Source organism: Condylura cristata, unplaced genomic scaffold, assembly GCF_000260355.1.
Source record: "Condylura cristata isolate star-nosed mole 26May11 unplaced genomic scaffold, ConCri1.0 scaffold00018, whole genome shotgun sequence".
Taxonomy (NCBI): domain Eukaryota; kingdom Metazoa; phylum Chordata; class Mammalia; order Eulipotyphla; family Talpidae; genus Condylura; species Condylura cristata.
Window position 1 is genome coordinate 11,101,974 of NW_004567119.1, and position 144,179 is coordinate 11,246,152.

The 144,179-nt window shown below is 46.1% G+C and overlaps 2 protein-coding genes across 2 annotated transcripts in view; one reads left to right on the forward strand and one right to left on the reverse strand.

The window, feature by feature from the left end:
• Positions 1 to 4,738, forward strand: part of FAM160A1 (family with sequence similarity 160, member A1) — a 68,900-nt gene extending 64,162 nt beyond the window's left edge. The window contains exon 12 of the mRNA XM_004685323.2: positions 4,474 to 4,738. Within this exon, the coding sequence (XP_004685380.1) occupies positions 4,474 to 4,724 (251 nt within the window). The 3' untranslated portion in view covers positions 4,725 to 4,738. The remainder of the gene's footprint in view (positions 1 to 4,473) is intronic.
• A 5,751-nt stretch (positions 4,739 to 10,489) lies between these two features.
• On the reverse strand, positions 10,490 to 68,835 carry GATB (glutamyl-tRNA(Gln) amidotransferase, subunit B). The gene is made up of 13 exons (XM_004685204.2): positions 68,660 to 68,835; positions 66,748 to 66,898; positions 45,193 to 45,306; positions 42,608 to 42,806; positions 42,056 to 42,178; positions 36,378 to 36,491; positions 35,965 to 36,049; positions 35,231 to 35,275; positions 33,126 to 33,315; positions 23,297 to 23,430; positions 19,781 to 19,859; positions 13,784 to 13,918; positions 10,490 to 11,997 (listed from the first exon to the last, which is right to left on the reverse strand). Exons 1-13 carry the CDS (start codon positions 68,833 to 68,835, stop codon positions 11,854 to 11,856), a joined length of 1,689 nt encoding a protein of 562 aa, XP_004685261.1. The 3' UTR covers positions 10,490 to 11,853.
• Between the last annotated feature and the right edge of the window lie 75,344 nt (positions 68,836 to 144,179).

Genomic DNA, 144,179 nt, shown 5'->3' on the forward strand with positions numbered 1-144,179 from the left:
TGAGCTGAGACTTTGTCTTTGGTGGGTGCCAGCTAGGCAAGGCAAGGCCTTGTCACTCTGGCTTTCCCTCATCTCGTAGACAGTGAGGCTTCTTTCTGACAGGTGAGCAGTGCAGGCGGGGCTCTGAGTCTTCAGCTAATACATACAGGTCTGTGATCAGAGACAGGGCTGACAGCCAGAGGCAGAAATGTGACTGAGGGCAACCTTTAAGTCTTTAAAGGAAGCTGCGAAGACCCCAGAGCCACCAACGCCTGCCCTTGCCTCTGTATGGCGACTTGATCTTGGTCACGAGGCCTCACTGGGCCTCACGTTCCCTAACTCTGAAATGAAGGGTTCTTTTACTTTTTCTTTCTTTTTTAAAGATTTATTTATTTGTGCGTACAGAACTGGGGTACAGGCTCAGGGGCGGCAAGAGGCTTCACCAGAGACAGAATGGGGAACAGAACAGGCAGATCTACAAAGTACACTGCTGAGGGGAGCAGCGGGCGGGTCAGGAGAGGTCTGCTGCGCCATGTGGTCACCTCCGGGGCAGGCGGGAATCGAACTCATGCGGAAGCGGCTTTAGCTTCTCAGTGCTGTGCTTTAACCCACTGCGCCACCCAAGAGGGCTGAAGGGTTTGTTTTTCATCTCTCAATCCTTTCTGGCCTTAGGACTGTGGGTGTGAAAAACCTTCAGCCACTGCAAGGCAGCGTTTGGGAAAAGGTGCTGCTTTGCTGGCAGATGAGGGCTAGGTGCGAGCACTGGCCCTTGGGAAGTGCCATCCAAGCCATTTGTGGAAGAAGGTGGACGGTGGGTCCACAGGGCCTCCTCCACGAGGACACGGGCAGTGGCCAGTTCCTCCTGACAGGAGCGTGCCGCGAGGGAGGGTGCGCCAGTTCGCAGGACCAGCCAGCGCAAACCCCGTCTTCGCTGGAAGCCATCTAGGAGCGCTCGCCTGGCGCTGGCTGAGCTGGGGGCTGGGCGACTGGTCTTGGCTGGACTCACCAGTGAGTTGCCATCAGCCAGAGGTTGATGCCTGGGCTACCTCCCTCATATCAGTGGGGCAGTAGGGGTCTGCATCTCTCAGCCCTGCCTGTCAGCATCACAGCTGCAGGCTGGGCAGGTGTGAGAGCAGGAACATCCAAAATCTATTGAGGCTCTAGCTTGGGAGGCCAGTTCTGCGCACCCATTGGCCAGAGCAGGTCACCGACTGGAGAAGTTGGGAACCAAGCAAGTGTCCCTGTTGCGCAGAGCAGGGCCGTGTCTGCAGCCCTCCAGAGGTGACTTCAGTCTCCCAACGTGGCACCGTGGATCTATCTTTGTTTATATTTCATAGTTTGCAAAGTGCTTTCCCAGCCAGGTTTTATGAAGTTACACAGAAGGCAACTTCATTTTCACATGAGGAACTAGAGGCCTGAGTCAGCCAGGATCACAGAGCTCCAGAGCCCATGGGGGCAGGTACATTCCCCGGCCCACATCCGAGGCCCTCCTTGGTGAGGGGCCTCTTAACCACAGGTGGGGGGGTGGAGTGGAGTGCTGGGGCCCCTCCGGCCTTGTGCTCTGTCCTGGCTGCCAGGTGTGAGCCCAGGGGACCTGGTTCCCACTGCGTGTGGTTGTCTAGGTACCCAGCTGTGGTTGAGGCTTTCAGACATCTGTGACCTGCAGGGACGCTGACTTGCAGGACATGTCTCACTCCCTTAGGGAGTGTTTCAGGGGGCCGTTCTGACGTCTCCCTGGGTAGCAAAATGACACCCTCCCTACACGTAAGACAGCTCTAAACTCACAGAGTGAGTGGGGTGCGTGCCCCTCACAGCGCTGAGAAGCCACGTGTGCAATGTGGTAGCCCGAGAAGAAGAATTGCTTTCCCCGAGAACTTGGGCGCTTGGCCAAATAGCCTCCCGTGTCTGTGTGCCATTCATTTTGCTCACTCTGCCTCCGTCTGGCAAGGTGGTGAGTGAGTGGGCTGTGGGCCTCTCTGCTCACTTCTGAAGTCTTCCCAGCACCCATCTTGAAAACCTTCCCCGCATCTTTCGAGGGCCACTCCTGCACGCTCCTGCGCAGTGTCTGCCGTCTGGCGCTTGCTCCCCTTTTACAGCCCCTAACACTGGCTCCTGAGCCCCTGCTCATGGCGCAGGCACTACACTTCCTGGACTCCTGGCAGCCTGGCTGAAAACGGGGTCTCCCCACTAAGGCTTCTGACAGAAACAGGTGCTGGGTGGTCGCTGTGCCGAGGCGGGAGCTTCTAGTCAGCCACCTCTTCAGATCCTGGAGGCTGTTCGACTGAGGCTCCACCACTTGACAGGCTCCTTGCTTTCCCCCTCCACTGCTTTTTAAACCAGAGGTTGTGTTTCTTTATTTTACATTCAGTCTTTTAACTGCTCTAGCCCTAGAAGGGAGGAAACTTTCAGGAAAGGAAACTGAGGCATGGTAAGCTGGCCTCCAGGTGAGGACCATCACTTGGCTGCCTCACTCTGCGTGTGCAGCAGATTGGTGCTTTGTGACCGGACATGCTCCCCTCTGCAGCAGACACTGAAGGGTGGGGCAGGCCTCCTCCCTCCCTGGGTCTGGTCCTGCCTTTCTTAGTGAAACAGCTTTAATTGTTGGATTCCAGCTGGGTAAATGAGGCTCAGCAACTCCTGGACTGCTAGATAAATGAGGCATAAAAGCCCTTTGAGGGGTGGGGTGAGGAAAAAGTGAATTTGAAAGAGAAAGATGGAGAGGAGGAGCTGAACTGGCTCCAGACAGGCAGGTGTAGGCAAGGCCTGGCTGGGCCGGTTCCTCCCTCCCCATTTCGTTCGGCAAATGTTGATTAGTTTCTGAGACTGAGGGAGTGTTGGAGGGCCGAGCGCTCCAAGTCTCAAAGCTAGTAGGAGTGAAAAGCATAACTAGCAAGGCAAGGCTAAAGGGCAGAGAAGCTTTAGTTGGTAATTAGAGTGGGGTGAAAGGCGAGACAGGGTTACTTCTAGCGGCAGGAAGAAGGAAGTGCTCTGTGCAGCCTGCGGAACGCTGCATCGACAAGGCTGGCTTGCCCCCCCCAACCCCCACCCCCCCGCTCACCGGGCGGCCTGTGCTGTGCCTTGCACCTATGGATGCATGTGACTCTCATGGGTGCTCTCGGGGCTTTTGACAGGCGGGACACGAGAGTCCAGAGAGGCGCAGTGACGGGTCCCACCTCACCAGCCGGTGAGGGGCCGAGTCTGTGCTCGCACCCTGGTGCCCCTTAGGCCCGGTGGGCAGAGATGGGGCCCGGGCACCCCAGGGTGGGAGCAGTGGGACCAGGCGGTGCTTGGGCTGGGATTTATGCCTGGTCCCCACTGGCATCCAGACCAGCTTCCATCATGAGCTGCAGGGCTGGAGAGTTCGGTGGGGTGCGAGGGGGACTCTAAGCTGGCGCGGCTCCGTGATGGGAGCTTCAGTCCACAGCCTGTCATCACATGAGTGAGCTTCCTCTGAAAGGTGGTAGCAGTTGAGAGTCCCAACTTCTCCACTTCTTCATGGCACGAGCTGTGATAAGCTTTCATCTAGGATATTTAAAGCAGTAAAGTGGAGGATTTTTTTTTTTAACACTAAAGACTATAGTAGTGAGATGTGGAAAGTACTATAAATGTCAAGAATTTTTAGTGCTGTAGTTAAGCAACACTCTAAGGAGAGCGTTGAAAAATGGGATTGAATTCTAAATAGCAGCCAAAATAACGAAGGGCTTGAATATGATGATTTATAAGGAGTAATGAGATGGTTTGAGTAGAGGATAGAAGAAGGCATACATAATTCCTATAAATGTATGAAGGTTAGCGATATCCAGGGCTTGAATAGTCAGGGAAGTCAAACCTTTAAATTAATAAAACTGATTTGCTATGAAAATGCAAATCTCTTGACTTTGTTACAAAGTTTGGGCTCATAGACAGATGTCCGTGGAGCTGACACTGAACCCCGGAATCGTTCCTTGAATTTTGGAAGGCAGCATCTGGCACTGGTTCTCTCCAGCCTTGGAAAGTCTCTTCCATTCAGTTTCCCACAGGGGGTGGGATGTCTGAATAGGAGATTTGGGAGGATGTCCAGGGACCCCCAGAGGCTGGAGCAGGAGTTGCAGGGAGTGTGGAGTGACTGGTTACCCCAGCCTCCCTGTGGCGCTGCACAGCGTGCACCCCAACTCTGGAGGCTGAGGCGGTGGGCACGCCCCTCAGTAACTGAGTGACAGAGCTGCCTCCTCCATCGTGTCCTTCCCGTCCTGTCCTGGCCCGGCCCTGGAAGCATCTCGATAACCCTAGACTTTCACCACAGTTTCTGCACACACAGCCTTCCGCAGGCTTTCAGGTGCGACCTGCTCCCATGCCGGAGGCATCTGTGGCAGCTCTGTGTGCTCCGGCTGTGCCTGAGGCCATCACAGGGGCCTGAGCCCTGCCCGATGATGGCATCGCCAGCAGCACCTCACCCAAGAGGTGGGGTGTGAGGGGCCCTGGCGGGTCACGTGACGGTCTCCTTTCTGGTTCCAGATGCCATTCAGGAGGCGTCCAGGACTGGAAGCAGCAAGAACCTTTTGGACGGTCCCCCAAGAGTGCTCCAGCCCTTCCTGACAAACAGAGCCAAGGTGGTGGGGGCGCCCCCCAGCCTGCCCCTGCCCGTGCGCAACACCATGCTGGCCGCTGCCCTCTTCCCGGAGTTCCTGAAGGAGCTGGCCGCCCTGGCCCAGGAACACTCCATTCTGTGCTGCAAGATCCTGGGGGACCTGGAGGACTGCTGCTAGATGCTTGTTTTTGAATAGCGGGTCCTGTTTTTTAAGGGTTTAGTATCTTGACTGAATGTTAAATGCAAAGCTGCTTACAAAAATTTCTACTTTGATATTTCCTGAAAATACTTGATTTGTGGGGAGGGGCTTTTCTGCCTACCCCCTCTCTCTTCTCTGGCCGGGTCTTTCCACCTTAAGTTGTGTAGAATGTAAGTCTCGTAAGCTGGTTGCTCCTTTGCAGGTGTTCTTTGCTCAGTTTTCCTCCCTCCTGTTTTTGGGTTGTTCCTCCCCCATGTGAGTCACTCATCTCGCAGCCTAGCTCACGCCATGCGAGTACTGGGGTTCAGCGCTTACTGAAGTGCCCCCCGAGGCTGGCTCTTCAGTAGCACAGGAAGGACATGCATCTGCCCCTGCTGCCTTCTGCAGCTTGGGTCCCCTGGCACGGAGGGGAGCGTGAAGGCGAGTGGAGCCCAGCTGTGTGCTCCTTTGGATTCCCTCCCTGAGACTTGGTTCTGCGTGGCCTTAAGTGCAGGCAAGTCCACCGCTCCCAGCTGCCGCCTGTGAGTCACCTAGAGCCGCCAGAATCTGGAACGCAGGGAGAGTTTCTGGTTGCTTAAGAGCTTTCTTCAATCAGTGTATCACTACTGAAACACTACAAATGGCCTTATTTTAGTAAGACTTGCCCCCAAATGAAATAGACCTATGCAGTTTTTTTTTTTTTTAGTTTGAGCAGATCAATACAGCCTGGTATCATAGAACTTGTGTAAGAAGACAACCATCATTATTTTTTGAGATGCTCTTTGGGAAACAGATTAATTGGTGAAGCTGTTTCATAGTGGGTTTTCTATGGGGTAATATGGAGTGTGGGAGGAACAGGATAAAAGCAAACTAAATGCAACTTGTAAAAACACCGGCAGTTCCTTTCTATGTGTTTCCCTTGTCTGATATGTTACACTGTGTAGAGAAACCAGGAGGTGTCAGCCTGGGAGCCAGGAAGGTGCAGACGGCCACAGGGCGTGGACCCTGCACAGCCCAGCACCTGCTGGTGACGGTCTGCGCCGAAACCCCGCCTTCTGAGTAATGGGGTTCAGTAGAAGGCCTCATGTGATGTGTTAGCCCCTCTGCAGCTTTTCAGCCGGCTCCGAGAGGTACAGTCACACCGAGGGCTGTGTCCTCAGTTCAACACCCAGCCAGCTGTCCACTGGGTGGCCATCCCGCAGGGCCGGCGCATCGCAGGTTGGCTGTGCCTGAGTGCTGACTAGGGGGCTTCAGCTGTGTCCCCAGCACAGGTGGGGCGTGGAGGAAAGGATCTCACCTGAGACCCTGAGAGCAGAGGCTGACCCTTTGTGTCCCAGGCGTCTTGGAACACCCTCATGGAAACAGCCAGGGTGGAGTGGAGACCCCAGGAGACGCGGCCTGGGCGGTGTGACCCTCAGGGGCCAGCTTTACGGCGCCTCCGAGTTGTGCAGGAAGCCAAAGATGCCGTCTCCATTTCTGATTCCACAGTCACCAGTTCTTAAAAACTGGTTTGCTCAGCTGCCTTGCAGCAGGTAGCATGGGTGTGGCCCAACAGCCTGGCTTCTCCACCTGGGTCGGCGCCACCCATGAGTCTCTCTGAGCTAAGCAGACGGCTTCAGGTAAAGAGAACGAGAAAGGGGGCAGAGAGATGGAAGGTTGTAACTTACCTTCCAGCATTGTTTGCACAAGTATGTGTCTTCCAGTTCTGACTTAAACATGTATTTACGTAAACCATGCATGAATGTAAAATGCTGAAGTCACATCTGGAAAAGGTGTTATTCTCTAGCTTTTCGGTTTGATTTGCACTTCTCTCCATTGTCCGGTGATGGTGTTGAGTCTCCCTGAGTCCATGTTGCTTTATTACAGAGCATCAGAGCATCACAGTCCTCTGTGAAAGGTACCCAGGGAAAGAGGTTGATTTGGAGGAAAATTCTTGGTGCATTTTGCAATAGGTGCTGCGGTAGACTGACTTTAAAGAAGACCGAGATGACCAGTGTTTGGGGTGAGAGGCAGGGAAGTTTCACCCCGGGGTGGGGTGCTGGGAGCGAACTCACATGAGGGACAATCAATGGATCATCTCCCTAATGCCCTGTTAGGAAGTGGAAGTGGCTCATGTTTCTGAATCCATCACAGCTGCCTCCTTAGAGCCTCAAGTCCAGGGTTTTTCAGTATGAAATCAGAAAACTGACCTGGAAATACATTATAGAGAATCAGCAAACCCTGGTGGCTGAATGACATTGCAGGTGGACTGGGCGAAGAGGCTCAGGGCAGGGGGAAATACGCCAGCAAAGAGTGGCAGAGATCTGGGAGGAGAAGACGGACCCTGAGGGCTGGGGGCACTGGTCTGGGCGGACAGGAAGGGGCTGTACAGCAGGTGACTGCCACACACGGGGCTCCTTGGTGGGAAAACAGCTCCTGGTGACGAGGCAGAATATTCCAGCCATAAAGTAACAGGCGAGCCCCGTACAAACACCACTTGTGATGTGCTGGGGGACGATGCGGAGCTATCCGGCCCGCCTGCAAATACGCATGCAGAAGCTGCCAGGGGACAAGTCCATACTTGTGGGACAACGGTGGACCTAACCCTTTCTGGCTCTGTCCCCAGGGGGACACTGCTGTGTCTCCACCCTCAATGGCCAGGGCAGGAGGGCGCGTCAGGGCCTCCTGGAATGCCACAGCATCGACCTCGATTCCTAAGACTGAGTTTGCACTTCCGAGGGATATTTGATAGTGAGTTTTGGAGGTGGCCAAGTGAATGTCTTTAAGATGTTAAAGTATTGGTTGAATTTAGTCTAAAATACAACTTCATGGGGTAAATGAACAATTTCCCTGCTCTGACATGGGACGGTGGCGTGGAAAGTAGGCATGTGAACTCAGCAGTGGTGCGCTCTTCCCCGCATTCAGACAATCACGAGGCGCTCCCCACTTTCCTTAGGACTCTTCAGAAAATACTGTGATGCGCCGGGTAGGAACTGAGGTCTCCATCACGTGCAGGAAGGGAGCCCTCAGTTCAGGGGGCCTGCAGGCCCGACCCTTACACATGGCGCTTATTTAGGTCAGATGTGGTGCTCTGCAGCCCCAGAAACCATCACGAGGCCTGGTGGCGTCGGGGAAGCGTCCCCTTGGGACGTGATGGGAGAAGTTAATACTGCGGGTTGGCAGCTGCCCGATGTCCCCAGGCCAGCTTGACAGCGGATCGCCAGGCCCCCTGAGACAGAGGTCTGGGGTTGTGGAGGGGCTGCCGCTGAATCTGGGCAGTGTGCCCGGCTTGCTTTGGGGGTGTGCTGCCCCGAGGGTGGGGGTGCGGTGGTGTGAAGCTGCCGTGAGCAGCGTTGGCGCTGATTCTCACTCCAGGCCAGTTCAGGTTAATTGCTGACCACCAGCCCCACGGTCCTGCGGTGGCTGTCCTCTGGCCATTTCATGAAACCCTCTCTGGTAGGACGGCTGTTAGTGCACGTGCTTCGCCGAGTCGCTGACCGGGCTGCTGTAATTTGTGACTTGGCCTGAGTCGGGGCCAGCTTTGCCTTCTACTCTTCCTGGAAACAAGGTCTGCTGGTAGCTGAGGCCCCACCCGCCCGGAGTCATTAGGAAGATAGTCTGGGCCCCTTCTCGCCTCCACTGGCAGAGTGTAAATCACACAGCACTAATATCCTAACAAGTAACAGCTCAGAACCGAGCACCGTCAGGCCAGTTTAACTCCATTCTTGAGTCATGTCGCTGAGGAGTTGACTCCCCCCCCCCCCCCCTTCTGAGTGACCATCATAAGCCTCAAGCCTTAGAAAGCGCTCTTGAAAGACTTAAGAATTGTTTTTAGGATAATTTTGCCTCTGGATACCCTCTCCATTCAGGCAGTTACTAGGCCATTACTTCTTTGGGGCACAGATGATCCTGGCAGGGCTTGAGTGAAAAGAGTTGGGGGCAAGTTCTGTGGGGTAAAGGTCAGAGGCCAGGCTGGGGAGCCCTCTGTTCTTTGGCTCTTGCATCAAGCGGATGCTGCTTTTGCTAACTGACCCTTCCTGTCCCAAAGGGTCACTGTGAATTTTTTTTCCTTTCTTATGCGTAACGCTAACTTACTGTCACCCACAAGAGTAACAAGCCTGTCAGCATGAAGTCGACAGGAATTCCAGGCATCTTGTGGGGAGCTTCCCATTACATGTCATTTCAGAACCTGACCAGGCAGTGGGAAGCTCTTTGGCCTGATGGAGATTTCTTGGAGCTGCAACTGCAGGCATCTCTGCTTTTCAGCCCGCCTGTGGCTTTTCACTGGGCAAAGTGTACAAACAGCTTACCTTCCATAACAGGAGCGGTTTTTGCCCTGCAGGTATTTTAAAAGAAGCAACTTGGTGATGATTTTACTTACATGGTCACAAGGTAGGGTCAGCTTTGTTCACAAATAATCTGAAAGTGCATTTGTCTAAAATCTGCCGAAAAAAGCTGGCAGCCTTGCATGGTGCTTTTGGTAATACTTATTATGTAGAATCCTGGAAACGGAGCAGCTAAATTCAACTAAAATGAAAAATGTAAATTGTGGGTCATAGCCATGAACTATATAATTGAATCAGCTAACTCCAAGTTCTAGGAGTGTGTCCACATTCAAAATTGTGTAGCCTTCTTCCAGATTAGCAGTGAACACAAACAAGGGAGGGGCTTAGCTAAAACATCTGTAATTTGGTGGGAATAGTGGTCCAAGTTCTTTTTCCTGGGCCATGTACACCTTGAAAGGTAGGCACACGAGTTCCCCAAGAAGCCCCTTCCCAGACCCGGCCTCTGGAATCTGGCAACACCAGCCTCCATGCAAACAGGCCCCACAAAAGCCTGCCCTTAATTCTGCTTCACAAGCCTAACTGCTGCTGAACCGTCACGCCGTGCCAGGTAGCTCGCTGAGGGGTGTCTGGCTCTGTGTAGGAAGCAGCCAACACCCTCGGCGCCAGAGCTGTGTGGGGTCAGAGGACCAGGTGGGGCCAGCTTCCAGCCAGTGCCACCCCCACGCCCGGCCCAGGGCCTCACCTGTGGTGCCCACAGCTCTTTTGATGAGATTTCCCCCAAACAGCAAAGAACCAGGCTACCTTCACAAGCATGCAACAATATATTTAAACTTGTATTTCACCAAGCGGAGCCCTACTCTGTGAATTTCTTAGGGCGTCATATAAACATTTTCAAATATCTAGTCAGGTTCCAAGTAAAATACCTCAGCTGTGCTTTGATTTTTTTATTTTTCGGTCCTGATAGCAGTTTTAACAGCCTGTCTGATTTGTGGTTTCTGAGTGGCCTTCAAGACGCCTTCAAGAGTGGTGTAGCTGGACGCCAGTGTCGTAGAGCCCGAGGGTTCCAGCAGTGGCAGTTTTTTCGCAACATGCTCACTCCATGCTAGTTTACACTTGCTGTGACAGTCCTACTGTCTTTCTGGCTGTCCCTAACTCCCCCCCCCCCCCCTTACAGGTATACTCTTGATTTGAAATGCTCTAGTAAGATCTTTCCATGCTTTCTGTAAAGTTGAATAAGAAGCCAAACCTTTGGTGAAAGTGGGGTTGGTAAAACTCAACATTATTATTTTTTTAAGATTTATTTATTTGTGCATACAGAACTAGGGTACAGGCCAGAGGCTCAGGGGCGGCGAGAGGCTTCACCAGAGACAGAGCAGGGAGCAGAACAGGCAGACAGACGAAGTACACTGCTGAGGGGAGCAGCGGGCGGGTCAGGAGAGGTCTGCCACGCCATGTGGTCACCTCCGGGGCAGGCGGGAATTGAACTCATGAGGAAGCGGCTTTAGATTCTCAGGGCTGTGCTTTAACCCGCTGCGCCACCAGGGAGGGCCAACATTATTATTTCTTAAGAAATAATGGTCCCCCCAGAATCCAGTCTAAGACTGCCTTTGCCTGTTTGTAATTCAGACTTTGAGCGTGAGGAGAGAGGGTTTAATGGAAATCTGCTACTTTTAGGCCCTACAGTTTTTAGTATTGCAGCTGATTTCAGGGAACATGGTTTCATGGGTGATGCTACTCTCTTAGAATTCAGTCACTCACTTCACAAAGTTCATCTTTCTTTCCTCTCAGCCAGCTGGCTTCTCCTCTGATCCTTGTGCTTTGGCAGGGACAGGACACACTTCTGTCATTGTCTTAGGGACGTTCCCAGCAACTGGCTACAACCCGGGACGCAGCAGTTGCTGAGTGGGTGGGGGGGGGGGCATCTCCTCATGTCCCAGCTGCCAGGAAGCCCCATTCATGATGGAGCTGCCTTCGTCTTTGGAGGGTTCAGGGCAAAATCAGGGCCTCAAAGCTTTGGGTTCCTTGCTATGTCACCATTTGAGATGTGCTTCTTTTAAAAACAATCTTTGTGAAACCGGTCCTTGAGCACTGTGGGTCAGAGGTCACAGCGGCGATGAGCAGCAAGGGCACCCATGTGGCGGAGGAGCAGTATTACTGACATGAGACGGGCGAAGGCCACCAGCCGTCAGGGAGACCGTGGCCGGCACCGCAGTTACTGTTAAAGGTCAACACTTGGATCTACTAGTTTATAATCTCATTTTTCCAGGCAAAACAAATCAATTTAATGTTACAGCTTTTCTCTTTTTATCTTTTTTTGACCTGAGGATGGGGTGGGGGAGTTGTCAACTGCACAATCTTTGAAGTGTAAGTTAATTTTTTATGTGATATTCAGTATATATTTTATTCATTAAATTTATTTGAAAACTTTGTCTTTTTCCACACCACAAAAATTTTATCATCAGACTTAGCTTTCTTGGGATCCCGAGGCAGCTGAATGGACTCCTCCTCGCAGGGGGTGGTCAACACCAGCCCCTCCCACCCTCTCCAACAAGTGTGCTTCCCCGCGTCAGTTTGTCCTGCGCTTTCATCCGAAGGAACCTGCGTCGGGCCTGGCCACTGCGGTCTCAGTCCGGCTCAGACGCGGCACCTCAGGCGCAGACCCGGCGTCTAGAACAGAGCTGGCTGCTGGCGCGTGCTCACAACCGCTGTGGAGGAAGCCAGGGGCAGCGCTTGCTGAGGGGTGGGAGGGGGGTGCCCAGTGTTCTGCTCTGAGCTACTGAGCGCCCAAGGTGCCTCCTCAGGAACCATCCGGGTGGCAGTGGGCTCGGGCTGGGGCTCCGCTCCCGCCCTGCTGCGCTGTCCCGTTACGCCGTGGTGTCCCCTGACGACAGCAGCTTTTCCAGGGTCTCCTTGATCACCCGCGGGTCTGCTCGGTTGAGCGTGGCTTTTCGCACCAACCCAATCAATTTGTTTATAGCTCGGGGGTTTCCCTTCTTTACGTCCGTTACCTTTAAAGACGATTTAGAGGAGAAAACAAGAGGCTCAAACCTCAAGATCCTAAATGAAGATTTACATTGACTTAAATTTCTTTTCTTTTTCCATTAGAAATAAAGTGAGAAAAAGAAAAGGGGTAGGGTGCGCCTCGGAGGAGGTTGTGAGGCTCCTGTCAGGAGCTGTGTCTGCGCTGCCGCTTGATTAAAATGGACAAGGGGAGCTGGCGAGCGTCCGGCCTGAGTGCTGCAGCGAGGCTGGCCCCGTGGCACGGGACACGGCGTGGCACGGGACACGGCGCCGCGAATGAGGGGCCCCTCCCGCTCCCAGGAGTATCAGGCCTGCACTCAGTGAAGGGGTGCTCAGCAGGCCCTGAGCCCCGTGATTTCCGTCCCCACTCCCTGCCCAGGAGAAGCCTTCACTAGCAAGCGAGCCGGCAAAGCGGCCTCTCCAGCACACGGGCGGGCGTGGGGGCCGGCGCTGGGCGCCCTTCGCGCGTGCACTGTTGGGGCCACCGGCCCAGGCCCCTTTGCCGCGTCCTGGCGGGCAACAGCAGCTGTGAGAGTCAGGGCTCGGCAGCACGGAACACGTCGAAACTGAGCGTGTCTTTGTCACTCACACCGGTGAAGCCGCGGTGGGAGCCTGCGAGACCCCGCCAGCCGTTCTCCTTATCGGGACTCGTTACGGGCACTTAGTGTCCCGCAAGTGGAGGGTGGGTGGGTATTATTCTGAAAGTGATGCAGGCGATTTTTTTCCTTGCTGGAACATCTCTCTAGACAATATGATGAGACACGGGGACAGACTTATTTAGCTTTTCTATTTGTTCCATGTTTGGAACACAAAATGACTTGGTTTTCAGCTGTGCCCTTGTCAAGCATTTTCTCCATAATTTACAAATAATTCTCCTTCCTGCTTTTCCTCTCACTTCTTAAAAGACATGAAGCTAAAGTGTCTCCTTTCCCCTCTGTGCAGTCAGGCCTGGTGGCTTTCTGGGGAGAGGGCCCCGACAAAGTCGCGCGCCCCCCAGGTAGCCCTGGCCCTGGAGAGGCGCTGCCTGAGGTCGGAACCTCGCCGCGGGGGGCCTGGGGCTGGCACGGGGGTCTGGGGTGGGTCCTAGGGAAAGCTGATCTTTGCAACGTTCCTGTTTCCTTCCGTAACCTTACCTGAAAACTGGCCAAAAAGGCTGGGGAATTACTGATAAACTGGCCAGCCATTATTATCACTCTCAGGTGAGTGGGGGCAGTGGAGGCTCTGGGAGGTCTGGCTGGCCTGCAGGCTGCTCCTGACCGGCTGCCCTGAGTCTTGCCCTGGCTGTAGGGAAAGGGGGTGCTCAGGCTTTTTGCACCGCTAGCCTCTGTGGCTATCACCTGCGGCCTGGATTGTGCTAATGCAGAAGGCGCGTGGGCACACGTGCCTGATCGTGAACACCTGGAGTATGGCGCGGGCGTGCATAAGTGTGCACCTGAGCCCAGAGGCCAGGGCTGTAGGGCTGGCCCTGCTCAGAGACGGAGGACCGCTACGAGAGGCTGTGTGGTTACAGAGGGGAGCCCCCGAGAGGACACCAGAGAGCCCAGAGAAAGCGCAGTGGTGGCGGAGGGCGGGGAGGCTCAGCTGCCCGCCTGCCTCCAGCCCCGTCCAGCCTGTGCCTGCCTCCTTGCAAGCCAGCTTCCCTCCCTGCCTGGTTCCGAGAGCACAAAAGCCTGAAAAATCTGCCGAGGGCTCCTGGACTCTCGCTTTCCACCTGCCCGGACTGACAGTGACCCTGCCCCGGGGTGCGTGCACGACACAGGCCTGTGACATCACCGTTTGAGGATGGCTGTCCAGCGTGCTGCGGCAGAGTTGCTCCAGGGCCTCCTCATCCTGCATCAGCTCAAGCTGCTTTTCTGAAACAATCTGCGCCGGCGTCTTCCCTTCATTCTGCCACAATTCCTCAAACACCTACAGCCAGAGGGGAGAGGGACAGAAATCAGGATGGGCTCTTGAGCCAGCTCCACATGCTCCTGCAAGAGCAGCAAGTGAGTTCCCAGCTGGGAGGGCCTGCCCAGAGCACTGCCTCTCTGGGAGCATCCAGAATAAGCTGTTCTGGAGGGCTCCAGACGCACCCAGCCTCCCTGTGCTGAGCTACTCCCTCACAACACAAGCCTTGACTTGGAAGATGGAGGGGTCTCCCTGCCCCTCCGAACCCTTGAGGCCCAGAGGCATTGGGGAGGCCCCTGCCGACAGGAGTCATGGCTAAGTAGGCCTTGTCTGGAGAGCTCATGAACTGAGGTGACATTCTGGTGAAACACAGGGCCACACACCCTGCAGGAGTAGCCACTGCTCTAAGCTGAGGTCCAGAAACGGGTCCTGTAGGGGAACATGGCTTCAGGGAGGCAAGAAAATGACTGTGGTGAAAATACCAAAAGGAAAACAACCAAAAATGCAAATCCCTGTGCTCAGGAGCCCTGGCCGACCTGTATCCCCTACAGCTGGGGAGGAAGCCAGGTCTGGACCCAGCTAGGATAATTAAGTTAATAGTGTGTGTATGTTTCTACTCAAAAGATGAAGACAGTGCTCCAAACTTACCAAACTTGGGGAAAAAAATTTTCAAAGCCGTGTTTCCTGGGGGGCGGGGTGGTTCTCCCTGTTCCCCGTCATTCCAGCGCGCACTAGGAGGGGCTTCTGTCTGTCAGCCCCTCCTCGGCTCGCTCTGCCTGGGCCTGAGCCCTGAACTCTTGGAGATGGCCGCCCCGCCCACACGGCCGCCAGGTGCCCTTCCTCTGGGAGGAACAGCTGGACCACGCCAAGCACACGGCAAAGCCATGAAGAGGCGGATGCCGGCAGCCTTGCCCGTCTGGATCCACACTGCAGGTGTCGTCCCCAGAGGCCTTGAGCCTCCTCCAGTCGGCGGTGGCCGCAGGCCATGGCTTGGTGGCCGCAGGATTTGGCAGGAGCTTGCGTTGGGGCCTCCTGGGAGCCCTCAGGCTGCCAATGCACGGCCCTGGCTGCTTGGGGAAGCCTGTCCCTCTGCTCTTAGAAACAGAGGCGCCCACATGCCTCCGCCTCAGCCCCTCAAACAGTTATTCCGCGGGACAGTGAGTAAGGCCTCGGAGAGGGGCAGAGGCAGGTGAGAACTCCCTGCCCGCCACACACTTCCACGGGGTGTCTGCCGCGCAGAAACCGTAGGGCAGAACACCCAGTCGTGCATGTGGTGCTTGGGGGCCGCCAGAGCGAGGCTGACGTTTCTCTGCCCCTTTCTCTGAATTTCCGCTGAAAATGTTACAAAACTTTGTAAGGCAAAAGGTTAATACTGGACGTTCACTGCACAAAACAAAGATCTGTAACAGGGTAAGCAGCAGCCACCTGGACTCCCTTCTCTCAAGACAGCCAAGGTGAGTAACTTGCTGTTGTTCCTTCCGTTTTCTAACATTTGCGATCATGACATATATTTGTTCCTGCTTTTGTTCCACTTACTGCAAAAGTGCCTTCTTACAGGAATTAAATAACCCTAAGAGCCATTAAAATATACTTATCGGAATTTAGTTTGATCCCCTCGCTGTGGGCATTCTGACTCTGACCAGCGTTTGCTCATCTGTATAGTCTCCTGTGGAAGGTCCTAGCTGCACATGTCTAACTTTCAGGACCAGAGTGGAGCGCTCGAGAAATCAGCTCTCTGGTTCAAAACAGAAAGGACTAGCTCATAAAGAATCCACATAGTGACTCCACAGGAACCACGGGGCTCACGGCCAGGGCTCGGCTGCAGCACAGGGCACACCTGGGTGGCCTGTCCCTGGCACTCGGCAGCTGGGACCCGCAGGCACAAAGGAGGTTTGCTTCCTCCAGTGACCCGGACACTGGCATGTCAGAGGGCCAGGGATTCCAGCCAAACCGCAATGCTCAAGAGACTCAACACAAAGCTAGGAGGGATGCTCTGAAATGCGGGGAGGGGCGGCTGGATGCTCCCTGAGAAAGTGGGCAGAGAGTTAGGGGTGCATAGTGTGAATTTCTGAAGCCAGCAGCTGTAGTGTTCTCTGTTCTCGAATTAGAACCCAGTTAGCCGTGGCCGGGTAGTTCTCCCGGGCAGCACTGCAGACTCCAGTTTTCCAACCTTCTGTCCCCTCCTGTTGAGGACACCCTGTGCCTCCTAGCTCCGTCCCTGCAGGACGGAGTTGCTGAGGGGGGAGCCGGCTCCAGGTGGGCTCCGGGGGCTCCCCGGCCCTCAATGCAAACATCACGGCCTCTGTGCCTGCAGTTTCCTTGCAGCACAAATACTCAGCTTTTGTCTGTGTTTAACTGTGCAACTGTTTCCGGCTGGCAGGGTGGCGCTCCTGGGCTCTGCTGTACCCTCACCCCCCACGCACAACAGGGGACTCTCGTGCAAGGTTGGTCCTCCATGTTCGTAAGTGGCCACTCGAATTGTATGGTCACGCAAGCTGGAGGCCCTCAACCACACACTGGCCTCTAGCTACCGCTAACACATGGCGCCCGGCACAGACCCTTCAGCTGCCACCCAACTATTTCTCTAGCTAAAACCATTTTTAAAGTATCTGGAAGGAAGAGGGCAGGGAGGGAGAAGAGAGGCGGTTCCCTCCCCGGTCACTGCCTGTCCTGGCTGTTCAAGGTCAGCGTGTGGAGGAAAGACCAGTTCACAGGAGATGGCAGGCGGGAGCTGTGATGGTTACAGAGTGGGGAGGCTCCTCTGGTCAAAGGCAAATACTGTGAAAGGTGGTTCTAGAAAGCACAGACATCGACACCCAGCCCTCAGGGAAGCAGGGCACAGCAAAACGTGCAAAGAACAACAGCAGTGCAGTGGGTAAAAGGATCAAGTATCATTCGTGACACAGTTTCACGGCGACATACAACATTTTCCACATTAAGTGATTTCGGTCTAAAGCAGACTCCAGAGTAGGCCAGAGGAAATTGGCTGGGTGGCGCGCTGCGTGGGAAATGTGATTGCCCAGTCTGGCCCTGGGCAATGAGAACAGCCCAACCGGAAGAGCGGCTCTCCCGTTCTGCACCATCCCCTCAGTCACAGGGGTCCGGGCTGTCAGCTGCAGGGGCGCCGTGACTGACCCTGGGAGTCTGGTGGCCCTGGGGAGGGGCAGGTTCTCGCTGCTACTTGGGCCAACAGAACTGGGCCTGGTGAGAGGAGCGCGATGTCCTGTCTTCTGCTGTCTAAGTGACCCAGAATCTGTGGATTCTTCCTGTGTTTCTGAAAAAGAGCTGCTTCATGGCAGCTTTGAATTCCCCTGGGCCCTGGGGTGGTGAAGGGGGGAGGCTGTCCACCTCAGAAGCTGCGGGACACCTGGGGGAAGGCGCAGGGAGATGGGTGACTGGTGGGCTGTGGAGAGACGGCTCAAGGGCGAACGGGAGTAGAGAGACATTCTTTGGAATTCTGAATGTCCTCGGACGGGATAATTCTTCCCTCTTGCTTGTCTTCCTGAGGGTCAGTTACTGGCTGACTTTCCTGCCCACCCTCCGGTCATCCATCTCTACGGTTCTGCCAGAGGTGTCGGTGTCCCTTCAGCCCTGGAGTCTCTTTTCTGTCTGCGACCCTCTGGCTTTCCATCGGGGAGACTAAAACCCAAGGGCTAATCGGGTGCTTCTATTAAATTCAGTAGACATGAATCCTAATGCATTTTTCCTTAAAAAAAAAAACAACACTATAAAAATTAAGACGCAGATGCTCAATGTAATTAGTCATTAGGAAAATGCAAATAAAATCCACAGCGAGATAGCACTTTATACCTACTAGGATGCTGACAGTAAAAAACACGAACAAGACAAGTGCTGGAGGGTGTGGAGGCCGCGGAACCTCAGGGATTGTAAAATGGTGCTGTCTGGCAGTTCCTCGAAATGTTAAATTAAAATTACCGTAGGATCCAGGAACTCCATTTTTATATCCAGGAAATGTGAAAAAACACATAAAAGCCTGGACACAAATGTTCAAAGCAGCATGATTCATAATAGCCCACGTTGGAAACACCTCACATGTTCCTTTGCCGATGAGTGCACAGACGAAAGGTGGTGTGTGCCCACACGATGGAATGTTCTCCAGCCATAAAGGGAATGAAATGCCAGCACAGCTCCCATCAGGGATGGACTTCGAAAACCTTCCGCCGAGTGAGGGACGGCAGACGCAAAGGCCCCCGGCGGTCTGAGGCCTGGGATGGGAAGAGTCCGGAGCGGGCACATCCAGAGAGTGGAATGGTGGCTGCTGGGGCACAGAGCTAATGGGGGGTGCCTGCTAAGGGGTGGGGAGTTTGTTTTTGGGGTGCTGAAAGTGTTCTGGAGTAAGACAGTGGTGATGCTGAAAACACTGTAAACACATGAAGAACCAGGGAGCCGTACACTTGGCAAAAACAAAAGCCCACTCTAGACAAGTATTTGTCTTCTCACCTGCCCACCCCCAGGCCCTCGTGCTGGGGGCGGGCAGCTGTGGCTGCCTGGAATGCTCATCCAACAGTAACGGTGGTTTATTAAGGTGGTGGAATTCAGAAATCCTTCTGTTTTTCTGCATTACTAAATTATTTATAATGAACAAATGTAATTTTTTTTAAACCAGAAAGCCAGTAAGTGATTTTCTTAGAGAAGCAGAGAGGCAAGAGCCCCGAGGCGGAGGTGAGCACAGGCCCCCTGCGCAGCACGGGCCTTGGTCTCCTTTCGAACCAGACTGTTATTTTAGCGGCGGCCCGCGACAGGATTCGCCTGGCAGGTGACAGAATCCAAAAGTGTCTTTATCTGATCTGAACCAGCTGCCAGCACCTCCCAGCGGTCTCCATCTCTGCCTTCCACTGAAGCCATCAGAGCACTGCACTAGGATTTTTTTCCCCTCTTTCTGGTGGGGTAGGATGAGTGGGAGGAGGGAAGATTTTTTCCCTTTCATTTCAACTGCTACAGTTCATCTGCTCTTACCTACACATATATAGTTTTTCCTGCCCTCAGGCCAGCCAATCTTCCTGCTATTGCTGAGCATTGTCATAAACATTTGTATTCCTCTGACATGCAGGCAGCGGTCCCTGTAGGTGACAGCCGCACTTGGTGGTGGGTAAACAGAGCCCTTATTACTCGTCTCCAGTCTCACTGCACCGAGCGGCGCTTGCTCCAGGTTGTCTCATAATTAGCCACCAGCACTCACTTCTCCAAAGCCTCACTTTGTAACCTGCCACTGCTGTCGATGTGTATAAATATTAAATGCAAAAGGCACCATTAAAATAACATTAGAGTTTCTGGCTGAAGCCTTGACAGCTGCAGTAGCTGAATCAGATCAGGTGGGTCCTTGGGGGTCTTCCTCTTTCTGGGAGCTGGTTCGGAAGAGTTTACTCAACCCCAGGGATCTCTCAGCCCCCTAAGACTGTCAGGTGGGGGCAGAGGCTTCTTCTCTGAGTTTCACCCACTGGGCATGTGTGTAGTGCCGTCTGCTGAGCCGCTTCACTCGCCTTGCCAGCTCCACAGGACAAACAGGCGCTGGGCGGTGGCTGGGGCTGTGGAGGTGGCGCCGGAGGGTAGGGGGCACAAGGGGACCTAAGCACTCTGAGGTGGGTAGCAGTGCCCCTGTCTTTTACATAAACAAATGTTCGGGAAACATTTCGGCAAAGCCAAACAGAAAGCACCCCCCTGGCTAGCCGAGAAAGAAGCTGCTACCTGCACTGCACTTGGGCTTCGTTTCACTTGCTGAAGACATGCTTCTACCTCTCAGTATAGGCGCGGCATTTACAAGCGTGCAATACGTCAGTGTGGCGTCCACTGAGGGACAGCGCTGAGTGTCACACAGGCTGCGGGCTGAGAGCAGAGCAGAAGCTTCAGGAAGCACGGACATACCTGTCTGGCGGCCGCCGAAGAGATGGTTTTCCCGTCCAGCAGGTCCAGCAGCTCAGCCAATGTGGAAGGCACGATGGGACTAGCGGCCCCAGAAGGAGAGAAAAGAAATTCACGTTTCACACTGTCATCAGATCCTTGACGGCCACCAGAACACTTGAGTTCGTGGGTTTACATGCTTGCACCCACACCCAGGGATGATGATAATTGGCCAACGGGCTCAATTTATTTATTTTGCTTTCAGGTTCTCATGTTTTTGTGACTGCTGTCGTTTTTTTTTTTTATTTTACTGTCCAACAAGAACAGGTGTTTGGCAGAAGTTGTAGCAACACACAACTGCTCAGTTTAATTAGTCAAAAAAAAAGGAGGTGGCTGCAAAATTCATGAGCCATGATGGGAAAGAAGGGGGAAAAACCAACCTAGTAATTAATACTTTCCAGGGAAAGATCAGCCTGAAATCACTCCAAGCGAAATTGCTAACAAAGCCACTTTCCTGCGTGCTTCTGTGCAAATTCAAATTCTTTCAACTGTACGAGTTTGCCTTAATGACGACCAGCCACGTCTCCACCGTGCTCCTGGGCATCTCCGCACTCTTCACCTCTGCAGGCTCTGTTACATCTAAACTTCTAGGATGGGACTTACTTGCCAAGATCCATGATATGAAAGGCCAAGGTGCAGCGAGACACACAAAGGGTCATTAACTTATGCTCAGGGGCGAGCACCTAGTCTCCTGGAAAGTCAAGGCTGAATTACAGATCTCTTTCGAAGTAGGTGGTTTTGCTGCTCTTAAAGACATACAGCAACTAGGCTAATGAAAAGCTGTCTGTCGGAGGTCACTAGGGGACTAGTTTTAAATAGATAGGAATGACTTAAAAATAGCACGTTCGTGTGTCTGTTTAAATGAAATGTTCAATGCCACTGGAAAACACCTTCTGTTTAAATCTCAATGCCGATCATTTCACTATTAATTTCCTTGCAAACTCTTAGATAATAAAAAGGAAACTACCGTTTAGTCTCTATGCCAATTCCCATGGATTCCAAACCAACAGAGTGTAAGTTTACCAGGTCTGAGTTACTGCTGATTCAAGTACAGTGAAACCGCATTAGGGCTGCTAATTCAAAGCCGCTGACACGCAGAGGCAGCCCGTGGTCCAACGTGTTTGTTTATCCCAAGCTATGGAGACCGGCACTTCTGAGTGGAAATTAAGTGTGGAGAGTGTCTGTGCTGTTACCAAGGTCCTGTCCGGAGTACCTGGGCACCTCCCTGCCTGCACTGCATTGGGAAGGGTGCAGAGGGCTGGGAAATAAAGGGACAACCATTTCCCAACTTCCCATCCACACCGACAAATCAAAAGGAAGTGGATTTTTTAAAACTGCAGGTCTCGGAGGTGCTCTGCCATTGTAGAAAGTACAACCAGAGAGTGGACTGTGTGTAAGACCCGTTATAAGCACTGAAATAGAACTAGATTTCTAGAGCAAAAGAGCCCTGCTCCCTTGCAGGGGGTGACACAGGAGAATAGGAAGAATCACAACTGAACAGCCTTTGCCTTTTACCTACCGACACTGATTTGTTAGTGAGGCAGAAATTTACTCTACCAACGATCTCCACTGACTTACTAGCACGCGGGGTTTCTCAGGCCTGCTGGTCGCCACAGAGCTTGACACACAGAGGGCCAGTAACTGCATCACACAATTCCTCCCATCAACAGGAGGGCTATCTGGTCTAGAGTCTACACCGCTTCCTGATATGAGATGGGGTCAGTGCCTGTCACAGTGACCCCAGAAGGCCCCACTCACCAGTTAAATAAGCCACTGGATCTGGAGTAGAATGGCAGCAGACGCACAAGCCACTCTTTTTTTGCTGCCAGATAATATTGGCTTATGGACAGTGACTGTGTCTCTACTAAAGGGGACTCTGACACCCAAGATGGAAGTTTTTGGTGTCTCTAAGCTTAGAGGAGGGGTGGGTCACTGAGTCTCCCAACTTCATTTGGGCTCTTGTCATTCTCAAGATTACAGCCCCAGCTCTGGCTTGGATTCCAGAAACAGACGCCTTGACATCTGCAACCAAGCCTCTGCCCCCTTCTGTGAAAGGTGCGGCCCACCTCAACCACAAGGTCATCAGGGCCCAAAGTCCACTGTCACAGCTTTGTTCACCCAGGACCCCAGAAGTTGCTGGAGGAAGACACAAGGACTTGGAGCTCCAGTGGCTCTTGCCACTCAATAAACATTTTCTTCATCTCAATAATTTCCTAGCACCCCTACCCACCCCTCGACCACTCATGCCCCTTCTCAGCTCACACCTGCGCCTCCTGCTTCATCAGGACATCCACTGGTGCAAGATTCAGAACGGTCTGCGGTGCCTCCTCTTCTGTGCAATGACCCCCTGACCCTCACTCTTAATCCCATCACTTTCCACATCTGGGGTCCTACTCAGAGCTACTTCCCCTCTCCTGAGGCTTTAACATCACACCTTCACAAACACTCAGATCTCCTGCAGCCTGAAAAGCTTCAACCGATCTTGCAGCCACTTGCTTCTGCCTGGATTCTTAGTTTTACCAATAAAGATGGTTTTCCTCAAGAGGAGACATCTGCTCCAACTGCTGTCCAGAATGGGACATGGTGTCTCCTGCCCTTGCCCTCTAAACTTCTTCCTCCTTTACGCCCAGGAGAGGGAAAAACACTCTATCATCTGCACAAGAGATCTGGAAGTTGCGCTGAAGTGAGAGAAATGCTCTCAACTTGGTCTGCCTCACTTCAGCCCTGATGTGCCCACCTCAGCTCCGGCCTGGGCCATTTCTCCCTGATGCTCCTGCAAGAGGTTCCCTACTGTGCTTCCTGCTTTGTTCTGTTCTCCATCCCATCCCCCAAAGTGCAAGTGCACTGTGCTTGTGACCTGTGACTTGGGATGTTCGGCGCTACTGACGGGACACACAAGCCTCCAGGTGGCCTGACCGTCGCGGCAGCTGTCTGTCACTCTGCTCATCCTGCCTCCTGCCCGGAAACCTGGCACTTGGGGTTCTTTGGGTGTCTGGTAGCTGCTTGCCTCGGGGTATTTCAGGAAGGCTGCCTCGCTGGGAATGCCCATGCTCCCCACCACTTCACAGCTCCCACTAGTTCTCGGGGCTTGGCCTGCTGGATCGTCTCTGGCAAGATCATCGATAGTGCCTCACCTCAGGTTCCCCGTGACACATCCCACACCCCCGTCATGTTAGCAGAACTGGGTCCCACAGAGGTGACAGGAGGCTGCATACAGGCCTGGAACCCCGCAAACCTGTGAACTCCTTGTCTTACTCATCTTCAGGCCCCAGTCTCAGGCACAGTACAAAGGATGGAGCGTGAACAGGTTTAACAAATGGATTTTAGACATGATAGAGGACAGCCTTAGGATCAGGAATTCACAAGGGAAGCCTGAGGGGGCTCTGAGGGAGCAGAAAACGAGCCCTGTCCTGTTGCATCCACTCTGGGCAAAACGCTCATCATGAAGGAGGAACGACATGTCGTCCAGCCCTCACTCACCTCTCACTAACAGCGAGGTTCCGTTGCTTTAAAGAGCCCAGGAAAGTGTTGAGGACCCAACTGGTCACTGTTTTGGGCTCTGCCTTAGTTTCTTTTACCACATTTTGGAAGAACTCCAGTAGGCCAACTTCATTCTGTAAAGAGAAGAAATGGTGTAAATTCTGGAAGACTTTGAAGAAGACAACTGATGCCCCGCCTCTGGAGGGTCTGGGGAGCAAGGGACCACGTTGTCCTTTTACCACCAGAGCTAAGTCATGGGCACCACTGGCGGCTCTCAGTGGGGGGACTCCATGGTTCCCCACACCTGTCTCTTAACAATCCCATGAGCTCCCATTCCCATCATACCACATTCCCCTTCAAGGATGAGAACCGCCGGCCCACTCCTGTCAGAGTGACCCCTGGGCAACCGTGGCATCACACACTCCAGCTACCTGCCGGATCAGATCCATGTGGCAGAACCAAGAACTTTGGCAAGTCTACCCTTTTTTTTTGGTTAAAAAATAAAGGAAAATCATGTTCTGCTCACCTAGGGCCCTGAACTTACCAAGTGCAGGGAGAAAACATTTTTTTTTAAAGATTTATTTATGCATACAGACCTGGGGTACAGGCCAGAGGTGCAGGGGTGGTGAGACAGAGCGGGGAGCAGAACAGGCAGACTGATGAAGCACATTGCTGAGGGGAGCAGCAGGAAGGCCAGGAGAGGTCTGCTGCTCCATGTGGGTCACCTCTGGGGCTGAGGATAGAACTCACACTGAAGCGGCTACAGCAAGCTTGCAGTGCTGCGTCCTAACCCACTGCACCACCAGGGAGGGCCGAGAAAACATTTTAAGTAGTAGATTTCCTCTATCTTCCTCCAGTTTCCTTCCAGTAAACCCGGCCCGCATCATGAGATGTTCAAATCAAACCACTTTCATTGAAATCTTCCTTTGTAAGTTTTTGCGGGTAAGACTCTCACCCTTGCTTCCTTTCAGAAAGCACTCACTGGTCTAAAAGAACTTTCTGGAAAAAATAAGATATTGGGAAGAAATGAGACATACTAACAAAAAGGCTCTGCAAGTTTAGCTTTACTCTATACACACAGGCGCAGTGGTGCTAACATAGAAATTCCATAATAAAAAAATCTACATGCCCTTTGTAACAGATAAATTCTCTGGTGACAAGCCTACTGAATAATCCCACAATCAGCTCCCGAATCTCTTTTCAAGTCCCTGCTATTATTCCGCTCATGACAAACAGGGCAAAGGCCACCGTGGCAGCCAAAGCTTGACTACAGATAAAGACACATCCAGACGCAGGCAGGGGAAGTTCTGCCTGACTTACGGGAAAGTGTTCAAACTTCGGCGAAAACACGGACCTCTGGGGAAGCAGACGCCGCTATCTGGCCCAAATCAGACGGGCAGAATTCCCTTTGTTCGAAACCAGGCAGGCTGCTGGCTGTGAAAAGAGCTGTCAGAACTCTCTGCCTTGCCAAGGAAAAGGTTTTTCTCACTCCACCTAGAAATACTGCACTTGAACTCGCAGGCTTGGCTGAGTGGCCGGGACGTGATGAATATCCACTCCTCTACCCTTGGGTGGTTTTTCACTGGATGGATAACACGGCCAGTCAGATTTCTGTTTGTCTTTTCGTGTCGGCGCTGTGATGGGGCCTCTTGGGCCTGGACTATACTTCACGGGGGAGCCGGGCTTCAGTGCATAATGGGAAGCAGACGTGATGACCTGCGGTGGTGAGACGGGAGTGGCTGTGGGAGGCTGACGGCGATGGATCAGTGAAAAGTCGCTCAGGGACGGTGTGCTCTAGCTCTACAGGTTGGGAGCCTGCTTTCCGGGGAAACCCACCCAGCATTCAGCGAAGGTCGTCTTAGTTTTTCTGCAACACTGGCACGGGCTCGTCTGCCCAGCGTAAGGCGCCCAAATCCCTGGGGAACCGGCAGTGCAGCCATCTGAGCTCCGAGGGGAGTGGTGCGCCAGTGATTCTCCTAAATAAATAATGCTAAGGGCCACGCAGAAGGTCACTGCATGAAGGGACCCTTCATGGCCTTGTCAAAGGCAACAAGCAAGTGCTGGGCTCAGCGCCATGTCCCGGGCATCCCGCTGTGGCTCTGAGCGTGCCTTCAGCGGCGGCTACAGCAGTGGGGACAGAGGGGCCTGTCCTTTGTGTGACGGTGTCTTTATAGCTCTGTGGCTAGGAAACAGTATCTTCACATTCTAATCAAATTTCCTAAAACATTCAAATGCAACCTCGGCCAATGCCAGGTCACGTTTCGGCGCGGGCTAGAAACTCCATTGCTAATGGATTTGTCACCTGGTTGATGCAGGTGAGAGACGAATCAGAGGGGTCACCTTGCCCCCACTGCCTGCTCTGGGAAGGAACCCCGATGCCTGCGGTCTACTGCTTTCTACCTTCAGAGCAGGTGAAGGGTCAGGACACTATTCAGTTGGAAGAGGATGAAAACTGATTTCAAGTGCCGTTCTTTTTCTAAGCCACGCAGCCTGGGAACCCGATGCGGGGGCAGAAATGCGGCAGGACTATCTTTAGCAGTGGAATGAAAGCCGAGAGACAGCTGCCTGGTGGCAGACTCGGAACAGGCCCACAAAGCACAAGCCGAGGAGCCCTGCGTGCCCGGGGCATGTGCTGGCGGCCGCAGGGACCCCGCTCAGCAGCCTGGGGCTGGTAAAGGCTCTCGAGAGTATTAGGGAGCCTACTGGACCAGAGGTCAGCCCTGGGGGAGCCACTTGTGCCTCGGCTGCTGCGAACAGTAACAGTGATGTGACAGGTTTTCAGCAACAGTGCAAAGTACGAGGCATTGGGCTGAGGACTTTGTCTCCGTCGAGCAGACCTTTCTTCTCCAGAAGACACGGATGCACAAGCTTGCTTGAGGTCACACGGCAAGAGAGCAGCAGGGCGGGACTTGAACCTCTGCAGTCTGCTTTTCACCACAGGATGCTTCCCCGGGCGAAGGAAATCTCCGTACCTGCCTTCCCAGGGACCGGAGCTGTGCAGCAACTGGAGCTGCACAGGAGAAGCCACTAGCTCATCGGAGGAACGCGCATCCCCACCATTGCCATTATTTTATTTGATAGCTGCCAGCTGTTCAAAGTTCTGAACATATTAAAAAATGTTGCAAAGGCCCTCAGCAATTAGCTTGGAAATTAGGAGAAAAAGGCACGTTCACTTTCCGCTTCCGCCAAGCTATGCCTAGAGCACGTGGTGCCTTCGCTGCGGCTGGTCACCCACCTGCTCGCAGATCAGAGGACAGTGGCTCCCAGGGGAGGGGAGGGCAGCTGGCGCTGCTCTTCGGCATCATCTGCCCTCTCCTCAGAGAAGTTCCATTAAGCATGTGCAAACCAAGACACCGCTCAGGGCTGAAGCACCTTCTGACATGACATTACAGATAAATCCCAAGTCACTCATACAGTTTTGATATTGAGCATTCAAGGTGGCAATGCATTTTCGCTTCTCTAATAGGGCTAACTCCCGTGGGGGTTTAAACCCAACTAGGCAGGACAAGCATGTGGTCGGAGTGGCTGACTGGACAGAAGGTCCTGTGAAAGGCCAGTGGCTGCTTCAGTGGAGGATTGTGGGGCAAAGGCACCCAGTTATGAGACACTTATGGAACCTCAAATGGGGCCGGTAACCATTAGCCACAGGGACTAGGCCCAGAGCCACTAAGCATCTCTGCAGACCTAGGACGAAGCCGCATCTGCTTGTCGATGGTAGCTGTTGTTCACTCACCATCCCTGAGAATCTGGTCCTTCTCATTAAGTAAGACAGAATAAGAAACAAGAATGCAGTGAAAAATGACCATGGAAATAACAGGAAGTGCTAGTGTTGGATGGAGGTAAAAATTCAGCCAGGAGGCCCCAGAGGTCAGCGATGGCTTGGACACACACACACACACACACGTAACTCATCCAGACAAGTCTTCCGGGGGAAGGCACAACCTGAAACAACGCCCAGGACACGAGCACCTGCAGAATCTCAGAAACACGAGTGGACGCTCCCAGCCGGTCTCAAGGGATACACGTGCCAGAGGTCTGAGTCCTAATTTGGGCCCCACAGTTTCCACATCTGGGTCATGTTCCCAGCAGGATTTGGGAGCCACTAAAATCTGAACAAAATTCCCGTTACACCTATATGCTGCTACCTCGGTGCGGCCTCATTTCAAGCAGAGCCGGGAAGTGCACATATCTGGGTTCAACTCAGGGTACCGGTTCAATTCAGGGACTGTTCTCACCTACAGGGGGTTAGACTAACATGAAATGAGCCGATATTCTCCGAGATACATTAACTCTAGGAAAGATGTTGAGGGAAACCAATTTGGGAATAAGACTCCCTTGGATAATCAAAATTCAAACAATTCAGGTAATAAAAGTTGACAGTAGACAGGCATAATTAGAAGATTCCATCTGCAAGAATGGGAGGCTAAAAGCATGTTGTCCAGAAATTCTGATCACAGGCCCACTTCAGTGTGTCTACAGTCTCTTGTCCAGTGGGCTCAACATGGAGGGAACTGATTTCCTCACGGCAGGCTCTGGCTGGAGCTCACAGCCGCAGAAAGGCACTGTTGTTCATCTGCTCCAAGGTCAGACTGAAAGCTAATGCGTTTTAACTGTGCCGTAAAGGAATCATTCCAAAAACAGGAGATCGAGCTGGAGGGGGCGACAGGGACAGAACCCAAGGGCTGGACACTCAGGATGTGGCCCCTTCTGCGCTGCTGCCCAGGTGGGACCCTGCGGGGTGAGCCCAGAGGTGCCTCACCTCTAAAAGCCCCTTATTGCTTGCACCTGAAATAAATCAACTATTGGTTTTGCAGGGAGAGAGTCAGAAGCTGTATCTCTTGATCTAACTTTACCAGAACAAAATATCAGTTCTTCTTCCAGTGTGTAGACTAACTGAAAGCACCTTTAAGCTGGCAAGCACTGGGTGCAATTTTATACAATGAAGAATAAAATCAATTTCGAAAATTGCATGGAGGTGAAATCTGGTGGTGATGATGCTGGCCAAATGGCTTTCCCTCTAGCATAGTTCAGAGGTGAGCGCTCTGTGTCTCAGTAGGCCCGGGCAGTCTAAACCACTCTGTGGCTTCAGTGCTGTCTCCAACGACTAGCTGTAAAGCAGTGCTGCCCGTGGGATACACAGGTATTTATCATGGGAAATTACTTTATCGGCCACTCGTCCAGAAAAGAACCCATTTTCAGCTAAGTAGAGACTCAACACAAAACTCTTGGAAAATAATTCATTTGCCCACCCACCACGGTATCTCTTCTGCTTCTTTGTTCCTTGGGGACACCCTATTTCCATGACATCAGAAACAAAGTGTTACCACCTTAGGTGGGGGATAACCAGGCAGGGAACACGAAGCTGTTGAAGTAAGACTGCACATCTGGAAGCTTAACACGAAGCAAAACAGACACGCGTTGAGCCCAGCCATGACTGGGGGTCGCCATCACAGTTCCTGACCTCTCACTGGGGCCAAGTGAGGCTGTGGTTGAAATTCTCCCTCATGTGCCCCTGAGGTACGAGCAGCTGTTGGTGCCAGTGCTCCTTCCTTGGCTGAATATTCTTGGGACTCTGCTTGGCTGTATTTAGACTTTTTTTTTTAGATTCAGCAAAGCTTCTGCTGTGTCTGTCATCTCTGGAGTAAGGGAATCATCCCCGTTCTCCTTCAGCGGGAGGGTAAGAGCTCCTGCTACCAGAGAGCCATCCTAGCTCCTCAGGGCCAAGGTGAGACCTGACTCGGGACTGTCTGTCTCTCAGTGTTTTAACCGCTGCCCGTCCGGGCCACTCAGGAGAGTGAGCGCAACTTGAAAACAGCACAGGCCCTGCGGCCGGCTCCACGGCCATTCAGAAGCACTGACCTGGGGCGCCAGGCCACTCCTGCACGGCTCTCACAGGCTGAATCTCCATCTCCTGACTTTGCGCCACGGCTGCCCAGTGAACCCATCGCTGTTCTTTCCTGAGTGCCGCGTGTGCCAGGCTGCATGACCCCGGGCACTGCACACTCGCCTTGTGCGGAGACCCTCCCCAAAAGGTTCAGTCAGAAGGAGGCATGAGATCAGCGCAGAAAGTTGCAGGGGGAGAACCAAAGACAGCTGCAAACGGAAGCAAAATTTCTTTCTGACTTACATTTTCTACTTGGAAAATGAACATAATTTCTGCCTTTCACTGGAGTTGACTGATTTTCACTAAATTTAGTAGACAGCACCTGATGTTTATTTATAGGACAGTCTGGCATCTTAAAAATGAAGAGGGGATGGTCAAAAGTTTTAAATGCATGGATGTCCTATGACGCTGCTTCATGAAGCAGTAGCAGGATTAAATAAAACATTAATGTCAAAAAACAAAAATTCCATTTTCTCTTACTCTTGCCCGAAAGGCAAGGCGCTTGAAATGTTACCCTGAGGCTGAACCCGGCTCCCCACAGGCTTGGGGAAGTTCCTTGCACCCCATCCTCAACTAGAGACTGTTTCTCACTTGTTAGAACCAGGACAGCAAAAGCTGCACGGCTCCTTCAGCCTTCTCCAGACAGGGGAGACCCCGCGGGCACGGCCGGGCTGTCGAGCCGAGGAGGTGCGTGTGCTTGTCATCCTGATGCCCCAGTAGTCACTCCTGGGGACAGTGGCTCAGAGGCCTGCTCTGCCACTAGACGATCACTTCCCACAGCACTAACCTCTGACCTTAGCGTCCACACTGCCAGTCCTCACTCTCCACATAAGAGCAAACTGGGCACCAGGCTGGGAAGTGAAGTTAGCTAACCAGGTTGAAATTTCAGCTGGGCAAGGTGCCTTTCATGTGGCCAGAGGGAAAAAAGTAATGAAACAGGCTTTCTGTGGGGAGGGGATTATCAAGAGGATTGCAGAGAGGAGGCGAGAACACAGATTTGCTTAATGTCTGATAAGTCCAGCAGGGAATCCAAGAGGTAGAGAGACCAAGAGTCTTAGTCTGGCCAGGGCACAGTTGCAGCAGGAATCTGGGTCTGCTCCCCTAGAGTTCAAGGACACGTGCATCGCCCTCTGACTTGCTGGTTGTCAAAAGAGTGATGTATGTATCTGACCTTCAGAGGCAGGAGGCTTTCACCAGAAACTCCCCTTCTCCCAGGACTTCCGCGAACACTGTCACGGGTGGCACATGCACACCAGTGCCTGTGACGTGTCAGACACTGTGACAGAGCACGACGTGATGTTAGAACTCTAAGTGTCAACGGGAAATCGACTGCACAGAATTCAGTGCTACTGCTCAGCAAGAGGACACAAAAGAGTACAGACTGGAGTTAAATTCTGAAGTTTCTGTTATTGTGGGAATGGGCATGTGTGTGGGGTGGGGAAGTGCTTCATATTTAATTCAAGAAGCCTCCCAGAGACACAGAGCATGGAGCTGCAGCTCTGCAAGGCACACCTCCACCACCGCTATTTATTTAATGAATACTCCTGGGCACTCTTTAAATTGAAAGATGGTTCATTAGATTTGTGCATCTGCCCTTCTCAGCAATCTGTTGTGTTTCTGATGAAGGCAGAAAAACATGAACATATCATTTTCGGGTATGTTATGAGTAACTCAACTTCCAATGATCACCCAGTCATAAAGAGCTCAGGATGCCTGATTTCAGGAAAACAATTTGTCTGAATCATTCTCCCATTCCTATTGCATTCTCTCCTCACTCATCTTGGAAATTTCAAGCACCGATGCTTAAAATAAACAATAACAAATCACCTAATGCACTATCTGGAAGCTCCAAAATAGGCAGATACAGAAAACTTCAAAAATGAATTTTCCTCAAAAACTGGCTCAGAAGTCACCTCATGCTTGAAGTTTCGCTCCCTGGCTCCAGTCCAGGCACCCCCTGCCTTCTCTGGCCTCCACCCTACGTTACACATCTGCCTACCAAGCTCTACGCTGGGGCTGGTCATTGTGGTGCTATGTCCTGGGAAACTGAGAAACATCTTGTTTAAAAAAACTTTGTCTTGTCTCTGTCTCATCCTCTGGGCGCCTTGCCATCAGTGAAGAGCTGAGCAGACCCAGGCCCTAACCCGTTTAGTCAAGTGCGCGCCTCAGCAGACATTTGTCCCAGGCGCTCCCGGTTTTGGCAACAGGGATGACACCTCTAGGGTGCCTGGGACGAAGTGCCCTGTCCTCAGAGAACACGCGCTAGGGAGGAGAGGGCGAGCTGCCGCGCCCGCCCTGATGAGAAGGCCGTTTGCGCGGGAAGAGACTCTGAAAAGTCCTGCACTTCCCTGTAACAGACCAAAGGATTCTGAACGCTGTGTTTAGTGAGTTATTCTCTGAAAGCACTGTGTTGAGCAAGGAAATGGCCCCAAATTGGAGTTTGTCATTACCTCCGAGGGTGGTCTTTGTCCAGCTACAGAAGGCCAAGTGGAGGGACAGTGGGCATCTTTGGGGCTGATGGCCTTGGTCCCTGTCCTCCTGTCCCCTATGTATATTGGCAGTTGTGTTGTAGAATCGGAGACTAAAATTTAGCATTCAGTATTCAGTCTGAAACTTCAAGTGGGTTGGAAATTCAAGTGATTAAATGGTAGGGAAGGTACATAATGCTAAAACCTCAGTTTTGTTACATCAACCTAGGAAAAAGCCATGAGCTGTGAAGAGGTTTCAGTTTCAGCTTCAAGGGCATTCTGTATGAGATGCTGGCTGACTGATTCACATAGAAATTTGGCATCAAGCACTGTTGATGAGGTCGTCTGTGCTGAGTCACAGAGAGCAAGAGGGTGAAACAGCCCTTGTCTCTGAGGCACTGAACAAGATCCACCAATCCATAAAATACAGAGAGAACTGCTGGAGATGAAGGGCGAGAGAGACGGCAGCTCTGAGGGAGGCCGGGAGAAGCTCAGCCCAAGTATGAGAAAGTGAGGAGCTGATCATCCCCGATCATTGCTGGTAGTAATGAGAGTTCTCAGATGAGGCTCTCTGGATAGTTCTCAAATTAGCTACAAATATTCCCCTGCCTGCCCTGTGCCAGATATGGTTGGGCTGCTGTCAATGAAGCATATGAATCAACACAGGAACGTGTACCTCCTAACCCATACATCAACACAAGCGTGTACCTCCTAACACATACATCAACACAAACATGTACCTCCTAACATCCCCATATATTTGTTACCGGTCAATTAAAAGGCAGAAGTCCAGAGTTTCCATAGGTCCTGCTGCCCCAAAAGATAAGTGTGACAACTATCTAGTCCTTGAAAGATGCAGCAGCAAAACTTCCCAGTTTCTCCCTGACAGACAAGTATTGGGAAACTGACAAACACTATGTGGAAGCCCCGGCCTGTGCGTGTTGCTGTGACCCAGGAAATTGCAGAGCCCCAAGCAGCTCTGAGAAGGATGGAAAACCCCTAAGCAGGTTTCTCTAAAGCATTTTAGCCGCATCGCCAAGCCTCAGGGGATGCACCCTATGGTCGCCGTTTTCGGTGCTCATGTGGCATACAGTTTCCCCCACAACTGGTAGAATCACCACTGGCTTCTGAGAACCTAACTTGCTGCCGGACCCATCAGGGCTCACTACCACCAGACATCTAGAAGCCCTTATGTTGATTTTGCTTTGTCCTGCAGACACATGGAAAACACCCATTCGTGACATTTTGACTCTTCCAGAAGTCTGCATGGCTGCTCTAAGCAGAAGCGCATTTCTACAGAAGAAATGACTGACATGAGATGTGACCTCAGCTTTGGCTGTGACCATAAAGGGTGACAGGCAAAGGTCATCACAGAAGCATCTGTGCTTCCTCCCAGGAAACCTGCCCGCCCTCCCTGGAGCCCCGAGGCGAGGTGCCCAGACTGCCCGGGGTCTCGTTAGCCTCAGACCCATCCTACCAGTAAGGCGAAGCTGTGTTCCGGCAGCATCCCGTACTGCTGAACGAGCCTCTCCCGGGTCACACTGGGGAGCTCGGGGAGCTGCTCCCGAATCCGGTCGATGTTGATCACCTGCTGCGGGTCGGCGCTGGCGGGCAGGGACGCGGAGTCATACAGCAGCAGTGGGGGCAGGTTGGGCTCTGGCATAAACCTGGCAGAGAGGACACAAGGCCTGATTCCGAGGTACTTGATTTAATAGAAAAGAAAAATAACAGCTTACCGCCAATAGGCCAGTTCCTGTGTTTCAAGGCCAGGTCCCTGGCAACTATTTTCAGATGTCCTGTAATATCGATGTGCCCCCATTTCACAGGAACTGGTCAGGACAAGGGCAAATTTCAGGTGCAAACCGCCAAGTTTGCCTGGCCCCTCTGTGAGCCAGCGAGGAGTGAAAAGGCTGACCAGAGGGACGGACAGTTGCGGATAAGGCTCAGACATGCTGGGAAAATAGAACTGAATGTGAGCAAATACTAATTAAGGGGAAGAATGACATTCCTTTATTTTAAAATGTTCATTAATTTTTGCAGTAATTGTGTAATAAGTAAAAAGTCAAAGGGTAAGAACAACTTTCCTTTTAAGATGCAGAGGGAGTGAAGGGATTTTGCCTAAATAAAATGTGGAAGTAGGGGAAGGCGGTGTGGGTGAATACCTGTGCACAGGGGACGTGTCCTAGGGCAGAGAAACCATTCTGGGTGACACTGCCACAGGGGTACATTTGTCAAAACCCACAGAATGTTCACCCTAAAGAGCAGACCCCAATGTAAACGATTGTCTTTGGTTAACAATAAGGTATCGATACCAGCTCATCTATTGTAATAAATGGACCGCAGTAGGTGAGGGTGAGGGAGGGGAAGGCGGATGGGGCTCTCTGTAACGCCTATTCGATTTTGCTCTAAGTTAAAACTGCGCTGAAGAAAGTCAATTACATTAAAAAGATGTGGAGGTTGCGCCACAACATACGGTCTTAGGAAACAAAAGGTCTTCCTTCTAGTCTAGTCCACCATAGCTGCTTTTCCTCTGTCCATGGGGCCCACACAGGTGCAGGGAGGCAAAGCAGCCATGGTGACTCGGGGCAAGAGATTCGAAGGGCAAGCGACTGTCCAAGCAAATGCCACAATCATGCTTGAGTCAATCTGACTCTTGAGGCAAGAGGAAACCCAGGAAGCTTCCTGAATCCTCTGTTAACCTGAGGGAGCGAGCTGAAGCATTGTCTGAGAGTCACACTCCTGGCTCAGTAGCCATATCTAACAGAGGCAGGCACAGCACGAAACCAAGATTTTCATGGAAGAACAGGATGGACCTAGAAGGCGGAAGCTGACACTTAGGGGGTCCGTGAGGTGCCTCCCCTCTAAGGGTTGTGGGCTGCTTCTCGCCCACACACTGATGCTGCATTTGTTTCTCAGCAGCAGCAATAGCTACACTTAGACTTTCCTGACTTCACAAAGGCACAAAGGGTTGTACGCCACCCTTTCACCTTTGCAACCTGCTAAACATAATGGGGAAAATAGGACAGGTTCAATGTATATTAAGCCAATTCTGATTACCTGTCTATTTATGGGCCTCCCACGGAGCCCTACTAGTTTATTAACTAAATAGCATCACCTGAGATTTGAAACTATTCTTCCTCTCAACACACATGAAATAAATAGGAAGCCTAGATTTTCTACCTTGTGAGAACAATAATTAAAAGTAGTTCATAAATTACCTAGGCTGTTATGTTGACGTAGGCTGTTACGTTGAAAGATGCCCCAACCCCAAAATATGTAAAAGTATTTTGACAAGAGGAGGACCCAGGTCCTCCGTGGTGGCCAACAGATTAAAGCATGGCGCTACGGAGCTGGCGGCAGCCACTTCAGTGCGAGTTCGATCCCCACCCAGGGAGGTGGCCCACATGGCGAGGCATGTGCTGCTCCCCTCAGCAGTGCACTTCGTCAGTCTGTTCTGCTCCCCACTCTGTCTCTGGTGACTCCTCTCACCGCCCCTGCCCCTTTGGCCCGTACCCCAATTCTGGATACAAAAATGAACGTTTTTTAATAAACCTTATTAAAAAAAAAAGGAGGAGGAGCCACCTGTAGTCTTGCTTTCCTTCTTTGTCTCTCATCGACACGGTGCACCTGCGAAGACAAGAAAACACTGAGCAAATGCTGCAAACAGCTGGCTAGTGTATATGCTACACTACACACATCAGTGTGTGGGCAACATGCCACATGCCACGTGCCACAAGCCACAAGCCACGTGGTCTATGCTACCACAGGGGACACAGGCGAATCCAAGCCCTCCTTGGGGAAAACTTACATGAATACTTCAAAAATATTAAAGGAGAAATGTTTGGAATGATAATAAAAAAGGAATTGCTTCCAGCTTTTACCAGCTTTGATTTTCAGGCTTTTTTTTTCTGCTAAAAGCATAAAATCCTCAAATTTCAGAGTTGGAAAACTAGGATTGAAGTTATCTTAACAACAACAAAAGGCGTCTCTACAACCAACTCGAAGCTTTCTTCGACCTCTACCTTAAGCTGGTAGAGCTTAATCCGGTTTAAGGAAGTGAAAATTCTGGCTGCAGAGCAGGGGAGGCAGGCGGGGGGGGGGGGGGCTGGCACGAGGCTGGTAGGTTCAGCCTCTCGCTAGCCCTACAGACTGAACAGGATTGACGGAGAGTCTGCTGTGCTCCTGACTTCACTGAGGAAACCGAGAGAAGCGGTGAGAGAAGCCGAGGCCCTTCTTCGTGTACAAAGCTGGTCTGTGGCTGAGCACGGGCGGAGCCCACCCCACTGCACTCACGGTACTTGTCAAAGCAAACTCACCCCAGCCTGTAATCAAAGGACCGCGTTTCATTCAGAATTTCACCTCCGTTTCTCAGTTCATTGATTTGCCTTTGAATCTCATAATCTTAAAAAAAAAAAAAAAAAAAAAAAACAAACAGCAAAGCAACATAGTAATGGAACATCATGTTTTGATTCCTTTTATCGAGTCAGGCAATAAATAGAGAGCTTTTTCAATCTTTAAGTCAAAAAAATTATCTAGACGAGATCTGTTCTTCATTCCAGGTTCCCCTCACCAGCCAGCCTGGGTTATCATGACCCAACCTTTCATGGCTTCAGAATCATAGAAACTCAAATGGTTATTATACAGCCACCAGGACTTAGGGGGGCTTGTTACACAGCAAGAGACAACTGACAGAAGGACATGAGGAGCAGCAGCTCCTATTGACATTCACCTATTGCTTTGGCCAAGAACTTGGCGCTGTTGAGATTCTTCACTTCAGTTCGAACTCCCAAAGGCTCCCCAGGGTGATGCACAGATATATTGGCGTCCACTCTCAACTGGCCCTCTGAAGGAGAGAAAAAGGTGAGGCCAGAGACCCTCTTTGAGGCAGCATGGCCTTTGAAAGGTGAGAGAGCAGCCAGGCAGCAGCTAACCTACTGGCAGCGTTCCAGCAAGCTAACTCCGAGCGGGCACGGGCGGTCTGGAGCACACGGTGGGTAGCTCCTCCCGGAATTACAGTCTGGAGGCGCCGGGATGTGTGTGTACGTGGGTGCCTAGAGCTGCGTGCGCTTGTGCACATGCAGAAGGAAGGGAAGCTAACTTCTTCTGGGCCAAATACGAAAAACAACGTCACTGAAATGGAAGATATACTCTGCAGTTTCGTGCTTAAGTTTTTTTTTCAGTGTCACGCTGAGTTGGGGAAGGTCTCCGAAATGATGATCTGATAACCCTACCTTGCTCTCCACTGGAATGCGGATTTTCCACAGTGGTTCTAGGAGACTTATAAGAGAGTCCTTGAGCATTTACAGCTCGAGGGCAGGAGCCAGAAACATGGGCATTTTCCCTCCTCCCTCCTCCAGGTTCTGTGATAATCTCTTCCTTCCACAAACGTGACTATGAATCCTGATAGATGTGAGGATTTGCTGCGGGAGACGGAGCCGACACGAAGGGTAGAGTCCTGGCAGGACTTTGAGGGGCTTCCCCACCCTGGGCACACTGCGTTGACCCCGGGAGCCCCCGCAGCCTGGGAGCTGGGATTGCAAGGCAGCATGTGTCTGTGGAGCAGACGCAGAGGCCCTGGAGGAAGAGAGGGCGACACAGGCCCCAGACCAACAGGGACATGAGGGTAAAGGGACAAGAAGACAAAGCAACCTGCCTCACACTCCACAATAAAACTCAAATTCTCTCCCCTCTGATTTTATTTACAGTATTAAAAACAGAACAGACTAAACAAGACAAAATGCTGGATTTTTATTTTTCTAGGTGGGATTTTAAACTTAAAAAGAATCTGCCAATCTGTTCTGATGGGAGCGGAATAAAGAAATTCACATTCCAAATTACACAGCAAAATCATACTCAAGTGAAACTCTGGAATTGATCTCTGTCCTCCTCCCAGTGCCTCCATCTCCGGCAGGTTCAAGTTCAAAGCCATGGCAGGCACTGCTCACCCTGCTCTTCACTGCTCCCTCTGAAGGAGGCGGGAGGCTCAGCCACCTGCCCAGCACCCAGGCGCGGACGGTGGGGGAAGGCCCGCTGCCTGAGCACAGACAGCTCGCCATTCTGGCACTTTCCTTTTAGACAGTCTGTGCTTGACTGAATCTCAAGCACCCCCAACTCTGCCTGACATCCCCTGCCTCGGCCCAGCAACCCTGAAGAGCCCAAATGCCCCAAAGCCACCCTTGTCTGTTCAGTTCAGGTTGTCCTTCACATCCACACCCACACTAGACGCGCCTTTGTCTGGTATCACCGCTTAGCCCACGCTCCTTGTCCTGCAGGCAAGCTCGGCAGGCTTGAACGGTAAGGGGAGTGGATGATGCTGTGGAGGGGAAGGAGCCCTCATTCAGGTCACCGCACACCCGCAGCGAGGGGCCCCAGCCAGGCTGTGACGCCCGGGGGGCAGACAGCCCTGTGGGCCCTCTCTCAGCTCAGACCTCTGCTGGCCCACTGCTCCTCTCAGCAGGGTATTTCAATACTCCCCCCCCTTTCTGGCCCCTACTTTGTCTCTGGTGAATTCTTTTAGCCCCGAGCCTCTGGTCTACACCCCGATTCTTCCCTGCAACAGTACTTTTCATTGAAACATCAAAACCCACTTCCGTGATGCCAGCACTCTCTACCAGCTATTCGCATTGCTGCCCTGCTTCTGTCTGAGCAGGTCCTCCCAAGTTTGCTTGTTTGTTGCACACATTGTCTCCATGATCTCATCGTGCCCTCTGAAATCCACATTCTACAGCGTGGCCAGAGAAGTTTTCTAAAATATTAAGCAGACTGTAGCATTCCCTCCTCTAAAAGCCCTTCAGCGACCTCCACTGTGCTCTCCCCTTCTTGGTGGCCAAGCCCACACCAACCTTTGCAGGCTTATCTGACGCCACATCCACCTGCACCTGCGCTTCTACGTGCTTCCTGTTACTTCTGTGCCTGAGCATATCTGAACCTTCTTCTCAGCTCAAGGACTCTGTCTCAGCTTTTCCCTGGAAGGCTCACTGTCAACTCTGCCCTGCTGGCTGAGGCCTAAAGTCATTCTTCAGCCTCAAATAAAATATGGCCCCCTTTGAAAAGCCTTCACCTACTAGTGGGCTTCTGCTAACATAGCACCTAGCTTTCCACTGCAACTGTTTGGTTTGTTATGCGTTTATCTCCCTCATGAATACAAGCGATCGTGGAGGAATGTCTTTTTCATTGCTATATTCACCATGCAGAGCTGGGTCTGGCTCACAGTAATTGCTCAATAAATCAGTACCTTGTTGAATGAGCCAAAAATCTGGTGTTTTCTGAGTAACGAGTAAGGAAATTGGTTACTGCCTCACATGGCTTCCTGACAAAGGCTAAACATAATGCCTGAAAGGGACAAATCTTGCTGGAATCATCTGGAAGGTGCACTGTGGTCAAAGAAAAACTTGCAAGATATGCTGGACCAAATCTCAGTACTTGGAGAAACTTTCTGTTTAACTCAGAGACTGTGAATTGGGCCTCACCTGCTTCTCAAAACGCAACCATCTTTCAAAATTTAGAATTCTAATTTGGAGAAGGAATAAGAGCATGTATTTCAGTCTCTCCCAGAGAAGACTGTATTTCATAAATGTCTGTGAGAATCATTTAGCATCCTGTAGTGTTCAAAGAGAGTTCACTAGCCTAGATTTAAATATAGTACCCAGCATGGACAAGAGACATTCTATCCAGTGAAGACAAAATACCTTTTAAACAAATTCAGTTAAATTGCCTCGAGTACACAAAAGCCTTACCAGTCAGGTTTACTTCAGTTTTTCTGCAACACTGAGGGAGGCCTTCACTCACACATCACGAGAATGTTTTCAAGCTCAATTTCTACCCTCTAGAAGTAGATTTATAACAGCCTCACTAAAAACCAACACCACCGAGCAGAGAGATGCAGTGCAGCTCTCAAATATATATAAATATAAAGCATTCGCACCAGAAATACAACATCAGGACCAAAAGCTTTCTGTAAACAGCAGGGGCCTGTGGATTTATTGAGAAAGTCTGTTGAGCTATCTCATTCTGGTCACTGAATACTCTCCAGAACTTAAATAACAAGGTTTGATGGGAAAAAAAGAGACAAAAATTTACTGGCTGCGTTTAAAACGACTTGTGAACGAAAGCATTGCAGAGCATGGGCTGTTTGTCGGGACCTGTGACACGCTTTATGTGGATGATGACATGCATGTCCGGTAATGTAGCTTTAATGACAAAACCATGCAGATGACTTCAGGCATTTCGAACTTAACATATTCAAAATGGACTTCAGCTTTCCTCCCAGAGAGCTACTCCTCTGCCAGTCTTCCCACAGTGCCCAGCTATGAGGATTGGGATGATTTCTTTCTCCTCAGCTTCTTTCTTCCTTTCTGTACTCAACATTCAGGGACTCATTTAAAAAGTGTGAAAAATGAAGCTCAGAGGAGTCACACACCTTACCCAAAGCAGGAGAACAAGAACAAGAACAACCCAGGTCTGGGCCCTCAGCACCCACAATCTATACGTTCTCCCTCGGTACACATGGAGATTGGCTCCAGACCCCCTTGGATATCAAAATGCAGGGATGTTTTAGCTCCTCATACAAAAGGGCAGAGTATCTTCACATCTTCCTGTGAACTGGAACTATTTCTAAACTACTATGCTATCTAATGCATAAATAGTTCCTGTTCACAATTGTTCAGGGCAGAAGGGTGAAAAGAAAGCCTGCATATGTTCAGTCCAGAGGCCCCAGCACTGGCCAGCGACCCAGTGTGGATTTTCAGTGCATGTGGCTTGATTTGGGGATGTGGAAGCCAAGCGTGTGGAGGGCCCACTAAGTGGTCTGTCCGTGGCAGTCGTGACACCCCGTGGCTGCCCTGGAGGCAGTATGGAGCAGAGCTCGAAGCTACGTTTCCGGCTCTGACACTGGGTTCCGTGAGCTTTAGGCAAGTCACTCAACCCTTGAAGTCTGCTTCCTCACCCATACAATAGGACACTCTCAGGAATGTCAGATTTAAATGAGATAGTCTAATTTAAAAAAATGCTTCGTGCACTGACAAACACCTAAGCGTCCAAAGTGGCTGACAGGATTAGCTATGCTGCAATTAGGACATCTACGCAGGGGTGTCCAGCTCAACAGCCAGCTTTCAGGGTCTCAATAGCAGTGAATGTTCACTGAGAAGGAAATGACTCTGGAACACAGGCTGAACTGGTCCGTGTTCATTTGCAAAGTGACCAGAAGTGCACTGAATTACAGCCATAGCAATTTAAGCTTCATTCCAAAAGCATCGGGGGTGCACTAACCCTCTCCAGGGGGGCCCACAGCTCCCAGGCTGTACTCCAGTTCTGCACATTGGTCCTGCTGGTGTGGGACAGAGAATGAGCAGAGGGGTCTGGCCTGATAAAGTGGTAAAGGCACAGAGAGCCGGGGCTCTGAAGACTCGGGAGACCTGTGCTCCCCAAAGCACTTCGAACACAGCCGTGCTGTGCGAGGGGCAAAGCTGTTGGATTTGTATTTAAAAGCAACAGAAAATGTCACAACAAATGAGATTTAATGAACCCTCTCAGCTGTTACTTGTGGATAAGTTCCTGTCATTATGGTTTATCTCTTGGCAAGGACCCAGATGGGACTATTTCTCAGTTAACAGGTGGCCTGTTTATTATTCCATAGGTTTGATCAGAATCATAGTGATTTTAAGAAAGAATAGAATACTAAAAACGTTTTTAAAGCAATAGAGAAGCAACACTTAATGCATAAATATATAGCCATCCAATCTGCCATATTTATGTTCTGTGGATAAAAACACAGCAGGAGACATAAATCGAAAATGAGAACTCCCTCTTACTCTAAGATAGAGCCTCATGTCCATCAAGCAAACTTGCAGGCAGCTAACCTTTTCTCCACTCAAACTCAGTGGCTGCATTTTTCCAGTCTGCAGCTACAAAAGATAGTTAATTGGCAAGTTCTGTTTTCAGAGATGTGTGACCTTGACTGGGCCACCAGGTGCCCAGATGGTTGGTTGGGTGTATTGCTTCAGCTGTACATGACAAATGGCCTCCAAATGAAGGAAATGCAGGAGAACCCAAGGAAGAGCAGCAACCTGCAGCGAGGTGCCACCTACCCGAAGGTCAGAGCTCTAGACAAACACTGCATCTCCTGGCTGAGGAAAATGACACTGTAAAGACCTTTTGATCCTCACAACATCTTGACACAAGGACCCAGGAGAAAGCATGGAGTCCTTGAATTCTCATCCCTGGGCTCAGGGCCTCTGCTCTGTTGCTGTTCAATGCTTCTTTCTGATGGGGCGTTCAGAACCCAAAGAAAATTCTAAGGGGAAAAAACCCTAAAGATGCAGAAGGCAAAAAAAAAAAAAAGCAAATGCAGGACTCAAGTGAGAAGAGACCGAGGAAGTGGAGAGAGATGGAAAGGGGAGACAGCTTCACCTGCCATATTTGCCTGGCTGGTCCCCAGGGCTTGAAGTATCAGCTGCAGCTCCCGAACTGCTGCAGCCGCCTCCTCTCCACAGGACATGTCCGGCTCCAGGACCACTTCCAGAAGGCCGACTCCTGCCGGAGAGAGGCAGAGACGGTCTGACTGAGCTCCCGTCTGATCAGCAGGCACACTAGGCTGAAGGCTTAGGAAACCCTACATCACCTAAAGATTCTCAAGGGGAGCCCTGGCCTGACTCGTTTCTTCCTTTCCCACCACTTTTGGATTTTTAACTTTGGTTCTTTTCTTTTAGTATCAGCTGAAGCGCTGAGGCTGTTGGGTCTGTGACTAGGTGGCTCCACTGGTCTCACTGTAGCAGTGGCTTTAGCAACTCAAGTCACCCCAGGCAAGCCTTGGTCTTTACTCAGCAAATCCAATGCCAGAGCCGATGGTCTTGAGCTCCACGTGTCAGGCTCCCGGACCTGCTTCCTCAGTTAGTTTTCGAAGATTCTAGAGAGGAAGACAGGTGGCTGGACAGAAAAGTAATGAAAAATCTCTGGCCCTACCTGCTCTGTTCAAATCGATGAGCGTCTGAGCCCGCAGGTCATCGTGGAGGCTTTTGCCGCTGTCTTGCTCCAGCTGGATTTGCTTAATCTTCACCGTCTTGGTGGTCACCTCATGCTGCTTGGCCCCCACACAGATGCTGTAAGCCAAGCTCCCATCCACTGCGATCGGAACCCTCTGCTGGGTAATTTGGTAGCCAGCCTGCACACAAGCACGGTACATGGTCACTAGTCCACTCATGGAAGCTGCGGGCCAGGTTACCAATCTCCTCAATGGCGCAAACCATCAGCTTTCTTAACAATGCACACCACAAAGGAGAAAATTCAATGGTGTCTGGACCTTGTGGCTTGGCTTGCCCCCTCCCCGCTTCTCCTCCCTTACCCCAAAACGTGAGTCTCAAGCTCCCTACTGAAGAGCCATCTGGGGAATAGTAATGGTCTCATAGTCAGAGGTTTCCAAGAAAAGAATGTATTGTTTCCCCTTAGCTCATGAGCCTAAACCCTGCATCTGATTACAGGGCCCCTGCCAGGGTCCCTTACTGGGAAGTGCTGGCCGAGCATGTGGCTGTGGACTCAGCGAGCGGCCGCAGCTGCTCGTGTGGCTGAGCCGGGTCTGTCCCAGTGCCAGCTGCCTTCCCTGACCCCACTTTCTTGCTCCTGGAGTCAGAGGTGTTGTGACACTTACATTTGGCTAAAGGAACGCAGGAAGCACTGAAACACTGGTGGACACTATGAGGGCCCCTTACCGCCTTCCGTGCAGAGAGGAAGAGTTACTTTTTAAATGCGCACGAGCATCAGCACACACTAGAGACGCAGGGCAATACCGAAGCATGGAGAAGAACAGAGTAACGGCTCGAGTGTCTGCAGTGCTGGGGGGCCCAGCCCCTGCTCTCAGCACATTAGGTACAGGGCTGTGCGGGGCTAAGCGAGGAAGGGCGGCCAGCTCGTAGCACGTCAGGATGTGAACTCAGGGTCTGGCTCCAGAGTCCGTGCGCCTGGCCACCAGGCCAGACCAGAGATTTTCATACTTCAGCTGCATCGCAGTCGTCGTGCGAGGCATTTCCCACCCACTCCTTTGCACCTCGCAGAAGGGCTTCTGACTGTGCAGGTCTAGGCCATCAGTTGAGATGCAAGTTGCTAACAAGCTCCCAGGAGATGCTGCTGCTAGTGACCTGGGAATACGTGCTGAGAACTGATGCACTGGGCCCACTCATTCTCTGTGCTGAAACAGGAAATCTGAATTCATGAAAAGTAAGCTCTCGGCAGAGTAGCCAAATAGAGGAAGGCGCAGCTGAACATGGATTTGAATAATTTGAATAAATTGTTAATTCCGATAAATAATGAATATCCTTCTAGTGTAACTGTGCCCCATGTCATATATGGCAACACGAACTCTGGATTATCTAGCTACCTGGGCCAGAATGAACAAGAGCCACAGACAGCCAAAGCGCCCGATTTTAGTCACACACTGCTAAGTCTCCCACCTTAACTAAATTGCTTGTCAGCCTTAAAAGATTAAAAAATACAGTTAGCCCTCTGGGCCCTACTACATGGCAGAATTTTCTAGAAGGCTGACATCTTGTGGGGGGAAAGAATCAGCAATTGAAGAATTTATATCCTGGTTGTTTTTATTTAATTCTACTCTACCTCACCCACTAGAAAGTAGTTCATCCTAACCTTTCTCTCAAGGAGAATAGTGTGAGCAGCTTCATCATGGCTGTTTTCTGGATCTGAAGGAGGGCTGTAGAGCAGGCCCTTGGATAATGTTGTCTCATTCAATGTCATTCCATTGAACATTCACGAGAAGAGAGAAATACCAGACACATAACAAAAATCAATAAGAAAACGATGTTATTCTCAACCTGGTCTCATTAAAGGTCATTTCACTTCAAGTCGAAGGTCCCAGGAGCCTCTGATGAGGCCAAGAGGACTCACTGTACTTACAAGCAGAGGCTCAGATCAAAGGAATTATTTTGGGAAATCTACTAAACATTTCAGTTTTGGTTCAGTTCAGTATTAGAAAGAACTGGCTCTGGTTCACACTGGCTTCTCTTAAAGAAGTTTCTAATTGTAAGGCAAAAGCAGGTTAGCATAGGTTTACTGAACAATGCTTGCGATTAGTCTGGGTTTCTGGGCCACATTTCTGCTGACTCTGCCCATGGACTTGATCCTTATGACAGAAACGTCTCCAAGGGAGACAGTCCTATTACTGGGAACTTAAAAGACAAGCTCTCCCTGCGTCTGCAGAGCTCCCGCCTGCATTTACTACCACACCAGCTGCAGCGTCTGCTTTTGTCCTAACAGGCAATTAGCACCAGATACCAAGGCTGGGCCAGGCCTGTGAACACTGCTTCCACTCCCCGTTCAATTATGAGCAAACCTCCAGAAGCATGAGGCTGAGCAAAGAGTTGGCAATCAGGGCAATCTCATGGCAGGGGTGTGAGGGGTGTGTGTCTGCCTGCATCAGGGCCGGGCAAGACATCCTGCTGAACTGGACCAGCTCAGCCTCCGACCTGAGTGGCGCCCACCCCCTTGCACCAACCCTCAGCTCTGAGCACATCCGGAGGCGGATCACACAGCACACTTACAGGGAGGTCTGCGTAGAAGTAGTGCTTCCTGTCAAACAAGGACTTCTTGTTTATGCGGCAGTTCAGAGCCAGGCCTGTCATCACCGCTGCTTCCACGCACCTCCTGTTGAGAACCTGTGGAAACACCACACACGGCTCCTCTCAGATCCACAGTCGGAACAAATGCTTCTCCCACGCACTGACATCCTCCTTGAATATTCAATTTGGACCTGCACCGGGCCTTATTTCTGGTTCTCTGTGTGGGCAGTCCCAGTGCACAAGCTGGCTGTGTGTGTGGACAGTTTCTATAAAGAAGATATCTATCCCACTGGCACTTAATGAAGTGCCCCCTCAGGGATGCTGCCCCCCACACCTGACATCAAAGTGAACAGGGAAGACCCCAGAAAAGCTCAGTAGAGTGGCTTCTACATGGAATAAATTTAGTCTCATTCTCTCTGCAAGCAGAACAAGAGAAATCAGAACATGGAGGTGAGAGTGGGGGGAGGAGGGCTGACTCCTGAGGTGGGCAATGCGAGGCACAGGCAGGACCCAAGAGGCTGGTGGGAATCACTTTGCTTTGACAGTAGAGGTTCTCTGGCCACAGCTTGGGCTGGGAAGTGGGGTAGGCCTGCCTGTAGTTCTGTTCAGGAGAGGCCACTCCCTAAAAGAGGAGCTTGAGCCTGCCTGCCCTGGACTGTCCCAGATGTGCTGGTCTCTGTGGGGGCCCCCTCAGCACCATCTGGATCCCATTCTGCTCCACTTTCAGGAGTGACCAGAAATGCCTAGCAACTTCCCAGTCTGGTGGGAGTGAACAGCTCTTTACGAGTGTGAGGGATTTGGCATCAGACAACTGAAAGAACGGGCAGAAAGCTGTGGAGTCACACAGGCCCAAATCCCACTCCTGCTACGTGCCTGCGGCCTCCTCATCTCAGAAATGGGGATTTCACATCTGCCTTGCAGAGCAGATAAAGTAAAAGGCACCCTGTAGGAGGAAGTGAGTCAATCGCTCATTTCCCTTAGTCTACCTGGGGGAGATTTCTGAGGACGTTGTGCCTGTTGATGAAACACATTTCTATTTTTGATTAAGATACTGATGATGGTCTTTGTCATCTTTAGCTCACCATTATTTACAGAGGCCTTTCCATTCTCTAGGTATTTTTCAACCCACCATTTTGTTTCAGTCTTACAGCCATGCTGTACAGAAGGAAATAACTTGCATTACTTCAATGTCAGAAAAAACACTAAGAGACACTGAGAGTCTTGCCCAAAACATACACTGGCAGGGCCACCTGTGCCTACCCAAAGGGTGGCAAGCAGAACCCGGTCCTAGGGACTGGTTCTGTGGGCGATACAGAGGGGGCACCCCCGAAATGAGCATGTGTGATGTGTGAGGACTTGTTGACTTTAAGGACCGATCTGTATCAGACAATGTAATCTACAATCTGCACTCTACAGTGCAGTTTCCCCCCAAGGAAACCAGGCGGCACGTCTCTCCTGTACCAACATCACATGCCTTTTTGGGGAGTCCCGTCAACACGACGCGACCATCTCACTGCTGCTATTTGGAATTCTTCATTCTGGGCTGAGTAATATTGTCAGCTCTGAAGTAATAATGAATTTCATGAAAAGATGTGCCGGGAGGAACAGGCTACTCTATTGATGTCTTCACTTTCTAGGGTTTGGCATTTTACTGAATGGTTGTTACTGACAGACAGAGCTGAAGGAGAGTGCCGAAGCCAGGTCCACGCCGACACCTAGGTCGAGGCACGTAGGCATGAGCCCCAACCTTGCAGGCCCACGGCACAGGTTCGTTTTTAAACTGCCCGACACACTGGTCTCGCTAGATCTTTCTTTACCACTTCCACTGTCTTCTGAGCACCCTCTGTGTCCAAGCTGCCCCCGGGAGCCCACCTGCTACCTCCTTCTTGACATAAAGAGAATGTTTGCTTGTGATTCCCGAGCGTGCAGTGCTGAGTGTGTCTGTGCCTGGAGCTGGGAGGGAGGGAGGGGCTGTGAGTGATCACTGACTCTCACTGTACCTGCATACACACAAGTACACAGCACCTGGTAAGCCATCAATTTTCAAAGACTAAGAATGCAGTAAAACACACAAACATTACAGTGATACTGAATATACTTTAATCTTTCTTTGATGATTTAGTGGGCTTGAAGTACTTCAGGGTCAGAATTATAAGCATCCATCAACCCCACACCATGGTTGCACAGAGGGGCTGGTAAACAGAGTGCCAGTTAAAAGGATGCCAAGAAAAGAGAGTTGATGATGATCTTAGCAAGCTGCTGGTGACAGATGGAGGTCCAGGTCAGCGTGTGCTCAGGAAAGGATGCTGAATCAGAAACTTCAACTTGGGCTGTCTTCATTCCAAGAATTTCTTCAATGTCTAGAAGGACTAGGCGTCTCGGTATAGCAGAGAACGGAACTGCGTCCGGCCCTAGTCTACACGCAGAAGGGACATGGAACATTGATGCCAGCATCAATGTTCTTTCAAGTTTATAACAAGATGAGAGGGATCCTGCTAAAAATGCTAATCTTGCCACATTCTATCACCCCAAGCCCCTTAATGGGCCCCAATGTCCATATGACTAAGACGAAGCTCTGACACAACCCATCTTCATTTCCTCTCCTGTCGCCTCCCCCCATATGCTCAAACCATGCCGGTCTGCTGACTCTCCCTATCTGATTCCACCCTAAGTCTCTGGAGATGTCCCCACTGCTGTAAGGCTTCCTCGTGTGATTCTCACTGACCTCAGACCTCGCATACACTGCCATTTGTTTTGTGTCATAGCAGACTGGATTTGTTTGTGTCTATTTCCATTAGACTTTTCTAAGGCTGGGAATGCTTGTTCACTCCTGTATCCCTGGAGCTCACTACAGAAATGAAAAATAGTGATGCTCCATTAATGTGTGTTGAACTCAAGCGAGGAAGGAGGTGATGGATGTCAAGGGAAGCTTCAGGGAGGAAATGGGTCTCTCCTGAAAAAGTGAAAGTCTGCTGAAAGGTGTTACCTCTACCTGCTGGCCTTCAAACTTCTTTTTGAAAGTTCCTGAAGCAACAACCAATCAAGTATGATGCGATCAAAGAGAAAACATGACAACTCAGAAGATCAACTTATCTTGAAGAAAGCAAGTTCCAGAATTTTCTTTACAATTAACATAAAGTGACTACAAAGATCTCAGGGTTGGCAACAACGATGTGGAAGGAGAGCAACGCTCCCCGGAACTCACGCAGCACCCCTTCCCACACAGGTGAGGGGGCTGCAGGCTGGGTTCAGGAAGGGTCACAGCTGGTGCTCGCTGCTCACTAAATATGGCAGGAGGGATGCCCTTTGATGGACATTTGGGTTAAATGTATCCCTTTCTGCGATGTTGGAGCAGAGGCTAAACTGATCCTCACCTTATGGGTAATGAAGGGAAACAGAGAGATGAAGCAATGTGGCGAGAGTGACACAGAGCCTGAGTGGCAGAGACAGAAAGTCAGGCCCTCAGGAACCGGCTCTCACTACTACCTTCTGTCTTAAATCTTCAAAAAATAAAGCGCCTTAGAGTTGGCTCTCAAAACTAATGCCTGGCCATAACTCAGGAGGAATTACTCAACCAAATCCTACCGCAGATAATTTAAAGCAGTTACTGTCTCTTTTCTTCTTGCCACTTTCTGTCTCTACAGGTTGGTTTTCAGATGTTGAGCTTCTAGAAGGCAAGCACGGTGTTCTTTTAACATTGTAAAATGCTCAGCACACACACAGTCTCTGGAATGTGGTCGGTTTGAAAATGAGTGGCCCTGTGGGTGTTCTCGATTAGCAAGAGGTGTTTTATCACTAGATTTCTGAAAGTAGTGATACAATGATTTATCAAATAAGTGATAGATTGTTTTACCTAAGAAGGAAATTAGAAAGGTATGATAGGTAGAGAGACTAAGCACTGCACATACACACAATTTTTATACTCATTCCTATGACTAATTCTTTTGAAAAACAATTCATCAGTGAATTTGACCTATCACAAGTCTGTCCAATCAATGTAAAATTGAAAGTTCAAAGGACTCTTTTTACATACTGGGAGTCAAATTGTGTAATTCGACTGAACACTAAGTCCACCTAAACTAAAGGGAAGGATTTGCTAGGCAAGTTAACAGAATGAAGAAGGTTGCACAACTGACTCTAGTCAATAAAATATTCCCTAGATGTGTATGTGAAATTCTGCTAATTACAAATAAATCTATTCACTGGAGTTAGTTTTGAGGACCTATACAATGAAATATTGTGATCTACTTAAAGAAAAGGTTATCCCTCAAAAAAAAAAAAAAAAAAAACCAGAAACAAAAAACTGTATTGTCTTTCAAACTTACAATGTAATTTATAGTGTTTCTCTGCATCCTCAACTGGCGAGCACCATGTCCCTACAGTCAGTCTGATGGGTAGCAACAAGTCCTTAAGCATTTAAGACAAAATGACAAGACTGTTCACTAAAAGTCTAGTTAGCAAATCCTCTGGAACACTAAGACAAAGACTATAAGGTGATGTTTTTCAAAAAGCCCAAATGGCAATTATTCTCTGGAACTAATACTATCTATGACAAATCGGATGATTAAGAAACAGTAAGGTAAATGCTCTAATTTATGGAGAGAAAGTAATTAAGATTTATTAAGTAAAAATGAAGCAATAAAATGGGCCTTTATCTTACTACTAACCATAAATTTGTCTCAAACCATGAACTCCTTCTGATTCATATTCAAGGCAAAGTTAGCACATATAAATTTTCATTATGGAAGAGAAAATTGCTCCCCCTTTTTCTCACCCCCACATTCCTTCTCATTGAATTCTTTTATCATCACCTGAAATAAATGCGAACACTCTTAAGCTATGGTGATGAAGCTTGCTAAGTATGGTAAGTTAAGATATTTTTAAAAAGGAATTTACCATCAAAAGTTACCAGCTTGATGCAGATATTCAGTATTTCCATATCTGAAACCATACACAAATATGTGTTCTTTATGACTAAACATGGGCATTGCCAAGGGAAAAGGGGAGAGTAAATGCTACCTTTTGCCTTCTGTTTACATGCTTCTTCCACAAAATCAAATAATTATTTCACAGGAAACAATTCTTGTTCAAAGAAGAGGGCTATGGTGTGTCAGTTTCAAGAGTGTCCACACCAAGGTTCTTCTCTGTCCACTTGCGCTGATTCCACTCGCCAGGACTGGTTAGGATGTTTCTCTGGTCTGGTGTCAAAAGGTCCATTCCCCTCCTCACGTGGGAGTCGTTCTCTTCCTGCTTCTGCTGACACGGTAAGGTCAGCTGGCTACCGCAGGTGGCTCTGTCACCACTAGACAGGGCTGGAGAGGGCGACGACCTTGGGCTTTGGCCCTGGAGAAATAAATACCTCTTGCTTTCTACTGGACCACTGGAATACCAAGATCTGACACTCAGCTCTGGCTTGCAGGAAAAAGAAAAAAAAGTCCTTGGTTTGGCAGCTGTGGGCCTGGCTCTACCCCATGTGAAGAGAGTTCCCACAAGACAGCCTGGTTTACAGGGATGTCACTTTGAGTTTGAGGTCAACAGCCAACTACTAGCGTGTCTGTTTGTAGAGCCTCATACTTAGCCAGTTACCGAAGTTAGGTGGGAAGGCCTGAGAGTGGTTGGCAGCCAGTCAAAACCAATATTGGCATACAGGTTTATTGGTCTCCAGTTGTCTTTCCCACAGTACTCGCTGGCCATTAACCTGACGTTGAGGAGACTTGTACCAAGGGACAAACTGGGGCAAAACTGAGTCAGAAAGACTTGAGCTATCTCACCCCTAGTACTGATGGGCTGTGTGACCTTATGCAAATTACCTGGCCTCCCTCAGTTTCTGCTTCTTCTGTTAAGGGAAGACTAGTCATTCTGTAGGACTGTTTTGTGAATTAAATAAAGTAAGTCGACAAATGGTAGACATTTCAGTACATACTAGTTTCAGAATGGAAGTGTTATTAAATGCAAAATGCCCAACTTGATTTAATCTTTCAGCTACAAGCTTTTCTGGGAGGCGAGGGAATTTAATGAGAAAAGGTTTAGACAGCTCCAAAGATCCATTAGCCTGAATTTACTTCCAAAGTAAGACACAACAGATGCTGGAATTATGCATTATGTCAACATCATATTTCCCCCTACAATGATAACCAACACCTTTTGTGATAATTAGTGTTTTATCTCCAGTGGAGCAGAGATCATATTTCTTGATGTCTCAGGAAACTTATATTACTTTACTTTCTCTGTTTTATAGTAAGGCAAAATTTTCCTGGATTACACTTATGTTTGCCTTTGGCTGGAGAAAGCTCCCACTTCAAGTGAAAGGAAGTTCCTGCTATCAAGTTGAAATTATAACCAGCTAACTGAGCCAATTTTCACCCCATCTCATTGTTTCCTACAACACAACTGTGATTTCCTAGCTGCTGAGACAGTACTACTTTTGAGATTCAAAGCATGTCTACAAAGAAGATGCCTGAAGTAGACAGTAATCAAGTGAAAAAAAATCACTATTGTTTAAAATAAAACTTTGGAATGGGACAAAGGTCTTTAATGGAGAAAGATTTCCCATACTTTCATTCTGAATATTGGTTTCTCTGAGAATTAATATGAATGGTAAAATACCAACCCACTCATTTCAGACTGCCCTCAACCGAAATTTTCAAGTCTTTTCTATGAGTCCCTCAAATGCCTCTACATCTGCAGAGATTCAGGGGTGTGGCAAACTATCTCATCTCACTGGAACCTCAAGAGTAATCAGTGGTAGTGACAAGAAACATTATTTTCATGAGTGAAAAGCACTAATGATCCAGAATGAGATCTACTTCCGTATTTACATAAAAGATTAACATTGAGTGGTTTGACTATTGCAGAGAGAGAAACAAAACAACTGGCTTGAGCCAAGAAAGCGCAGAGGAATGCCCGGTACCCAATACTGGCGTGGACAGAGAACTGGTGCAACTAGGCCTGAGCCTGTCAAAAGCAAATGCGTAGAGACACGTGCCACTCGATCAAGTGTCCCTGTCACACTCCAGGTACGCTATCTAGCAGAAGTTTTCCTATGCCATAGTTTAGGGTGGGGCCTGTTAAGGCCTCTGCATCGGTAAGGAAGTTAGTGTAGTCCTCTTAGCAACACGCGACAACTCTGGCCACAGGAATTCAGTACTGTCTCCATGTAAAGCAAGGATTTGTTCTTTTACCTAACAGGAAAACCATTTTCCTCAATTACATATTTTGCAGTTGAAATGTTGTTTGCTCCCCCCAAAGTTGCATGTCTCTCGGACTTTCTGCTGAAGCTCCCAGTCTGTGGCCTGACTGTGTAGCTACACCTGGCACTTCTCCGTCTGTGCTTCTCCGACACACACCTGTGGCTGAGAACATCAGAACAACAGACACGCATGCCTGGGCTATGTGGCAGTTTCGGTTACTTCGCTGACTGTGACAGAGTTCACCACCCCACCCCACCCCCGCCCCCCAGGACATATGAGTGTCTGCATTTTTAAAGTGCCAAGTTAAAAGTATGATACCATAGTAATACCAAAGGACATTTACATGCCACTTGAGTTTACTAAGTGCTTTCTTATACAGTAAATTTCCTGCACAGATATAAAAATGGAGAAGAACAAGAAATACGGTACATAAGCTAGCCAACTAGCTAGTTGTGGTAAGTAAGCAAAGGTTATGGGAGGCTACAGGCATCTTAAATGTTTATAAGCAGCTACAAGGAAAAATTCTGTTATGTTTTGTTGGGAAAGAACAATTAGCAGATAATGCAGGCAGGAACAGCTTGGTGCTTTATGCTAAGGATGGGAACCAGGCAACTCTCACTGCTATTTTTAACTAGGTTCCTGACCTCCCTGTGTTCTTGGGCAAGTCAAATAAGGCTCTCGGGCTTTTCTATCAATTGGGGTTAAAGCCCCTGACCCCACTTGCTGGGGTGGCCTATGAGTTGGCAAATATCACTGCAAATTCAGGGCACTATTGACAATCATCTATTACTGCCAGCCTGTGTCTCCTAAGAAAGCTGTAGAGCATGACAAAGACCCTTGATTTATTATGCTTCTTGTTTTTATATTGTGAAAATGCATCATGCATCAAAATTGGGGAAAGTAGGCACACCAATAATGTTGGAATCCTCTTATTGTCCCTGCCTTGGCTCTGGTTCTTATTATGAGACTACAAGCAGAGGTGGAAGGCCACGGAACACAATGGCTCATGAGCAAAGCTCTCTGCCACGAGGAGCAGAATGTTCTTTGGAGGAGCCCAGCCTGATTGCACTAACTATGCCAATATCACCAAGCCTACACTTGTCAAGCCTGGGATGCCAATGGCAAAATGACTCCTGAACTTTGCCAAAATTTTAATAAGAGCTAAAGAAAAACTTCCCCTAGATGCTGCAGTATAAAGAATAGCCAACTCTCACTATACTAACATGAAGCAGAAAATATTAAAATGACCAAGTAATAATGGCCTTAGAGGACACGTATATATTAACTGTGGGAGCAGAGAGAAATTTCCACAGGGATTCCCCCCCCCCAAAAAAAGGGGAGTATCTCACAGTTATTTCTCAAGTAAAACCGGCTGAAGTTTTCAAGAGCAGAACTGAGCTCCATGTATCCATGCAGCAGAATTCTGCTTTCTGCTTCATACTTTCATCCCCCAAGAGGACTGGCTTTCCTGACCAATGGCTCATACGGGCTGGTCCCTCTGGCCGAGCACTGTTTCTTGTTAAAGAATTCACAACAGAGCCAGGACAAGCGCTTTCTGAATGGCGTGCCCACAGAGATGCTATGCTCTGGGCTAATCTGACCACATAAGCTTCCTGCCTGTGGAAGGCAAAGGTTTTAGGGAGATGAGTTCAACTTAGGCAGAAAGTACTAGAAGCCATATATAGAAAGCTATATATTAAGTTGCATTTTCCAATCAAGCTATTATTGGCAAGGAACAGTATGTTCATCTTCATTTGCCTGATCTTCAATTGGTTCTGCCTCAAGAAGAGAAGGGGTTATTATTTTCATTGACTCCCTAAAACTGCACAGTATCTTTCTGGAAACTCTTTTCTAATACATATAAAACAAAATCTATAAGCCCACATAGCATCACCGATATTCCATAAAGCCAAAGTAACCCGAGAGGGTTAGCTGCTGTGGCTGGGCATGCGTTTCCTGTGAGGGAAGAGCTTTTTACAGGTCTGCTGCCATTTTTTTTTAAGTTCTGGAACTGTCCATGTAAGAAAAATGAATGGTACCCAGCTGTATGATTTCAGGCTGCATTTTTATTATAGGCTTCCAGTATAAATCACCAGAACAAAGCCTGTATGAGCTGCCTGAATGTCAGAGACAAAAATAGTGTCACAGAATACTGTTAGGTAATTTTTAAAACTAATACATATTTATATCAACAAAGACCCCTAAGCTCTCATACTCCTGGGCATCTTTGGTAATGGCTTTATATTTTACTTTCCATACACTCCCACCTCGTTTTCTGGTATTGCAGACTTTTTTGTGCAGTAGTATGCAAACTCATTTTACAGTTACAATTCTAAGCTTTGCAGAGTCTACTGTAATGCAGCTTCCTTGTTACTGTCTCAATCACTCATCCAAGGGCATATTTTGAAGGCAAACAAGCCAGCAGCAGGAGATGTGGGAAAGGGAGAAAAGTCTGTTCCAAATGTAATAGTGAAGGGAAGAGTCCCTGAGGAGATGAGTGTGCTGCCTGGGGACGTCCTCTCAGCCAGAAAGGAGCACACAACCTCTGGGCCACAGATGCTCTGAGGCCCAGGGCAGTCGCCAGGACATAGTGGATGAGGTCCCTCAGGTTGTCCAAGTCTGGGAAGGAGGAAAAATAGACACTCCGCTTCCTCTTCAACTTCCCACCAGTCAGCAGCTCTTCCCAGTCCTATTGTACTGCTTTCTATTGCTCCTAGGAGAGAACAAGATGGCATCCTTTCCGCATACAGGTGAGGGACTGATTTGCCAAGGATTAAATTTTTGGGTGAAATATATGATGTCTAGCACAGGTGAAGGGAAATGGGTGGGGAATGGAAGAAAAGGGGCAGAGTCAGTTTGAGAGTAGAAACTGCATTAGAACTTTGGTAGTGGGTGTGGTTACATACAGTGAGGTTAAAAATAGACAAGAAAGATGAAATTTTTTGAGAAAGTGATAATCTTAAAGGTAATGGGTGCGAGTTCAGGAGCTAAATCAGGAAGGGCTCACACACCGGTTCTGTCTGAGACAGGAGCACAGGTAAGATGAGTTGGGACCTACAGAGAGCTCAGCCTCACCAGGGTGATACTGCGAAGCACACAATGACACTGAAGGCAGCATCTGCGGCAGAGGAAGGAAGCCAGAGGGTGTGCCGGTGCCTCAATGCCCCCCACCAGCACCAAGTCCCTGCTCACAGTCTTGGCTGACGCCCCAGCTACATGGCCCCCTGTTCCTTCCTGCACAGCTTCAACTTCAGGAAAGTCTCAGTCCAGGCTTCAGGTTAAAACAAAACAAGAAAGTCTTCCCTTAGAATTGTCACAAATATTCTCTCAGGCAGGCTTGGGATTCAAATTTACTAACTCTGTGATCCAGGAATGCAAACTAAGAGGTAAACATAACAACAGCCCTGCTTAGAATCGCAGGTTCTAGTAAACGCCTGCAGAGCGCTCTGGGGATACCAGCTCTTAACCTCGCCACAAGATTCTCACCAACAACGCCTGACAAAAATGACCTCGTAATCCAAAATTACAAACTACACAAGTCAGAATCAGCAGACACGCAAAAAGCAGAACAATTCAGAGAAAAGCAGAGAAATTCAGTTAGAATTGCTAACCAGACTATAAAATAAGGAGATTTAGGATTATTGAAGAACTTGAATACATATATAAAAGGAACAGTGTAGTTTTTAAAAGACAGAGGAGATTTAAAAGAGAAAAACACAATTTCTATAAATAAAAGGTATTCTCAGGGAAATAAACTGCCTATGTTAAAAAATAGAGTAGACATCATGAAGAGAGAATTGAAGAGAGAATTGGTGAGCTGGAAGAAATGTGGAGAGAAAATTTCCCAGAATGAAGCATACAGAAGAGATCCTAAAAAATTTGCCATGAAGATGACCACTTGCAGGGGCAGTGCACTGAGTGCCCACAGGGCGGGTGCTGTCTTACATACAGGTGGGTCTGCAGAAACCCAGCCCTCAGGGCACTGAACGGAGGCTACTGAGATCTCCTTTGCCTCATTTCTTTTTCTGAATCAGCAGCACTCTTCTCTGGCCTCTCCCCAGGTTTAGACCTCTCTGAGTGGGCTCTAACAGACAGTGCACACATCAATAGTCCCATCACATACACATTTCGCGCCTTCGTGTTTTGAGACACATTCACAGGCACACGCCTGCAAAGTAACTGCATCTACATAAATTCCAGCAAGTCCAACTGCAGTGTGGCACTGAGCTGGGGCCTGGGCGCTGCCCTGGGGATGAGAAACTTGAGTTCCCACCTGAGAGGGACCCAGAGGAACTGCGTGTGTGAGCTAAAGGGAGTGATTTCCAGGATCCCTTTCACTCTGCTCTCCTGTGGCTTATCACCTGAAGATGCTAACCAGCTTTCATGTGATTCGTGTATTTCACTCTGTAGGCCAGACCTCTACCCTGAGTCTTGTTCTTATTTACAATAACAAATGAGATAACCTAGCTTTCTGGACTAGGGCAGATCAGAAATAATAACTGAAAGGTGGAAAATGAGCAAGAAGGGGATCCTAAAGTCAAACAGACTGATAGTGTATTATCGAAGGAAGCCAAGGGCAAGTGACTGTAATAGCAGGGAAAAGATTACAATATAGGACTTAAAAAGAATGGCCATCTTCAGCGGTTTATGGTAGGTTCAGAGAGTTGTCCACATCTCAACAGCCTTGGCAGGCACTAGTATATTACAACACTGAGCAGTAACTGACACTGCTCATAGCTCTGAGTAATCAACAAAAGGATAGCTTCTGCTCAACATACCTTGTATAAAAGCCGGACAAGCATTTTAGAAAGATTTTCACAAAGATGCTAAAAAATATCAAAAGGGTTTTAGGCAACCAGAAAATGCTTTCATATAAATTCCCCATGTACATAAATGTTGAATGCATGTAATGACACAGAGAAATCTTTATTAAAGGTATTACCATAGTTGTCAAGAAAGATCCTGAATTGCTTTTGAGAATCTTATGCTCAAACACAGAAATCCCTTTAAACAACACGGTCAATCAAATGTGTAAAGCAATCACACATTGATAAAAGGTGGAAGCATAGCTGTTAGTGCAGTCAGACCTTATGCATTCCAGGGAATCATGCCTGGTGGACTGGCCCAGAGGTGGGGAAAGTGAAAACGGTTATGAGGAGGAAGGCTTTCGAGAGCCCCCGAAAGTTGGAAAAAGACCCTTGGTGGGGAAGTTGCCGGATCCTTCTGAGGGGCAGGGGGCGGGTGGCAGCCATCTTAACCCGAGAGTCTGCCATCTCAGCAGTCGCCCGAGCTCAAGAGGGACGAGCTGCTACTGACATCGGGAGAGGACCAGGGGGAGGGGCCCTGTCCACACTGTGTGTGTGAGCTCATGGGCACACTGCTTGTCCCGGGGCAGGGCCAGGGGCAAAGCACTCCAGCAGAGCACCCCACGGTACAGTGGCGTCCAGAAAACCGAAGCATGTAAACGGGACTTGGGACAGTGAGTGAGAAAGATGATAAAGTCTCAGAACACAGTGTAGTCATAAGTTTTACAGAGTATATTAAAGTGAGTCATTGAAATGGAAAAAAATTAATAGAAAACTGTCACATTTTTGTCTTCTTAGTCAAATAACTAAACATCATCTAACCGAAAGGACAGAGGTAAATATAGATCTGATTATAAATCTGGGCATTGAAACACTTCACACTCATGCCATTTTCACAAATTACTATTTTGCTCAGAAGTTGAGTTGAAAGCAACTTTCATAAAAATTGTTAGAATTAAAGCTCAGGGAAACATTTTAACCTGAGGTTCTCTGGAATTAGTCAAATATTTCTAATCTGTTGGGTCTTTCGAAATAAAAGTCACCACCAACCTCTGCTAGGTGCAGAGAGCCAGTACACTGTAGACTACCTAGTTTTAAATGGATGTCACGAGAAATCGTCGGCATAAATTAACCACACTCCTCCACAGAGGTCTTTATTCACATCGTCATTTCTTTCAGGGCGGGTCCCCTCCGCGGCCACCTGCATGCATGTGCTCAAGGCCCTCCGACAGGGGCTGTCGGAACTGCTGTCAGCTCCCGGGGGCAGGCGGCACATCAGATTCGCCCCCACCCTGCTGCGCCGCTTCACTGCCCTGAGAGGTACACAGCTCCCCTTGCTCTGTCTGGGTCCACCTGCAGGCAGATGCCCAAACGCCCAAACGCCCGGAGTTAAGAGAAAATGACTTAAGGCAGCTTCCTGTCAGTACAGATGCCAGGGGAGAAGGGATAGGAGGATTTTCAAGTGCTCAGAGGCCGATGCCCATGAACAGTTACTCGCTCAAGGGGCCACTGTATACTCTTGTGGATAAAGGAAGTTTAATCAAACGTTCTTCATAACGTTCCACTTGTCACACTATAGCTGCCAGGGATTTGATCTGGGGGTGCCACGCACTGTTTTAAACAGCCCATTCCTGAGAAGAGAGGAAGTTACTCTTGCGTACATATGTGGAAACCAGCTTTTACAGCCTCTTCTGCTGCAAGTCCTGAAAACAAGAGATGAGGCATTCCTGGCAACAGGGGCGGTGAAGGGGTGTGTGTGCAGTACGTGCAGATAAGAGCTTTCAAACAAGCAAAGCAAGAGCAGAGTCACTGGTTTCTAATTAATCTAATTGTGGCACAGCCTGATTATCGGGAGACGCCATCTCCCAGCCGCAGCTGACGCAGGCATCAACATTCTTGTTGCTCCCTCTTGCACAGAGGTGGGACCAGGAGGGGGAGCATTTCAAATAACAAAGTGCATGTGTGTGTGCGTGAGAGAGAGACAGCACTAATGGATTTGCACATATAGACACTGCAAATTTAGAACGTGCTCAATTTTACCATTACTGGAAACATGGGCAAATTACAAAACAGAGACTTGTAAATCCCTGCCATTTTATCAAACAAATATATCTTCTTTCCTATTTTTCTTCCCATTTCACATCCATATATAAAGTATTACCAGTAGGGAAATTGGAATGACATTGATAAATAGGAAATAACTAACTTGGAGCAAATAACCCAGGGTATCTATAATTCTGCTGACAAATAATTCTTTAACAATTCAAGGAAGATTCTGTTTGAAATAACAGGTTTTACTAGGTCAAAGTTATGAGTGAGGCTAAATCCCTGCTAATAATAATAATAAAAAAAAAGTTGCTCTTAGTTTAGCTGTAATCCTGCCGATAAGCAGGCAAATGGCCCGAGTGACCTTTTCAGTCTGCAGATTTATGATGGGATTCCGCATCATCTGGCAACAACAGGTAAAATAAGCAGATGAATGCCTGTGTTCCTAAGAAACATTCAGAAAGAAGGTCCCTGATCAAAACAGGGTGGTGGGTTGCGACCTCTGTAGCCCAGAGACAAGGCTGGGGGTGTGTGCTCACGGTGGGGGGGCTGAGGGGCCAGGGAGGTGCTGGAGGGGAAAGGTGAATGTTATATCTATACCCATAGAGATTCATATAAATGCAAATAAATTTATAAAAACAGGCCCTCCCTCGTGGTGCAGCGGGTTAAAGCACAGCATTAAGAAGCTAAAGCCACTTCCACATGAGTTCGATCCCCACCTGCCCGGAGCTGACCCACATGGCGCGGCAGGCCTCTCCTGATCCGCCCGCTGCTCCCCTCAGCAGTGTACTTCGTCCATCTGCCTGTTCTGCTCCCAACTCTGTCTCTGGTGAATCCTCTCACCCTCTGCATCTCTAGCCTGTACCCCAGTTCTGTATGCACAAATAAATCTTTAAAAAAAATTATAAACACATATGCAGAGCTAAGCTCAAAATCCTGAAAGCAAGAGGGACTCTCCTGGGGTTCCCCATCATAGGGAGTTTAAATTATGTAGCAGCCAGGGTTAACTGCAAGAGGCAGGTGGTCAAGCTGCTGAATGTGGACTTGGAAGCCGACTGCTGGGTTTGAACCTCCCTTTCTCCATCTACTTTCCAGCTGTGACACTGCGAGCAGCTGCTGTGTAGCATCTGAAGAGGAAATAAGCCAACAGCCCAGTGCCTAGGACAGGGCTGCAAGCACTGTGTTAGCTGCTTCACTGTCCCTGTTACTGGGCTGAAGAGACCCCAGATGTTGGCAATTTAAAACGCCTCAGGAATAGAAGTTGAGGCTGTGGGCCTTCTGGGGTGGGGAGCTCAGGTCTGTCAGACAATCTTCAGTCTCCAAATGAGGAGCTGATATGGAGGAGACACCCGCTACAGGTCAAGGGGGAGAGGAGTCTGGAGAAGTCTGGAGCCCCTGGCGTGGGGTTGGTGTAGGCACAGGGCTTGAAAGCAGGCGCTATCCAAGCTGTGTGAGAAACTAACATTCCACAGAGCCTGGCAGGCGGCCGCCAGGATGGGTCCCCCAGAGGTCCTCCATACCAAGAGAAGAGTCTGCAGGTGGCAACAGCACATCTAATACCAAGCAGGTTAACAAAAACAGTCTACACCTGGACATATCCCAGAGGGAGCCAGCAGAGGAGAAACCAGAGCCCTACAAAGGAGGCAGCCAGCCTTTCGTCAGCACAACTGAAGCCTGGACAGTGGGATCATGTCTTCTGAGTGCTGAGGCGAAAGGACTGTCAACCTCGAATTCTATGCTGTCTTTCAAGAGCTCAGGAGAAACGGAATGGCTGGAAGCACAGAAGAACTTAGCGTGCATCACCCACAGTCCCAGAAAGCAAGCGTTAAGACGTCAGCAGCAAGGAGCACCACCCAGGTGAGTGAAACAGAAGAAAAGTGTTTGCAGGTGGAAGCTTCCTTGAATTCTGCCTAAGATGCTGCCTGAGTCAGTGGGAGAAGGAGCCGAGGTGACAGTGGGTGAGTGGCGTTTCTCCCTGTGCTGGGGGACACCTCGTTCCGTCTTGGGTACTTGCTCTAGCAAGAATTTCCTCTCCTCTATGGTGTGCTCCTTTAAACCTAAATTTTAATTGTTTAACAACATATCACAGACAGGTATTTGGAAGTGACTGATGCGGCTGTCCTTGCGACCCTCCCCCACGCCAGTCCTGCTCCCTGGCAGCAACCACCTTCAGATCGCTGAGCTGTCTTGTTGGATTTATATCTTCCTAATTTAAAATAATGTGCTGTGCCAGGGGACCTCTCGAAAATCCATCACCTGCTGGCGAAGGCGCTAGGCCCTGCGCCAAGTGACAATCTACCCCTCATCTGGAAGACAGGCAGGCCTGCCGGACTGTCCCAGTGCCACAGTGTTCCTGCTTTTAGGCCATGGAGCTATAGGCATGGCCCAGTTCATTCCCAAGAGAGAATGTATGTAAGTAGCAAGGTGAAAGATTTTGCTGTATTTTCTATTATACTCCATCTCAGAAGAAATGAGCCACACTTGCTATTTTTCTTTCTATTCAAGAGTAAACAGGCCCAAATGCAACCCCATGATAAACTCGGGAGCATTAAAGGGCAAAAAGGTCAAGTGGAAAATTGGTAGGGGAGAGGTCAGTCTCCAACCCCAAAGGGAGCAGTGACCCCATCATGCTTGAGCTTGCATATGGATGACCGTACTTACTTCCAAGAAGAGCGGGAGGGAGTTAAGGATGGGCCTGTTACTTTTAGAACTTTGCAAACAAAAGAGAAATATACCAGCAAAAAGCCAAGAGGTCAGTAGAGGTAATATGTGATCATTTGTTATTTTTAGTACAAATTTTAAAAACTAGTGAAAAATCCTTTTTGCCAATCATCTAATACTTTCATTGCCTTATTAAAAAAAAAAAAAAAAAGGAAACATTATCCATAACCAATCAACTGACCTTAAGCCCTGAAAAGAGACCCTCCCAAAGCATATTCTTACTTTTCTTTGTTTTGTCAACTAGAACAGGATTTTCCATGATGGACGATAAGAATTTAGTTCGTTTACTTCCCAATATCCCAGTGATATCACCATTTTGGTTAAGAATCAGTAATCAGTAGTTGATGCTTCTATTTATTAATGTTCTTGTTATGTAAATATTTTTCTCTGCTGAGCTCTTAAGTATACTGTGATTATGTATATGGTTTATTTTTTTCTGGAGTTGAGAGAGCTCTCCTTTTGTCCGTTGCTTCATTTTTTAATTACTGCTTCCTATTCTAAGAACTCCAGTTCATATATAAAATCTCTTTTTTGTGGGTGCACACGTGTGCACAGATACCTGTCATTCCCATCCACCTCCTTTTTTCTTGAAACCTCTCTTTTAGAGTCACCCAACCTCCTCTCCCATCAGATGCTTGGAGCCTGTGAGAGTTTGCACTCAGGAACCTCTCTAGTATTTCAGTAGTTTCTCATAGTGACAGAAGGTGAATTTTGCAGAAACTGCCTGTCGGAAAACACGATGATTCTACTTGCACCCTGGTTTTACAAGGCTGGTACAGCACTGCAGATTAAAATGATGCCCCCTAAGATTTCTAAGGCACTGTTCCCTTCTCTTCCAGCTGTAAGTGCTGCTTTTAAGAAGTCCGATGCTTTTACTTGTGATCTTTCCTTTCTTGCCGGCAAGTTCTCGTATCTTCTCTGCAGCTCTGGCTTCCCACACTTCACGATGACATGCCTGCCTGTGAGACTATTTTTATTCCTGGTGCTGGGTGCTGGCAGGGAGACTCATGTCTTCAGTTCTGGGAAATTCACCTGCTGTATCTGGCAGAGAGTTCTCTTCTCAACCTCCTATTACTCAGCGTTAGACATCCTGGATTCTCTTATTTTCCCCCAACTGTCCAATTCATTTTCAGTGTTATACTTTCTGGAAGAGCTTCTTAACTTTATCCTCTAACTCATCTGGGTTTTTTTCTTGATTATCAGAGTTTTAGTTTTTGAATATTCACTTTTGTTGTGATCATTTTAAAAAAGTAATATTGTATTCTCGTTTCAAAGATGTAGGTACCTTTTCTTCTAAGGATATTTATAAAAACTACCCATTTTAACAGTATTCCTTAACCCTGTACAGTATCTGTTACTTCTGGGTATAGTTCCCTTTTTTATTTTGGGCTCTATAAAGCTGGAGAATTTACTCAAATGTCTGGTGATTTCTGGATGTCAATTTTAATGCGAGGGGCTAAGATGCTGACAGCATCTACCTGCTCTCTGTCAGACTCGGAGTCGACCCTGTAAGTCCACCTCCTGCAGACTCCCCCAGCAGTGGCCTTTCCCGAGGCTGCCTGGGCATGGGGTGGGTCTCGAGCGCCCGTGTGGGTCTGTCTCTTGCTAGGTGTGAGTCAGCCTGCACGTCAGACCCTCCACCTGCCATCAATTGTGCTCTCTGTGGCCTTCTCACTTGGTCTCCTGTAGGTGTTTAGCTTCTAAATTCTCTCACCATACTTCAGTGGGTGTTTCTGGGGTGGAGTGGGAGACAGATTAAATGTGTATGTTCAACTTACCACATTATCAAATGTCTCTTTAATTGCCTGCCTCTTCATTGGCTCCTTCTCACCAGGATTAAAAAAAAAAAAATTATTCTATGATACTAAAAACATTTAACATGAGATCGACCCTCTTCAAACATTTTTTAAGTGTCTACCATTTAGGAAATCAAGGCTGAAAAACATCTTCCCTGAAGTCCACATCTCCCTGAACATGCTGTGTCCTCTTCCCTCACAGCCAAACGTCTCAGTACAGCTCACGTCTCTGCACGCTCACCTCTTCCACAACACCCCAGAACTTCTCAATCCACCACCATCTCCCTTCCCCACCCACTGGGCCCCACACCCTACTACCACCCTGCTGAAACTCGTCCTGCAAAAGAGCATCTGTTAGCATATGCTACAGACACTCTCCCCCTCAGCGGCTGCGTGACCTCTGGGTAACAGGCCACACCGTTGGACTGCCTCCTTCTCCACTCCCTGCCATGGGACTGCTGGCCCCTCACACCCTACATCTTCCTCCCTCTTCGTGGGACTCACAAGGTCAACATGACACTCAACGCCAGCCTCGCCTCTTGCCCTTCTACCACACACGGTCCTGCTTTTGTTTTGCTTTTTAAATACGTTCCTCATATTTTATTTGGCCAGCTTTGCAGAATTCCTGTGTTGAATGTCCTTCTATGTAGTCCTAGAGCAGCCTCTCTGTCCACTGCCCAACATGTTTACTAAAAGCACAGGGTTGCCTGCTTCCTTGTCCAAGCTCTATGAGGATGGATCTTCTAAAGCTGTGCTAGTCAAGCAGTATGCTCACTAGCTCATGGCAGACACCCAGTGAATGTCACTGCGGTGCATGAATAAAGATGCACTGAAGGAGGGAGAATCAAATGCCTACAAAAAGATACTCATTACTGTATTTTCTCTTTAACGGCCCAGCATGGTAACTGAAATCGCTAGCAGACAAAATCTGGTCTCCACAAAGAGATTTTACACCAAAATCTAGATTCTTTTGATTGTCTTTTTCTAACTTGTTATCAGTGTCTCTGACAAAGGGTCACCATTTGGGGGCAAAAATACCCAAGTGCAGAGCCAGGCCACCAGAGTATCCTTGGCCCATCCTGCAGGGCCTGGAGAAGGGCAGCTGTCTAGAGGTTTCAGCAGATTTTACATCTTGATGTAGGTAAGTCACAGGCTTAGGCCTGAGAGCTGTGGTCAGCTCATGACACACATTTCTAAAAGAAGCAGCAGATCACCTCTGCTGAGAGAATAACCCATTTGGTTAGTCAAACCACAGGCGTTACATACTCTGACGAGGAAAAAAAGAAATTCCAACTTAGCCTTTGACTATCGTTTAATTAATGTACTGTCCTCTCAATGTGCAAGTGTGTCAAAGACCTTCACTGTGTTACTGATATATTATCACTAAGAACCTTCTTGGGGTCCGACAGGAAATGGTACAAAGCATGTTAATATTCTGGTTATTTTGAACACATTCAGCCACAACTGAGGAGCCTATTTGGAGATAACATAACTTTCTACTAAGAAGTCTGTTTCTAAATGTGAACTAAAGAATACTTGGCTAGATATTAGGAAAAACCTAGAAAGAACACAGAGGTTATGCCTGGTCTTTTGGAAATGAACTACCATGTTTGTAAAAAAAGTTTGGGCTTAAGGAAGAAAAAAAGAGAAGGGTTATGATAAACTACTTTGCATTTCACTTGTCTGAATAAGATGTTACTTTATTCCTACTATGACCCTCTGCCCAGTGAAGAACTTAAACATTTATAACTGGTTCTTTTCAAACAAATGAAAAAAAAATCTTCCCTACTCAAAGCCAGGAACAGGGAGAGTGGGAGGAAAGAGACCCAACAGCAAATCAAAGGTCACCTTGGATATTACTTGGAAGGGACAGGAGACCTCTATGACAGAAACCACCAGAAAGGACAAAGTTGCAAGACAGACACTGCCCCAAAGCTACCAAAGTCCCAGATGTGGTTGGCACATGGGAGGGATGCCTGGACAGTCCACGCTGGGCTAAAAGATGCCCCTGCCCCTGCCAGTCTGCCAGTGCTCAGTTCAACCAGCTTCCACTGGATTTAAATGTTGGAGAGTATAGAATTCACCACCCTCCCCACTGGCACACATAATATTCCCTCCGAGGATGGCAGGAAACTCTGCTGACACCGTATATCCTGGATACACTATAAGCTGTTCATTAGCCTAAACATTCAGTGTTCTTCAAAATTTAGCCAAATACAAGAAAATATATGTTAAAAAATTTGCTGATGAGTACACTGGATTCAGTCATTCCTTGAGTTTATGTGGAAGTGTATAGTTGGATCAATGCATATTGTGGTTGACAATTTTCTCCTTTACTGGTCATTTCTTAGCTCTTAATAACCATAATCATTATTGACCTTCCGTTGGAGTAGCATGTGACATAGCTGCTTCCTTTTGCCAGACTCCTGCTTCTTTATTTGCTTGTCTCCAGCCTGGCTTCACAGATAGCTTGACACCACCTCTTCTAACAACCTTTCCTTAACAACCCTTAGTCATACCCACACCCCAGTTTCTCACAGTACTCCTGTTACTGAACCAGGTGTTCCTCCTCTGATTCCAAAACCACTCTCTGCATATTACCTTCACCAGACTAAATCACATAGTACATTATTTGTTTATAAGACACATTTTGCCAACTAGTCTTTAAATTCCTCCAAGACAAGGATCATTGCTTATCTTAATTTTCTAGTTCACAGTACGATGTCTGGTATTTAGTAGACATTCTAAAACATGTGTGAAATAAGTGGGTAAATGTATGAATAAACAGATGACTTGAAACTCTGAAACAGAGTTATAGAGGTGGGTCTTTATAAAATATTTAGTCCATCCCATTTTGTCCAAGATTCCCTAAATAAGAATTTCAGAGTTACACAAAATATTAAAACAAGGAAAGTGTTGTCTAGGTTAAGTAAAATATTAACACTTTCTTAAGAAAGTATGATTAAATAAAAACCTTACCGGCAGAGTTCCAGGCAGGGATGCATCAAAAAAAGACACCAACGAATTTGGAGGTGCTGAGAAGTAAACTTGAGATCCAGAGAAGAGTTTAGAGTTGGAGGAAATCTGAGCATGAATTTCCAAACCTACCACAGCTGCCCATTTCTGTTCACTAAGAAGAAAGACAGAATTGTTAAGAAGTAGTTGGGTGAATTTCTACAAGCCTAAGCCACAAATATTAATTTCATACTTGTGTTTTTTAACTTACAAAAATTTTACATTCTTTCATTTAAAAATGTGTCATATTGTAGTGATGACAAAACCAAAGCCAATTTGTAGACGCACACCTCCAAGACTAGCAAAATAAATTTCACTGGCATTTCAAAACAACTTAGGTGGCAACTGCCTGACTTCAGTGAAAAGCAGTTTATTGAATTAACTTCTCAGTATAAAAGAAGAAAGCTGACTTACAAACTTTAGGATTAACATAAACATCAGGAATCTACCAGTAGAGAAATAACTCAATAAATAGTTGCATATTTCATTAAAAAAGGAAATTATCAGTTTTGAATTCATTTAGAAACATCAGCTTGAAAATACAATGATCAGAGTGATGCAGACATAATAACTAGCCAGTTAGTGGTATTTTTCCTGGGAATTTCAGGTTTTTGGTTTTGTTTTGTTTGATCCCCCCAAATTGCAATAAAATTGCACTTGCAATTCCAGAGATCTAACTTCAGATTTTTGTGCTGATTGTTCATGTTTGACTGGAATCAAATTTAAGAAGTTGTTAAATTCTACAGAGAATCCGTCTTATTTGGGTACTCATGTTGGGTCTGACTATGCATTCTATATATAGTTCTCGCCAAGATCTTGTAAGTATGCTAATTTGGCCTAAAACCTACATATGCTGGACATGCTACAGATGACCTGTTTACACATACTGTTTCTGTAATTTGCCTATTTGCACCCTGTTCTTCATCTAAGAATTTTCTGTATTATTCAGATCTTTGTTTATACATTTTTGGTTTTGTTTTAGTAATTTCAACACATGGAATTCTATATGGTATCTATAATATCGCAAGGTATTTTACATTTGGAAGCACGGCCTATACTCGAAAAGAGTTAAATGAAGAACTCATTAGAAATTCTAGATTCAATAAAACATTACTCAAAATACTCAAAAGTATTTTTGCAGCTTCATTACATGAGCAAAAAATACTTTCTATTCATAGTTAATCTAATTTGTGGAAAAAGTAAAAACTGCATACTTCTCGACAATTTCCCTCTGTTCCTCCAACTGAAAAGAAAAATAATACCAACCTAACAATCTCAAGGGTTAAACAGAATATTAGACACGTGCCTTACGCTTTTGTTTTAAAATATAAGTTACTTGTCTTATAAAGTGAAGTATAAACAGCTATTCGAGAAAGTCTAACGAAATAAGCAAAACTCTACATAACCAGAGGAAGATAACTTGTACTGTTTCCATCCTCCATAGACAGATGGTATTTTCTGAACTAATGACATTAGTCATCACTATTCAGAATTTATAGGTAAAGCTTCCTTTTATTTTTACAACACTATAGCTTATAGAAACGCTAAATAAATGTCAGCTTAATATGCTGCTTCTGGTGTCACAGACTAGTAAGGTAACCACGTTCACTCTTTTGTCTGGGCAGCCTTCAATTTAATTAAAAAGTATTTATATATTTGCAATTTATATTCGCGAATCCCCCAAATATGCCTATCTATCTGAACATGCGGTTTATATACAGGGGGGTCTGTTTTGTGATCTCATTTAGTTTTCAGCCCAACAACCTGATACCCAACAAAACGTATTCACTGAAAGTTGTATTGTAGTGGTCATCGTTTCCCAAGCTCCCATTTGCACCTCAGACTAATGGGGCGGTAATGGCATGAAACAATATACCCTTTCCTCGTCTTCTGGGCCCTGATGAGGGGCTGATGAGCTACAGAGCACCGTCCCCTTTTCCCGTTGGGCGTGGAACCTGTGGGAGACCCTCTTTCCGGGCGAGAACCGCTGTCAATGTGAGAGAACGCCCAACGCCTTCCAAGACAGCACCGGCGCAGCATGGGCGCCGCCATTGCCTCGCCAGAGTCCTGGTCACGTGACGCGACGCTGTCAGCCGCGGGGCTCCCTGGGAAGTGTAGTTCTGGAAACGTTTAGTAACTCTATAGGTAGGGAGAAGATGACTACTATTCCCGGTGAGCACGGCGACTGGAGGACTGCGGCACCCTGGCCCGGAGGGAGGGAAGGGGTATAAAAGCAGAGGTGGGCGGGCTTCCGGGTTGGAAGGCGTGACTCCTCCTAGCGGGGGATCGGAGAGGTTAGTGTTGGTGAGCGCGTGTACGTTTGTCGAGAGCTGTTGGTGACTAAGAACCAACGCAGAAAAGTTTGGCAGGGATTTTGTACCTCGGTTAGCCTTTCCAGCCGAAGTAACTCCCAGAAGACTTCTTCAACTCCTCCGTACCCCTAACCACTCAGTTGTTTTTCTCTATCTCCTTTTCCACTGAACGCAGTAATGCGTACGTGAGTGCAACAAATACTTGAATAAACCAGACTCAATTTGTAAGCAACGGGGATACAGCAATAAGCAAAAACAGTTAAGCCTCCTTTGCTAGTGTTGCTTATATAGGACGCACACAGAAAAGGTAACAAAGCTAGGATATTTCTGAGTGTGTGAAAGTGCCATTTCATAGGGATGCCCTGCTTTTGGACAGTGAGCGGAACCTGTATTTGAACATATAGTCTAGAATAGCCATTCAGCTAATCTTTCATTCTGTTTTAATTCTCTACACCCAATGTTTATCTTCTGTCTCCACCAGTCAAATTTATCTATCTTAGTACCAGAGCATAAATCTCCTCAAAAATATTTATGGAATGAAGTAGTGCAGTGTGGAGAATGCATTTGACAAAGGTTGAAGTGGATGTCCTTTTGAGTAGTAGTTGTTTAGGAGAGAAATAATGAAATGGTGTAGCGTGAAGGCAGCAAAAAGAAATTGACTTATGTTAGCTAGATTTAGGAGGTGAGATTAAAGGACTTGGTGATGAATCAGACATGATTGGTGGAAGACAGGTATGGGCGGTCAAATACCTCTGGAGTTCTATTTTGTAGGACAGATGGCTAATGGAGTTATTCACTGGGACAAGGGAGCTGGAAAAGAAACAGTTTTGCAGGAAAATATGAACTTGGTTGCCTTGAAGAAATACAAGAGGAGAAATTAAGTACGGCAATGTGGATGCCTAATTCAGAGTCTGGAGCGGGGAAAAGCTACAGCATGCATGCTTCACATGGATGGAATTTATGTTACTGATCAGTAACCTATTGAAGAGACAGCTATCACTTGTGTGATCTATTTCCAGTAATACTTTTGTATAGTTATATTATGCAATTTAATGTAAAATTGTCATTATTTATTTCTTCTGTCCTTTCTGTGTTTTCATTAGCTATCACTGACCCAGGTTGCTACACCAGAAGTAGTGTTACATAACCAAAAATGAAGATAAGAGAAACTGCAAAGTAGACGTGGAGACATAATCCAAAGTATCTCTAGTTGTTGCCCCTTTTATTTTTTTTTTAAAAAATTTGTTTATTTATACATACAGATCTGGGGTACAGGCCAGAGGTGCTGGGGCAGTGAGAGGCTTCACCCAAGACAGAGTGGGGAGTAGAACAAGCAGATCAACCAAGTACACTGCTGAAGGGACCAACGGGCAGGTCAGGAGAGATCTGTCACGCCAGGTGGGTCACCTCTGGGGCGGGGATGGAACTCATGCCGAAGTGGCTTTCGCTTCTTCGTTCTTTGCTTTCACTCCCTGCACCACCAGGGAGGGCCCTGCCCTTTTATTTTAAATAACCTTTAGAGCACTCTTTAGATTCTTTATAAGTATCTCTTTAGTTTTCCTGTGTGGAATAAAATAAGTTATCTGATACTGAAATCAACCTTTGAAACAAAACCCGTGTTTCTCACTTTTCCTGTGGGTAAGCTTACCTTCTCATTTTGCTCCTCAGGTTTTTCTGGCCCAGACTGGGGGTCAAGGGCGTGTCTCTTCTCACAGCATGCCTCTACCTTTGATAGGACTACAGAGAAGAGAAGAGTCCTGTGTTGAGGAAGTAAGCATGGACATCTTCTAGCAAGGGAGATCCTGCTCCCTTACCACTGGTAATTAGCTTACTTAGGAGCAGTTCACTCCCTAACTGGAAGGGTAACGGGGTGTTTTGAAAATTACCAGAAGCAACAGTGGCAGTCCTAATGAAAATTCCAATTTTATGGGCAAAATGGACTATAATGGAAACTCACCTTTAATTTTGAAGCAGTATTTTGTTGTGGTAGGCTATCACATCAAAGGCTCCTACCCCACCACTAGAGGGAGAAAAAATCCTACACTTTTATGTGTATTTGAGTCCTTTCACATTTAGGAAACTTCTACTAGATGGATGGATCTTATATAGTCCTTCAGAATCCCACAAGCACTAACAGGCTCCCTTCCCCCAGGATGATCTCATTTTCAGAAGTTCTCGTTGCCTTTGTGCTTGGCCTGGTGGAGGAGCAGGCTGTTCCCAAGTGAGCTTCTTAGTCAGCTTTCTCTGGGACCATGTCTCACCTTCTTCCTGCATGCCAAGTGTGCTACCTGTCAGAACTCTTCCTGACAGACAGCTCTCTAGCTGAAAGAGCTATTTTGGTTCTGCAGAAAAGGTGGCTGTCATCTGAAAGACACAGAGATTTTCATTTTCAAGGTACTCCGGAGGTATAGGACAGGGTTTCTAGCAAAAACACCATCATTGGGAGAGTTCCTTAGCACTGTTTTATTTACATATCTGACAAAATATAAATAAATTTAGAACACAGTTTTAAAAAGGTATGTAAGAATTTCAAATTGTTATTTATAAATGGTAATGGTTAAGACAAGCATCTAAAGAGCCCTGCTTGGTTTTGCTTTGTATTCAGAGAAATCTTTGAATGGCAGATTTTGATGATTGGCTTACCTGTGTGTAAGACCAAAAAACTCCACAGATATTTATGCAAACACCTTTATTTCTGACATAGCTCATCTTTACCTGCTAATCTAAGTTGGCTTCATTATAATCACTCTCAGCCTTTCAGTTATTGATCAGTAACCTGATTTGGGATGGGGCCACAGTGTGAAAACGGGATGTGCTAGAATTTGTAACATGGCCCAATGTGTGGGAATGTACAATGGTTCTAAGTTTTCATTTTATTTTTAAATGAAGTGAACATTTTAAAAAAGATTTATTTATTTATACATATAGAACTGGGGTACAGGCCAGAGTTGCAGGGGTAGTGAGAGGATTCACCAGGGACAGGATGGGGAGCAGAACAGGCCAACTGAGACGTACACTGCTGAGGGGAGCAGCGGGCAGGTCAGGAGAGGTCCGCTGCGCCATGTGGTCACCTCCGGGGTGGGGATAGAACTCATGCTGAAGTGGTTTTAGCTTCTTAGTGCTGTGCTTTAATCCACTGCGCCACCAGGGGAGGGCCCTGAAGTGAACATTTTTAATGGGAAAATTAAAATATCAATTAAAAGGAAAAGTAGCTAGTTCTCCTGCTTCATTTTAACGTTGTATCATGGCATTGTATCTCAGATTTTGAATCTTAACATTTGGTTAACTGCCTACTCTTTGATGACCCACCTTTGTCCTGTGGACACTAAGGCAGTGCTTTGATGATGTCTAATGAGCACATTGCTCTTTCTGGGCTGATGGAACTGGATGTGGGTACAGTTCTTAGAATGTCTTTATGCGATGGGGAGTTGAGTCCCTCCCCTGGGTTGCTAGTTTCCAGCAGAACTATGCTGTAGCACCCAGGCGGCTATCTGGAATTGTATGCCTTTTCCGGAGGGAGGATGGCTTAGTCAATGTATAGTCACTAAGAAATAAAGTGAATCATTTAAAATGATGTACATATGACTGCTTTCACAGCCTTATTTTCATGCAAGAAGAATATCGGCACTAGAGGAAGTCCTGTTTCTGAAAAAAATGTTTCAAAACCATGAAATTCCCATTTACAAGAACCACATTTTAAGATCCAGTCACGTGTCACTAAGGGAGGGGAAGACTGCAGGAAGAATATGAGTTGGCGGGCAGTGGAGATCAGGCTTCATTTCCTTTTATTTTACCATTACGTCTTGATTCTGATAAAGAATGGATGTGGAGGGAACAATTGCTTTCTCTAGAAGATTGCTTTGAGGCATAGAAATCTATAACTTTTTCTTCCTTTCCACTGCTGGGGGAAAAAAAAGCACCCTCACCAGTGTCTTTGTGGAGATGAACTGCCATCTGGGGAAGAAGAGGCCAGTTCATTGCGGCTGTTAGGCCTGCTGGACCATAAACTAATCTCTCTGTGCCCTTCCTTCTTCTTTGCTATTTCGAGGGAGTGTTTGCTGTTTTCCATACCTATTTCTTTTCTGGAATCTAGACGAACCCTAGAAGTAAACAGGTCTTGCTCTTTAAGAAAGACACTCTACCTCTACACCTTCCCTTGACTCACCACTTAGAAAGAAGATTGTCCTGAGTTGTAAGTTAAGAGTGGTAGAACCATGAGACTCTTCGTCCCTGTAAACTGTTTACATGTGGAGAAGTCACTGCAGTATGCCAGCACACTGTCCTCTTTGTGTTTTAGGTTGGGGTATTTGGCTTTCAGAGTTCTAGAACTTGTATACACTCACACATTTGCAAGCAGTATCTTATTTCAAGATTATGCACAAATAATGATCAAGAGCTTTTAGGTTCAAACCTGATGTTTTTGTATTTACACTGATTTTAAGGCTAAAGTTGTTGAGGAGTGTGACATTACACAGCTCTGCCACAAGACATATGAACTTTGATGACAACTTTCTCCTGGGGAAGGAGCTACTTGATAATTGAAGGGAAGAGATCAGAGAACAAGAGAGCGTATCTTACACATCTTGCCAGGTAATCGGTGTCATTACCTGTGAGGATCTGAACTGTTTCTCTGTCTGCATTGCCCTTGAGCCCAGAATGGATAGGCTGCACAAAGCTAAAAAAGGCTGAAATCTTCTTGGTGGCATGGCTTTCAGAGCTTAACATGGTTCAATGTTAGCTGTTGAGAAAATTTAGGGCTCCATGATGAGGTGCCAGATTGAATTAAAATCAAGCAGCCCAATTCAAACACATTAGCAATCAAATGATATAACTATGGAGATAAATGCAAAGGTGGGGGGAAGGGGATGGAAACCCCAGTGATTCATGAATGCTAAATAGGAAGGAAAAGATCAGCGCAGACATAATTCTTGTCTCCTCAGATTCTAATTCACCAGTAAGAATTACTTGACCCACCAGTGATTTCAAGTTGATGTTGATTCCACACTTAGACCAGTTTTGCTACTGAAAGCCTCTTTCACTCCTCTCACATAGAGCAAAAATGAAAAGAAATGATGTTAAAAATGGGACTGGAGAGTGTGTTTTTCAAATGGCAAAAGAAAGTAAGAATTTATAAAATGCCACTCTAGCAAATAACAAGGGCCATTTAATCTAATATTCCATCTATGTCCATTTTCTAAAGCTGGTATCTTTCTTTGGATTGCCATAGTACATGTCTTTTTGGAAAACATTTAGCAATGATTCAGGCCCATATTTAAAATTTTTATATGGATTTGTTAAATAAATGCATTATCTTCTACTTGCCATACTGAAACTCATATACTCTCATGAAATATCACAATTTATGAGGGTCAGTTTGACATTTCGGTCTCTTGGAGTTTAGCAGATGTCAAAATGAAGAATTTTGAGTTTAGGAGAGAAAATAGTTGTCTTGCTTAGTTCTCTGGACCAACAAATATTTCAGATGCCTGGGGCTTTTCTCTTGGCATCTCCAGCAGCAGGACATTAACTGCTGTGTAACAACCTTCCCTACATCAAGTCTGTTTATTGGAATACTGGCTCACTTCTCCAAGGAACACCACGAATATTTTGGTGTTAGCCTGTATTGTTTATTATCTCTTTCCAGAAACTTAGCTGGACTTAACCTTATGCCCTTGTGTTCTATTTACTCAGCAGAAGTCTAAGGTGTCACTCATTTCAAAGTGATACTGTTCCTTTGCATTGGTTCTGGCATGCACTTGATCTCTACTTCTCACTGTGTAAGTGAATAGTTGTCTGTGGAGTGGAAAAATAAAACCGAGTGAGTAGTTTTTGTTGGGTTTCTGTGGCACCATTGAATCAAATGTCCTTACACTCCTAAAAATACTGTCGTTAATAATTGTCAAGAGACAGCAAAGTAGAAGTGATTATTTTCACACTATCTAAACTTTAAGGTGGCAAGACAGGCCAAGTTATAGAAAATCAGTTAGTTTCTGTTATAAGAGTCAGACAGCCAAGGTCCTACTCTGCTCCGTTCCAAAGGAATTCTTAGGAGAAAACCCCTCAAAGATGGCTTTATTGTAGCAAAACGAGATAAGACCTAGGAATGTAATCTTTGTTAAAATGAATATAAAGGCAGAAATAATCATATTAACTCCTATGCTTTTAAACTACATGCTCTTAAAAAAGTAGTCAGTCTCTACTTTCTGAAGCCCCCAATTTCTGAAATTACAATTTCTCTTTGATATTGTCTATGCCTTTGATAGTGTGGCTGTATTGTTTCCTAGGTACTTGTGACTTCATAGTAAGTCAGAAGTTCTTCTCTATTATTACTTGATAGAGATACAACTAACAAGTTCATTGTACAGATAGATATAAACCTAAGGTTTTCATTGTTTCCTGTTATTTTTTTCATAGAAAACATGTAGTTTTTATAGTTGAACATCCTTTTTGCCAACATTCCTCCCAGATATACTTTGCTTTTATATGTGTTTAAGGAGCTTGATTTTGTTTCAAAGATTCGTTTTGGTGGCAGGTAATTTTATATTATACCTACGGAAACCCAGGAGATCTTAAAAAAGGAGCAACAAACAGATATATATCAATGTACTTAAAGGTAAACATTTATTAATGATTAGTGATTCCATTCCCCCCACTATAGGATAGGGTAGCCATAGTCAACAGAAATATTTAATTAACATTGACCTGCACTTAGAGCTTAGGTGGAGGAGAATTGTTTCAAGGAGTTGTTAAGCAACATAAAATGTACAGTAAGCCAAGTTCTAACTCCTGTGTCATCCAGGACTTATAATTAATTTGTAAAGTCAAAAAACTTTTAAAAATAGTCTTGTGTATTGAATTCCAGCATGCTGTTGCTTTTTGTGGAGGCATTTCTTAAAAATTCAAGTTTACTTATAGATTGCAAGTGACTCAAAGACGTTACAATATAAAAGGAAATGACACTGTGGAGTCTCTGTTCAAGGCAGTTTGGGGCCCCCCAGAATGTTCAGTTCACTCAGAGGATTGCTTTTCATCTTTGGAAGCAAAAGGAATTTCATAAATTAAAATTGTTGGCCAGATGGAATTTCCTGATTAATTTTTTAGTGTTTGGTATTAAACATAATAATGAAAGGAAGTGTTCTGATAGTAAACCCAATTAACATTTCATAAAACTGATTGCTCTAGAGGTGGCTTGCTCTTTAGTTTATGGCCGCACTCACTGTGGTCCTGGACAGCCTGACCCCCCTGGGAAAGTGGGCGTAGGCAGTTCACCTCTTCCCTTCCCCTCCTTTCCTTTCTTCTTTCCCCACCTTCCTTCTGCTATGTATTCTACATCTGTTATTTGAGTCCTTACTGGACTATAGGCAGGACATACTTTGACCCTTTTGTATCTTTCTAGCAAGGCTATTTTTGACAGTCTGTGACAGGTAAGTCACTGGCAATGGAAGGGTGTCCTTCTTGCTCACACAATCTTCTAAATTCCATCTGTAATCATAAACTGGCTTACAGCTTTATAAAAAATAGTCTTTGTGCTGTTGAAAACAAAAGCAGACATTTTATTTGAAAAAGACTCAGCTTTATTGAGGTAGTAGCATTGACAAATTGTATGATATTTAAAGTACATGATATATGTGTACATTGTGAAAAGATTTCCATTTTCTATTTAATGAACACATTCATCGCCTCATGTACTTATCTTTGGGTGGAGGAGAGAACATTTAAGCTCTCCTCTCTTAGTAAATTTCAATTATTCAAGACACTGTTGTCAGTTGTGGTCACCATGTTATTACATTAGATCTTCAGCATTTCTTCACTTTATAACTGAAAGTTAGCATCCTTATGCCAGCCTCTCCTAATGTCTCCCAGCTCCCAACCTGACAGCCACTTTCCTACTCTTTGATTCTCTGAGTGCTACTCTTTTTCTTTCTTTCCTTTTTTTTTTTTTTTTTTACACATAAGCAATACCATGCAGTATTTGTCTTTCCCTGTCTGGCTTGTTTCACTTAGCCTAATGCATTTCAGTTTCACCCATTTTGTCCCAGATGACAGAATTTTTTTTAAAGGACTGAATAACATCCTCAGTGTGTTTGTAAACATTTTCTTTAGTGATTAATCAGTACGCACTGAGGATGTTCCCACGCCTTGGCTATTGTGAGTAATGATGGAATGATCGTGGAGACACAGGTATCATTTTCTTTGGCTAAATACACAGACGTGGGCTTGCTGGATTGTAAGGTAGTCCTGTTTAATTTCTCGAGAAGCTGCCATTTTCCTATGGCAGTTGGATATTCCCATTTGAACTCAAATATATTCATTTTGTTATGTAGGTATTGCTAAAAGAGAGTTTTAGAAAGAGACCTGGCTGAGATTTTTTTTTTTAAAGATTTATTTATTTATTCATACAGAACTGGGGTACAGGCCAGAGATGCGGAGGGTGATAGGATTCACCAGAGACAGAACGGAGAGCAGAACAGGCAGATGATCAAAGTACACTGCTGAGGGGAGCAGCGGGCGGGTCAGGAGAGGTCTGCCGCGCCATGTGGTCAACTCCGGGGCAGGCGGGGATCGAGCTCATGCGGAAGTGGCTTTAGCTTCTTAGTGCAGTGCTTTAACCCGCTGCGCCACCAGGGAGGGCCCCTGGCTGAGATTTTTGAGGACTAGAACTGTATCTTCGTGTTTTTCACGTCCTGTCATTCTCAGGCCTGTGTTAGGTGTACTGGCCACTGCCTACCACTGCTCCTGGGAGTTATTTCTTCTTCCCCCAAGCTATCCACATGAGTATATTAGAAATTTCCAGGCTGAACTAAGACTCCAAGCCAGGGCTGGCTTCATAATTTATGGGGTCTAATGCAAAATTAAAATGCAGAATCCTGTATTCAAAAATTATTAAGAATTTTTGGATGCCGCAGAAGAACAGTAAACCAAGCATGGGACCCTGTTACAGAGAGCACATGGCCCTGAAGCCGGCCCTATAGTGTGCACAGGTTTTTTGGTCCTGGGAGGCAACATAACAAAAGTAAGACCAATCATAACCCTTTCCAGTTTTTTTCTTCCAGAATTCTGCAGAGAAGTTTGTGACACTGATGACTTCCCAGCAATCTTGTTTCCAGTCATGTTTAGAAGGCCATGTGCCAAACACAAACCCCTCATTCCATTTCAGACCTGAGCAGGAATTTTATTCATGCTCCAAAGATCAACTAGGATTCTGATGGCCTGCTGGTGTCCCTGCACCCCTGGATCCCCTATTCTTGAGGCCTCTGAAGCAGGATTAGAGACCTCTGGAGCATTTTCAAGATCTGTAATTCTCTGAGTTGCAATCAAGTTCTATAAAACTGACTTCAGCTATAAACTTAATGTGTAGGAATTCAGCTGAGTCTGTGATGAGTTATTTTTCTCAGCCAATGTTCATAGAACAGCCATTTACTTAGACCTTGAGAGTATAGTGACCACTGTGATAAAAACCTCCCCCTTTAAGGCTGGCCATCAGCCAAGGCAGTTTTTTTTTAGCAAGTGATTCCTTGGGGAAAAATCACTGATGTCTAGGCAAGGAAGACCTCATACCCCAGGGATACTCTGCCTCCAGTTTCAGTCTCTTTCACTTTTTCCCAGTAGTACAACTCCAGAGAATTTCCTCAAAGAGAAACACTAGTAAATGAATAGAGTGGCTCTTTGTGGATCTCTTAAATGACATTCTTAAGGGAGTCAGCTTTAACGGACAACTTTAGGGGTAGCACACAGTCATTTTCCATGGACAGGGCTCTGGGCTTTGGTATTTTCTGGGCATTTGTTGTCATCCATTAGGCTCTTCAAGGAAACAAAAAGGGTCAGGATTAACTGAAGGCCTTAAAGTTTACATGGAACAAGTGATCACTTCCCAAACATACACAGAAACTTAGCTGGACTTACTGTACTATCTCAACTATCCTAAAACAAAAATGTATATAGATTGGAATCTGTTCCTTTGAGAAATGAGTAATTCCTCAAATATAGCTGAAACGTAGGCTCCTAAATGCAGAGCAGCTTGTTGTAGAATGAAATTTAAACAAGCTGTCATTCCTAGGAAGATGTTTCTGTTTATGCCGCCTCTTTGTAACTGGGCGGAGAAGGAAGCTGAACCCCAGCATGGCAGAAACTCCTGTTTCACAGCTTGCTCCAGGGCACCCAGATTATTTTTCCCTCATCACTGCTGGGTTAGATCCTGAGCCCTACTTATGTGTCTGCCTCAGAGGTGAGAAATTGATATGTGTCATAATGATGACTTGCTCTTACATTAATATTTTTAGTTCTTTCAATTGAGTAAAATTTCACTTTTTATCTCTTATGTAAAAACAGAATCAAGCAGAGGTGAGAGCCACAGGGCTGGGAGAGAGAGCAAGTTTGAAAGGACTGTCCCTAAGGAAAGCTCCTCTACAAATGTCCAGAAGATTATGTCCATATGTCTTTCTGGAACTTTTGCCAAGATAGTCACAGGATCAAAATTACTTCTTCATGGCCATTATGCAGTGTCACATCTTGCAGAGCCAAAGGAATAAATTTCAGACATGCAGAACACACATCCCTTCAGCCTCTCAGGCAAGCTGTCAACTCTGCAGCTTTAGTGCACAAATCAGAAAGGGCAGCCAGAGCCTTAAGACTTTTCCTGCTAGCTTATGCTTGCTGTTTGCCTCCCTAATGCAGTGGTGTGAAAACCCACTTAGAGGCCTGCCCTTCACTGCCCCATCCCATGCAGGCAAACCCTGATGAGAAAGCGACAGAGTGAGAGAGGGAGCAGGGACAGGAGAAAGATTTTTCAGGCAGAGAAGGAGAATCTAGATGAATGAGAGTTCATATTTTGCTAAAACTCTCTAGTAAAGATCCACCATCCCATTTTCGACTAGTTCTGCCTGTTCTTTAACCGGCCAGAAAAGCAACCTCCAAAGCCACCCTCCTCCTCAGTGTTCTGCTGTCTCTCCCTCCCTATGGTCTGTCCTCCACAGCCGAATGCTTCTGAGTGTTTTCACAGGATGATTCCTGTCAAACCACAGCTTAAACTTTTCAGGAAAGCTCTTGAGCTTTCATTTCTGTAACCAAGAGCAGCAATCTGTCATGTACAGTGGCATTTCCAACCGACTGCTGGAAATCTCCACCTGGATGCCCTGCCAGCACCTTGAAATCAACATGTCCACAGCTAAATGTCTTCTCTCCTGCATGGCGTGTTCCTACCCTGGATGCTTTTCTCTTAATAGTACGCCACTCTTTCAGGCATTCGGGCTACACACATTGAAATTTTACACGAATCTTGCCTCTCCTGTGCAAGGTCTGTGGTCTCAGTGACTAAGCGGAGAGGATGCCAACTTAGAAAAATAAGCCAGCTCATGTGGCAGCACCTAAGTGTAGCTGTGGGCACAGTTTGAGATGTCAGAGAGACAGCAAAGTGGATGTGTGTAGAACTAGTGGCCAGTCCCGGTCAGAAAGCTAAAATTTCTAGACTGGAAATGTAATATTGGGTGATCTAAGAAGATAAAGGGTAGTAAGACCTTGGGATTGAGAGAGTTACCTGATGTAAGGTGGGGAGAGAGTTATGATTTAAAAATGTTAAATCTGTTTATATCTTTGTTCTGAACTAAGGCATGCACTTTCTGGATTAGAGGCGGTTATAACTACATGGGCTCCTCCATCCCAGTTGGGCCTTTCAGAATGATGTGATGAAAGCCAGATGTCACTCTACATGTGCAAAGAAGATTTTTACACTAGAGAAAGGGAACACCAAGATGGTGAATCTGGCAGCCCATCACAGCAATTTCCTCTTGTTTTCCTTTTAGGTGTTTTAGTTTTAGGTTTTGCATTTAGGTCTAAGATTACTTTTTGAGTTAACTTATTTATATATGAAGTATGTATCAAAGTTATGTGTTTTTTCTTTTTAAGACTATTCAGCTGTTCCGCATCACTTGGAGAAAAGACTATTGTTTCTCTGTTGAATTGTCTGTGCATCCTTGTGAAAATAAAATCCGTTGTTGATGGCTTATGTATATCCATTTTTGACTCTCCGTTTTCGTTTCACTGAATCCTGTGTCTGTCTTTACAGCAGAATGCCACTGTGTTTAATACTATAACTTTGTAGTAAACCTTGACATTGGTTAGTAGTAGTTTCACAAGTTTTTTTTCTTTTTCAGAGTTGCTTGACTGTTGTAGGACCTTTGCCTTACATATAGTTGTGAGAGTCAGTTTGCCAGTTTTTATAAAGTACCTTGGTGGGATCTGATTAGACTTCATTGAACCTGTAGAATAATTTGTGGAGAATGGACATCCTAGTCATATTGAGTCTTGTTCAATTTATTCTTTCTTGGTTAGTCATAAAATTTTCAGTCAAAAGTGTCTTAGGGTTTTTAGTGTACGTGTCTGGCACAACCTTGTCAGATTTATCCCAAACGATATTATATTTTTGGTGTTATTATAAATGGTATTAGTTACATAGTCTGATTATAGTTTATCACTGTTATATAGAAATACAAATGATTTTTTGCATAGTTATTTTGCAATCTTATTAAAATCACTTGTTCTATTAGCTTTTTTGGTATATTCCATTAGATTTTCTACTCAGTCATGTGGTCTGTAAATAAAATGAGTTTTAAATCTGGATGCATTTTTTTCTTGCTTTATTGCACTAATGAGAACACTAGAATATGGCTGAACAGAAGTTGTGACTATATCTTCTTGTTTTGTTTTTAGTCCAAAGGGGAAGGTATCTCGCTCTAGATTTTCCTATGTAGTTACCAGTCCCAATACTTGTTAACTTTTGTGTAGTTACATATTTTCATTTTCCATTACTACTTTCCTTTTGCCTAAAGGACTTCCTCTGACATTCTTATTTTCTAGGTCTGCTGCTGTATTATTTGTATGTAAACAAAAATGTCTTTGTTTTACCTCTATTATTGGTTTTTCCTCTAAATACAGAAATTTAGACTGGCAGTTGCTTCTTTTCCTTCTTTACTTAAAAGAAATTGTTCCAATGTGTTCTCACTTCCATAGTCTCCTATGACAAGTCTGATAACAAGTCTTTTCCCTCTGGCTGATTTTAAGATTTTCTCTTTGTCACTTACTTTGAACAATCTTATTTGATGTGCCTTGTTCTTGAGATTTGTTTAATTTTTTAAATGTGTGGCATATATTCTTCATCAAGTACAGAAAATTTCCTGCCATTATGTCTTCAAATTTTAAAAATTCATCCTCCCATTTCTTCATGATTTCTTTCAAGCATCTTAATTTCACAGATATTAGACTTCTTAAAGATATCCCATAGCTTACTAAAAATTTCCTTTTGCTTTGTGCATTTTATTTAGATAACTGCTATGACCAGAGCTTCAAATAACCCATCTTTTTTGCCCTATAATGTCTCATCTTGTTCTGTCTTGTGTATCTCTCATCTCAGACATGCCTGTAGCAAGGAGATCTGTGGGGAAGGATGTCACTCGTAGGTGAGCATTCAGAGTCCTAAGGAAAATTTCCAGAGTAGGTCTTTGGCAATTCTCCTTTTCTCTGCTGATCTTCTCTTTTTCAATTGTAATGTTTATCCAAGGTACACATACATGATAAGCTATATAGGTATTTGAGGGGTATGTATTAGTAAGAATATTGTTTCAGCTGCATTTAACAGAAACCTAAGTGACAGTGCTTCACATAGATAAGGCATATTCGGTCACAAGAAAAGCTGCTTAGTGCTAGATCCCAGGCTTGTTCGGCATTTCTTAAGTATCAGAAATACAGGCTTTTTCGAGCTTCTGCTTCTCTGTCCTTGGTCACATAAACTCCAGCTACTCACATCCACATGCCATCCAGCAGAAAGAGAAGGGAAGGACAGAAGCACATTCTACCCCAAAAGTTCTGTTGACACCTGTTGTCAGTGAATGGCTGAGAAGCACAACATGTTATCTGTGACACTGCTCTCCTGAATAAAATCGGGATTCTGTTTGCAAGGGAAAGGGGAAGACTGGTAGGCAGCAATAGTCTTCTCAGAAACTATGGTCCCTGGTCCATTCTCCAAAGGCAACTATTTTCCACTCTTAGCCATTCCCTTAGCACTTAACTGCAGAGTCAGATAAAACGACTGAGGAAAACGAGTCTTCTACTGCGACCTGTAGCTCTGCTTCTCTTCACCCATTCTTCCAGTGTAATTTTGTCCTCTCTGGTCACTCAGTACTCAGTGTGTACGCACAGGATGATGGTCACCTTAATATTTTTCAAAAACATATTGTTTGGTATATTTCAGTGACATATCCTTTTTAAAATTTTAATTGCCATTAAATTATTTTTCCCTTTGCTTAGCTTCGATATCCTTAATTTATTCCTAAGCTTTTAATGTAAGTCTGAATTACATCTCAGGGCAGCTAAACGTGTGTTTGCCTGTCAGTTTCCTCCTGGTTTGCGGGACATGCTTCTGGAGCCCTGCTTCTTGTTACCCTCTCGGCACCCAGTAATCCAGTTGTCATGACCCTGGGATTCCCTGCACTTCATGAATGGGTCAGGGCTCCTATCTCTGGGTTCTCATCCTATATTTTTTTTCTTGGTTTATGTCCTTGTTTTGATAAGGCTCATTCTGGTAGCTTCCTGAGAAGGCACACCCAGGTAACAAATATTTTTGAGATGTATATATGACAACAGCTTTTCTTCTAACCTCATAGTTGGTTGATAACTTGAATGGGTTTTAAATTACAGGTTGGGAATAATTTCCACCAGACGGTTTTCTTTTTTTCCTTAGACTTTTAAAGGTTCTTCTTCCATTCTAGTGTCCAGTGTTACGGTTGAGCAGTGCTATGATGCTATGCTTTCATGTCCCCCATGTCGTCTGTTTCTTTGGGTGCTTTCAGGATATTCTTTTTATTCGCAAAGTTCTGAAACTTCATAACAATGGCTCTTTATCTGGGTCTTTTTTTTATCTATCAAGCAAGGCATTCCATTGACCATCTCAATCTGAAATTATGCCTTTCAGTTTTGTGAAGAACTTTTGAATTCTCCTCAGATAATCTCCTTCTATGTGTTTCCTCTTTCTGTGACTCCTGCTCTGTAGATGTAGGGACTCCTGAACGGATCTTCCACCCCTTCAATATCTTTGTTATGGTGCATTTATGTTCGATTTCTGCATCTTCTGTCAATTTCATCGAATTTTAAGGAGTGATAATAAATACACATGCCCAGTTCTTAAAACAAAACAAAACACAAAACTGGAGTTCTCTGATATGTTCATATGTTTATTCTTTTTTTGTAAAAAAAAAAAAAAAAAGATTGATTTATACATAAAAGACCTGCATGCAGGCTACATGTGCAGGGGGTCGGTGGTGGTGAGAGGATTCACCAGAGACATAGTGGGGAGCTGAACAGGTGGACCCACTGAAGTGCACTGCTGAAGGGAGCAGTAGAGAGACAGGAGAGGTGGACACCAGGTGGGTCAGCTCCCTGGGGGATTAAATTGGTGCTGCAGTGGCTGTGAATTGCTTCATAGTGCAGCTACTTATAACCCCTTTGGCCACTGCCACTAGGGAGAACCAGATGTTTATTCTTGCAGGTAAGAAAGCTGTTGTTAAAATCCACATGGTCTCTGAGATGATCGCCAGGTTTCCTTTTGTTGTCTGATTCTCCCACTTACCAAGCTTCCCTTCAGGATGTTTACCCGAAATAGAAACAAAGGCAAGTAGGTGAAAGTAGAGCAGGGCCAGGTGCAAGCCCCTTGGGCATGTTATTCATCTTCCCTTGTAAGGTTTATTCATTTCAGAAATGAGAGGCAAGAGCTTCACTGTCTGGAGTGTAGGGTTGTTGTAATAATCCACCAGGGCAAGTAAATGAAGCTTTTTGGAAAGAAATATAGTGATATGGAGAAGTAGATGGTTTTAACTCTCAGAAAGAGCACTGAACCTTTGAATGGACACTCAGAACTGGTTGCTGTTTTTAATTAGGCGAAGCTGAATAAAGCAAGGATAGGAAAAGCAAGAAGCCGGTAAAAGTCAAGGTCTATGGAAAGGGAAGTCACAGAAGATCTGGGTAGCCCATGGAGCAAAGGCCTCTGAGTCAGCCAGCCAGACAGACAGATAGACAGACACAGTTCACACCCTGATTCAGACCTTATTGGGTCATCCATGTCTTTGCAAAAGGAGTAAAATAATTCCTACCTTGCAGTGTTGAGAAATGGACAGAAATAAAAATAAATGTAAAGCCCCTGGCTACAGCCAAGAAATGGCAGCAATTATCATGGTTAGTTTACTGGCTCTGGAACCAGGTTCACTGGGTTCTGTCTCATCTTATCATATATAAGTTGAGTGATTTGGGGAAAATTCCTCAATCACCTTGAGCTTTTTTTCCCCTTATCTGTAAGATAGAATAGTAACAGTAACTACCTTATAAAATGGTCATGAATATTAAATAGGCTAGTTAATGGAATAGTCTAGAGGGAGGTTAGGCACATGTCATTATTCAATAAATATTAGCTATTATTATTTTTATTAGCTATCGAACTACAAAGCAACTGTTTCAACCATGCAATGAGTCACCATTCAGAGTTCAAATAAAGTCACAGATGTAATTTAATTTGTGTGCTAAAATAAATTGGCACATAATAAATAAATAGAGATGACTTGTCCTGGCACCAGGTGGCTTATTAGCTAAAGGGCCTCCATTTCTGTGTCCCGTAGTCCCTCACACCAGAGTGGCTGGAGGGAGAACATTTGAAGACATTCTGAAGTCAGGGCTCTGGGCTAAGTCCTGAACAGTACAAGCCCTAAACAATAAAAGGAAGAAGGATGAATGTTCTTCAAATCAGCCTTCCTGCCTTTGTAGGCTCCAATGAAGATTTTCAGACATGATCGCCTCTTAGGTGATGCCCAGAGTCAGAGTTTATAGAGCTGACTGAACTCTTTCTGGCTTCAAATACCCCATGTTACCGGCTCACCCAACCAATGACTGAACAGTCCTGTTAAGCCCTCATTTGCCCCAACCCCAGCTTCCCTTTGGCTCTAAGTCACCTCTGTGTGGGACTACCAGCTTCCTGCTCTGGCATGGTTCCAAATTACAAGGCTGGCAGGGCTGACCAAGTTACTCCATGAATTTTTTGTACAGATAGCTAATAATCAGTGGGGGGCTAACACAGGGACTGTGCCTGTGTTTACATCATGCATATTCAGATGGTCCCTTGATATTTTCAACTTTATGATCTTGTCAGAGTGATATGCATGCAACAGAAATCACACTTGGATTTTGAATATTACTCTTTGCCCAGACTAGTGATTTGCAATATAGTGCTTGCTCATGATGCTCTCTCATGACATTGGAAGTGGTCACAGCTCTCACTGAACTCACCATAAGGTAAAGGACCCCTACTTGACATTGCTTTTCACTCTTAGTGTAGTACTTGATAAGTTGTACAAGGACTTCGTGTAAACCTGTGGTAGCCTATAAAATAGGATTTGTGTTAGAAGATTTTGCCCTACTGTAAGCTAGTATCAGTGTTCTGAACATGAGTGAGGCAGGCTGGGCTAAGCTATGATGTCTGGTAAATTAGGTGTATGAGATGAATTTTCAACTTTCCCATATTTTCAGCTTCTGATGGGTTTATTGGCATTTATCGCATCATACATTGCCTCCTCCTAGGCTCTTAACATACTTACTTGTGGATGAGTATTTATATTTTCTCTAAAAGATCGTGAACCTTTCAAAGGCAGGGGAATTGTTTTGCTCATCTATAATATTTGAGAAACGAATGAGTGAATGAATCTATCCATTCAACAAATATCTGCTAATCTGAGCAGTGATCTGAAGATATTGCAATGCAAAAGACAGATAAGGTTTGTGATCTCATGGAGCTTACATTTTAGAAGAGGAGACAAGCCATAAATAAGTAAATGAACAAGGTAATTTTAGATAGGGAACGCAGTACCCCTCATAAATCCCATCAGTGCATATTTCCTTGGCATTTTCTAATAAGGAGAATGTAGTGTATAATTTGGCCCTGAGTGCCTTCTCTGAGCACCACATCTTTGCAGTGGGGGAAAAAAAAAGTATAGCCTGCAAGGATTTATCTAAATTACTAAACTGTAATGATCTAGTCCTCCAAAATGAGACAAGCAGCAGCACTGCTTAAGTGTTTTAGCTTGGCCTGCAATTTGCTAATCAGAGGTTGGAGGTGACATGCCATAAAACTACACAAGCTTTTAACTGATAGGTTTACAGAAGGTTCAGCAGCAAATCTGTGGTCTGTAATTGGAAGTTTAAAGGCACAAATCTCAGTCATTTAAATAAAAAGCTTAATATTCCTTTCACCTTCTCCCTCTTCTAGAAATTGGAAGAAAACATCTGTCAGAAATAATCTGATATAGGTCCTCAATTCTCAGTGAACAAAAAAACAGCTATTGACAATGAAGTCCTTTCTGCAGATACCCACAGCACTTCTAACTTAAAAGTGTATCTTAAAAACATGACAAACATTTTGGAAGTACTTCTTTATGTGTCTACATGATCAAAGCAAAGCAAATTTAATTAGCTTGCACCAAATTTTACCATTTGATACACACAGGTAACTCCCGCTGAGATAATTATACAAAAGCCAGAACCATGTTTAGATCTAAGAACAATGTGTATTTTTCAAGAGCAGAAGTGATTTTCAGCATGCAGGTGTGTATTCTGTCTATCTGTGTTTGTATTGTGTGTGTGTGTTTGTGTGTGTACAGTGTTCCTGTCTCTCTTCACTGCCTAAGAAGAGAAGGGTTCTGAGAACTGAATGATGGGGTAGAAACAGAGTTGAGCGTGTGAGCACTCACCTGTCTTCTTGTTTAACTATCTACTTGCGGCTTTCAAAAAAGTTTACATGTTCATGTGTTTTGCTGAAGATCCCCACCCCCCTGAAGACTCCCACCCCCCGATTTTTGTGATTAATGAGCAGTCTTTACGCGCCCCAGAAATGGGATAAGTGGAAAGTAGTGTCTTGAGACAGAGTGTCACCAGCCAGGGTTCATGCTAGTGGGTTCCCTCAGCAGCACTGCTGGGATTTCTTCCTGATCCTGAGTTCTGTAGACAGCTGAGCCCAGGAAAGGGAGAAGGAAAAGAAACTATGTTCTCCCATAGTTATATTCCTTCCATGTAAATTGATTCAGAGTCTTGAAGTGAAAAGCACTGACATTTGAGGGGGAGGGATGTACCTTTAACTTTGTGCAAGGCAAGGACTGTCATGTGATACAAATAAATTACACAACTCATTCTAGGCATCCATGAAAATAGTGAGACTAAATTATTCCAAAGAGATTACTCCTCAGAAAGAGCTATTATACAATTTCTACTCTTGCCCTTAATGTCTCACCTAGATTTCTATTCAGAATGTTATCAGAACACATTCATCCAAGCAAGAGACTGTCCAAGAACTTCAGTTGTCGTTTACTCTCCTTATATACTTACACATGCATTTACGAAGTGGAACGAAGCACATGCAGGAAAATGGACAGAGAGACAGACAGAGAGGACCCCCCCCCCACACACACAATGCTCTGTCTCCTACAGTGCTCTCATTTTGACAGGTTGGTTTCTAGTAGGTGCCCAGTGAATTGGTTTCACAGCTTAGCTATTCACCGTCAGACAGGGCGTCTGTGTCCCCCCGTGCACTTCCAGTTTGCAGAGCGGCGCCAGACTGGCATCTTGTCTTGTGACTTGATAACAGATTCCATTAATAGCTCATCCAGCGGCACTAACATCCAGTCCCTCTCAGCTGGGGGGAATCTGGCAATGAGTCCCAGCCTGAAGGACGGCAAAGCTTGGGGTGTGCCAGGTCACGCATCAGAGGACGACTGTGAATTCACACCCCCTGTGTGTACAAGAAATTGCAAAAAGGGAGTTTTGAAGTAAAAATGATGAGGAAGAGTAATGGGTACAGACTTCCCTGGTATCTGCCACCCTGCTGTGAAGTCTGGTGACACAGAGTCACCATTGTTTCACTAGTTTGGGACTTTGCCTCACCCTGTGCCCTATTTATCCCTCAGCACATTGCTGGTTCTCAACGATTATCATTATCATTGTTAATGATGGTAATAATTGACAACATGGTAAATAACTTGAAAAGAGCTAGTTTCCTGAAGAAAAAAGTAAGTCACTGTAATAATGGCTCTTTTACACAGTAATAAATAGCGCATTTGTGTCTTGGTATTTTAAATTATGTCTTTGTTTGCTGAGGCTGGAGGGCAGAGGGTGCAATTTTGAAATCCAATAGATGAACAAATGAATTAGCATTAGGAGAAGGGTGCTTGTTAATCAAAGCCAGTCATTTGGACTTCAGGTCCTTAAATGCATGTAAATTTCTGCTTTGCCTCTTTCTTTCTAGTATCATTTATGGAGCTGCAGAGCTGGCCTTACCCATAAGAGAAAGAGGAGTTTCTTACTAGGTGCGGAGGTTTTACGTTCTTCCACAAAAAATAACTCCCAAAAGAAATGTCATTTAATAGAAATAAAGCCTAAAAAATATCCCAGAAACAGAGGCTGGGAAGGACCTTGGGAAGCTCCTGGCTCACCCAGCTACTCTCCTGACTTCCATTGGTCCATAGTGGGAGATAGAAGACAGAACTCTGTGATCAGTCTCTGTGAAATAGAAAGCTGATATTGTTTTTTTTTCTGAAAGACTTACCAAAGGTCCTGCTCAGTAGTCTTGAAAAATTGAAAAAATATATAAGGTTTCTCTGACCTGTATCCCGAACCATTTCCCTGCAAGGGTAAATATATATACCTCAGTAAATTTTGGTTAAACTAGAAGTAGAAAAAACAAACAAACCAGCATTTCCTGCAATGTGAAACAATTGCTCAAGTTTTTTCACCTCTACTCTTTCTGTGATTTACAATGACATTTAGTATTGGAATAAAAACTCAAATATGATCTATGAGGCTAGAAGTACATTTCTTTTAGAAATGATTTGGCATGAATGTATTTGTGCAACTGAACTCATTTGTTTTAAAAGATGGCAGAGTAGATTTTGCCTAAAAAACCCCTTGAAATTCTGAACATACATTCTCTGGGGTATGCATTAATTTTCAGAATCTGGTAGAAAAGATGGGAATCCATTTCAACTAAGAATGCCTTTCTCGAAATACCAACCTGGTAGATAAAAGTGTCAACTTGGTGAAAGCAATAGTAATAAAGATAATAATATCTCATTGAGAACCAGATCCAGAGCCATTTCTTCCCATTTCCCAGCACACTGGTGACCAGCTGTATTCCACCTACAGATTATGGCTTCACACTACTCCTCGTTTCCCAGGTCCACTTTATTTGATGTCCCAAAGCAACGCTCACATACTTGGAAAACTGTTGGGCCGTCTCCCACTGCTAAGAGTAGCCATAGATTCCTCCATTCCTTTTCTGAAAATCTTCTTGCCCAAACCTTTGAATCCCATCCGGGCCCACCTCGGCCTGCTCTCCTCTCAGACCCATCGCATGCTTCTTTCTTTCTAGCTCTCCACACTGCTTACGTTGAGCCAGCCGCCTCCAATCAACTGCCACCTCAGACCACTTCTGCAGCGCTTTCCCCACGGAGCACCCACTTCCTGTGTAAGTCTGCACCTCCTGCATGCTGGTGGGGGGGTGGGGGTGCCCTGTTATATGCTCCATGTGCCAGTTTCCTAAGGTTGGTGTAAACATTCACCACAAAGCCGGGGATGGGGGAGGGGGGCGCTCAAAACAACAGCAGATTTTTCATGGACAGTTCTTAAAGCTGGAAGTCCCAGGTGTTGGCAGATTGGTACTGCCTGGGGGTTCTGAGGGAGGAAGGGAGCCACATTTCCCCGAGTTCTGGGGTCGCCAGTGTCCTTGGCTCGTGGCAGCATGACCGCGCTCTGTGCATGCCTTCACGTGGAGTTGTCCCCTGTGTGTGTTTGTGTGTCCTCTTCTTATAAGGACACCGGTCCGATTGCACTAGGCGCCATGCTACTCCAGGATGACGTGTTCTTCATTTGGGTGGGGGTAAATCACAGAAAACTAAATATCCCTCCATCCTCTGATTCCTTAGCTGAGACTCCTGTAATAAAATGATAGATTAGCAAGAAAAGCCCAACTGGAAGTTTATCAACAAGTAGTACTCATAGATGTATGGGAGAGACACAGGGTAACATGAGTAACTCCCTGGGATGGCTTGGAATTCAGGGGAAAATACCATTTTAGAGGAATTATGGAAAGACTATGTCCACTCTTCATGGAGACTAAATGATGGTTAAGAAAGATGAACTAGCCCCTGGAGTACAGATGGGAGGTTTGATAGTTGGTGGCAAAGTTTGTCTGGTGTGGGGCCTACTTCTGGTGCCCTTTCCTGTGATCACGGCCCATCTCCCCTGGTTAAGGAAACCCCCAGAGAGGGAATTATGACAGTTGAGTCATTTTTGTTGTCCTTAGGCCGATGGGGGAAATTTAGAGCAAATTTCTCCTTGTACTTGCTGTTTCTCAGGCACCTGCAGTTAATGCATCACTGTACCAAAGTGGCCTATTTTGAGGGGGCCTGTCTTGATGCCTCCAGTCATAGTTTCGAGTGGCACTTCATTACAGCTGAACAGTTCTTATTTGCAAAGCAGGTCACATTCGCAGGTACTGATTCATCGGACTTCAATACACCTTTCTGGGGGACACAGTTTTACCCCCAACAGTATTTTCGATTTTGTTCGAAACTTGACTCACCACATTGTGTGTGTGTGTGCCTTGAGGCCAGTTCTGTGTCAGCGGAGTATATTATGGCACCCACACACCCGTGTACTCATCAGTAATGGCTGATTAGTGAAGAAGCCCATGGTGTGCTCATAATTACTGGGTTAAATGTCAGGGAAATGTTGTTCTGTAAGTGAGAAGGCCCCCTGACCCTGCTTGGGTGTCTACAATCTGTCCTCCTTTGGAATACTGACTGGAGTGGGTGTAAGCACAGCAGTTCACTTTGCAGAACTAGTTTCAATATTTCAATAAACCTGACAGAAATGGTACATGTATCCACAGAAAGGTTGCACAGGCTAACTAAAATGTCAGGTTTCTTTGCTCTTAACTCAGAATCCATTTTAGATGGGAACTGAGAATGGCTCAGAAAAGCTACATCTCAGCCTTCCTGTGCAATGCCCATGCAGGGTCAATTTCAGGAGCCGGTTTCTAAGCCATGTGGTCTCTTCGAGAGCCTGTAAGCACATGGTAGGAGCAAGAGCCCACCCTTGCCCCTCATTTAGCTATTGCAACTCTGCCTCAAAGCGGGGTACACTTCCTTCCCTCCTCTGCTAGTCTTCCCCAGACTTCTTCTCTGTTGTTTTTTAACTCCCCCAATGATACCATCCCTGTGTTGCTCCATAAGCCTCCATAGTTTTCCTGACGCGGTGGGGAGGGCCTGGCTTCTCAGCCTGACAGAGGAGCTCCATTGCGGGCCCTTAGTGAAGTAGATATTAGAGGACTTCAGAAAGTCCCCCAATACAAATGCCCAACTAGCAAAGCTCTTGTTTTGCCACCTAATCTTATTTTGTATGTCAGAAGTGAATATCACCCTCATCCTTCTTCTCTGTAATTTCTACAACAAATTCTAATCTCTTCCATGGCAGATGGACACCGTGGGCCTGCTAGTGCAAAAACAAACAGCAAAAGCTCATTAAATAATTTTTAAAATTTCGCTGTAATATATTAATTACAAGTTACTTAGTGACGAGTGCCAAAGAAGGCAACTGGGTGATGAGCTAGTGAGGGTAATATGGGTAATATGGTGGGGCATTCAGAGGGCTTTGCAGCCCTTCAGACGGGTTCAGAATATGCCACCCCAAACATGCCACTCTGCATCAGGACTGTTTTGAGTTGAAGGCAGTTGAGAAAAAATAAAAGCAAGCACCAGGAAAACTCTCTGCCCTCCCACCCTCACCAGGACGGTGAGGTGATTCTTAATCACCAGAGGCAACTCGAGATCCTTATCAACCCGAGGGCTGTGCCCAGAGGAATCTGCCTGGCAAACCTTGTCAGAAGAGCCCTAGACTCCCATTACTTCTCCCACAAGTTGACCTGCCCACAGTCTGCCGCCCCTAGACGCCCAAACCCTTTGCTTTCATCACTGCTGTTCTCTTGCTAAGAGGGTGACCAGCCATGCGAGTCGCCGACCACGGAGTACTCCATGTGCATGTGCAACGCCTGTGTTCACCAGCTCCTGATTCTTCTCGTTTACCTATTTCTTGTCAGTCTAATTGGCAGGGTCCTAGCTAATGAACTTAAGATGGATAAAGGGAAAATTTTACCTCTCTTATAGGGGTGAAAAGAAAACTTAGGATCCCAAAGAGACCCTTTCTTTCTTAACTCTCATCTTTAAGATTTAGGCCATATTTTATCACCACCTTGGCCAGTCGGGCACTTAGTTTTACTTGCAGTAGCTTCCGTTTACTTCAGATCAACAAGTGTTCAGATCAACAAAAGTCTGGGTCAGGTCTTACAACACTCTTGAGACCCTAATCTGGTGATGTTTTAAAAATGTTTTCAGAACTCATCATTATCATGATGGAACCCGAAGGAGGGAGGAGAACAGGAAGCTTCAGTGATCTGTAGCAGTGGTTCTCAACCTCGGCTGCTCATCAGAATCATCTGGAAAGCTTTGACAAGTCAGTGGTAGGTTATTTTTACTTAAAACCTGACTTTTGGAACAGTATTGATCAGGTACTGAATTCTGGGAGAATTCTTCTTGGATTTCTATCATGAAGTTGGGCCCCAGCCACTTCTGTCCTGGCATGTGATTGGCCTGTGTTCAGGTGACATCCTTCTGCCTGTGGTTCTCCCCAGCCTCTCTCCTCAGCCCCTGACATCACATACTCAGTGTTAACCTGTGCCTGCCTTAACTGTCAGACATCTGGAGACAACCATGTCTGACGTGTCATGTCGCCCAAGAGCACATCAGAGATTGCGTAGGTCTCATTACAGAGAAAGGTGTCAGGTGGAGCATGCGGGCCGGTTTGGGGCACTTCTCCTTATGAGAGGCTGTAACTATCTAGGCAGATATCTGCTGCCTCTGTGGTATTTGGCAACATAATGCTTAGAATTTCCATTTTGCCTATGAATAATTAAATTAAGATTGAGATCATTACTATTACTTCTTGGAGGCCTATAGCTGCTTTATGCAGATTGCTCAGAATAATAGACCAGATTCATTTGAGGTTCATTTGGTTGGTGTTGCCCATGAAGGTTTGAAGTCAAGGCATCTGGATTCCAGATTGCACATGAATGGGTAGGTGAGAAAGAGCCCACTAGCAGACAAGACAAAGAAGCACCTGGCAACAGGCTGTGGGCATGAAAGGACGTGTGACTTCCTGAAGTTTTGGCTTAATCATTCAGTATTTTGTTTTTTATTTGCTGGCTCACCAGTGGGTCCCCTGGTTCATAGCAGGTGTACCTCGATTATTTGTGAAATGACTAAAGAAGAAAATGATGTATAGAAGTAAGTCCTCTTTGAACGACCTGACCTCCTGTGGCTAGACCTCCTCACTTGTCACTTGTGTCATGATGTGGGTCAAATGTTCCTGCTTACTGATTTCTCCAGGTGGCTTTTCTTCCTGGCTACTTACTTGACTTGCCAATGATAACATTTTTGTTTATAAATGCACATATATGAAACTATAGCTTTTCATCTACTAGGAAGTAGTAGGGTGAATGCCAATATTGCCCATAAATGTTTTATTCCCTGCTTTTCTCTTTGTGTCTTAGTTTTTGGTGTACTTTCCTTTTAGTTTTCACCTGCTTTCTATTCTTTCCCCGTTTCCCCCCAGCTGCTCTTTTCCTTTTCATTTATAGATCAGGATTAAGAATAAGAGCTAGCGAAAAACTGTTTTAGAGAGGAATGAGATAAGGATGTGCTTATTTACTAAGAGCTTATTTTTCTTTTTTGAATTAAGTTTATTTATTCTCTTGCATTGTTGTTGAGTCTTTGACAGTATTTGATTTCCGCCGTCTGGTGTAGGCCCCGTCGTCCTCCCTAGCCGGCACCAGTGATCCATCCCCACTGTCCCTATGTACTTCTGTCCCCTGTCTTGACTCTTTACTTTATTCTTCTTTTATTTATATTATTCTAGTTTATGCGATGCATTTTGTTGAGATGATGAAAGGAAGCAGCTGAAGCCCGCCCTGTTACTAGCCCTCTGGCCAGCCCTGTGGCCCAGGCCTCTCTCTCCTGGATGCTGGGCTGAGGCCTAGCATAGAGGGGGCCATTCATAAATGCGATGTAATGAGTACAAAGGGAACAGAGAGGCTTTAAAATCTCAAAATAGTTCAATAAAAATATTGAAATGGAAATGGGGGAAAAGATTGAAATGGAAATGAGATTTCAGAGTTCTCTGTGGATTATGTTTCTCATTTCTGCCTTTTCTAAATTAGCATTGATAATTGAAAATTGACTGCATTTAATTTGAAATTTATTAATGGTACGCAGTATATTTGGGAAAAAATCAGTGTTGTCTGACTAATCAAATTGACTTATTGAAATAATTTTCAAACTTTCGATTCATTTTTATCTCACACGTTTGTTCTGTACTTCAAATGGTTCGAATAAATTTCCCCTCTAAAACTACTGCAAAGTTAATAGTAAAGCTTAATGTAACCAAACCCCTCAATTTATGGAACCCAATTTTCTAGAGATGTTGGCTTTATGAAATGAGAGGAGGGTCGGACCTACAGTGTGAAATCTGTCTCCCAGGGTGTGGTGGAGGAGTTGCAGTGAGTCTCAGGCGATGCTTCAGTGAATCATCCTTTCCACACCGCATCCCACACGCTGGTGGGGGACTTGGTTTGTCCACCGTGTAGTCTTCCTGTTGGGCACAGAGGCCCTGCAGTGCACAGCTTGTCCACTGTTTCCCACGCACCCCCTTCCCTCGGTCTCTAAGAACTGCTCTTATGAGGTGGAGAGGGGTCTTCGGGTTATATCCCCCTTTTCTTCCTTTCTGGCATAGGCATTTTTGATTTATTTCTGTGCTGGTCAGAATTTGTTACATAGTGAAAATGTCACACCAGCAAGTTTCTTTTTAAGTCTCACAACATTTCCTCAGAACAACTGGCTGATTTCCATATTTATAGGATATTACTTTTAATGGAAGTACCCTTGACCTTGACCAGTTCTGTAAAAATGAAATTTAGTTTTATTTTCTCTCATTTTTTGTGCTGGATCTTGAACTCAATATTTTTATAGTTGAAAGCTGTGTTTTCAAGCTCCCCCCTGCCCCCCTGCCCCAGTCTGCCTCACATTGACGGCTTTTACTTGGGTCTTTCCGTTAATATTAGCATGAAAACTAGCATAACAACATGCAATTATTTAGCTAAGATTCTGCCCCTGGTACCTGTGGATTTTTAACCACGCAACCATGGTTGTCTTTCCGATGTTGTCTTTCCATTGCAAAATGTTAACTCTTACTGTTTAGAGTTGGAACTCCACCTATTGCTGGCAGCGGAGGTTACTTATAGATCAGGCGCATGGTGAGAGGACTTGGAGAACTTCAGGGGTAGAGGTGGAAAACTGTGATAGCTCATGATTGTCTTTGAACCAGAAGAGGGTTACAGACTTGAACATACATGCAACTTCCAACAAAAGGAAGCACTGAGCCCACCTTGGCCAGATTTTTGTAAACATGCCAATCCTGGACCTCCTTGACGGCCTAGTGCTATTGTTACAGGGCATCCCAGTGTGACCTGTCTGTGGGTCCTCACCTGCGAGCTTAAAATTCAGTTATACTGCAGGCACACACAGAAAAGAAAGGTCAATAAAAGGTTTGATTTACAAAGGGAAAAGGAAAAGTTACAACCCAGGGAGAGAGAGAGAGAGAGAGAGAGAGAGAGATCCTATCAGCTCTGCTGACTTGGAACTCCAATACACTGAAAGCTCATCAAGAGCCAAGCAACCAGCCACCAGTCACTCAGTCCAGAGAGCACCCCATGGTCCAGAGAGCCAGGCGGTCCAGAGAGAGCCAGGTGGTCCAGAGAGAGAAAGCCCAGGTCTCACATTGCTCCCTTATTTATCCCCACCCCGCAGCCCCAAAGCCCCAGAATACCTGCTTAGCTCTACCCTTGGGTCCTCGCAGTTCTTCCTGTGGTATTGCTGGGAGTTTACTGGAGTAGGGGGTGGAGTCCACAAAACTCTGCAGAATTCCTTCAGGACATCCTTTCCCTCTAGCACTATCACCACTACGGCCTGAGGTGATCCCTCGCCAGAGAGCAAAACCACACTTGGCGCGGCAGACCTGGCTCCCTGCTGCTCCCTCCGCAGTGTGTTTCAGTACATCTGCTCCTCACTCTGTCTCTGGTGCATCTCCTCAACCCCTGCTCTTCAATACACAAAAAAGCCAAATGCAGTTTGAGCACTCCACACTTTCCCTTGCCTTCCCCAACCCAGGAAAGGGGAATTGATAACAATTTAACAATACACCAGATTTTCTCCATCTCCTGCTGATGCGGATGGGGCTTCAGATTTGCCACGCGGTAGCACGTGCTGTGCCCTGTCATCCCCAGCTCGCAAGAAACAAACACTGATGCGTCTTCAGTGCCTTTGCTGCCACTTCTCAAAATGTAAAAAAAAAAAACAAAATTTCCTGTCATTGCAAATGGCTGCCTACACGGACTGTGGAAAAAGGAGAGACGCGAGCAGCGTGTCCAGAGTCCCGACGACAGCCCTGGCCGCAGGCGCCTGCAGTGGCCGGGGGCTTCTGGCCATTCTCACGGCCCCGCCTCCCCGTGGGCGCCTTGGCCAGACTCCTGCGGTCTGAACTTGACGTACAGTCAGCTCAGAGGACAAAAGATGAGCGAGGGCGTTGCTCACCATTTTCTTTTCAAAGGATAATTATCATGTACTTTTCCCCAGAGGACAGTTTCTCTTCAGCTTGTACGTTAAGGACTTAATTCCTTCACGTGGGCCTTGGCGGAGGTGGGGGCGGCGGGTGGTGGCACCTGACGGTCTAGAGCAGTGTGTGCTTCCCTTCCTTCCTGGCTCAGGCCCTGACACCTTGCTGTCAGTGGGTCCATGCAGGCAGCCAAGTAATCGCACACACAGCTTGAGAAGCACACAGAAGTCGAAGACACTTGTGAAATGCCCCTGATGTTTCAAGCGAAGAACTTCTGAACAGCTTTGCCCTCGGGCATACACTGGGCACACAGTTGGGGCAGCGAGCGGGCTGCCCGTGGCCATGGCCCTTTGTGGCCTGATGGTTAGCTGTTTTTACTTCATCATCTTGGAAGCAAGGAATGGAGAGAAGATCCAGCAAATCTGACTTTCTCATACTACACACCACTTTCTTGTTCTGAAAGTTTCTGGCAAGGAGCCCACACTGCTCCTCCTCAAACAATTATGGTTTCCCTGAGGAGCTGGCTTCTTCCTGGGAGCTGCAATGCATATAAGACAGTGTCCCACACTGGTGAGTATCTAATACTTGGGCTGACCAGGTAGCTGCCAGCCAACCCTAGAGCCCACTGGGTGACTTTATAGGGTTCCCTTTCTCATATGTAAGCTCCCACTTCCCCCCTAGTTACCATCACAAGCCTCTACAGACTTTCAGTATCACTTCAGTAATCCTGTATCTTAGCAAAAATGGATGGTTAGAGTTATCTGGGTATGACTTCTTATAGGGGAACAATCCTTTTAAATATAGTCATACGGATGACTTATTTTGCCAAAGAAAGGAGTCACTCCTGGGAAAGGAGTAGTAAGTAGGACCTCTGGGAGGGGGGGTCATTTGCAGGCCAGGCTGACCCCCGCCCCCCATACCATACAGACTCGAGGTTCTGAGGAGTTAGAAGTTGACAAACTTGGTTGAGCTATAGTCGGGAGGGCCAGCAGTTTTGGTGTTTGGGATCCGGCTCTGTGTTTGCAACACTGCATCTCTATAAAGACACATTTCACATGTTTTTTTTTGACAAAGACTCTAAAGTGATTTATGACAATTCAGAGAGACATTCGTCTGGAGTGGTGTTCTTTGCAGATTAATAATGATGGCCCAAAATAGTATGCCCACATCTGTTGAGAATTAAAGGTTGTTGGAATAATGTTTGTCATAAATCGTTAATGAGGAGTTTATCAAATTGTTCATCCAGACTTTCCCTCCCCCCTTTTGTTCTTGGAACAAAACCCAGCAAACAGCAACATATAGACATACACAGACAAAAAGAGCCAAAGGAAATGAAATGATCACAAAGCTCATCTAACTTGTGGCATTTCTTTTCTTTTTTGTACTAATGCAAGTATTCTACATCTTCTACAAAGTGCATACAATACAATTATTAACAGTTAAACAACACTGTTTGTTTCACAACACTGCACCTGTATTGAGGTCATTATAAAAGAAAAAAATGAAAACCTCAGAATCCCGGAAATTAAATGGCTTTTGGAAGCACGGTCAGATGGAAAGCTCTATAGTCCAGTCAAATGCCTTGTCTCCTCCCCAAAGGCCCCAGTATATAGAAAGGCCATGGCAGCTAACTGTGGTTCAGATAACAAACCAGAGAGAGAGAGAGAGAGAGAGAGAGAGAGAGGCTTTTATTTGAATTGTCAGCCTTAGCCTTGAGATACAGCGCAAGTGGTTTTAACAGCCAAATCACATCTTTGCGAGCAATGTCACAAAGATAGAAAAGGAGCATTATATTTTTTTATCTCACAGATGTCCTGAATAAAGTACACTTGGTTCCAATTTCATCTTGATAGTGCATCACAGATCACAGTGACAGCTTTGCTGGAAAATCGCTGATACTGGGTGCAGCTTGGTTTTTTCCACTCTAGTTGGGGTAGCTCTGCATTTTCATTAGCACAGGCACGTTACTGTAACTTGCCATTTCAAAAGCCTTCTTGGTTTTGATGGATTTCGTAGTACAGGTATCAAAGTACCCCGGCCTCTAGAGAGCGCAGGTGGATGAGTGAACTCAGCAAGGATCCCAACTAACTGAACACACCACAGCATCACCGCCATCTGCCACAGCATATGTTGTCAGGAACGGTTTACAAACTATATAGATGGCAAAACTCTGACTTCCTAGGCCCACATGAACTCCAGTATAAAACTTAGCTGTATTCTCCAAGGCATCAGGATCCAAGACAATCATGACGTCCTGCAGGTCTTTAGCACTGGGAGGGCTCAAGTGATCTGGAAGATGGATCAGGGATGTTTGGAAAGGAAGACTGCTCTTCCTTCTCTGTGGTGAGACAGATATGTGAGCAGGTATGTGAAAATCCTCATAAAAACTCACACTGGCAGTAATCTTACATTGATCCTGGTATTTACAGGGCTAGATCCTGTTTGGTTTGGGACAAGGAGCTAAAAGAAGGCAAAGGAGAAAGTCAAGGAAAGGGCCGCATTGCCCTTGAGGGAGGGTTTGCACATAAACAGGCATCAGACAGCAGACAAGAACATGGGGCATAGGAACAGTCGCTGTGGAGTTCTCTGTTTTTAGAAGCATGAGTCAGCATCCTCTTTGGTGCTTGTGCCTTGAGGGGGCCAAGAAGACCTTGCAGAGGTGGGGGTAAGGGGGATGGAAAGGGGAAAATAGAGAGAAGGACGGACAGCAGAAGGAAGAGGTAGCTTCATATGCCTACCCAGCTAGAGATTGTTAAGCATGGAACAGTATCCTGTGGTTCTGTTACTCAGTTCTCAGCATGGTGATTGGACTAGTGATTAAAGGAGAGACAGTGACACCCCACCCACCCCAAACTTGTGCACATTGACAGCAGAGCTAACACTTCTGTCATTCACTCAGGAACCTCTTCCTCCTGAGTAGGTTCTTTTTAAAAAGATTTATTCTGCATATAAGAGCTGGGGTATAGGTCGAAGGTGTGTGTGTGTGTGTGTGTGTGTGTGTGTGTGTGTGTGTGTGTAAGGTGGGTAAGAAGATTTACCAGAGACAGGATGGGGAGCAGAACAGGCTGATCTACTGAAATACACTGCTGAAGGGAGCAGTGGGTGAGATAGGAGAGGTCTGCTGCACCATATGGGGGGGGGGGGTCAGCTCCCTGACTGGGGATTGAACTCATGATGCAATGGCTGCAGATAGCTTGATAATACTGAGACTTAACCCCTTGTGCCACCAAGGAGACCCCTGAGTAGGTTCTTAATCTCCAAGTTAGTCCACTTTCCTTTAGAAGATAGTTCTCCCTAAGAAGTCCAAAATAGACTATCCTAAGACATGTTGATTATTTCAATTTGCTGTCAGTTGAGTCCTGCAGGGTCCTGAGAAAATTTTATTACTCTCTTAACAACCTAGAAGAATGAAAATTGGGGATATTACTCAGAATTAGGACTTCACCAGAAATAACTTCTCTAGTGGAGAAACCTGTCTATATGGCAATGCAGACATCTAACTACAGAGAATCTGGCCTTTCTCATTGACATCCTCTCCTCATCACGTGAGTCCTTCTCTTCCAGAAGTCCCAGCACCCAGCCTATCTCTTGGCTCTGAATCTAAATGCCCTCACTTTATCCCCATTGACTTTAGAATCAGCATCCATATAGATTCTCCATCTGTGTGTAATTAATTCTTTTTTTTCTCCTACTAATCTGTCTATGTTACTTTGACTACTTGACCTGGCCAAGAAGAAACCAGAAGGTCTACCCCTACACCTTCAAAATTTTCATAGATTCTGGTGAGCTTCTGGTGGCTAAGTGATATGTAAATAGCACTGCCTTGGACCTAGTTGGGAGAGGATCACTTATACTTCAAGAGACCATATAAATCTTGTCCCACCCTACATTATATAGCTTAGGGATACAGCCACAATCTGACCACGTCATACCGTCCAGCTGGCTCCTCCTGTGGTCCAAGGCTGGAAGCCTTCCTCTCTTACCTGCAAAGTGCTATAGCTTTTTTTTTTTTTTTTTTTTTTTTTTTTTATAGTTTCTCTGCTTTTACTCTTGGTCTTCCTACCCCCACAAGTTATTCTCAACAAGGCAGGCAGAGCAATGCATGGAAACATTGGCCACCTCAAGTCACTGTCCTGCTCCATGTTTCTTCTTACTGGGGGAAACAGCGTCATTGTTGACTGTGACCCCCACGACTTTCCTGACCTCACCTGCTGGTTTCCCCCTCATTCACTCTACCCTGATCACATGCCAGGCACACGTCCACCTCAGGGTCTTACAGTTTCTTTGCAAGGTTCGAGATATTGGCGTCCACCAAGTCATTTTTTAAATAACTCCTTTCCAGTGAAAGTGACTTGATTCTTTTTAGAACTGTACAGTCACTCTGCCTTGCTGGCACTTCCCCCACTTGGTTTTCTTCTATAGCACGTGCCATTATCACCATAAATACAATTTACTTATTTAGTTTACTGTCTATAGTCCCTCACACGCCTACCCCCACCACATACACTAGAATAAAAGCTTTGTGAAGACAGGGATTTTGAGCTGACTGTATTCTCAGTACCTTGAATGGTGTTTCACACAGAGAAGGTAGTAAAAAATAGGTGTGAATTGAATTTGCTGAATTTTTCTAATAGTCTTGTGGGCAGTTTTCTTATGTACAGTTTTATACATTTGAAAGGTCATGGCTGGTTAGAACAAGAAAAACATTTGTAAAATCTTACACATACCATCTGGATGCTATTCAGGCTACATATGAAGTGGGTTGTAAGTGGCAGCCAAATGTCCTGTGGACAGAGATTAACACTGAGAGAACCTTCTAGGTCCTCTGTGTTCCTTCTTAAATGAAGTTGTAGCTCATTGGCAAAGGAAGTGTATAAACATCTTTCTCTAGGTTGTGTCTGCTACATGAAAAATGCCATTTCCCACTAATGTCTTCCTAACAAATCACTTTGGTTACTTGAAATGGTTTTCAAATGAAATAAAGAAATAAAAAAGGTACATTTGATGCCAGATCTCTCCAAGTCCATCTGTATACTTGTTTATTTTTTATGAGGTCTGTCTCATTAGAAACTTGGACACAAATGATGAAGGCTCACTGAATAGTTTTTGGTCATGTAGTTGTAATAGTTGGGTTGAAACAATGACTTTAGAGACCATTCAGGGACATTATATAATATTTTTGCTGTTTTTGTTTACATGTATCAGTCCTATTGGCTAAAAAGCCAATAATTATTCTCTTGATGTTTCTTTGTGAATTGATAGTGCTATTGAAAATAACATACCCAAAGTCACAGCAAAGTAATACTCATTATTTTAAAAAGCTATCTTATTATGTTTACCTTGCTGTTAAGTGTATTTCTTATTTAGCCTTGAAGTGCTGTAGTGTTGGAAAATATTGTATCTTATGTAATGATTGTAATTTAAAAATGAAACCACTAGCTTATCTTTTTTCTTTGGTTTTGCTGGCTGCGTGATTTTTTGGGGGCACTATCTGTAAACATACATAAAATAAATGACAGTAAATGCATTACAGAGGTATAATTCCATTGAGGTTTCTGGAAACAGCTTTTAGCCTCAAGAGCCGAGCTCTTATAGTTTGTGTCAGATCAGAATTGCAAGACAGAATTATAGCTCCGTTACTCAAGGTTTGCTTGTTGTTAATTTTATGAAGGACATAAAAGCTAATGTAAAGCATCTGTCGCATCTTTGACCCCTTTAAGAAACCTGTATCCATGGCAGCTGGTACACGTAGGAGGAGAGGGAGGTGAAGGAGGAGGAGGGAACCCTGAATCTGCACAGGGCAGAAGTGCTTTGTCCCTTGCAGACCTCTTTGATGTTAAACGGGTGTGGTGGAAGCTTGGGGTGAATTTCAATCTCTTCAGTTTATGCAGTTTTCTTGGGGTGAATTTCAATCTCTTCAGTTTATGCAGTTTTATTGAGCTCATTATAGCAGGGGTTATTTTAGATGTTGGGGTGACAGTAGTGAATAAATCAGGCTAGAAAACCTCCTACCCTCTTGCAACTTAGTTATACTATAAATAAGCAAGCAGGATATAAAAGGTTACATGTGGTAACCCATTTGCCATAAAATTGATTAAGAAAAGGTAGCTTGGGGATGAGGTGGGGAATAGGACTTTCAGGGCTGAGCCTGGGAGTGATCTTTTAAATAGAATGGATAAGATAGACCTCACCATATTGCACTATTTGAGCAGGAGACATTGGTAAGGCCAGAGAGGGACCCGGGGAGAACAGCCGAGGAGACCGAGCGGACAGTCTGTGCTACGGCCCTAAGATAGGAGGCTTGGCAGAAAGAGCAGCAATGCCAGCGTGACTGCATCCAAGTGGGTGAGGGAGGGAGTGATGGGGGGTGGGGTCCTCGGAGATTCAGAGGACCAAAGGAGCTTTCTAAGTCAAGGAAAGGTCCTGGGATCCTCTTAATAGAATGGGAAATGTTAACACTTCAAGAGGATCATTTCAGTTGCTTCACAGAACAGACATGATCAGGAGGCAATGGTTGAAATAAGAGGTGAGTTAGGAGGCTGCTACGAAAATTGAGGCAAGAGATCAATGCTTTGGCAGAAGCTAGTGGGCACAGAGTGCTTTGGCAGAGCAAGGTGAAGTCTCTCTGAGCTATTTTACCATCAAGAATCTTTGTATTGGTCCTCCTGTGGATTTTGTACTTTTAAAGATTGTGCTTTCAGTACATTTTTCATGTATTTAGGGAAAGCACACAACTGCAAATCAGCTCTTCTGATCAACAAAGTTATCAACCTTACCAAATTATCAGTGTTCATTAACTATGTAAAAACAAGGTATTTATTAGTAGTCATTGAAGCTTTAACAGATATGATTTCTGGTAGGCTTTCACAAATACAAAAAATAGCTTGCAGGTATTCTTCCCCCGCTTTTTTTTTTTTAAAGATTTTATTTATTTATGCATACAGAAATGGGGTATAGGCCAGAGGTGCTGGGGCAGAGAGAAGATTCACTAGAAACAGAGTGGGGAGTGGAACACACAGATCGATGAACTACACGGCTGAGGGGAGCAGCGGGCGGGTCAGCAGAGGTCTGTCATGCCATGTGGTCACCTCCAGGGCTTGGGATCAAACTCGCACTGAAGCAGCCACAGCTTGGTTTAGCTTAGCTTTGCAGTGCAGCGCCCCAACCCACTGCCACCAGGGAGGACTTCTCCTTCTCCCTATAAGGATCTTTGGAGAGTCATAAAAACTACCAGATTTGATAATTGCAGTTACCATCCAGAGAGAAAGAAAATTTGGTGACTTCTCAAAAATAAAATGACAGGTGTTGGTTATTCTTATGTACTTTCTCATAAAAGCGCAATAGAATTTTAAAAAGATGCAGAAAATATATTTGCATTTAGATAAGCATTTTAAAACATAAAGGCAGACTACACAGCAGTGGGCATGTCTTCCTCTGTGTCTGTACACCCGATGAGAAGGCAATTCCCAGAGTCCCTGGAGGGCGGGTGTAGCATGGTTTGGATTGACACTCAGGGTAAATGGTATAAACTAGAGGCACCGGGTCTGGGTTTGAGTTGCTGTCTTGCATGGCATGACTTGAATGAGTGTCTCAGCCCCTGGAAATGAGGCGTCCTGTCACAGAACGAGCGGGGAGAAATCAGGTCATCTTGAAAATCCGTTCTGGCTTCTTACTCTGTAATTCCATGAAGTCAGACTAACGCGTTCCAAGGTGTTTGGGAGCAGAGACTTTGGGCCCTATATTTAATGTCTAGTGTTTTGTAAGTTTCTAGTGTTTCTGTGTCCTGTTCTCATTTAAACATATGTTTCCTGTGTTCTTTTGTGCATTGAATTTTCCTAGTAAGCAGTCTCTTCATCTTTAGCAATAAAAATATTTTGCAAGGTCGTATTTTTCACTTCTTCCTTTAATTCTTTTTCAACTTACTTTTTTTCAGTTCCTCCAAGAGCCCTTCTGGAAGTTTGGAGGCCGAAACCTCCTCTGCTTTCACTTTTACCACCCTGTCTACCCAAAGCCACAGCCCTCTCCCTGAGCTCTGAGTGTGACCTCGGGAAGGCGCTGACAGGCTCGAGTTAGCCTCTGCTCCCCACGGACATGCAGCTACACTTGCGCTCTGGGGCCAAGTCAGTCTCAGCATTTGGATTGGAACCTGGCTCGACTGTGGAAGGCTCTGGTGCACAACCTCTAGGATCGCCTGCCACAGCCCCAAGGGGAGGACATGGTCTCTCTGGTCCCTTGCTCTGGCTTTACCCTTTCCACTGGCCTTCATATCGCACCCAGTTCTCAGGTATCTCTGCACCCAAAAGAATGCAGGGTGGCCCCAGCGCTGGGTCCATTCCGAGCTGTTTCAGCCGGCTGCTGCGTGGAAACAGCCCTGTCCCTTTGGTTATACGATGAAGGCAAAGTCAGTGGAATTCGCTGACAGATGAGGTCCCTCCGCGTGGGCACACAGCCGTTTTGAGCCGTGTCCTCCTCCTGCTTGGGCTCTGACACTGCGTTCCCGACACGACACCACCCATCACACGTGGGGTCTGCGGCCTCCTTTGCCAGTTTCTGCTCTGGTCACCTGCGTAGCATTTGCCGGCTCAGGCCTTTAGTCTGCTCCTCTTCTCTTTTCTGAAACTCAATTCCTCCTGCCATTGCAAAGTGTTCACCCAATGTTCAGCAGCTCACAGGCTCCAAGAACAATATGTGTGTGCACCTTCCCCACACCGTCACCTCATCGCATCCATTATTCCTTCACCAGAACCTCAGGTGTCTCTTTCCTTTCAACTCTGCTCCAAGTTTTAACTGCTGCACGCCAGACGTTGTAATCCTTTTCATACTGGTTCTTTTGTTGCCCTGCTTCCAGAAGGCCAGCAGCTAGCAGCAATAATTATCCTTGTCCAGATTAATCTTCATCAGCCCACAGCCCCTCCAGGTTCCTGTCTTGGTTTCCAGTTCTTTCTCCCTCAGACCCCGTCTGCCCCCATTTACATTGTTTAACATTTTCTTAATGTTTGCGGTGGCAAACATTCTCACCACATCCCTTCATCTTCAGCACATATTTATGTAAGTTTTGATTCACTCTGGCAAATCACTTTGAGAACTGCTAGCAATTAAAGCAAACACAGGATCTGAAGTGGGGTGAGGTTTTTGTTGTTTCTGTTATCGGCTCATCCCATAGAGAATTGAACATAATAAACCTCATTGTGCTCGCGAATACCACCGGGAGGGGTAACTTCATACTCCACGAAGTCTCATGTTCCTTCTTAGTGTAACGTAATTAATTGGTGTGTTAGTCATTTATGCTACTCACCAAATAGATTTATTCTTCTGATGTACAAAATAAGATTGTGCTTCCTGGCTTCATTTGTGGCTGAGGTATGTGGCTTATTCTGGTCAATGACTTGACAGTGGAAGTCATAGTTATAATTCCTGAGCCATTGCATTTAATTACCAGGAGAGAAGACTCTTGAGCCTCCTTTCCCTGGGGATGATGATGGCAGCCTCTAAGACGATGGCCTGGTCACTGAGGGCAGCCTCGGTCACTGAGTGTATGCAGCAGAGCGCCCTCAGTAAGCCAGGGTGGTGACGCAACATGAGGGAGACCCTCGTTTGGCCACTGTGACTTCAGGGTTGTTCATGGCGGTGTAACTTAGCCAACCCTGCCTCATAGATTCAGGTCATCTCTCCGTGGCACCTGAGCAGACTATCTGTGAAAGGACATAAAGAATAAGCCCAAGTTAGATTCCAGTAAAAAAAAAAATCCTAAGTATTCAGTGGTGTTAGAAGAACAGGGCTGCAAGGAGCAAAGTAAAATGGAGAAATAGCTAGGGTCTCTCCTGTTCTCTTACAGCTCATCCAGAGGACAGGAAAATATTTAGTGTTCTCTGTCAAACACATGGCCGAGTGCCGACGCCTTCCAGTCAGGGTCCCGCTTGGTCAGGAGGATGCGTCCGTCGCCTGGACTAGAGGAGCAGGCAGAGGTGTGAGTCTTGGCTCCTAGACTCCCGTGGCCAGTCAAGCGACCCACCGCGTGCCCAGGCGCCACAGTCAGGTGAGTGAGGGAGCATAGACGGTTTGTGAGGGGGGCTGCAAGGTCAGGAGGACCCAGCAACGCCTGATGCAGCTTAAGTACCTGCGCGTGTCAAAGGGATGATTTCTAGCTTCCTGTCGACACCATTAGCGAAATTGCAGTATCGGCTTCTAGTACTGCCTTTGCCAGGATCATTGTTTCTCGCTTTGAACCCTGGAGGAAGGAGGAGAGGAGAAGGAGGTGCCCTCCACGTCCCTCCTTCTTGTGTGAAGCCAGGCAAAGGAGCCTGCTGTTTAGAAAGTTGTTTTGTTTTTAATTGGTGGGAAGAGGCTTGTGAGAGCTTCTAGTTTTCTGCTTGTGTTATGATTTTGTGACAGTGTGAAGTCAATCTCAGAGCAGTTACAGCTCTCCTGAGCTGTCAGTAACTCAGATTTCAACTCTGATTAAAACCCATGACTACCAAAAATTACCATAATCCAGTGACAGGCATGAAGAGAAAGTCATAATAATACTGATTACAATGTACCCGTTAAGAGGGCCATTATATTTAGGGCTTACTTCAGCACAGAGAAATCTCAGGGTGGTCACTGATGTAATTCAGCACCTTGTTAATGGATGTGACCTGGTCGATGCAGGGTCCATTCAGCATCTTACTCCTGGAGGAGGAAGAGGTATGCTTCCCTGTGAGCTGTCTGCTGGAAGGTCTCTTGTGACAGGGGATAGAAGTTACAGATGTGTTCTCTGCTCAGACTCAATGCGGACATGGTCAGCAGGGAATGGACTTTGGGTGTCAGTCCATCAAGTCCAATTCATTGCCTGAACCCCTTGAACCTCAGGGTCTTCTGAAACAACTTTCGCCACTGGGACTGTCCTTCCATCCCCAGATAATCCAGGACACTTGTGGGTATATGCCCTGTCCTGACTTCAGGCTCTGTATGATATCACGCCCGACTGTCTCCTTTTCTGGGGGCCTTTTTAGGTTTCCAGCTATTTGATAAGCTCATTTGAGCTAAGTTGTTAATGCTGCTAATGGCATAAGGTGTTAGCCCTTCCAGCTCCACTATTTGCGTCTTAACAGGGAGAGGCCTTTCAGTTTGAAGCCAGAGGTGTTACTACTTAGAATTTAGGGCACAACGCAGAAGTCTGGTGGGGGGATGACATTTGGGAGCATGAGTCTGTTCGGGCACTTTAGAGCATACCATGTAAGCTCTAGTCCTTTGCCAAATGATGGAGCCTCCCTTTTGCTTTCTGAGACTGAATCTCTCTAGTTCCCTAGAATCAGGTGAAAGGCGCCCTTCCGGGCACTCTTCCTTTGTAGAGGTAGTACACATTATTGCTAGTCTTCTGCACTTACTGTACACATGCTTTACAATCAAAGTATATTTGGGGGCATACACATCTGAGATTTAAACAATAGGTTCGTGTCGTAGTTCTGGGTGACTGAAAAGCAATAGTCTTTCATTGTCTGGTTGATGAGCTCCTTTCAGATACAGAGTTGCTCTATGGAGAAGGGATTCCAACTCTGGGGAGTTTCTCCATCCACTGTAGATATTAACTGAAGCTAAAACTTGCTGGTACTTTGCGTAGAAAGGACCCTGGATGTGTTTTATTACACATATGTGTATGGACACACAGCCATGTACATGTACACACCCATAGGACAGTCCCTAGTATTAAATCATTTTGTGTTGAACACAAAGGACTCTGGGATAAGTGAAGATCAAGTCAACAGTTTTGGAGGGAAATTTGACAAGTATCAGAAGACTTAGTAGTGTGCATGTTCTATGACTCATCAATTCTAAATCTGGGATCTTATCCTAAGATATTAATCAGAGATGTACACAAAGAATAATGTATAGGACATATGAAAATATTAACCAGAGTACTTTGAATAGCAAGATAGTCATATGGTAATGGAAGATTATTAACAAATGGTGACAGAATATAAACGAGGAAACTAAAAGTTTTATCTATTAAAATTGTATTTTAGGAGGATATTTAAGGCCATGACAAAATGCTCAGAATATTACTTTGGGTAAAAATAGGTTGTGAGAGAGTGAGTTCAGTAATCTAAGTTTTGTGGGCTCTGGAACATAGAGACTGTCCATAGTTTTCTGTCCCCCTGCCCTGGGTTGATTGCAGCAGGGGATAGTGCCCTAGAGTGTGAGAGCATGAGAGCATAAGGAGACTGTGTGGAGGTGTGGGGGTGTAGGGTGCAGGCTCTGAGTTGGTTGGTCTGCATATGACAGGTGTGAAATCCTTTGTTAAAGCTAGAATTGGCTAGCCCAGGGAGAGGGCTCAAGTCCCCAATATATCAAGCCATCAAAAATAGAGTATAAAAGTCATGCTAATACAGTTATAAGTTGGGACAGATTGGCAGTTCTACCTTCTGTCACCTCCATAGGGAAGGGGTTGGTCCCTTGGCATGTCACACAACCTTGCCGTCCTTTGTTTTAGAGGATCTTAATTATGCTTGTTTTTTCCTATCTGTAGCTATATAACAAACTAACCCTAAACATAGTGGTTTAAAAACAGCCAATACTTTATTTGCTCATGATACACAGTTAGGGCTGAGCTCAACTGGGTGGCTCTTTGGCTGACCTTCCCAATGGTTACTCATGAAATGCTTTTAGTTGACTGGACAGCTCTGGGCTGGGCTTCCTGGGATGCTGGGATGACTGGGTCTCTCTTGCTTCTCCCTCCTCCTTCAAATGATCTGTCTAGCACACAAGCCGGGGTATCTGACATAGTACTCTAGCTCACAGGAATGGGGAAGTAGAAGCTGCCAGGCCTTTTGTGGCCACTTCTTGAAATAGGCCTAGCATCACTCCCGCCACATGCATTCAGTTAAAGCAAGTCACAGACTTGGTAGGGAGTAATCAAGGGCGTGAAATCTAGACATGTGTAGCAGGAGGCATGATTTAGTGGCGCTCTCCAGGTAGTGAACTTCCCTGAAGGGTAAGACAGAGAATTCATTCTAGTAATGCTTTTCAAGACTCTGAGGCTCTTGGAGATAGAACTTTAGAGGCCCCTGTGTCCCAAAACAGTGAGGAAACTGGGATCCCAATGACTTCCATCCTTAGGGGCTGTGGAATGTCCTAGCTTTCTCTTAAAGAAGTGACAGGGACCGCACTTGTTTTGTAGAGAAAAAAGGGGCCCATTTCCAATGAGCAGACCTCAGACAGCTCCATTTTCAGACAGGTATGTTGAGTTTCCACCGATGAGCCACTGGAGTGGTGTCCCGGCAAGAGCAGAGTTCCCGTGTGGGAATTCATAGCTGGGTAATGGAAGGATGTTTCTTTTGCATTATAGCTTTTAATAGAAAGAAGGGCTTTGTGGAACTGAATCATTTCCCTCTAAAGAAATAAAAGAAATCCTGGGAAGCTGTAAGATTCATGATTCTTGCCAAGAACCTGGTTTCCTCCTAGATACTTTTCTTAAAAAAAAAAAAAGAAAAAAAAAAGGTCACTGGACTACCTCGATGGCTCCAAATTCCTAGACAGGAATTTAGACTTAAGGGGTAAATTTGCTCAACTGCAGCTTCTGAACCCTTTCTCAATCTAAGTGCCTCTTGCTTCTTCAGGAGTGCATGGAACCAGGCTGCTTACACCCTCCCAACACAGCGCCCCTATGGGCAGAAGGGAAGAATGCACATTCCTGGGTGCCTTGATCTAGTTACACCTGCAAACACATTTCCTTGATTCTCCTTTTAATCTTTAAAATTTATGATCAGTTTTACTTCTACCCCATGATAAATTCACAATTGTTTTCAAACAAAAGATAATGCTTTATAGTATTCAGTTCTTACGCCAGGGATAACCAAGACTTCTTTAGTCTCCTAATTGTAGTACATCATTGCACTGTATCAGTCATCTCTTCAGCCCTTCCCCATGACCTTCATGGGAAGAAATAGACTTTCTTCTCTACCATTTTTTTCAAGTTCTGAATTCCTCTTGCAAATTTATTCCTCATTGGACACTCACCCTCAGTTTTAAGTCAAACTTTGCAATTCTCTATCTTTATAGTTACTCTTATCATTGCTTAACAATTCTTTATATTAAGCCTTTCTTGTATCGAATCTGTGGTTTCTGTCCACTGATTGGATCCAGACTTAGAAGACTTCCACTAGCCCGTTCTCACATGTTTTGCTATTACTCACCTATTCATCTTTAACCCTTTGCTAAATCACCCACCTTGCTCATCTTAAACTGTTAGGTATCTCAAGTTTTTAGTTTTCCTTTCATTTTTCCTGTTTCATCACATTCCCTTGCATGAATTCTGTTGTCACTGAATTTTGATTAGCAGTAAAGAGCACAACCATGTTAAGAGCCAGAAATTTGCTTTTATCAACTCACTGAACAACCACATCAAAACCCCCCTGGCATCTGTTTGTCCTTCTGTGCTCCCAATCTTAATACTGCTGTCCTCTCAGTCACCTGCCTTAAGAAGTCTGAAGTTATCTTTGATGTCTCCTCCTCATTTCCCAAGCCTAGTCACCAAAATTCTGTAATTCTGAATCAAAATGCAAAAGTCTCTCTTTCCCCTTCTTACAGACCACACCAGCTCTTATTTAGCCTTTCTCTTAGCTTTGACTGCTAAGCAAAATGCCATCAACTGGGAGGCTTACACAAGAGACATTTATTTCTCATCAGTCTAGAGGCTGGAAGTCCAAGATGAAGGTGTCAGCAGATTCGGTTCTTGGGGAGAGCCAAGAAGCCTTGCAGATTTCTGCCTTCTCATTGGGTTCTCCCGTGGCTGGAGAGTGAGCTCTGACGTCCCTTTCTGTAGGGGCAGCAATCCCGTCAGAGGGCTCCTCCCTCGTGCTCTCATCTAAATCTAACTACCTCTTACTGTCCCTGCCTCCTAATATTACCTCTTTGGGGCGTGGGGTTTTAAGGCGGACATTTGGTTCATCACAGGCTGTCACATGTGTGTCCTAATTGGATTTTCTCATGCTCAGTCTCTCCCCTCACTTTGTACAGCACTCAGACTTGCAACAATGGCCCATTACTCTCTCCAGGAAGCTTCAGTCGCTCCTGTAGTATAGCTAAGGCCTTTGCAGCAAGTCAGAATCAGGGCCCAGCCCTTCCATTTTAGCTCCACTCCTTCCTTCTACACACCCTCTTCTCCCCTTGCTAACTCTCTTTCCTCTGTCCTCATCTGCCTGGCAGATGCTGCTCATTTTTTTTTCTGGCCCAGCTCAAGTGTGATGCTTTTTTGAAGTCTCCTCCCCAGGCAGAATCAATCATTCCCTTGTCTGGGAATTAGAGGTCAGTGGTTCTTAGGCTTCTGGCCTGTTAGAATCACATGGCATATTCATCAGGGTTTTCCAGCAAAACAGAACCTAACTACACACATGAGAAGGAACTGGCTCATGCAGTGATGGAGGCTCATGCAGTGATGGAGCCAGCCCAGTAGCGGCTGACTGGATCCCCACGATGGGTGCTGGTGTAGGTTTAGTTTGACAGTCGGCAGGCTGGAGACCCAGGAGAGCCAATGTTTCCATTTCATTTGGAAGCAGGGGTGAAATAGATGTCCCAGCAGGAAGACAGTCGGGCATGAGAAATTCTCTTATTGGGGGAGGGATAGTCTTTTTGTTCCAATTCCATCTTCAGCTGATTGGTGAGACTCACCCTTCACAGAAACATCCAGAATAACGTTTGGTCAAATAGCAGGATAACTCATGGCCCAGGCAAGTTGATGCGTAAAATTAACTACCACATCTGGGAACCATTAAAGTCTGCTCATCCTGCAGGGCAACATCTGTGTGTCTCCTCCACTGGGGGTGGAGGTTCCTGAGGACTGGGGGTTCCTGAGGGCAGTGCAGACCACCACCTCTCCCCACCCCCTGCTACCTCAACACGTGCCTAGCAGTAGCTGCTGTCTTGGCGCTTAATGCTTAATTGAATCACACTAATGTCATAAGGGGCTCAATTGTGTCCCCGAAAATTCTGTTGTAGTCTGAACCCCCAGCACCTCAGAATGTGATTTTATTTGGCTTTAGGTCATTGTAGATGTAACTAGTTAGTTAGATAGACACTAACGCAACATGGGTAGTGTCCTCAAAGAGTACAGGAGACTCAGAGACAGAAACACAGGGAGAAGGCCACATGAGGAGACACAGGGAGTGGAGGGCCACCAGCCAAGGATTGCTGAACGTGCCAGAAAACCAACACGAAGCTTCCAGGAAGAGGCAAGGGAAGAGTTGCCTCCAGGTTTCAGAGGAAGCGTGGTCCTGCTGTGACCCTGATTTCTAGCTTCCGAAACTGTGAGCCAACAAATTTCTACCTCTAAGTCACCCAGTTTGTGGTTCCTTGTTACCACAGTTAGAAGGTGTTCTGCTCGTCATCCCAGTGTGGCTGTGTGTTCTGCCTCTGCTCTTCTCCATCCACCAAGAGATTTTCTGTGACGCTAGTTAGGGATCTTATAACTTAACACAAACCTGACACTCTCTATTTGGAGTCCTACAGACTGCTCCTCCCTCTTCAGATACAGCTGACAATTCCTGTTATCGCCTGCATTTCCCAGCAGCTGGCTGTAGATGGGAGGTTTCAAGCCTCTTAGGATTTGACTAATTTGCTAGAGTGACTGACAGAACTCAGGGAAACACCGATGTGTCCCAGTTTTCTAAAGGGCATGAGTAAGGATGCAAATGAGCAGCTGGATGGAGAGATCCATGGAGGGCGGGGCATGTCTGGGAGGGGCCTGTGTGCAGGACAAAGCCACTGCAGCATGAGTTCGATCTCCACCCCAGAGGTGACCCACAGGGCACGGCAGACCTCTTCTGACCTGCCCGTTGCTCCCCTCAGCAATGTACTTTGTCAATCTGCCTGTTCCTGCTCCCCACTCTGTCTCTGGTGAATCCTCTCACCACCCCTGCACCTCTGGCCTGTACCCCAGCTCCATATGCATAAATAAGTAAATCTTTAAAAAAAATTAATAAAAGATATGTTAACAGGAGAATGTTCTACATTAAATTTATGGGAATAAAGAATGAGATAAATAACTGGTCTTTCATTATGGCTTAAGGGGATAGTTTCTTGAAGATTCCTTTTTTTTTTTTTTCATTTTTTAAAAAGCTTTGTTGTTTGGGATATTTAAATCCAACTGATTGTGTGATATGTAGTTGAGTTTCTTGAACTGAACAACTTTCCAGAAAGGATCATCTGACCTGGTCTCATTTCACGAACCACTCATCGATCTCCTAGAAATTAATAAGCAGGCACCTGGCTTATCAATTTATTCTTTCTTCCCTGGAGCTTGATAAACTCAGTATTCATGAGATCACATTTCTGGATCTGCAAAATTCTGGATGAGTCAGTGGTCCAGGGCCCCTCAAGGTCATCGAGAGACACCTCCTGCTTAACCATCTGCCCCTCACTCTTTGACATCGCTTCAAATTAAACACCACACCCTGTGGTAAAATTGTTCTTGCTCTATAAATAACTGACTTGGCTTGAGTTGCACTGAAAATGCTACAGAGGAAGGGTGTCAGAGAGAAGGAAAAGGAAAGGCCACAGACTCAAGGGCAGATTTCTGGGTCAGATGATTTCAGTATCTCAGTCTTGAGAACTCTGTTTATATGAGGTAACCTGGGCCTTTTCCCTACCTCTCTGTGATGTCCTGCTCTAAGAGCTCCCCAACCAAAGTGAGTGTTCCCCTGCCTCGACCCCAATCTTCTTATGTTTGGATTTCTTTTGGATCAGGAAATTGCTGTGCTTACTTTAAGAAAGGCACCCAGGCCTCTTTCTGTGGCCCCACGGCACACTTCTCATTTCAGTCACATCATCACTGAATTAACATGGAAACTGTCCACAGGCAACACATTGTCACTGATGCTTTCTGCAGCCACATCGTTATAATTGCACATATAATTTTATGACTGATTGGCCTACAACTTTATAGGGCTGCTACAAACCTCACATCTGCTCCCAGGGTTGGGCTTGAGAATTTCTTATTGCCTCCCTCCTGTCCTTTGAACCATTTTCCTGAACTTTTCTGCCATGGCCCTGCCCAGCCTCTTTTCTCCTCCTGCCTGCTCCACTGCCTCCCTTGGATGGTTTCCGCTCTTGCCTGTCATGGCTCCTTCTCCACACAGGCACACTGACTTCTGCTTTCCAACCCTTCCATCCCTGAAAAAGCATCTTAAAATTCCTCATAATGGTGGGTGAAGGACAGGCCTTCCCAACACTCTCACTTTAGTGGATGGATTATATTGAGCTAAGGTCAGTTGAAGCTCTGCAGGCTCATGAGGAACTTCTGCCATGAGGTATCAAAATTTGAGGTATTATCCAGAATTAGGATTTTCACCAGAAATTGCCCTTCTTTCAGAAAAACTTAACTATACAGCCAGGTAAATGTGTAATTACTGAGCGTCTGGACTGCTTCATGAGTCTCTCAGGGGCATAGGGGGATCTCTCTCTGCCCCTTCATGGGGCACAGATATGGCTTCCCCTAGGTGATCTCTCTACCTCCCAGTCTGGTGCGACCCACAGAGGACCTGATGGGAGAGATGTCCTGAGTGCGTCAGTCGCCCAAACTGTGTGTTTGTCCCTGCTCCTTTCCAAGGGAGATTAGGCTTCCAGAATCTGGGATGACTTTGTCCTGTCCTCCTCCTCTGTGAATCTGGGGTGTTGGACAGTAGGGTAGAAAGGCCTGCACCCTAGAAATGTACTAGATGCTTTGGGTTACTTTCGCTATCCCTAGCCCAGGCTATTCTACCTCAAGCGTGTTTAGAAGGTACACTTTCTTCTCAACGTGTAAGTCAGAATCTCATTTTAATAAGATCCCAGGTCATTCAGCTTGAGGAGGGGGGTCCTTAGTGCCTTGCAGGAGCTGAGCCGCCTTGGAGTCACACTCGGGTATAGGCCATCTCCGGGCACGAGGAGCCAGGCCAGGCCCCAGGGCTGCTGCGAGCATGCCCTCCAGAACATTAGCAGGCTTGGTGCGTTCCGAGGTTAGCAATGTGTCAGTGCAGCAAGCGCTTTATGGGGATGGTTTAATTAATGTTAATTGCTCTTGGCTTATTGTGTGACTCCGGCAGGATTTACGGAAAATCACAACAATCTAAAACCCTATAAAAGAGTCACTGTGTTTAGAGGCCTTGTCACTCATGTCTGGAGACACCTTCTGTTCCTTGATGTGTCACCCAGAGGTGTAAATACTGCCTGCATGTGCATAGCTCAGAGGCCCCCAGGAATTCGGCCGCGGGGCAGTGTGCCCAGGTGAGAAGTGGGGCCCCGATCTGAGGGGCAGGGTCGGGGGACTTGCTCTCTGAGGAGGTGACTTATTAGTTGCTTTCTGGATCCCATACATTTCCCACCATTCTTGTTGCTGTCACCCAGTGGGTGAGGCAGATATGTCTGCCCCCCTCCTCCCTCCCCTCCTCTGGGAGAGGTCAGGGAGAGGAGGAGGCTCCTTGACATGACAGTGGTTGCCACTGAGGCCCAGGAAGCGCCGAGCAGTCAGGGGCTTCCCAGGTGCAGCACCTGCAGACACCCCACCAGTGGGCTGGCAGGGCTGGGGACACTCCTGTTGTGGCTGAGTTCACCACACCCGGGAAAAGGAGCATGTGATCAACTGCAGTGTATGACCTCTTCACCTCCCTGGGCCTCCCCACCTCCTTTTGTTCTTAACCCCTCTTTCACCTGGACATGATGCAGGCCTGTTGGTCGCATTCACATTCTGCTCCATTCATCTTCAGCAGCCACGTATTTCCCACATTTACTCATATTTATTACCCTCCTCAGAGGACTGGGTTGTGAAACCTTTTACTCCTCAAACCCTGAGAAATTATCCTTTGCAGTGATTGTTTTCCGAATCGCAGCTTGCCTTCATCTCAACTTTGGAAGCGCTCTCTCGGGGTTCTGAAACTCCTTTATCCACATGCATTGCATCCCTGCCCCCAACACAGAGCCCCACTGGCTTGTTCCAGAGGAGGCCGCATCCTGTTCCTCTCCCTTGAGCTGGCCTTATTTGGTTTATTTTTACACGTACTATTTCTTTCAGCCTTCCAGGAAATAAGTAGGACGAGTACCATAGCACCTGCTTCATGGATGAAGGGCCGAGGTCAGGGACCCTTTCTCGGGAGCAGAGCTGCTCTGGAGTGAAGACCCCGGCTCCTGGTCCGGAGCAGGCCTAAGGGCCACCACACTGTTGTGGACCTGGGTCTTCCCAGGCCCAGGTTTTCAGGCCAGCTCCGCCTGTTGGCCAGCCTCCCCAAGTCTTCTCTGTTCCTGACGGGACTGCTCGCAGTCTGCAGAGGAAGTTGAAGTCAAGAGTGGCAGGGTACTGCCTTTTGAGTGGGGGTTTGCAAGCCATGCTGGGCTGGGGGTCCCATTTGTCAGCTCTGGATGCTGCCCTCCACCCCGACCCCACCAGCCTGTGGCTGAAGGCCCTGTCCGCCCAGTCCCTGGCCAGGCTGTGATTGGCTTTGGCAGTGGCCCACTTTTCTTTTTTTTAAGATTTTATTTATTTATGCACACAAAACTGGGGTACAGGCCAGAGGTGCAGGGGCAGTGAGAGGATTCACCAGACAGAGCGGGGAGCAGAACAGGCCAACTGACGAAGCCCACTGCTGAGGGGAGCAGCGGGTGGGTCAGGAGAGGTCTGCGGCACCATGTGGGTCAGCTCCAGGGCCAGGGATCGAACTCACACCGAAGCCGCCACAGCCTGGCTTAGCCTTGCAGTGCAGCGCCCAGCCCGCTCTGAGTGCCCACTTTCCTACGCGAGCAGCACGTGCCATCTGCAGACTCTCGTGTCCAAATGACTCAACTGGAACTGGCATCGGTTCCAGTTTGACTGCGGCCGGTCGTTTGTTCTGTGTCCCAGCTTTGCATCATCTGCGGTCTGGAGACCTGAATTTCTGCCATTTCCCCCCTTGCAGCTGGTAGGTGGATTGACCGAGATTCAGTGATTCCCAGAAGAGAGAGCATGGCTGTACTTCATTCATTCAGTACCTCATGCACTTGTCTTCCAACACTGAACCTCATGTATACCCCAGTGCTGGACACGACGCTGGTCCAGGTGAGGTGATTCTTGCTGTGCCGAGCAACAGGCCAACAAACTACCCCAGTGAAAGAACACAGGGGACAGGTTGGGGGCTGCCTCCCGTTAGAATCAGGCCCCGTGGCAGGAACAGTCGTCCTGTTGCTGCTAAGTTCTCAGCGCCATAGAGCACCCGGCACGTGGAGGTGCTCAGGGACTGCCCAGTCCAGCGGCGGTTTGTGTGGTTGACCCCGTCCTCTGCCCTCCCTCGACCACGGTGCTAGTAGCTCCTCCGAGGAAGGAATGTCCCTAGAGGCTTGTTTTGACCGCTCAGCCAGCAGGGGCGTAGTGACCAGGTGTTAGTTCCAAGGCCAGGCCCCTGTGCATCTTCACTGTTTTTCTTTTTAATTTTTGTTTTGGCTTTTAATTGTTTATTGGGGCTTACCTAAAACTTAAGCAACATTATGCAGGTTATCCTCCTAGTTGTCTCAAAACCTGGGGTTGGCAGGCTTGTCTGGAAAACTCTGGTCTACAGATGTAGTCCACCTGCATGGCCCACATTGTGATCACCTCAAAAGTCTCCTTTCCACCAGTTCTCCGTGGACCACCGCCTCTGACATCAGAAGCAGGCGGCGCGGCCGGCTCGCTGCCGACGGGAGTGAGTGACAGCGGGGCAGACCCACATCTGCCGACTTGAGCGTCGGGTCCACCGTCCCAGCCTAGCCTCCTGTAGGTCAGTTTGCCAAGCCCACTCCCAGAGGCCCCCGGAAATGCGAGTGTGAATGACCGCAGCCAAGGTTACGGGACAGTTCCAGCTGGGCCCGGTCCACCCACAAATGAGGAAACTCTGATGGGGTTATTTTAAGCCACAGAGATGGGGGTGGCTTGATGTGCAGAATTATTTGTGAAAATAGCTAGTTGATACTCTCACAGTTAGCTTCCTGGTTTCTTTGAGGGTCTGGACCTCTAAGCTTTTATTTATCCTCACGGTTGTCTCAAAAGCTGGACTTGGCAAACTTGGCCGGAAAGCCCAGGTAGTGTCTATTCTAGGCTTTGCTCGCCCAAGTATGATCCCACTGCGATCTCTCTCCCCCTACCTTCCGCTCTCCCCGCCCCCACCCCACCCCCAGGCCCAGATGCCCCCCTTGTCTCCTTCTCTCCCTCCCCTCCTCCCTCCCTTCCCTCTCTGGGCTATCTAGGGGATCTCTAGCTGATGAAAGGAGCTCTGAGACACTGAATTTCTGTCACTTCATCTACAGATTTTAAGGAGTGAAATGACAGAAATCCAGATCTTCAGATTAGCAGACAATGCAAAACTGGGACGCAGAGCAAATGACAAGTGACAGTGAAACTGGGTCTCACAGAACTGGAGTCACTGGGCAGGACCTTTGCTTGTGCTCCTGCTTGGGCTTCTAACTTGGGCGAGGGTAGTACTGACTTCGGGGCCTTCGAATCATGCTTTCAGCATTAAAATTTGTGAAAAATTTAATTTGCTGTTTAAATATTAGATTTGTCTAAGTGGTACAAAAGCCAGAGGGCACAAACTGGCATATAGTGAAAATGAATCTGCTCGGTCTTGTGTCCCCTCAGCTCCTTCCACAGAGGCAGCTACCCTTGTACATTTCCGGCCTGTCTCTCATGAGGGCTTTTTTGCATACAAGACATGCATGTGCATGTCGTTTTCCTTTGTAAACACTAACGAAAGCCCGCTACCCGTGTGGCCCGGGGCGCGCTCACGTCAGTGTGTGCCTGGTCATGTCCTTCTTTTTCATGAACAGGTTGAAGGAATGTGCGCTTGAATTATGGGCGATATGTGAAACCTGAACTTCAATGCTATATGCTACTTAGTGAAAATTCCTAAGAAGTGTACCCCCAACTCCCCTTAAAAGCACAGCCAGCAAGCATTAGCCCCCTGGCTTTGTGAGTCCTGTCACTGTTTCTACAGGCCCCATGAATCCCCGAGAGAATGACATTACCTCTTGGCAAAGAATCAAAAGGAGGATCATAGTTCACGTCTTGTGAAAATTGTATGAAATTCAAGTGTTATTGTTTATAAATAAAGTCTTGTGGGATCACATCCAGTTATCATCACTGATGTACGGTCTGTGGCTGCCTCTATGGCACAATGGCTGAGTTGAGAGATTGCAACAAAGACCATATGACCATGTTTACTATCTTTCTAGAAAAAGTTTGCTGATCCTCAGAAACATTCTGTAGGGGTGGAGGAGGGAGAAGGAAGAGCACAAGGGACCAGGTGATGGTACATGGGGGAACTGGTGGTGGGAATTTCACGGGGAAACCATACATTGTACAAACATGAAGAATGATGTACTAAATATATTTTTAAAAAGAAAAAGAGTTTGCTGATCCTGACCTGATCACAAATACAGTTGACCCTTCGACAACTCGGGGGGTAGTGCACTGACTTGCAAGCAGTCAAAAATCTGAGTGTAGCTTTTTTTTTTTTTAAAGATTTATTTATTTACACATACAGAACTGGGGTACAGGCCAGAGGTGCAGGGGTGGTGAGAGGATTCACCAGAGACAGAGTGGGCAGCAGAACAGGCCAAGTGACGAAGTACACTGTTGAGAGGAGCAGTGGGTGGGTCAGGCGAGGTCCTCCGCGCCATGTGGTCACCTCCAGGGCGGGGATCAAACTCATGCAGAAGTGGCTTTAGCTTCTTAGTGCTGTGCTTTAACCTGCTGCGCCACCAGGGAGGGCCTGAGTGTAGCTTTTAACTCCTCTCTCATCTCCAGTGCAACTTAACTAGACTGTTGTTGACCGGAAGCCTTACTGATAACATAAACAGCTGATTCACATGGTTTGGCTGTTCTATGCATTATATACTATAATCTTGTAATAAAGCTAGACAAAGTAAAATGTTATAAAATCGTAAGGAAAACACATTTGTGGTTCTTTCTGTACTACATTTTTTGATATCAGAAGTTTATGGGAAAATCTGTTTACAAGAAAATTCTGCTATAAATGGACCCACAGGGCCAACTGTATAGTTGATCTTTGATCAATTAACATTGGTGATAGGGGTATGTGATTACCATATTTTCTTTATCAGCATTAAGGAATCCCCCTAAGTGTTTCACTGGGAGAAGCTCTAAAATCTTTTGATTGGGCTAAATCTACTATAATTCTAAATCTATAGGAAGTCCTTCATTATATTTGAAATCCAAGAGCCAAGATGCACTAATTATCAAAAGTTATTTAAAAATTCAATCAAAATCAGGTTTACTAATGGATGGGTGTGAAAAACTTCCTGAACTTTCTTGTAAGCATATTCTTTTTTTTTCTTTTAATGATTTATTTATTTATTCATACAGAACTGGGGTACAGACCAGAGATGCAGAGGGTGAGAGGATTCACTAGGAACAGAGTGGGGAGCAGAACAGGCAGATCGACGAAGTACACGGCTGAGGGGAGCAGCGGGCGGGCCAGGAGAGGTCTGCCTCGCCATGTGGTCACCTCCGGGGCAGGCGGGAATCGAACTTATGCGGAAGCGGCTTAAGCTTCTTAGTGCGCCACCAGGGAGGGCCTGTAAGCATATTCTTAATTTAGAAATTACCTGTACATTAGCAAATAAAATGTGGAAGAGAGTAAGACCTAAAGGGAAATGCATTAGTTTTTTTCATTCTCAGATTTGAATCAGAGAAGGTGGCTAGCAATCTTTTTCAGATGTGGCATTGAATAGAATTTTTCAGAAACAGTGAATTCTTATTCGTGTGTAATTTAGGGCTGTATCAAGACTGACAGCGTTTAGGTTCCAAACGTTTTAAAATGAAAATATTACATACGGGGGGAAGGAGTTCCCTCCATTTTGTGATCAACAGTAGTAACATACAGTGAATGTTCTAACAGAAACTTTACATGAGGACAGGAGTCTGGAGGGAGCCTGCCTACATATTTACAAATCAGCAAATGACAGGACCCAAAAGACCTGGCACCTTCCACCAGAAGTGATACTGTTTCCCCTTCTGCAGAACTGAGAGGTTCCCCAAAGAGACGCAGGGAGTTGTTCGCCTTGGCTTCAGAGGCAGGCACGTGGGCCTCACTGTGAACACCCCCTCCACCTGCCCTCTCTCCTGTTGTTTGTTTCCAAATGAACCCATTTTGTTGTCAGAAAAATTGATTGCTTTTGTTTGAGGTCAACAATATTTATTTGTGCTTGTTTGTATCAAAGTGATCTTCTGAACTTAAATAAATACTAGCAGGATCCTGAAACCAAAGGGAAAACAAGATTCCTCTATCCCAGGAAATAAATGTTTGCAGTCACAAATCTGTTTTAACAAGAGTGAAAACCCATAAGAAATACCCTTGGGAAAGGACACTTTGACCGTTCTTGTCATCGCTGACCAGCCTCTAAAAACTGCAGATGAGAGAAGGGGGTGGAAACGGGGCACAGTGAGGATTATGGATCAGAGAGGAAAAGAGTCGTGCGCGTTCTGTAGAGCTGCCCTCTGTGAACTTAGGGGCCGTCTGTCCCCTCCAAATGGTTTCATCAAGCTAAAACAATCAATAGTTGTGATCATGTGTGGTTACAGAGGAGTAAAGGCCATGTAAGGGTACTTGTTTTTCTAGAAGAAGGGAAATTGAAAACCAGGGTGATTACTTTATTTGAATTAGTGGTCCAAGCTGAGACCATCCCCAGACATTTTAAAATAGTTAATTAGCCATCTGGGTTTCCTCCTTAGTGGTCCTTCGTTGGAAGCATTGAGCCAGGCAGAGTAAGACACAAATGTGTGTGAAACAAGGCCCTCTGCCTGGAATCGACAGCGTAGCAGACAGAGAATCTAATCCACTAGCTCACCCTTGGTAATGCCCTCTGCAACACTGGCCAGGCAACCTTGAGAAAGACTAGAGAGTGTAAGCATACGAGACATTATTTGAATATTTTATTGTCTTTGTATGAAAGAGCAGGCTTCCCACTTGGTGGCAACATGCTGAATGAAGAGTGGGGTTCATGGTCCCGCTCTCAGTGGGAGGGAGCCGAGCCATGTCTGAATGTACAGAACTAGAGGAGGCGCCTCAGGAACCCACCTCCTTCCAGGGCATGTCGGGAGGCTGTGCGCATGGCACAGTGCAGTGCTTCAGTTCTTACAAGTGAATTTCTTTTCTGAATCTTTGATCTAGAATTTGATCCAGATTTCCTTTGGTGAAAAAAGAGGTGTGGTACAGCCCAGTGCTCCGCCTCTAATGAGCTGGTCCCCTTAGCTCGGACTTCAGATACCACCATTGGCTAAATAAAATTTGAGTTGTCAAAAAAAGAGAAAGAATTTTTTTTGAGGGGGGGGAATTGTACACTTTTTTTTTTTAAACCAAATAACTAATGGTTTCAGCACTATTTATAATGGACTGTTCCTTTCTCCCACTGATTTGTGAAAATATTTATAGTCACAATTCACTGAGTGCCTGCTAGGTGTCAGGAGCTTTGAAATATTTTGCAATGAACTTGTGCATCTTCTTATTGACCCAGAATCTGAAGTTCTTTCCTTTGTTTGGTAAATTTTATGTCTTATGAGTCTTGCTGAGGAGAACTTGCCATCTCTATAACATATAAAAATACTTCGAAAATATTTCCCCAATTTCCCCTCTACTTAGATTAGAAGAATGTGATCTGCTTTCAACCACTCATTGGACTTAGTCAGCCATCACAGCAAATGGATTGATTCCAAAAAGCCATTTTTTTGTATGATGTCAGCAGCTCCTGCTTTCCAGGGGCAATTGGGGCAGTGAGACTGTAACAGCTGAGTTTTCAGTGCTGGTGCTGGGCTTCTTCATGTGCTTATTAGTGCCATGAATGTCTGTGGCCCTGGCTATTGCCTAGGCTTTTTTGGCCTCTCCTTTGGCCAGAGTTGGTTGACCAACCTTCCCAGAAGTGTAAACAACACAACAGCCTTAACTAAAATCATATTGCACACAGTTTAGCCAGAATATGTCTCTGCTTTTTGCAAATAAAATTTTTGATTGATACATGTAGGATTCTCAAATCCTCACACCATTCAAGAGACCCATCATCATAAAGTTAGATTTAGGTATTTGATGTTTAGTAAGAGAACTGACTTGTTCCATAGCTAGGAAGTGGCAGAACTATAATTCATATCAAGGTTTGGAGTTGTCTGATTCTAAAGTTCATATGCTTTCTTCTCTATCACTCAGTGCTAATGCCTGTGCCATCGTAAGACACATCACACACACAATCTATAGATATCCATATCTATAGATAGGTACATGCAGAAACCATAATAATTTCTTTGCCCACGATTATGCTAAATTAGTCTAGCCATTTATTCTGGGTTGGCACCATGCTGTTTTATTTATGGCACCTTTATAATAAGTTTTCAATTGAATATAGCCAAGTCCTTCTTTATTCTTTTAAATATTTTTTTTTTCAATCCCTTGTTGAATGTTGAGATTTCTGGATGAGCAATTGGACAATTTTGTAAAGCTTCTCCAAAATTATGGTGGGACAAATTAGCAACTTTAAGATACTTCAACCTAGATACTGTTTTCACTTTACAGAATTATGAGAGCTATTCACAGAGCTCACATATGTGCTCTGCACCCTCCCAGCCCACTGCCCACACACATTCACAGATGTGCTCCTATATGAAGATCTCCGGTACCTATATCAGGACTGTTACCATCAACACATTTTCAAATTCTTCAGAAACAGAAACTGTACCAGTGTTGACCTGAGAATCTCTTTCACATTAAGACTGTCCAGCAAACTGAAATAAGATGCATTGGATAGAGTAGCAGAAGGGAGGAAAACAGTTCATCAAAGGCTTTATTTTTTATATTGCTTTGTTCCTGCAAAAAGCAGCATGGTTCACTGTGAGTCTTCCATTCTTTCTCCAAGCATAATTTTAATGCTGGGTGAATTCTTGCCAGGCAACATCTAGCAAATAAGTCCTAGGGGGATATCTGATTTGAGTTTGCACATAATTTTCCTGGTGTGGATCCCAGGTAATAGAAAGGCTAAATAATATCCACGGTCCTAGAAGGTTTCTTCAATTATGGAGTTGTTGCAGTTCTGTTAAGGGCCAGTGAGACTGATAGTCCCTGCCTGGTCCAATAAACCAAGAGGGTAATTTCTACTTCTTAAGTGCATGTGGATTTGATACATAGATATTCATTCCAAGTTAATGAAAAGCCTGTGCTTTTGATCCAGGAGGACATCAGGCTCCTCTTTCTCTTTTGTAGAAAAACATTCAAGTACAAACATCCTTGTGAAAATTCCCCAAAGGAGGTCCATGCATCTGCTCAGATTAAAAAGGAATCAATTTATTTATTTCCTCTAATAGAGAGGGACTCCTCTGAACACCGAGTTCTTCCCTGAAAGGCCAGTGGCTTGGTTCTGGGAATTGTGAGCTGCTAGAAGATGGGAGTGAGGCTCTGAATAGTAGATTCTGAGGGCACACAAATTCCAGTAGGCACGTGTAAACTGGGCTGCAGAAGCCAACGCCTTTGTTGTAGGCACAGACTTAACACTGCCAGGAAATTTCTGAGCTTCTTCACTTTTCTTTTAGATTCAGGTTTATTCTTTAGTAGCACAATTCACACAGGTATTTGTAGCCTGTCTCAGAATTGTGGATAACATCGGAAATGGAAGCCCGCTTGCAGCAAGTCATAGTGCTAACTTCTTCTGAAATTAAATTAAGATTAGCTATGGTACCTCATATCTCTGAAAGCTGTGCTGCATAATAAGGTGGAACTGAACGCTGTGCCCAAGAAATTTATGCCACATTTGCAGCAACATTTCCGATAAAAAAGCTGAATTGATGAGCAAAGAATTAATCAGGTTGTAACTGTATATAATCTCTCGAGCCACTTTCCACTGGAGTAATAATTAACTGTTGGTGTGCACTGAGCTCCCTGTCATGTTTTCTGGTCTGCCTTTCCATTAGCAAGAACCCAGCCACCAGGCAAAATGGCTTCTGAAGAGAGCCAGTAAACAGACTGGATTTGCCGGTAAAAAGCCACGACATTCAGTTTGTCCCGATTTGGAACAGAGCTATTTTTCTAGCTAAAGGAATAGTGACAGTGACTCAAAGAGAGTTTCTCTTCTGGACACAATGTGAAAGGCTCTGGTTCTGGGCATTCATAAAGAAAAAAAATCTCATAAATTAGCCTTAGGGGACAAAATAATGCTGTTGTCTTCGAGCAGTAACCTATATGCTCACACTGCTAAATAGTAATGGCCGTTCCTCCCACGATTGCAGTGAATCAAAGAACTTGTCTTAGCTTTAGAGAAGCTTGCTTTTATTATTAATTCAAACAAATTAAAAAATATATTTGATCTCCTTTTAGTTTTTTGAGGTTTCACCACTATCATCTTGTCATCAGTATACATTTGATTCTCCTGGTGATCATAAGCTCTGATATTAGTATGTCTACGCCCTGCTTTCAAAGTCAGCTCTGGCTGTACAGTCTACTGCTGTACAGGGTACGAATGACTAATTACTACAAGCTTAAATGCTACCTATGGAGAAAGTCATCTGAATTTTCGTAATAATAGCCTTTCTGGGCCTCCCTGGTGGCGCAGCAGGTTAAAGCACAGCACTGAGAAGCTAAAGCCACTTCCGCATGAGTTCGATTCCCGCAAAGGAAGAGGCCACATGGCGCCGCAGACCTCTCCTGACCCGCCCGCTGCTCCCCTCAGCAGTGTACTTCATCGATCTACCTGTTCTGCTCCCCACTCTGTCTCTGGTGAAGCCTCTCACCGCCCCTGAGCCTCTGGCCTGTACCCAGTTCTGTATGCATAAATAAATAAATCTTAAAAAAAAAGATTTATATAAAAAAATAATAATAGCCTTTCTTCAGTTAAAGTATTAAGATATTCCATTTTTAACTTTTTAAATTTAATGTTCTGGAATCCAGTGAAAGTGTATCATCTCATTTTCCTTCTCCTTTGCGTAAACCGTAAGCCATTGCTCAGAGGCTAATGCAAGTCTGAAGATTTAGTTGAATAAAACCTGTATCTTCCCCCTCCCCAAATACTTAAATCCTGCATTTAAAAAGATTGACATTCAAAACTACTTAAAATATTCTCATCAAAGCTTGAAAAAAGTCTAAGTGACCACAAATTATTTATTTCATAGGTGGGTATTTGGTGGGCTTTCATGTTTTGGTGGGAGCCAAGCAGTGTTGTGAGATTATGACTCTCCTAGCATGGTGAGTACCTCTCATGAATGAAAAGAGGGAGAAATTATTTCATAGCATATGTATAGCTATGGAAACTCTCCTAGGTTTTAAAAAAGTTATAAGCATCCACATCTTGACTGTTTACTATAATATCTAAAATGACGGCCCCCATAATATATGATCCACAAAGGGAAATGGATTATTTCCTAGAAATTGAAGATCCCAGAACAAACAATCTCCATTACAACTTGCAATTTATGTGAGTTTCCCCTTTGGGTCTTCTAAAACTTATGAGGCCCTTACATAGACACTAGCAACATATGGTTATTTAAGGTTAAATTAATTGAAAGTTCATAAAATTAAAAATTCAGTCACTCGGTTGCAGGAATGCCATTTAGGTGTGCAAGAGCCGCCCGTGGCCGATGGCCCACACTGGGCGGCACAGGGGATTTCAATCACTGAGAAAGCTGTGTGGATAGCACCTGAAGTGAAGAAAAGTGTTTATTGAGAAGTTACCATGCAGTAAGCATCACATTTAATCTGCATCTTTCCCCTTCCACAGTGAAGAAATTTCTCTTCCAAGAGTTTAGCACTTCTCTAAGTCACATTACTGATACAGAGCAGAATTAGGACTTCAACAAATCTCTTTTCACAAGTCCACTGCCATTTGCAATACAAGGTCAGGTGTTCGCTCATCCGTTCATCCAGCTAACACATACTTAAGGACTGAGGAACTGCATGTTTTAGCAGTTATGGCAGGACTAATGCTGGGCAAACTGTTCCCTGTGCTTCCTGAGAACCTGTGCTAGCAGTGGGGTTAAAAGGATGAACGCAGCTCCTGGCTTCATAGCACTTATAGCCTAATTGGGGAGTCAAACTTCAGATATATAATCACAAAATTAATTATCAGCCATACTTGTGATAAATATCAAAGAGGAAAGCCCATCTGTTTTGGGAGCGTCTTCCAAATCCCATTAAATAACAACAACAACAATAATAATTAGCAATAAAGCTCTAGCTTCCAAGGCTTGCGAATTTCAAATTAGTAAGATAAATCATGATACTGTTGCCCTCCTGATTGATGAGTCCACTGTAATCTTTATGCCTGGTAAACAGAGAGATCTATTTCATTCAAGGTCATCCTGGGTTGGCATGACCAACTTTAATTTCATCCGATTCTCCTTGGGTGGCAGTATTTTTGAAACCAGGAGCTGAGATCGGCTAATTTGTCAACATTACAAAGTGGGAGGCTTCTCCTCGTAACTCTTCATCCTCATGGAAACTTCTCAGCAGCAGCAGCAGCAGCAGACAGATGAACCTGGCAGGTGAAGAGGCCATAGTGTGGCTATTCCTGACCACAGCATTGAGGGTACAAGAGTAGAACATGCCATTTCTTGTCATTTTTAGCAGGGTCAAATTCAAACACCCATAAAAGGAGATTGAGAGCCAATATGCTGCACTATCAAATTTTAAAGGGTAGAAAAAAATTCAAGTCATAAACTGTTATCATTTTCAGTATTTTATTCCTTTTAACGCTAGTCTATTAGTTTCAATAAAAGGACAACAGAATGTCCATGACACCGTAACTTGACATGCCCATTATGCTGATACGATTAGTTTGTGCAAAACAGTCATGTACTGGTTATAGTTTATAGAAAAATTGATTTCACAGAATCAGAGAAATTAGAATTGGAAACATTCTATTAGGTCACTTGATACATCCCCCAGGGCTGGCGTAGAATTGATCCCCAGTTCACAGTGCATTATCTGATACACTTTCCTATCAAGTTTTGATAGGCTTCTATATTTACTATAGGCAGGCAATATGTACCACTAAAAATTATACCAATGCATCTGAGGATAAAATTCTAGAAAAAAAGCATTTGCTAAGCACTAATTTTACTTTGGTGGATACATTTTTAATATGCTAGTGTTTATAGTCTCTTGTCTTATAAGAGGCAGCATAGGAGCTGGTTGGCATTACAATCAAATAGTGCATTTGCATATCTTAAAGTTGCGAAAATTTCCCCAGACATAATTTCCCATCAGGTTTCTACAAAATGTGATATGAATTTTCGATCCCCAAGAATGGCTTATTTTCCTAACAGGAAATTGAGCCCTGCACCTCCAGCAAGTGCCTGCAACCAGACACTTGACTAGTCTTTGGGGCAGTGTGGGAGTCTAGTTGTGACTCTGGGGGAAACATCCGCAAGCAGGTGGCACAGGAAAGTGTGAGCTGAGGGCCGGTGGAGGGTGTGGCAAGGTAGTCTGTGGTAGGCCAACTCCTGCTGTTCTTTCTACTTCTAGGGATTGTGAGAGGGAGAAAGGATTGGGAAGGAGATGGCCTCACCAGGCAGATTACATACAGTATAGTGAGACTGTAGCCCCTGGCGTTCCCCAGGTCAAAAGGGTGAGGTTGCCTTTGGCTTCCACACATACGTTATGGGAGTGCTCTTCCCTTTTCAAATCATTCTTGAAGTTCATTTCCACCTGAATTCATTTATTGAAGACAGAGGAAAGTACATGAAGTGATATTCCCCAGCCCTGCCAGGTTTCCCCTCCACTGTCACTGGTTGGTGGACATGCAAGCAGAGCGTTTATGGTGAGGAGAGGGACCCAGGCCACATCTGGAAAGGGCTGGAGAGGGACACACAGAGATGTAGCATTCGGCTAAAAAATGCCTGCCTCCACTTGTTCACTTTCTCCTGTCCCTGATGAAAGCCCAGATGCAATTCCTGTTTGTTCAGGATGCAGCTGATGAGTATTATGTCTGGAGCACACCCCAGAGATGGTCTTATACATCTTTTATACACCTGCATGCTAAATGAGCAAGAACACCCAGGTGCTGAGTAAGACTTATGCATTCACTGTAAATTATGCAAACAAGTAATTTTGCATGTCCAGAAAGTAGTACGATTGGTGATACAGTTTCCTTAAACTCGCCACCACTTAGGAGAGTGCAAACTGAAAGGCAGCTCCCCTGGGATGAGGCTCAGTGCCCAGCACGGGGAATGCAGGTGGATGGGTGTCAGGCATGGGGAAGGATGTGTGTCCAGCAGAGACTCTTGGACCCCCAAAGCAGAAGCCAGTAAAAATGGTCTGAGGCCATGAAAAAAAGGCAGGGACCTTAGTCCTGTGAACTTCAGGGTGGCAGAAAGAGCTTTATCCATGGGACTTGAGGCTGTGTTAAGTGAAGGTGGAGAAAGAGATCATCTGTGCTCTGGGGTCAGACTTGCCCTAGTGAGGGAGGGCCTGCTCTTGCGAGGTGGTCCAGGGACACCAACATCATTCTGCCCTGGAAATTTGTTGTGCCACAAAGTCCTGAGCCCTGGGCCAGGTCTGCTGAATCAATACCTGTATTTTAGTGCATCCACAGGTGATTCATATTGATAAAGTATAAACTGAGGCATATTAACATTTTTGAGAGTTTATTTGAGCAAAAGTCGATTTGAATGGGGCAGCATCCAATCTAGCAGATAGAAAGGAGCTCCTAAGAGAGGTACAATATGAAATGTTTATGGCAGGAGGGATGGGAGCAAGGAAGTTATACTAGACAAAGAGGAGACTGGCTGTCACAAATTAGAGTTCTGGCTTGCGGGCTACTTAACTAGAGCTCATCAGGTGGACTCCTGGTTGACAGGTTTAAGATTTTGTATCTGGAGGAGCCATCTCTCCCAGAAGGGCAGGGACTTTAGTCCTGTGAACTCCTGGGTGGAAGCAAGAAAGAGCTTTATTCATGGGACTTGAGGCTGTTCCAGAGTGAAGATGGAGAAGGAGATCATCTGTGCTCTGGGGTCAGTGATAGTGATCAAGATCTCAAAATCTGTTTGATAACATCAGGTTTAGCATAAGTGACTCTTAGGGTCTGTGGTCTCTATTTTTTGTTTTGTTTTGTTTTGTTTTGTTTTGTTTTGTTTTTACAGTATACACGTTAAGGTTTGTGCCCATGTCAGCCCCTGGGGTTCTGCACAGAGGTCACCTGCACTCCCAACACTGGCAAGTTGATCTCTTCTTCATATCACCCAAAGACAGTGAATGATCATCCTTCCCTAAAGGACGCCCTCTTTTTTTTTTTTTTTTTTTTTGTCTGCCACCATTATTTCTTTTTGGGAACTATTCCTTCCTAATGAATCTCAGCCACTTGTGATCCTGGCAAGGTTGTCAAGCAAGAGGCTGGGCATCTGCCTGAGGCTGACCAGGAACAGTTTCTGTCTGGGCATTGGTAAGGAGAGAGAGGGCTTTTATTCTTCTGAGATGATAAGGTGCAAGGACAGTATCACCTTTGGACTGGCAGGGGCGTTTGGCTACCTCCCTTTACCAAGTAAAGAGATCCAACTTGAGAAGTAGCCGTAGAGTCGGCCAGAGCAGAAAGACAGAGGCACAACAAAGAAAGATGAACTTCCGCCATTTGCAAAGAAATGGAAGGTGTGCTAGGGGAGTATGGGAAGCAAGAGAGGCAGGAAGGTAAAGACAAATATTGGATAATTTCACCAATACATGCAACGTAGAGAAAAGCAGATAAAGAGGCCAAAAAAAAAAAAAAAAAGTTGAGCTGGTGGACCCTGAAAATGTTTTCTAGACATTAAGAGACTGAGGGGTGAAGAAAAGGTGGGGGGTATATGGATTGGACATTGGTGGGTATCACTTTGTTAAAACAAAGAGAAAGATGGAGGGAAAGAAAGCATTGGAACACTCAGGCCTCTTGGACCCAAACCAACGGGCTTGTGAGCTGAGTGAGTCAGTCACTCCCAGCTTGGCTTCAAGCAGTGTTAGGTTGGCTTTCTGTCATTTGTAATTAAGGAGTGTTCCTGCCCGATACATTCCTGAAACTGGGTTATCAGTTCTTCCCAAGTGGAGACTTTTACATCTGACCGAGGGAATACATTCATTGTGAAGTTCACAGCCCCTAACTTGGCAACTGCGAGGATATGTGTAAGTGTAATCTGAGTATTATTATTAGACGCACACGTTTTTGAACTTGTAGGTGCACATTTGCTCTCAGTACTGGCTATCTGTATAATTGTAGCAGGCTGCATTTATTTTCCAGACTTAGCTGGAATGCCTATTGAAATTAATAGTCAAATTTATGCCAACTAATATGCAAATCATCACCATTTTAGTGCTTAAAAAAAAAAAAAGCAAGGGTAGATTGCACCCGTGGTAGCTGAATGGTGCTGACGCTTTGCTGAGAGAAGACAAAGAAGGCTGGGCTGCAGATGAAACATGTCCCCTTGGAACACCCAGTGCAAGTGGGAAATTTATGGTTCTGTAAACTGTTAAAATAGAAAACAATCCCGCAATTTAATATAGCAGTTTAACCATTCATTAATTTACTCGGTGTGAACACCACTACTTTTCAGAAATGATGCCACCCATAAATAAATCCACCACTACAAAAGAAAATATGTACTTTTATTCCTGCCAAATGTTGAAATTTAAATCTATAATTGTTCCAGTTGAGCAGCGAAGTCTGCCTCTCCTCTAAGGCCAATAAATATCCATGATTGGATATCTATTATGTTTCTAGTTTGTTATTATGCAGAGTACGTGTATATGTAGTTCAAATTATCAATTAAGATTAGGCCAAGTTATGAATAATAGAAACTTATGAGTAATAGAAAGTAGTAGCTTAAATAGTTTTTTTTTTTTTTTAATTTTCAAAGTAGAAGTTTGGAGATAGATCATCTGGGGCCTTCATGGTTATTGACAGCTGAAGATCATTTCCAGCCCTTTAAAGCCCAGTGCCTAGTATATGATTTAACCCTCTGTGTTCATGAGGGCTGCTAGGCCTCTAGCTATTACATCCCCTTTCCCAGGTGCAGGATGGATGAATAGAAGAAACTTTTAAAAGGAAATTTATGGGATGTTCCATAAAGAAAATATGCTTATACATCACTAGCCAGACCTTAACCCTAAGCCTTACCTAGCTGTGAGAAGCTGGGAGATCATATGTTCAAATAAAAATCATTATCTGTTAATATATTAGAAAAGCAAAAGAATAGCTACTTAGAAGCCAACTGTCAGACTGAAACCCCAATATGAAATACATTTATTATATCATATATGTCCTCATAGGAAGCTAGCTACTGAGGCAAGAGCTTTAATTTGTTCATGATTTGTGTTCTTAATGCTGAATGTGTCTTTCCTGACTTCTTTCTATCACTTTAAGAACCTTGCTCCATCGGAGTGCTGTGTTGACACAATGCAGAAAGTGCATCCAGGCTTAATATGAAAGTGCTGTGATCAACTAGTAATGTCTGCAGGGGCCATTTCAAATATGCCAGGTGTAGGACATTCACACCAGCCACTAGCTTTCCACCTACATGTTTTGTGGTATATGGCTACTGTGAAGTTTAAGCTGATGTGCCAAAAGGCCTTATTGGAATTTATTGTTTTCAATGCTCTTTTTTTTTTTCAGTGTTTTCTGAGTAGAGATATGAACAGAGGCATTCAGAGCCAAGTAGTTCCACAACCTTTTGTTTTCTTATGTGGATCTTTCTAGTGCAGTTGTAAATTTTGTAGGTTTCCAGAGAGCTGCTAAAGGAATATATGCAAATTCCAAGTTACACTTAGTTGGCAAATTCTAACTAGAAAATTGCAGGGAAAGGGAATTTTTACTGCTCTTTAAGGAACAAAACGGGTAAACAGGTCATGAGTTTTGTGCTGTTGGAATAGAGGTGCAGTCCTCTGACATGTTCATCTGCAGAATTGTCGAGAAGGCAAAGGGACCTTAAGGAGTGATAAGGACTTTCCAAGTGCAACACAAATGCTAGAAAGAAAAGCTCAGGCTTTCTTTTTATTTAGCTCTAACAATCCAAGCATGGGGATGAGAAGCCCAGGGTTAAATTAAACTGCTATTAAAAATAGCTAAGACGATTGAGTAATGTACCAAATTACATCTAAAAATTTTTGTCTTTAAAAAGCTGTTGCTGCAGCAACCTTCCTTTCCTGTCCCACACAACATATTTCCTCATCAGTAATGACAAGACATAGCTTAATGTGACTGATTCTCTCAGAGGGAGGGGATTACGCAATATCCCACAAAGGTAAGTCAGAATCTCAAGGCCAGAGTTTGCACAGCTCCAGGGTGACTTGGATGGATTCCTCATATTCCTTCTCCTCTCTACTTTTCCTGCTTGTGAGTCCAGTTTTGCTTCTGTGCTATTAAATTTTTATTTGGTTTAGCTATTATAAATAGCAACTCTTAATTCTGTGTCTTAGTGCAGGCTTCCCCATAATAAGCAGAGCCTGAGAGTATTGGGAACAGTGATTTTATTTGTGAGGTGGTCTCAGGAAGCAGGAGTGAGAAGCAGGAACTCTGAGGTAGGGAAGAAGGGAGAGCCAGTAAGTGGCGTAGCTCCCCCAAAAGTGCATACATGTGTCCCAGAATTGCCCCCTGCAGGAGGGGAGACTGGAATTATCTTAGCCACAGGCTCTCCTCACTCCTGTCAGTGGCAAGTTGCACCATGGGCATTAACAAGCTCTACCTGCCACTCTAGGCTGCACCTGTGTGGGCTGAGCAGGCCCTGGCATCAGAAAACCCTGCCCACCTCTGCAGAAAGGCCCATGAGAAAGACCAAAGAGGGACTCTGGGCCATGCCCTGCCCCTGCATGAAGGAAGTCAAGGGGGGTGAGGGGCCTGGTGTCGGCCACAGACCCTGGCTGATTGGGGACTTAGTCACTGCTCAGTAGCTTAGTGTTTAGATGCCTTGGCTAAAATCAATGTCTTTGTGCATTTTAGTTGAAACCACACCTTCAAATTGGTGTCAACCTCAAGTTACAAAGGGAAGATTAACATCAAAATAGTTGTCTGACTGATATGCAGGTAATATGAACTTTAGGAATCTCTTCTTTTCTCTTCCGTAACTTTGCTTTCAAATTTCCTGCTACTGTCTGGGCTCAAAGGTAAAGATGAAAAAGCAAGGCAGTGGCAGGAGAGCCTGTCACTTCTTAGATCCTTCTCAAAGTCCCAGGGAACTTGGAGGCTGAGATTATTGGCCCATGTAAGATTTAGGGATCACACATGATTTTAATGTCTCCATGCTACTCAACTTCTCTAGCTATTTAGGACATGACTCATAACCTTGAATGGTTAGCACAGGTGACAGAAAAGAAAGCGTTATCAGCTGCTCGCTAGGATCCAGGGGGCAGTTCTTGTGTGAATTGGAAGAGGGCAAGACAGAGACAGAGAACCCTCCTGGGTTCTGTCAGGTGACTAGTTTCATGAGATTTTGATGTTTTTAGTCTGGTGGTCAAAGGTGATGGAGGCAGAGGGCAGGTGGAAACTGCCAGGACTTGGAGAGTTGAGCCTGCCCCTGTGAGCCAGTAGACACAGCCTCGTTTCCAAGACAGCTTCCTCAAAGGTCTGCTGGCATCAAGGTACAAAGTATTTGTCATATTAAAACTACATTGTTACAAGTCAATTGATAAATGAAACATCTAGTTCACCTTAAACTTTCCCATAAGCTTTACGTTTACTAAAAAAAACTGCGTCGACTCATTTAAATCGCCTTTGCAAAGAAATGTAGAAAATCTGTTGGGTTGATGGTGAGCTCAGCATGCAGTTTCCAGGAGGCTCCCGATGTATCGATATGGATTTAAAGAGAAAAAAGGAATGATGTAAAATCGGCAACTGTAAAGCTAAGTCATTTGTGTTAACTTAAAAACATGTTGGGCATACATGAGTTTAAAAAGAAATCATTAGAAGATATGCAATTGAAAAACCCCCAGTGCTGAAATGGAGGATCTGCTTAAATCTCTTTGGGGTGTTATGTCTTTGCGGCACGAACGAGGCAGCAGGAGAGGGCGGAGATGCCGCCTGCCTCCTGGGTTCTGTCAGGTGACTAGTTTCATGAGATTTTGATGTGTTTAGTCTGGCCTTCCTTTGAATGTGACTTGAAATGTTGGATTAATATTGGAACCAGCGTCGTGCCTTAATCTGAAATAGGCCCTCGTCGCCATATGACCCTCTCTAGTTCAGAGCTGCATCATCTTACACAGATCTTTCTCCTTTGAAGTGATCCTTGGCATAGCTTCCTCTCTGTGGCTTCCCACGGCTACCACTTCAACCAGGACTGTAAAAGCAGCTCGTTCTCTCATGCATTCAGTCAACAGCTGTGTGTGCCAGGCACGGTGTTGAGGACTGAAGGGCCACAGTGCACACAGGGGCCCTCCCCTCCTCTACTGTATCTTGGTAGAAGCAGATGAGCGATAGAAAACTAGGTGATTATGCAAATAGACAGACGATGGCACTATGTTCTGTGAATGGGAAGAACATGGTGTTAATGACAAGCATGGCCGAACTTAATTTTAATGGAAGGAACAAGGCAGGCCTCTCTGAGGGGCTCACAGGAGAGCTGAAGTCAGATACATGAGAGGCACCCAGTGATGATATGGTGAGACAGGGAGTAGTGGCAACAGCTGGTGAAAGGCCGCGTGGTGAGGAGTCTGGCTTTATTAGGATTTCTGCATACACGGTGACCCTGGAGCACAGGCTGGGGTGTAGGCCATGGAGATGGGAGGACAAGCAGTGTCACAGAGATCAAAAGTCAGGGCTGGACAGCAGTGCTGTGTTGGGGAACTCGGATTTGTTCCACTGAAGGACTTCTCACAAGTTTGATTTGCTTTTAATAGGTAATCCGGGCCGCTGTTGGGAGATTGAATTGGAAGAGGGCAAGACAGAGAAAGAGAATCTAGTCAGGCGTGGGACCAGGCAGCATAATCTAAGTTATGCCAGAACAAACACCCCTAAATAGTGTGGCTTGTAGCAACAAAGTCCTATTTTTCACTCACTGCAGGTCTGCTCCACACTTACCCCTCAGCACCTGGCCAGGGGCAGCCGGTAGCTCCCACACAGAGGCACCAGAGCACGAGCTGCACTGGCTCCCACAGCCTGTCAGGAACTGTTCCCCATCGCGGCTGCCATATTTATTGTCCCAATCAAGTCATATAGCCACTCCTGAGCTCAGCAGAGGAAGGAGGATTGCAGGAGAGAAAATGAAGTACTCAGTGGGAAGGCAGCATGCTGCTGGCGGTCACCTGCACTCAGCCGGATGGTGCTGTGGTAGCTTTGATGGGGCCATGCCGGGAGAAGCAGAGAACATGGGCAGATCTGAGATTATTAATTGATTCACTTAACTAGGTAACACAGGTTTACAACACTGTATATGATTTGGAGGTTTAAGATGACACCTCCTCAGAGGTATGTTACCACACCACCCCCACCACTCAGGTTATTTTTGGAACGAGTTTCGTATGTGACGATGACTGAATATGATGGTGGTTCTTGTTTGTTTGTTTGGTCCCCCTCATTGCACTGTAAACCCCATAAGGCAAGTGTAAGAGCCTCCTTAGCTCCAGGGCCAAACCTGAAAAAGAAGACTGAATGAGTAGGTGGGATTCCTCAAGACTGAGATTTACCCCCCGGATTTTGGGAATTTCCCACAAATGGGCCACACCTATTATGTGAAGAGCGGGAGAAGATTACAGCTTCCTTTGGCCCCTGCAAGAGAGCCTCTGCTTGGATTTTCTGCAGGATTGTGAGGGACACTGATGTAAGAAACATTTGTATTGCAGCGCTGATTCTGCGGTGGGAGAGTGTGACTCGGAGAGAAGCGGGTGTCTGAGAGAAGCGGGTGTCCTGTTCTATTCCCGCTTGGGTTTTAAATTTCTCACAGTTCTTGTCAGTTTCAGATCTCCTCACACCCCAGGACAGCATGGAAGAGCAGGCAGCTGAGACAGTGCCTTAAGAGAAAGTAGATTCTAGGTGCAACCAATAAATCCAGTGCAGAATCACTTCCTCTAACAGAGGGGGGAGAGGGAAAGTCCTGCAGACAACAAACCTTCAGACCCACCTGCTGCCTGCCTGCACCTTGCTCTCAGCCCCTGTGGATGCTGGGTGAGGAAAAGGACTGCTGTTTCCCTACAACTGGGGCAACTGGGGGCTCAGTGTGCAGAGACAGAAAGCCGGCTTGTCTAGGATGAGGCATATCTCCCCGGTCTGTCTCCAGCCAGCACTAGGGTGCTCAGGAGGCGTCTCCTGGCAAATCCAGTCGCTGACAGAGGAGTCCTGAGACTAGACAAGCATATTTCTCTTCCAGTGTGAGGACCGCAGTGCAGAGAGGAGAGGCACATGGGCTTCAGTACCTCCACCCTGCCCGCCTCTCCCGCTGGCTGCCCATCTGCGCAAGAAGCTTGTGGGTCAGGAGCCAGTGCTCAGCTCTCCCTGTGGCTGCGAGTGGAGGCAAGGGGCTGGTGCTGGCCCCAGTAGGGCCTGGGCCAGATCATGGGGTCTGCTCATTTGAGGCAGGACACCAGGAGCCCTGCACCCCTCTGGGCTACTGAGACCTCTGAGTTGTTTCCGGGTGCAAGGATGGGGTCTGGTTGTCGGTTCGCTAAGCGCTGAGGGCTGCCCCGCTTTATGAGACAGTCACCATGCCAGGCTCTTCTGCATTGACATGGTAAATTTCACGACAGTATTTGTCTGGAGAAATAGAAATAACAAATAAAACCTGCTTCCAGACTAATCTTCTGCTTCCTACCATCAGTATTATGCCTTAATTACTTGTAGCATGTGGAAAAGGCGTGGGAATCAACTGGCATGCCAATCAACTTTTTCCCTCATCGTCAGACCTGAGGGCAGCAGGTACTATTCTGCAGGGTTGGTGGAATGCCACCTGGACCCGTGAGCCATAAATGCAAGAAATGCAAAACCCAAAGCTTCCTGCTCTCTCTCTCTCTCTCTAGCACGTGCCCAGAGCAGAGTAAGGCTAAATGAATGAATCCATTATCGGGGTCAACTCTGAACTGGGTTAGCTTCTCAACAGCCAGTCCCAAGAAAAGCAGAAAGGAGGTGTCCACTCCCTGACCTCAAAAGAACATTTGATAGATTGCTGATCTCTGGTTATTTCTGAGTTATAACATGCATATACATGAGCTCGCTGTGCTAGTTGGCGCAAAGATGACATTTTATCTATACGGACCATGCACTTCACTCTGCAGGCTGCTACCCTGGGTTGAAAATGAGCTTCTGAGTGCTGTTAGAACTTGTGTTCCTGATGGCACAGTTGCTCCGTGGACTCACAGAATCTAGCATTTCAGAGCCTAGCAAACCCACCCGCTGCCATAGGCGCAGCACCGCAGGCCTTGAGCCGAAGCAGTAACATGCCGGTGAGCAGTTCACCTGCGCGAGGTAGCCGGGCAGAACCAGCAGCCCGGATGCCTGTCCTTCCAGTCAGCATGTTTGCCTTCTGCACCCTGCACAGGGTGGGAGCTTCTAGGCGCCTCCATGCCCAGGAATACAACTTTTTGTTGTTCTCTTAAAAGTCAGAATGAACAGTCTGCAGCGACGACCCCTTCTCTGCGGTTCCACATGGGGGTTACATGTAGCATCCTGTGTCACTCTGTAGTGGGGCCCGCTGGCGCCTTATTATTGAAATGCTTCCTTTAAGTGTGTTGGACTCACACCATATTTATTTTAAACGAGAGGAACTGGCTTCTAAGAGATGAGCTAGTTCCTAAATTAGGAGCCCAGGCTTTTAAAATTAGGACATAAGACCTTAGGTAACACTGTGAAGTGGGCCAGGAAGCATGGGGGGAACCTGTGGGGCTTATTTTGAGGTGCAGGAGAGCCCTGCGTACACTAAGCAGTGATGGTACATCGAGTGAGAAATAGTTCTTGTCCGCACGTCTCTGGCAGGACACAAGAGTCTCTTTCAAACCTTCACGGTTAAGTCTATTGGCAAGTCAGAGGTTTCAGATCTTGGCCAGGTAACAGGAGGCTCGTACTGTATGTTAATAACAGTCCCAGCAGAGCCTGGAGCAGCACCCTATAATCAAACACCTCAATAGTTCTGTAATGAAATATGGGAGTGTCCACCGCTAATGGGATCAAGAAAGGCTATAAATAGCCTTACATCTGCTCAGGCCAGGTTTTTCTCCTAAAATTAGCTATCACAAATTTACCTAAAGCACCTGTTTCCAGTACTGTATGAAGTCTGGGACTGTACATAAGGGAATGTAGATATTAGATGATTTCAACGTGTAATATAACCTCCCCCCTCCCCCCAGGATATATATACTTTTAGTAGTTAGATACAGAGACAGCCACAGTTATGCCAGCATTCACAACAATTGTAAGGACTCCTGGCTGTCTGACTTGGAGCTGAATCCCAGCGTGGCCCAGGGGACACTGCCATGCCCCAGGGGCGGCAGGGCCAGCGAGGACAGGACATGCAATGAGGCTGATCGAGAAAGACTGCTACAGGCCAGGAGTCCTCACTGTGAAGATTGACTTGTCCAGGCCCTGGCGCTAGGCGGCAGGGTTAAAGTCTTTGCCCTGCTGCTAACGTCTTGCGAGACCTTGGGCAAGTCATTTTACCTCATCGTCCTTCAGCATCTTCCTCCACTATAAATGGGAGTGATAACAGTTCCTGTGTCTTAGCAATATGGTAGGGGCCAAGTAGGTTAATTCAAGTCAAACTCTTTAGGGGTTTAAGGCTTGTAATGATCGTTCCGTAAATGCTGGCTGTCATTATTGTTATTTGTTTACATGTCTCTGGTAGGCAGGCTAATGTCTCCCAAAGATGTCCACACCTTAAGTCCATAACCTGTTACAGAATAGTCAGGATTCACCCCAGAATATGACTTTGTAGATGCATTAAGTGAAGGAACTTAACATGAAGGGGTTATCCTCGAATTGTAAGTGTTCGCAACTTAATCACATGAATCCTCAAAAAGGGTCCGCTTTCCTGGCTGTGCTAAGAGGGAGAAGGGTGACAAGAGAGCAGTCAGAGGGAATCTCCATCACTCACTTTGAAGGTAAAGGAAGTGACCACACATAAGATGAGGTTTGTCTACAGCGTGAGAGCTTACTGGACAGTACAAGGCCAAAGTTCTGATACACGCTAAAGTTCTGATACACGCGACACTCGGAATGAAACTTAAAAACATTCTACGAAACAACAGAATTTAGACACAAAAAATTCACACATTGCATATTCTGTTTCTTTGAAGTGTCCAGAACTGGGAAGTCTGGAGAAACAGGGGCTGGCAGGAGGGGAGTGGGGAGCAAGAGCCCAGTGGGTGTGGGGTATTGTGTCTTGAGAGATTTATTAGCACCAAGCAACAGAGAAAGAGGCACGTGTTTATGCCGTAGAAAAAAGATGGTGCCGCAACTAAGCAGGTCTCCTAACCCCTCACTCTACCTCCCACCCCACAAAGTCATGGAAGAGAAAGATGGTCAGTAGTGAAATCCTGGATTCTCAGGGAGCTGTTTCAGCTTAAAAGAAACAGGTGGGTGGGCGATTTTGGGAGTGCTGGGAATGTTGGGAGAGGCCCTAGGAGAAAAGCCCACGCCTAGGCCTTCGGGCTCTCTCTCAGTACTGGGAGCAGCAGAAGCCCTGAGCACTTCAACCCTGGTTTGTGGACTCGGCTCCCAGAAAGCAGTGACAGTTGGGCTCCAAATGAGACCCCACTCAAGCCCACTGAATTGGGGTGTCTTCATCCTATATCTTCAGGCTATAGGATAGGGGATTGAAAACAATACCCCATCCTCCAACTGCAGTAGTGAAGAGGGAAGATAAAAGGTTTTGTATAAGGTGAAGAGGATGTCAAGGAAGATTCACTTCCACGGTTTTCTATCAAGCACACTAGGCAATCAATTAGAATTGCCCATAGTAAGCATAAGTAATATGGGGGGGGGGGGACAGCATAGTCACTGTAAAAATCCACTAAGGGGAAAATGAGCCTGTCTGGAAGAACCCCAGAGCAAAATAGGAAACACATTCCTGGCAAGTATATTGTGCTATATGAGGACTTAATAAGAACTTAAACAAAATAAGATAAAAATCAAAATAACATGGTAAAGCAATGAAATGAGATAGGATGGGATATTGAAGGGCTAACAGAACAAAATAAAATTTCAAGTATTAGAAAGAGAGATAGTAAATTTTGAAAAGCAAATAAAAAGTACCTCCATAATGCAGAACTTGTAGTATGAGAAAAATTGGAAATAAGTAACCTTTTATGGCAAAATCTTTCAATTCATACTGTCTAATATCACAACAAGTCATCAGAGCCATCGGAGCCGGGGATCAGCTTCCTTTTCTCTTTAGAGCAAGTTGTGATAAATAACCCCAGTGATGAACTCTCAGTGATGTTCATCAGCCATCTCTGAATGAGGAAGGCTCTGTGAATTTCAGCATTTCCTTGGTTTATTTTATGCTTTATTACATTCATCTACAATTAAGTTTATTTTTTTTATGTTTATAAGCAAGACAATATAATTTGTGAAAAGATTGTTTTCATTAAATTATTTTATAAGATTATCATTATAAGAATGTTTTTGTCTCTCCATCCTGCTACATCCTTGTATAGAGAGTTGTCTGCATTGATGGTCATGATCTATCAAACTGATTATTGTTGGTTAGTGAAGTTTGAACAAGGCACTGGCTTTTGGTATGTTTTTCAAACATTTTTATCATGCATCCATATGACTAACAAAGTTATTATTTCAAAACCAATCAACCAAACAAGGAACTAAATCAGTCAATCATTCACACCCCTGTAAGGAATGACTCAAGCCTGTTCAAATCCATCTTGTTCTTCGGAGATGGTATGTATAATCAAAATCCACCTTCTCATATTTTGTCAACTATTTTCCACTCTATTACTTAAGCACTAGGGAACAGTTTTATCTTGTCAACACCCAGCTGGAAATAAAAGCTTATATGTGATAAAAAATAGCAGCTCTGGGGTGTGAGTGATTCACAGGAACAAGATTCCCCACGTCAGAGAGATGCTTTCCCCAGGTAGGCCCTGCTTCCCGGCAACACTGAGCAAGGGAAGCAACAGGCAACCACGTCTCCCTGTCTCCCCGCCACTGCTGATGGCACTGCTGCTGGCAGCTCGCACACAGATGCCCACGCTGCCCTCCTCTGAGTAGGGAGACCCCTCATCGGGCCTAGAGTCTGGGCTCAACAGGTCCTCTGAGCTGCCCCCATTGCTCGCTGTTCCTCAGTTTTGTTTCTGCCCATCAGACCCCTCTACCTACTCTTGATGGTGATCGTTGGCTGGACCACTGTCTCCTGTGGGCTCCCGGAGGGCTGAAGGTGCCTGCTCAGATTGGGCA

Bases quoted from the DNA above. Each gene is read 5' to 3' on its own strand.
- GATB (XM_004685204.2), bottom strand. From the start codon at position 68,835: ATGGCGGCGCCCATGCTGCGCCGGTGCTGTCTTGGAAGGCGTTGGGCG. The intron at 35,276-35,964 runs GTGAGTTTGCTT...TTGTCTTCGCAG, and splicing joins TCCTTTGATTACAGGCTGGG to GTGCACCGTGTCGATGAGAG. The intron at 33,316-35,230 runs GTGGCTCCTCCT...CCTCTCTGCCAG, and splicing joins GAAGGAAAGCAAGACTACAG to GTTTATGCCAGAGCCCAACC.